The sequence below is a fragment of the Nycticebus coucang genome, chromosome 8, assembly GCF_027406575.1.
Source record: "Nycticebus coucang isolate mNycCou1 chromosome 8, mNycCou1.pri, whole genome shotgun sequence".
Taxonomy (NCBI): domain Eukaryota; kingdom Metazoa; phylum Chordata; class Mammalia; order Primates; family Lorisidae; genus Nycticebus; species Nycticebus coucang.
The window spans coordinates 15,379,603-15,523,781 of NC_069787.1; the positions used below are offsets into that span (position 1 = coordinate 15,379,603).

General features: G+C 43.4%; 2 protein-coding genes across 3 annotated transcripts; both read right to left on the bottom strand.

Moving 5' to 3' along the window:
- Positions 1-18,773: 18,773 nt before the first annotated feature.
- On the bottom strand, positions 18,774-58,952 carry EDEM1 (ER degradation enhancing alpha-mannosidase like protein 1). Of its 2 annotated transcripts, XM_053599555.1 has the most exons (12): positions 58,209-58,952; positions 49,116-49,188; positions 43,826-43,929; positions 40,886-41,057; positions 38,639-38,822; positions 35,008-35,182; positions 32,434-32,554; positions 31,465-31,635; positions 29,089-29,162; positions 27,625-27,721; positions 25,394-25,597; positions 18,774-22,210 (listed from the first exon to the last, which is right to left on the bottom strand). In XM_053599555.1, exons 1-12 carry the CDS (start codon positions 58,724-58,726, stop codon positions 22,121-22,123), a joined length of 1,983 nt encoding a protein of 660 aa, XP_053455530.1. In that variant the 5' UTR covers positions 58,727-58,952; the 3' UTR covers positions 18,774-22,120. The 2 variants fall into 2 exon arrangements, with proteins under 2 accessions (XP_053455530.1, XP_053455531.1); XM_053599556.1 differs by lacking the exons at positions 27,625-27,721; positions 29,089-29,162.
- Positions 58,953-72,207: 13,255 nt separating this feature from the next.
- Positions 72,208-115,402, bottom strand: ARL8B (ADP ribosylation factor like GTPase 8B). The gene is given in 8 exon segments (XM_053598988.1): positions 72,208-74,439; positions 77,418-77,488; positions 78,325-78,392; positions 80,577-80,670; positions 81,641-81,714; positions 82,829-82,909; positions 115,083-115,300; positions 115,303-115,402. Coding segments are annotated over 8 exon segments (738 nt in total). The 5' UTR covers positions 115,385-115,402; the 3' UTR covers positions 72,208-74,389.
- Between the last annotated feature and the right edge of the window lie 28,777 nt (positions 115,403-144,179).

A 144,179-nucleotide genomic window follows, 5' to 3' on the forward strand; every position in this document is an offset into this window, starting at 1 on the left:
CTGAGGCAGGAGAATCGCTTAAGCCCAGGAGTTGGAGGTTGCTGTGAGCTGTGTTAGGCCATGGCACTCTACCGAGGGCCATAAAGTTAGACTCTGTCTCTACAAAAAAAGAAAAAAAGAAAGAAAAAGAAAAAAAAAATGTTGTTGACTGTCTGGAATTTGTGCATGCAAAGTCCCTGCAGAAAATCCCATTCTGAGAAAATTTGGGTGGGGGGGATTTGGAGGGTCACCACCTGAGCAAACTGCAGGGACCGATGTCAGAAGGAAAGGAATATGGAATGTTGGCTTCCCCAAGCCTGTTAGAGAGGCCTCAGACCTACAGTGTGACTACAAATATCCTCTCAGCTCCTCAGGTGTTCCCAAGGACACCCAAATAAAGGCATTTTCACTTGTCTGGTCTATAAATAAAGAGTGAGATGAAGAAACTGGAAGAGGGTCTCCATCCCCTCCAGAACCCGCTCAGCCTGCCCGTTCTGGGAGCCCCTGCTCTGCCAGCCAGTCACAACAGTGCCAGGTATGAAGTATTCTCTCCATAAACACTAGTTGGCACTTGTCCTCCTTCCACCTAGGAAAAGACCTAAGAAGTTTTTGCCTCTTCCCAGATCTTTCCTGGTGGCCTCTTGAAATATCTTCACATAAAAACCTTCTGATATTCAATTGCAATCAGTGTAACCTGGCTTATTGTACCCTCAATGAATCCCCAACAATAAAAAAAAAAAAACCTTCTGATATTAAAGCAATGCACATTTGCCAGGCAAAGCTTGAAAAAAGACACAGCACTGAGCTTGCCAGGAGCTGCCACTTCTCATGACAATCCTACCAGCAAGGCACGGCTGTTATTCCCACTAATTCCCCTTCTGAGGCAAGGCACAGACAGGTTCAGTCATGTGCCTAAGGAAGCACAGCTGGCAGGCAGCAGAGCTGGGACTTGGATCAGCTCTGGTTTAGGAGCACATGTCCTTGACCTCAGTGGTCCCCTGCTCCCTAGGAGAGAAAAGAAAAGCCCAGCTCTCATCACACAATTGCTGCTCACAATTCACACTGCTTTGTCATTTTCTGCGGTGGGCACCCACACACAATAGGACACTGTGCGTGTGTGCTCAGACATATGTATTATTTTTCAGTCCTTTTAATGTAAGTGGATGAGTGGGAAATATATTTACAGCCTCAGTTGTCTGCGGCTGAGCAACAGAGCACCCCAAACTTCACTGCCCTGAACAGGCACCACTTAGCGTTTGCTGTTCCTGCAGCTGGGTGGGCACCCCCACTGCTGAGGTAGAGCACTCGGTCCCTTCCTGCCTGGGACTCTGGTCCACTGGGCTGCTCAGGAGATGTGTGCACCTTCCTTCTGGGGAATGCACTTGGGCATTTCCATCAGGTGTGTCCCTGGGAGTGGGACGGCTGGGCCACTGGGAGTGCACACATTGAGCTCTGGTTGTTACTGCCACATCTTTCCCAAACTAGTTGCATTGACTGACCCTGCTCCGAGCAGCTGCTCTGTGTCCATCAACAGGAATGCCATTCTGCTGCTGTGCAGTGGCGTGATTTGTTCTTCCCAGAGCATTTTTAGGATAATATTCAGACATACAGGAAGATGCAACAATTATGCTGTGAATACCCCTGACCCGTCGCCTAGATGCTACAAACGACCCTTCACTGTTTCTCTTCCTGCCTTTCCATCCCTCTGCTCATCCATCAGCTGATCTTATTTCTTCTGCCTGATGGTAAGTCTCAGACATCAGCACACTTCATTCTAAATGCTTGGGCATGGGACAATTATCTACAGGGCAATATTTATTTACTATCTTCCCCTAAGCTTAAATTTACACTCAGGACACACACACATCTTAGGAGAAACACTCCCTGGCTCTGACAAACACAAACCCCTGTGAGGCCCACACCCTGGAGGAGACCCAGAACTCTGCCTTCACCCTAGGGTTCCCTCCTGCTCCCTGGGGGTCTTAGAGGAGGTAATGCTTCCCCTAAGCAGCCTTCCAGACACCCCCAAACTGTCATAGCACCATCCTCTGTACGGTTCTCCTCGGGACCACACGAAGGTCTTTCCGTCAGGAGTGCCTGGGAGTGGGCCGGTGCTGCTGGCCTGGCGCCTGCTCGCCCTCCACGTGCTTTATCACAGGCCCTGCACGGCCTGTTACACCCGGTCTTGCTGGCCCAGAAGTGCCACCAAGGGAGAGACCATGTCCGTCTCTCTGTCTCTCGCTCTCTCTGTCACTCTGATCTACCTGGGAACCCCAGAGCACGGCACTTAGCAGATGCTCAGAGAGCAGAGAGCGAACCCCAATCCACACAGCTGCTGAGCAGACTAACAGCCAGAACTGAGCAAGCGCAGAGATGTCCTCACCCCCGGGAGGGGGCTCTGCCACGTGCCATGGGGGCGGGGGACTCTGTGGGGAGGGGTTGTGATAGCGCCCACAGCCAAGGGGCTTTTGAGAAGGCGGCAGGCATGAGGACAAGGCCCAAATGGGACGCCTGAGTCCAAGTCCAGGAGGAAGAGGGCGGATCCCCAACTGTCCCAGAAGGTGCTGCAGGGGAGGGGCAGGCCTGGGCCAGGGCCTCAGAGGGAGCCTGGTAGAGCCCCTTCCTCAGAGCCCCGAGGACAGTCCTGTCCTTGCCTGTGGCCAAGGACAGGAGGAAGGGGACAGGGGGAGATACAGAGACAGAGAGAAAAGTTGGGGGGGAGAGAGGAGGAGGGAGAGAGGAAAAAGGGAAGAAGAGACAGAGAGAGTGTGTGTGTGTGTTAGTTTAATGTAGGGACCAAACCTGTCCCCAGAACCCAGTGTGCTGGAGACGCCCCTCCAGCAGGGACAGGAGAGGCGACGTGGGGGCTGTAGCCGGCCTCCTGCTGCCTGGGGTCCTACTCCACGTCATGCTCTTTTCCCCACTATCATTGGTTTCTAGTTTTGCACCATCATGTCTGGAGAACACACTTGGCCTGGTTTCCACCGTCTTCAAGTTGTTCAGGCCCGTCTGTGTCTCCGCACGCTCTGTCCTGCAGAATGCTGCGGGTGTGCATCCTGGTGTGCTGGGGAATGTCCTGTGTGTGCCCGTGGGATCTGGTTGGTCTCAAGAGCAGTTCCCGTCCAGGGTGTCCTCACTGATTTTTCTGGATGATCTCTCCACTGAGGAAGCTGGGCACGGCAGCCCCTCCTACCATGGTGTTACACCCTATCCCCCCTCAGATCTATTAGTATTTGCTTTATGCCTTTAGCTGCCCCAGTTTAGCTGCCTGTATATTTACAACTGTTACGGCCTCTTCATGAACTGGACCCTCTACCGTTACAGAGTGACCTTCTGTGTCTCTTACAGTTTGAGGGGAAGGGTTGCTGTGCCTGATGCAAGTTCAGCTATCTCTGCTTCCTTTTGGCTTCTGTTTTCATGGCCTATCATTTTCCATCCCTTCACTTTCAGTCTGTGTGTCCCTAAAGCTGGAGTGAGCTTCATGAAAGCAGCAGACTCTTGCGTCTTGGGCTTTTTTTTTTAAATCCATGTACCCACTTTATATCTTTTTTGTTGTTGTTTTCTTGAGACAGAATCTCACTGTAGAGCCCTGACTAATGCTATAGCATTGTAGCTCACAACAAGCCCAAGTTCTTGGGCTCGAGCGATCCTCTTGCTTCAGTTTTTCTATTTTCAGCAGAGACAGGATCTCAGTATTGCTCAGGCTGGTCTCAAACTCCTAAGCTCAAGCAATCCACCCACCTCGGCCTCCCAGAGTGCTAGTATTACAGGTGTAAGCCACCTCCACTTTATATCTTTTGATGAAAAATTTAATCAAATTTTTATAATTAATTAATTTTAACTGTAATTAAACATCTTACTCACAAGATAATTATTGATAAATAAGGACTAATATTGCCATCTGTTAATTTTTTCTCGTTGCTTTGTAGATCCTTTCTTTCTCTCTTAATGTCTTTCTTTGTGGTTTCTTTGGTGAGTGATACACCTTGACTCTCTCTCTTTTTCCTCTGCTAGAAGTTTTTGCTTTGTGCTTACCATGGGCTTACATAAAACATCTTACCCTTATAACAGGTTATTTTAAGCTGATGGCAACTTAACTTTGAACAAGTACAGAAATTCTACACTGTTACTCCTGAGCTCATTTTGGTCTTTCTCGTTTTTTGTTTTTTGTTTTTTGAGACAGAGTCTCACTATGTCGCCCTCAGTAGAGTTCTGTGGCATCACAGCTCACAGCAACCTCAAACTCTTGGGCTTAAGTGATTCGCTTGCCTCAGCCTCCCAAGTAGCTGAGACTAAAGGCACCTGCCACAGGGCCCAGCTATTTTTTTGTTGCATTTGTTTAGCTGGCCGGGGCCAGTTTGAAACCCTCCACCCTCAGTGTATGTGGCTGGCACCATAACTACTATACTACGGGCATCATGCCTCATTTTGTGTTTTTAATGTTACCATTTGTACCTTTTAACTTGGAGTTACAGTTGTTTTTAACCACTTTGCATTTTAACCTTTATACTAAAGGTATAAGTGATTTACATACCTCTGTTACAGTGTCAGGGTTTGGGTCTGACTACAGTGGTCTCTCCCCATCCATGGTTCCCTTTCCTGAATTTCAGTCATGTACCATTGAGATCCAACAATGTTACATGGAAAATCCAGAAATAAACAACCCATAAGTTTTCAATTGTGCCATTCTTAGAAGCATAAGGAAAGCTAGTACTGTCTCCCCTAGGACGTGAACCTTGTCCAGCATCTCCACGCTGCCTACAACGACCTGTCAGTCACTTAGCAGCCCCCTCAGTTATCAGATCAACTGTCGTGGTATCTCACTGACTTATTTTACCTGATAATGGTCCCAGTGCTCAAGAACAGTGATGCTGGCAATTCCCATATGACAGAGAGAAACCATCTAGTGCTTCCCTCAAGTGAAATGGTGAAAGTTCTAGTCTTAATACAGAAAGAAAAACAAATTATGTGCTCAGGTTGCTAAGGCCTATGGTGAGAACAAATCTTCCATGCAGGAAATTGTGAGGAAGAAAGAGAAATGTACGAGGCCTTTCCTGTGGTACCACAAACTGTAAACTTTATGGCCATAGTACATGATTAGTTCTCAGTTAAGAAGGAAAAGGCATCAAATTTCTGGATAGAAAACATGAACAGAAATGTGTTCCGGTTGATGGCAATTAGGTTGAAGACTATCCCTGGTTTCAGTCATTCCCTGAAAGTCTTCAAATGAAGCCTCTGGGGATAAGAGGGACTACTTTGTAGAAAGAAATTTATGTCGTACTTGAAAAGAGTATCTGTGTTTAGGGCTGGGACTGGCCACACCAGAAAGATCACATGATTCACAGTGGGCTGTTGGTCACACCCTATCAATTGACCTTAAGACTGAGTTCAACCATAGTCAATCAACCAATCAATCAGTTATGCCTACACAATTCCACCCCAGTAAAAAGTTTGGGCACCAAACAAAACAAAACAAACAACCAAATGAATTCTGGGCACCAAGGTTAGGTGAGCCTTTCTTGCTTGGTAATACTCACGCATCACTGCCAGGAGGATAATAGAGTACTATAAAAAAAATGGAAGTTTTTCATTTGAAGCTCTTCCAGACTCTGGCCTCTATGTCTCCTTTTCAGGCTACTTAATCCATACCCTTCCCCTGCGATAAACTACGACTTTCAATGTAGTAGTTGAAATGTACTGACTTTCAATGGGCTCCATGAGTCCTTCTAGCAAGTGATCAAACTTGAGGGTGATTTGTAGTCAGCTGAAATTCCATGTGTTTTGTGTCAGAAGTAAGAGGAGGCTCGTGTAGAATTGTATCCTCAACCTTTGCTTTTTGGTTAACTCCAGACAACCACGTCCTAGATCAGTGACCCTAAACGAGCCACTCCTGGTGCCTCAGTGGCCCAACTTTGAAATGGGGACACCTTATAAAGTCTTTGTGAGGATTAAATGAGTTAATATAGGTAAGCACTCAGAACAGTGCTTGGTGGAATACAGAGTAGGCACTAGATCATGTGTACTTAACAGGAGAGAGACACCAATGGGGAAAAAATCATTGTCAGAGGCAGAAAGAAATTATTTTTCTTATGCATAAAGCAAGGATATACATACAGGTCATAAATAGGCATAGAGTAGATATATGGTATTAAAATTTTCAGGCAGCACCTGTGGCTCAGTCGGTAAGGCGCCGGCCCCATATACCAAGGGTGGTGGGTTCAAACCCGGCCCTGGCCAAACTGCAACCAAAAAATAGCCGGGCGTTGTGGTGGGCGCCTGTAGTCTCAGCTGCTCGGGAGGCCGAGGCAAGAGAATCGCTTAAGCCCAGGAGTTGGAGGTTGCTGTGAGCTGTGTGAGGCCACGGCACTCTACTGAGGGCCATAAAGTGAGACTCTGTCTCTAAAAAAAAAAAATTTTTCCAGGCATGGTGGCACATATCTATAGTCCCAGGCTACAAAGGAGGCTGAGGAAAGAGGATTCCTTGAGGCTATGAGTTCAAGCCCAGCATGGACAACATAGTGAGGCCACATCTCATAAAACAAAACAATTTATGTAGGGAGAATGAAGAGATTAGAAAAACTCTTTTTTTTAAGAGACAGAATCTCACTTTGTCACCCTAGGTAGAGTGCTGTGGGATCACAGCTCACAGCAACCTCTAGCTCTTGGGCTTAGGTGATTCTCTTGCCTCAGCCTCCTGAGTAGCTGGGACTACAGGCATCCGCCACAACACCTGGCTATTTTTTTGTTGCAGTTTGACCGGGGCCAGGTTTGAACCCACTACCCTCGGTACATGGGGCCAGTGCCCTAATCACTGAGCCACAGGCGCTGCCCTAGAAAAATTCTAAAAGGATAAAGGGAAGAAAGACAAATGAAAAAAAAAAAAGTGGTTGAGGTGGAAACACTGCCCAAGACGGTGTTAAACATGTTGATGGTGGTGACAGAGAGAGGCCAGCTGCTCCAAATGGCTTAAATACAGAAATGAGCTATTTCTGTGACTTGGGGAGATTCCCAGTCAAAGGACTGGTAAATCCTGTTGTTTCCCAGAACTCCCACCCACCCTGACCCCTTCCCAGGCTGCGGGGCCGCACTCTGGCTGGACTGTTCTCAGCTGGAGGATGAGCTTCCTGCCTCTTCCAACTTCATGTTCATTTATACACAGCCATGAATGGGGGACCTGGTTCCTCCTGCCCACCCCTGTTTGGCATATTATTAAAACAAAATTGTTCCAATGTCCGGGCTGAAAGAATTTTATCTGTATGCTCATTGAAAGCTATTTTGAAATTGATGGATGTGTAAAAAAAAAAAGTGCAATGCAAATTAGCCCCAGAATGACTGATTTTTCTGTAATTCTGAGAAAGGAGAACATGTGGTCCTGTGAGGGCGTCATCTATCTGCATCCAATTTGGGTTAGAAAGAGAAAATGCTTATCAGAATCTTATTATTCATCTCTCAACCCTGCACCAGGAGTCACTGTGATTTGAATCAATGACCATCGTCAATACTGTGAATTCAGTGTTGAGTGTATTTCACTGAGAAAAGGAGAAATGTCTCTGCTTGGCTGGACTACTGTCTGGACTACCAGAGATGGAAAAAAACAGAACAGCCCCTTATTCTATCACTGGGAACTCAGTCATGCGTTTCTTAAACTCAAAACATGAGCACCATTAGGCTAAGGTGAAAGGAACCAGCCTGACAGCTCATTATATTGTAGGATCCAACTGCTCCTTCATGAGCACCTTGCTCTAGGCCAAGGGCCTTGTGGATTCTCTCCCCTCGCTGACTCCTTTGAACCAGCCCATTTCACACAGCAAGGTCATTGTCTTAGCCTGAAAGCAGCAGCGCCAGGAGTTGAATGCATGTTGCCCAGGTTTAATATTACAAGCCTCTCAGTTTCAAGGGACTAAACAGGGTCCATCCAAAAATGTAATGCTTAGACTCAGCACACAAAAAAGTTCAGAAGTGGTTGGACACAGTGGCTTATGCCTGTAATCCCAGCAGTCTAGGAAGCTGAGGCAGGTAGATTGCTTGAGCCTAGGAGTTTGAGACCAACCTGAGCAAGAGAGAGATGCTGTCTCTACTAAAAATAGAAAAACTTGGCTTGGCACCTGTAGCTCAGCAGTTAGGGCACCAGCCACATACACTCAGGGCTGGTGGGTTCAAACCAGGCCTGGGCTTGCTAAACAACAATGACAACTACAACAACAACAAAAAACAAAAACAAAAACAAAAAAAGCCAGGCATTGTGGCGGGCACCTGTAGTCCCAGCTACTTGGGAGGCTGAGGCAAGAGAATCACATGAGCCCAAGACCTTGAGGTTGCTGTGAGCTGTGATACCACAACATTCTACATTGGGTGACATAGTGAGATTCTGTCTCAAAAAATAAATAAATAATAAAAATAGAAAAACTAGCTGTGTGTTGTGGTGGGCACTTACAGTCCCAGGTACTTGGGAGACTGAGGAAAGAGGATCACTTGAGCCCAGGAGTTTGAGGTTGCTGTGAGCTATGACACCAAAGCACTCTAGCCTGATCAACAGAGTGAGACTTTGTCTTAAAAAAAAAAAAGCATCCAGGGCGGCGCCTGTGTCTCAGTCGGTAAGGCGCCGGCCCTATATACCAAGGGTGATGGGTTCAAAACCGGCCCCGGCTGAACTACAAACCAAAAAATAGCTGGGTGTTGTGGCGGGCGCCTGTAGTCCCAGCTACTGAGGAGGCTGAGGCAAGAGAATCGCTTAAGCCCAGGAGTTGGAGGTTGCTGTGAGCTGTGTGATGCCATGGCAGTCTACCGAGGGCGAAAAAGTGAGATTCTGTCTCTACAAAAAAAAAAAAAAGCATCCAGAAGTAAATGCTTCGGGCATGGTGGAATCTAATGGTTCAAACAATGCAACCAGGACCTCTCTTCCTGTGAGCTTCACTTTTCTCTTGGTTGGCTTTGCTCTTCAGGAAGTCCCTGCCACCTCAGTGGTTCCTGGAATCCAAAGTCTAAACCCCACATCCCAGTAACTTCAGCTCCTATTAAAAGAGATTTTGTTTCTCTATCTTTCCAGTAGTGTCTAGGCCCCAGGACTGAATCTCCTTCAGGCAACTCATGCCTGGAGGAGCCAGGTTTGCAAATGTTATTAAAGGAGTGTCTGAAGATAAGCCTCACACGTGGGTCCACTAGTCAGGTCCCAAGGCTGTGGTCTGGAACTGTGATCCTTCGAGCACCTGCTTCTGAACACTCTGGAGAGAATATTGGAGAGCAGATTCCACCCTGAGCAACATGGCAAGGTGCCATCTCTACTAAAAGAAAATAGGAAACAATCAGCTGGGTGTGGTGGTGGAGTCTGTGGTCTTAGCCACTCGGGAGGCTAAGGTGGTAGGACAGAGGCTGCACTCCAGGCTGGACAACAGACGGAGACTGTGTCTCTAAATAAATAAATAAATAGAGATGGGTAGAGGCAGATTCTGATTCTGTGCCATATCCAGGAAGGGTTTAGCCATCTCCAGGGGCCCCTTATCTCAGTTTGAGAACCACTGCCGCAGGGACCACGGGGCTGTACTGCCAGGTCCCTCTGGAGGAGGGTGCTCCCTGGATCCTGGCTCCCAGGGCCGAGAAGGAGCTGAGGACGGAGCCATCACAAACACAGAGGGGTCACCATCAACACACATTAATTGCAGAACAAAAGCACACAAACCATAAGGAGAATCCATCTCAGAGAGTCAGATGGGTCCCTCTGTGGGAACGGAGAAGAGCCCTGGACGTCTGAACACACAGCGTCTCTCACAGGTCAGCTGAGCTGTCCAGTTTGCCCCGCCCTTCCCCTGGCAGGAGGGGTGGTCACCCCTCCCCCACCTTTGGGGTAATAGATTGGGGTTACCTGTCAAAACTTCTAAATATGCATGGATCTTCCTTCTACCTTTCCTAAACAACCCATGGGTTCACAATTTACAATTTTAATTATATAATAACAGTCCCAATGGGCCGAGGTCAGTGTGGGTTAGTAGGGGTTCCGACTGGGGAACAGTCCCCTGCTCACCTGGTTCCTACTCCCCACCCTTAGCCACACCCCTTAGTCTTCCCTCCCACCAAGGAGAGAAGCTGGGGCCAAAAAGACACGATTTTCCCCGCAGAAGGAGAGAAGCTGGGAGCTGAGGTGGCACTTCTCGACTCCAGGTGGAAAGAAAGAAGCTGGGGGCCGAGACTACACATGTTCCCGTTGAGGGAGCAGAGCCGCCACAGCACTGAGGGCCTGTCCAGCGCCAGCCTGGCTACACTCAGTGCAGAGTACAGAGTACCAGAGCCTTCTGGGCCAGGGACGTGTATTCTGATAGGTACTCTCAAAACCAGCAGCAATGGCCAGAGAGGCAAGGGCTTTGAGGGAGGAAGAAAGGGAAGGAAGATTTGCTCAGCAGCAGACCAGAAGCATGCTATACATAACTGCTGGAATCCCCCTTGAAGCCCCATAAGATGGCTATAATTAGATCCATTTTATAGACAACAAAACTGAGACACAGAGGCACGTACTGATTCAGCCAGCTAATGAGGAACACAGTCTGCATTGCAATCTACAGCGCTGACTCCAAATTCTGCCTGGGTCTGCTCAGTGGTATAGTGGAAATGGAAAGCAGGGCAGCAGCCAGCAGGAGGCTGTACCAGGTGAGGCTCCAGGGGGCCAAGAAGATTCTGACATCCAGGGTAGAGGTGGTGGCCAGAGGCCACGGGAGCTGAGAAACATTCTGTGAGTGCCGAGAGACCATGGGCACCTCCCAAGTTTATCTTCAACTATGATATATAACCACCCAATTTCATCTCAAGCTGAAAGCAACACTATGGGATGAAAATTAAACCATCCTCCCAAACGCTGAGGACAGTGCTCTTTCCAAAAGAGAGGTCTACATTTCTCCCTTCTCTTTCTTAGCTCTGGTGCTGAAATATCACCACCCACCTATGCAGCTGGTGTCATTTCCCTGAAGCTCAGTGTTAGTCGGTGTGAAAGGAGGAGACCAGCACACAGCAGTTACAGTGACTCTTAACGGAATAACATATACAAAAGACATCTTGTCATCGTAATCACTCATGTTTCAATTAGCAACAAGCTCCAAGAGTTAGATAGAAGATTCCAAGGACCATGAAATTACATTTGTGAACACAGTGTTTAAAACATGCAACCCTTACTTGTTTTTCTCCACACCACTGGGCTGTTCAAACTGTATATTGTAAATTCACCATTAAGAAACGTGAGCCAATGGTGGTCTCTTGTGGAAGTGAACAGTATTTGCAACAGTTTTTATAGCCTAAATTGTACAAGATATTTTTCAAGCTTTATTTTTTAACTGGTAAATAATAATTATACCTATTTATGAAGTACGTAGTGATTTTTTGTTTGTTTTTGAGACAGAGCCTCAAGCACCCTGGGTAGAGTGCTGTGGAATCATAGCTCACAGCAACCTCCAACTCCTGGGTTCAAGCAATTCTCCTGCCTTTGCCTCCCAAGTAGCTGGGACTACAGGCACCCGCCACAACACCCAGCTATTTTTTGTTGCAGCCGTCGTTGTTTGGTAGGCCTGGGCTGGTTTCAAACCCACCAGCTCAGGTGTATATGGCTGGCGCCTTAGCTGCTTGAGCCATAGACACTGAGCCATAGTGATGTTTTGTTATATATACTGTACAGTGATCAGATCAGGGTAATTAACATAGGCATCATCTCAAATATTGATCATTTCTTTGTGTTGGGAATGTTCAATATCCCCTTTTTAGCTATTGGAAACTATATGAGGTTGGACAATTAAGTTCGCCAGCATCCTAGAAAAAGTGCTACTTACCTCAATGCTGAATATCACCAGGGTCACCTCTGAGATACTAACCGTTGGCCATCTGGTGACTGTAGTGATATTCCTCAATGAGGTATGTGGCACTTTTTCTGGATGAGTTGTTGAACTTAGTTGTCGCCTCATAAATTGTTAAATGTAGTCATCACCTGGGATAGTTTTGATGCCTAGTGGGAGGAAAAAAGCCCATTTTCAGAGTGGACACCTTCTGAAGGTACACGCCTAAAACCTGAGTCCGTTTTTAGGAACCTTTCCCTGGGGCCATGAAAAGCTCTGTTTGACCTGGCCACCAGCCTTTCTATTGCGCACTTCTTAAACCACCCATGTGAGCCTAAAGCAGGAGTTGCGGAGAGACTCTTTGAGACACAGGGTTCCAGCACATCTCGCTGGCATCATGTGGGGCATATCACTGTTTTTATCAGATGCTCCTTTCAAAATGGGATCATAATATTTAAGGACATCCAACTTGGATTCCCCTTCAAAAGCAGGCTACTAACCTATTGGCAGTCCTTCATCTAAGTTTGTGTTCCTGTAAGGCAAAGCAAGAATAGGGCTGGCGTAGGTGCAACAGGACTAAACAGTTGGAGCGGTCCATATTGCTTGGTAGATTTCCCCACCAGAAGATGCACATTTCTTTATTTCTCTATTTCGATGAACATTTTGTCATTTTTTAACAGTGTACCAGAACAAATGGAACTATGACTTGTGTTTCACCATTTGGGAAACTGAAGTGTCATACAATGTTGAAGTACATTTATTATGAAATTTGTGGTACGCACTGTCTCAGCTAGGGCAGCTATCACAAATTACCACAGACAGGTGGTGTAAACAACAGAAATTTGTCTCTCACTGTTCTGGAGGCTGGAAGTTCAAGATTAGGGTGCCAGCATGGCTGGGTTCTGGAGGGGCCTTCACATAGCTTTGCCTTGATCCTCACATGTAAGAGTGAGTAAGAGTGAGCTAGCTCTCTGGCCTCTTCTTATAAGGACACTGATCCCACTAATGAGACCCCACCCTCATGATCTAACCACCTCCTGGAGGCCCCACCTCCTCCTCATGCCATCACATTGGGGCTTAAATGTTAACGTGCAGAATTGGAGGGGACACATCAAGTCTGTATTACATGCTGGGAAGCCATCTAAAACATGTGCACTATATAAGAAATAAAAATAAAGGGAGCACCTGTGCCAACTACCACACAGGCTAAGAGAAAGCATTGCCAGTGCCTTTCTTAAAAGACCAGGTGTGGTGTAGCTCCCCACACTCACATCCATGCTAACCAGTTTGGGTTGTTTGTGAACTGTCTATAAACAGACTTATTGTGACTTACTTCTCTGCTCTATAATACTCCATTCTATGAATTTTTTTGAGACATTCTTTTTTTTTTTTTTTAGAGACAGAGTCTTACTTTGTCACTCTTGGTAGAGTGCTATGGCATCACAGCTCACAGCAACCGCCAGTTCTTGGGCTTAGGCAATTCTCTTGCCTCGGCCTCCCGAGTAGCTGGGACTACCGGCACCTGCCACAACGCCTGGCTATTTTTGTTGTTGTTATTGCAGTTTGGCCAGGGCTGGGTTCGAACCCACCACCCTTGGTATATGGGGCCAGTGCCCAGGACAATCTTTCATCATAGCTCACAGCAACCTCAAACTCTTGGGCTCAAGAGATCTTCTTGCTTCACTTTTCCTATTTTTTGTAGCGATGGGGTCTTACTCTCACTCAGGCTGGTCTCAAACTCCTGAGCTCAAGCAGTCCACTTATCTTGGCCTCCCAGGGTGGTAGGATTACAGGAGTGAGTCATCATGCCAGGCCCCATTATATGAATTGATGGCTCTTGATGAACATTTCTACAGTTTTCTTTCATGAATCAGCACAAGAGGGAACAAGAAATAACCTGAATGTGAATGGTGAGAAATGAGAAAGAAAGACAAGAGACAAATGATGAGATCAAAAGGACTGGTGCAGCTGATGACTGCAGCCACCACCAAACCGTGGAAACAGCTTTGTTTATAAAGTAACTTTAACAAGGAAATCTTAACACCTGGCGTGAAGATTAACTTTAAGGAGGAAAAGCTGTAGTATGCATGGGCCATGTGACTTCTGACAGCTGAAAAGAATGTTGATAAAGGAGAAGCAGCTGGGAGGGCTGCTTGCTATTCCTTGAACATCTCCCCAGGCTGTGGGGGCCCTGCCACCTCATAGCCCGTATTCCACCGTTTTTCTGATTTTTTTTCTTTCACAAGCAAAGCTGCCTTATAAGGGTCATCTGGTTCCTCCATGCAAGGGATCCTCTACACCAAGTGTCAGTGAATTTTTTTCTGTAAGGGGCTGGATAATAACTATTTGGGACTTTACAAACCATACGGTTTTTCTTGCAACTGTTCAACTTGGCTATGGTAGCACAAAAGCAACTAAAGACTACATATAAACAAATGAGCAGGACTTTGCTCCAATGAAACTTTATTTAACAAAACAAAACAAAAAAAGAGATGACCTAGAGTTGGACCACAGGCCCTAGTTTCCAACTCTTGCTCAAGATGACTTGCTTAGGAGTGGAACTGCCAGGACCAGACACTGCACTACCCTGTGCAGCCTGAGTGGGGCAGTGCATGTCCTGTCTGCTGGGTGACAGGGCATGTGACATTCAGCTCTTCTGAGTAATGCCAAGCTCTTCCCTGATAGTTTTGCATGTTTGCGTTCCCTCCAGCAATGTAGACGTTTCCCATCACTTGCATTCTTACTAGTACCTACTATCACTAATTTTTGCCCAACTCATGGGTGTGCAATAGTTTTGCTTTGCATTTGTATCAATAGTGAGTCTTGAGTTTGTGTCTTTTTTACAGCTGTACTGCCTTTCTGTGAATTGAAGGTAAGTCCTTTTCCTTTGGGAGCTTGAGGAGCAGCAGAGTCATGTGTGCATATCCATATTCCCTCTTACTGTCTTACCCCAAGAACCATGCTCACACATCACAGAGGCAATTATTTTGGTAATTAGAAACATGCCTTAAATTTTCTTTTAAATTTTTTTCCCAGCAACTTGCATAAAGTTGACGATGCCTTAATTTCTGAAAAACCTTTCAATGATTGAAAGATGGCTAACCAAGGCTGATAGTTGAGGTTGAGGCAATTTTTTTTTTTTTTTGAGATGGAGTCTCAAGCTGTCACCCTCAGTAGAGTGCCATGGCATCACAGCTCACAGCAACCTCAAACTCTTGGGCTTTAGTGGTTCTCTTGCCTTGGACTTCCAGAGGCTGGGACTACAGGCACCCGCCACAAAGCCCAGCTATTTTGTTGTTGTTGTTGTAGTTGTCATTGTTGTTTTAGCTGGCCCTGGCTGAGTTCGAACCCACTATCCTCGATGAATGTGGCTGGCGCCCTACCCACTGAGGTATGGGCACCGCCAGGCTGAGGCAATTTTTTGAAAAAATATAGATGACAGAGCGGCACCTGTGGCTCAAGGAGTAGGGTGTTGGCAGGTTCAAGCCTAGGCCCGGCTAAAACTGCAAAAAAGAAAGAATGAAAGAAAGAAAATAGATAGATAGATGACAGATCATATTAAATCTCTGAAAAATAGAAATCACCTTCACAATGATGAAAGCAAAGTGAGTGGCTGTATCAGTGGTCTATAGGGAAGCCCTGGGTTTCTATAACATGAGCCTCATTCCAGGGAGCAAGGAGGTAGGGGCGAGAGATGCCAAATGCAGAGGGACCTTGCTTCCCACCCTGGAAGTGCAGGGTGGGGGCTCCAGGGGATTTGTTTTATAACTTTGGCCACTACTCAATGTTCTCTTTGAAGACCTTCACAAGCTCTTTAAATAGACTATAAACCACTGTTCAGGCTGGATTTGGTAGCTCATGCCTGTAATCCTAGCACTCTGGGAGGCTGAGGTAGCTGGATTTCTTCAGGTCAGGAGTTCAAGAACAGCCTGAGCAAGAGCAAGACCTCGTCTCTACTGAAAATAGAAAAACTAGCCAGGCCTCATGGTGGGTGCCTGTAGTGCCAGCTACTTGGGAGGCTGAAACAAGAGGATCCCTTGAGCCCAAGGGTTTGAGGTTGCTGTGAGTATGACACCATGGGACACTACCCAAGGCAACACAGTGAGATTCTGTCTCATAAAACAGAAACAAAGACAAAACAATGTTCCATATTAATCAGTTTACAAAGGACCAATACAAGAAAAGAAACTGCCCCACACAGAGGAAACGCAATTAAAGCTAATGGGTAAGAGCTGGGCACCAGCTGGCCAGGACTCAAATCCGGGCTCCATCACCTACCACTAATGCTAAACTTTTCTGCTAAACTTCTCTGCACCTCAGTTTCTTCATGTGCAAAATGGGAATAATGCTTGAACTTCCCTTATTTGCTTAGTGTTAATTGAAACAATACATAGGAAAAGCTTGATATTTTTCAGTCATAAACATATGTGACATACTGGCTATTGCCATCCTAGTAGCTTTTTTAAAATGCCATCAGTAATAAAATGAACTATCCCTCATAACAATCCACAACTAACTCTTCTGGCTCAAAACTACTTATCTTCTATTGAAGCCGTAGACTTGGCTCAACCAAGAACCCAAGAACTTTCCCTTTTTGCTTTGGCTGTCAGGAAGCTGAGGTTCTGAACTAGAAGGTTGAGGTATAGGTGTTAGGAAAGGTAAATCCAATCCACAAAATATATATATACATATTAACACAGAGTAATCAAAGGATACAAAGTCAAAACCTGTAAGAACAGAAGGACCTCAGGTCATTTTAATTGAAACATTGTTATTTTTATGATTTGGGTGTATATATCAGCATTTTGATATTTGTGATTTGCTATAATTTTTTTTCTTGTCCTAAATATATATTCATTTTTCCATTTATAATTTTTCATTAATTATTTTACTTTTATTTATTTATTTATTTATTTTTTTGAGACAGAGCCTCACTTTGTTGCCTTCAGTAGAGTGCCATGGCTTCATAGCTCACAGCAACCTCAAACTCTTGGCCTCAAGCAATTCTCTTGCCTGAGCCTTCCAAGTAGCTGGGACTACAGGCATCTGCCACAGCACACAGCTAATTTTAGAGATGAGGTCTTACTCTGGCTCAGGCTGCTCTCAAACCTGTGAGCTCAGGCAATCCACCCGCCTTGGCCTCCCACAGTGCTAGGATTACAGGCGTGAGCCACTGCACCCAATCTAGCTCTCAAAGAGATTCCTTCAACACCTGGATCTATCTATCCATGCTGATGTGGGAGTGAAAGCCAAATTCCCCTTCATCCAGGAAATTTCATTAAAAGATCAACTCACAGTAAGGCAAATTATTGAGAGAAAGACATTTACATTACCATGAGCACAGGGAGAATCAGAGTGGTTGCCCAGTATCCCCATGGGGTTCAAAAGTTTATATGCCCTCATTTGGGGGGGCGCAGAGGAAGAATCTAGATAACTCTGTTGAGTGACAATAACTAAGGAGAATGAATAGACAGACACTGGTGAGCATGAATGGATGGGGGGAAATAGATGGACCTATAAATGGTTTTCCTTGAAAATTAAATTAACCTGAGAGACAGGTATTATATTTAAAATGACTTGGTCAAGTCTGGTTCATTCTTGATCTTCCTTCCTGCAATATATTGAGATAACAAGGAGGGGAAGGAAGGTGATCATTTTTTTGATGAATCTTTTTTTTATGAAGAAAAAGGGAAAGCTTCCAATGTCTGTTGATCTCTAAAGGCCTTTAATTCAAAATACCGTTTATACTAGGAGCCATATTATTGGGTGAAATTTCCTGAGATCCTTTATTAGGCATAAAAAACTGAAGACAGTGACTTTTGTACTGGAAAACTTCCCAAAAGGTCCAATGGCAGAGAGAGATTGCAGCAGAGTTCACAGAGAGTAGTCCCAGATTTACAGATCAGCCCCATGTGGGAACTTGTTAGCAATGAAGTCCTGAAAATCTGCCTCAATTAATGAATTGAATCAGAATCCACACTCAGAATTATTAAGTCGGAAACTCTGGGCTGGAGCCCAGCCACTTGGGCTTTTACAAACACTCCCACTGAATCTGAAGCATTGTTAGGTCTGGGAACCACTGGATTTCAGGGAATCAATCTGTGGATCCTCAAAGTCCATATGTAGCATACCTCAAATCCACCAGCTTGAGCCTGACATGTGATCAAACCATCCTGCCTGTTCTCATTCCCCATCTCCCCTGCTACTTTAACAGAGATCTTACTACTCTGATCTTACTACTCTGGTTGCAGAGTCCTCCATGCAAAAACCTGTGGGGCACAAAAAGGGCCAATGAGCACTATTTCCCACGTGACAACCTTGCCTGCTTCTGTCTCCATCTATGGGCAAACATTGCATTGCTCTGAAAGCTCCACCCTCATGCTCCCCTGGGTCACTCACTGCTCTCATCTTAACTAAGAGTGAGGACCAATGAGGCACCTGGCTTAAGGTAACACAGAGAACCAATGCTAGAACCCGGATACACTCGATAACTGGCAACAGGAACCAAGAACGACCAGCCGGAGCAAAGTAAGACCCTGTCTCTACTAAAAATAGAAAAACTAGCTGGGCATCATGGTAGGTGCCTGTAGTCCCAGCTTACTTGGGAGGCTGAGGCAGGAGGATCACTTGAGCCCAAGAGTTTTAGGTTTAGGTTGCTGTGAGCTATGACACCACGGCACTGTACCCAGGGCGACAGTGTGAGACTCTATCTCAAAATAAATAAATAACGGAGAACAAGTCAGTGCCCAGGAGAAAGGAGGCCAGTGCAGTGGGTAAAGCGAAGGAGGGGACAAAGATGATGGCATTTAAATCAGCGGGTGAGGGCCAAAACTGGAGTGGAATCCCATAGGAAGGCATTACCCAGGTTTAGCTGTAAAAAACAAAAGTTTTACTCATCTAGATTTACAGTTTCCTTTAAAGATTTATTCTCGTTTGTTCTGCATGTGATGTGTGTGTGTATAATAAGTACAGAAAGGAGAAACAAGATGACAATTCAAAAAAAATATTTTAATAAAAATTACTCATAAAAATCCTAATAAATCTCAAAGAGCAAGATATTCCTTATTACATTTATAAAAGAACATTTGGTCCTTTTACAAAAAGCTCTCTTTTAATTTAAATACATTTCTTATTTACAGGTTAAACAGAAAATATTATCTATAGTTGCAAAGCATATTGCACATTACAGAGAAGCATTTGTGTATTTCAGTAAGTTTTCCCAGAGTTTCCAACTCTAGTTTTTTGTAAGAACAGATTTACTTTTCTTGTGCATAATAAATAAAAATGCAGCTTGTATTTTGCTGTTTAAAATTAAAACAAAATAACCATTAAAAATATTATTCATCTGCCTCTCACAGAGAGAGAAGGGGTAGGGAATCAGAGGTCCACAGGAACTTGACGTTTTCCCCAGATTCACACCCAAGTTCAAGCAGAAGCATAACCCTGAGCCCTGCGAAACCTGGGTCTCCGGCCCAGACCCCTCCCACCCTCACAGGGTCCCCGCCCAGCAGGGAAGAGGCACTACAATAGGAGCTGGGTGCCTGGAAATGGAGAAGGGAAGCTCGAGACTTTCTCCCAAAGTCCCTGCTCAGCCACCGTGTGGCTAAGACCTACCTTTCAACCTGCACTCAATCTGAGCAAAAGATTTTTGTTTTTGTTAAAAGAGAAAGACCTCTGGAGCCCTCTAGAAAGAAGGGAATGTCTGAATTTGAGTCTCCAGAATCCAAAGTGGGGAACTGCACTGGGCAGCTCCCTGAGCTGAGAAAGAGTTAAGAGGGGTATTTTCCTTTGGTGAGGGAAGCAGCAGCAGGGGAGGGCGTCCAAACCCTCGGATCACACAACTGGACTTACCAAACCGGGAACTACAGACTCTCAAGAGTCACCTGCACAGACACCGCCCTGGCACACTTTTCTTTAAATACCAGACAACTATTTAAGTGTCATGTGAACAGTCCTCAATCCAAGACAAGACAAGCCCAGATTATCACCAGAACCTGGTGATTCAGGTACAAAGACAAAGTTCTGGCAGAAGAAAAAAAAAACTTGCAGAAAGGTTTGAAAACACAAGCTGGATCTTCATAACGGGGGACTGGCAAACCCTTCCTTTGTCACCTGTTCTTCCAGAACAGCTCACTCAGCTGCATCACCTGAAACAGCAAAGCCTGCCATGTAATGATCTGCCTCACTACCAAGGCAGCTTTCTACAATGGGGCGCAGACAGTAGCTACTCAGGAGGCCATGAAGATGGTCCAGGCTCACAGCTGTTGCAAAAGATGAACGTTCCTGGAGCAAAGCACAGGAACTTTCTCTCGTGTTCCCCTCTTCAGACCTTTAGGACCCAGGATTTTAGAATAGAGAATAGAAGGAACGGCAAAAGCCCTGCAAGATGTATCACAGTTGTTGACATTTTGATTTTCAAAAACAAAACAAGTAAGCTGCCTTGAACTTGGCTCAAAGAACCTTCTTTTTATGACAGGCACTATATAGCATTCTGGCATCCGGCCCCACAAATCACTACATAGCATCAAACTTTAGACAGGGTGGTCTGGAAGCTCAATAACCAGGATTAATATGCAGTAATCCAGTCCCCATCAGTCTCACCAACTGAAATTGCCTCAGTGCCCAGAAGTCAAGAGGGATCGAGACCTCTTACAAAACATGTCTCATGACAGCCTACAGCCCAAGATGCATCTGCACCACTCAGGACACGATGGTGCTGCCAGGCCCAGATCCCTACTCTAAGGCCACAGAGGAAGAGATGCCCAACCTGCGCATGAGTGACAGGCAAAGGGCCCAGATGAGAAGAGGAACACTGAAGTGCAACATCCCCTGCAGCCACAGGAACCAGAGAGGGAGAGGAGCAGGGCGTCAAAAGAGAAAACAGAAGCATGGAGAGCTCGCTCCCTTCCCCAAATTCACATTCTCCCAAATGGGTCACCAACAGTCCCAACTCCATTTGCCCAGAAAAAAACAGGTGAATGTGTGTATGCATGTGTGAGTGTATTTAACATTTTTACTGAGTCAATGAAAACATTTTAAAAATATATAGTATTCTGAAATAAAGTTTTCCATTCAGTAGATGAGACACTGTTAATAGAGAATAATGCTTCTGAAATGCCCACCGTGTGGCAACACCAAACAAGCCTGCTGATACCACAGCAGTATCTTCGACATCCAGTGGCCCAAACCAAAACCCATGTAAGGCACTACTCTAAAGCCTGCATTACACAGAAAAATGGCTCAAGGATGCTACAAAGTAATCTGATCTTTTCTTTCTCCCTGACTTAGCTAATTGGCACTACATGCAGGAAACAAAACCAAAACAAAATTCTAACACAAATATCATCGAATCCTTGGTTAGGAAATAAGAGAAAGATGGACGCTCAATCTTAGGTATTTTTCTCTGCCTAAAAGGCACCTGGCTCTAGAACTAAAGGTGTTCATCAGGTATGTTCATGTTCAAAAATAAATGCAAAATGCCATCCAAAAGGTCTGTTAGTTAAGCTCTTATACCATGACATAACAAGAGAATAGCAGTTAGGATCTGGTAAGACCATTATATTAAGCAAATAACTTTTAACACTGTGAAGATTATTTGGGGGATAAATTAATAACTGGAAGATTTTTTTGTCTGATGTGATCCAAAATCATGGCTGGATATCTGCGGGTGAGCCCAATTATCCAATAAAAGAAAGGATGACACTTTCAATGCAATTAAGCAGGGATAGCAAGTAAACCCTAGGCCCCTTTAGAAGGAAATTTAATTCTCAATCCTCTAACAAAGAAATAGCTAGCCGACTGTGGTGGCATAAGCCTGTTAGTCCCAGCTTCTCAGGAGGCTGAACCAGAAGGATCACTTGAACCCAGGAGTTAGAAACCAGCCTCAGTAATACAGTGAGCCCCCCACCCACATCTCAAAAAAATAAACAAACAGTAATAATAAAGAACAAAAAAGCAGCAATACTGCAGTATAGCAGGTGCCTGAAAAGTAGAGAGCCCGAGATTCTAAAGTATGAAGCTGTGAACATCAACCCACAGGTGCTCCGTCTATTGTGCTTAATAACATGAGCATGTCATAGAAGCCAATGTCCATATACCTCCTCATTTAAAGTATATCCTTAGGGGAAAAACAGGCATTTTATTGAATGGGAAAGTAACACTGAAGAGTTCAAGAATTAACCAGATGTGGGTGAGAAGTTGGACAGAATTTCCTACACCATCATCAATGGCCAGACATCCATCCCTTTCGACCTCAGACTGGATTTTGGTATGGTCTGGGTTCAGTCGTTTAGGTCTGCTTTATGGTGAGGTGAGGCCACACAGAGTAGAAGAGATCAAATCAAGCCAACCATCTGATCTATCTGTCGCATGTAGATACTCTTTAAGGGCAGAGAGTATCTCCTCTCATCAGGAACACGATTGCACTAGAAAGACAAAATTGAGGGGAAATGTGAATTTTGAACTACAACTGCATGTATTCATCTCTCAGGAATTATGGCTGGATGGCCTAATCCAGGGTTTCTCGCCCTGAGCACTGATATTTGGGGGCAGACGCCTGTTGCCAGAGCTATCCTGGCACCGCAAGATGGTTGGCAGAATCCTTGGCCTTTCCCACTGGTGCCAGTAGCAACTCCTGCCCTTCAGTTGTAACCATAAAAAATGTCTCCCAGCGGACAGAGCCTGTGGCTCAAAGGAGTAGGGTGCCAGCCCCATATACCAGAGGTGGCGGGTTCAAACTCAGGCCTGGCCAAAAACTGCAAAAAAAAATGTCTCCAAGCACTTTCCAATGTACCTTGAGGAGCAAAATCATCCCCACTTGGAAACCACTGAGAGAATTTAAAGGGAGATCTGGAGAGGGTAAAAGACATAACAGCAAGTGCTTAGCCAGGGCCAAGACTAAAAGCTACATCCTGTGGGTCTTTACTTATTTATTTGTTTATTTCAGAGACAGAGTCTCACTTATTAACCCTCGGTAGAGTACTGTGGCGTCACAGCTCATGGCAACCTCCAATTCCTGGGCTTAGGCGATTCTCTTGCCTCAGCCTCCCAAGTAGCTGGGACTACAGGCACCCGCCACAACACCCAGCTATTTTTTTGTTGCAGTTTGGCCAGGGCTGGGTTTGAACCCGCCACCCTTGGTATATGGGGCCAGCACCCTACCCACTGAGCCACAGTGCTGCCCACCTGTGGGTCTTTAATCCACATAGAATTCCAGAAAATATTTCAGCTATTTGAAAGTACTGTGGTTTTTCTGAGTTACATCCTTCTCATTCTACTGTTAAATTCTAAGTATTTAACATGGCTTTTTTTTTTTTTTAAAAGGCCTTCCCCCCACCAAAGGAGATGTAGGTCTTGAGAATGAACCAGGGTGTTATCCCTAGAAGCAGCTGGCTACATACATCCATTACACACTGCCTCTCTAAGGAAACATTTGCCCTGGGCTCTGTACTCAAGACTCTCTATACCCTGCTCCCCTTCCCCAACAAGATCAAGACTGGCAGGTCCTTCCATTGGTCCCAACCTCCCCCCACCATCCTGACCTCTGCTTTTGTATAGAAGCTTCTGTTCCTTCTACTTGAACATCCCTTCTTGACAAGCTCCCCCTCCTTTAAGGGTGTACTAACAAGTGACCTCCTCAGTGAACCCCTCCTGAAGTTCCCCTGGCAGATCACTCCCTCTTTGTTTCAAGACCACTCCTGGCTTGGCACCTGAAGCTCAGTGGCTAGGGTGCCAGCCACATACACTGGAGCCAGTAGGTTTAAATCCAGCCCAGGCCTGCCAAACAACAATGACAACTACAACCAAAACATAGCCAGGCGCTATGACAGGCACCTGTAGTCCCAGCTACTTGGGAGGCTAAGACAAGAGAATCACTTAAGCCCAAGAGTTTGAGGTTGCTGTGAGCCATGATGCCAGAGCACTCTACCGAGGGCAACATACTGAGACTCTGTCTCAAAAAAAAAAAAAAAAAAAAAGAGCACTCCTGACAAAGATCCAGGTAGGATCTGGTCTCCCCAACCAGACCATGAGCCCGTGTAGAACTGGGACTCCCTCTGATGGGCCTTATCCAGCACCTGGCACAACAGGACCAGACCTACTAGCAAGGGTGGCAGGTCAGAGGTATCTCCTTCCTAAAAGAGAAGACATGGGCTGGGTCCAAATCCTGGCTGCACCGCAAGGCTGTACCGTATGACATGAAACTCTCCATGCCTCCCTTTTCCCATCTGTAAAATGGGGATATTAAAAGTAAGTCCCCTAGCCGCTACGACAAGGAAATAAGTTGATATGCTCGAAACCGTGGAAGAGTGCTGGCATACAACAGCACGATGGAGTGCTGGCTAGCATTACTCTCCTCTCATTCACTCTCCTTGCCTCTCCACCTCGATTATGATTTGTCCACCTAATCGACACTCTCAGGGCTGATGGGAATTTAGGGGCTTTTCTGTGGTCTGGCCTGTCAATTTAGTCCAGAGCCTGATGGTGAGGGCCTTCTGTAGGGCACCAAGGGAAAGGGCGGAAGCAAAGTGTGATGAAAGGGCACCCCCAACCAAGGCAAGCAGTCTGTGGGGAGGTGGCCAAACTCTCAACAACTGAGGCATTGTGAGACAACAAGATTTGAGATTGACTGATCATGGGTCCATATTTTCTTATCCTCCAAACCATCCTACTTGATTGAAATCACTGCAACTACCTGGGACTTCCACGAGGGATATAAGGACTTCCCAGTGCTCATCAGGGTAACCTAGGGGTGCTGAGTGAAGCCCTGCTTTACATGCAAGTGGGTACCTGCTGCACTTGGGAAGATCTTCATTACAAGACATAATGACTCTGATTGCTTTTCTTCTCTCTCCTTCTAGAAAGTAGTTTAGTTTCAGTTTTTTGTTTTTTTTTTTTTGAGACAAGAGTCTCAAGCTATGGCCCTGGGTAGAGTGCCGTGGCATCACAGCTCAAAGCAACCTCAAACTCTTGGGCTCCAGTGATTTTCTTGCCTCAGCTTCCCAAGTAGCTGGGACTACACCACAATGCCCAGCTATTTTCCTTTGTTGGTGTTGTTGTAGTTGTCACTGTTGTTTTAGCCGGCCCAGGCCGTATTAAAACCCGCCAGCCTCAGTATATGTGGCCGGCACCCTATCTGCTGAGCTATGAGCGCCAACCTGGAAGGTAGTTTTGCTGAATCTCTCCCATTTGCCCCTCCATATCCACTGATGGATTATATCAACATCCCCCTTCCCACCTGGCTTCTTGGTGGGGCTGCCAAGGAGAAGCTGCAGCAGATCAGGAGGAAGGGGGAGGGTCTGAGTACTGACTCTGCTAGCTCCCTTCTGGCAAGGTCACTGAAGAACGGTGGCTCCTGCCATTCCTCCCACAGGGCGGAGGGGCTTCCAGGTTCCTCTGACCACTGTCTCTGCTGGCCTCTGCAGCCAGGAGCAATAACGCCGCCACTGCTTCTGTGCTTTCCCTACACCCTGACTACACTACTAAGTGGTCTCTTTATGAAACTTCAAATTACCCCATCTCAGTGTGCCACCAATTTTCTGTCAGGAATTCTGAACGACAAGGCAGTTAGGGGTATTATCTCTGCCTCCAAGTTGGAAAAAGCAACTCACATTGGAGCTGGAGTTGACGACTTTTAACTCGTGAGATTTAGGCCTGTGCACAGACTTTCCCTCTTGGTCCTGCTCTCCCTCCTCAGAGAAGAATTCCTTCCAGGGTGATTCCCTAAGATGTTTGTCCACAGACACAATGTGCCCCTCCGTTGTAAACATGTATCTGGTTCCAGATTTGTGTACTGGATTCTCTTCATCAAACAGCTAGAGGAAAAGAAAAACAAGAAAAAAGATATATTCAGTAATTGTAACAGTTTGGAAGTCACTCACAGGAGTGTGACCCAGCTACTCGGGGAGCAGAACTTGCTTGGGTTTTATGCTTTTCGTTGGCATCAATTCACAACCGCAGTTTCCAGCCTGGGTGGCAAGGCAGAATCACCTCAGATGCTGGGACCTGCCTCCACCCTAAACACGCCCCATTCTGCACACATCTTACCCAGACCTAAAGATTCAGAAACTCCACGGCTAAGACCCAAGCATAGCTTGTCTATGAAGACTCACTGGTGAGTCCCCTATGCTCCCCTAAGAGCTCTCAGGCTGGAATTCTAGAAGTAGCCACTGCCCCCCCACCACCCACACACACCCCTAGCTATAAATGCCACAGAGGGGGCACATGTCTTATCTGTCACCATATCCCCAGGGCCCACCACAGAGCCTGACTCATTTGCCAACAAGTCAGTCCATCTCTTACATCAGAACACGGGCTGGGTTCAATGTGGGTCAGGCTCCGAGGAAGCCGTGGCCATGAGACTGTCCTTTCCCTCAACTGTGGACATGGTGCGGAATGAAAGAGGCTGTGGCAGGCACATCTAGAAAGAGCCCTAACCCAATACCAGACAGGGCAGGGCAGAAGGCAGGAGTTCAGTGAGTGAATGAATACTTAGAAACAAATCCTTAGCGATGGAAGAAACCTTATTTGGTCACCTAAACTACTTCACAGACAAGGAAAACTGGCATTGTGCAGCTTGTCAATATTCATATAGTAACAGGAGAATGGGGTACACCCCAGGTCTTCTCCCCCGACTCTGAGTTCTTTCCCCTCATACATTCCATGGGGTCTCCTTCCTTCACTCCAGAACTCGCCCTGTCAAGATCCTCCTGACACCAGTGGTTGAGAGATGGAGATACCCAGCCAGGCTCTGAGAGCCTCTCTAGCTGACCTGAGCCACCAGCACTGACAGTGACGACCACTGCGCATTGAGGGATTTGACATCAGGACAGCTGTCTTCCCACTGGCGGGACCCTACGAGTTGCTGGTAGACATGCCTCTTCTGTGGTCCTCTATGAAAAGTCACACTATACACAAAAGGATTAGGCCAATAGCTCTAAAGGCTGGTTTGCACAGAATCACTGGAGGTACTTATCAAAAATAGATTCCTGAGCCCACCTATTCTAAAGATTCCAACTAACGCCAACCCTTCCTCCCCCTCCCTTACTCTGACCCGCCTATCCTAGGCCTGGGAACAATGGAACCGAGTAACACAACTTATCATAGCTGCGATCTCGGAACCTCAGCCTAAGTTCTCAGTCGCCATGCTGTTTCCAAACCAGGGAATCCCGCCCGCTGGGCTTTTGGAAGGCTTCTTTTATAAGCAGCCATCCTGAGAGTGGCAAGGGCAGGAGAGCAGCCCCAAGTACACAGACACCTACACAAATGCGGCAGACCACCAAGGTAGAAAGAGCACTGGACAGAAAGTCAAGACCACGGCTCATGCCTCAGCTCTACCACTGTCACCCCAAGACCCCAGGCAAGTCGCCCAACCTCTCCATATAGGCTGTAGTTTCCAAGAGGGAAAGAATGAATGCTGATCAGGTGATGGAAAGGTTCCTTCCATGTCCAGAAGTTTTCTCTTCTCTCCTACACCCCCAACACAAATGATTGTCTGAGGATGTGTGTATGGAAAGAAGACAGCTGGGCTATGGGTCTTGGCCAGATCACAGCCATCATGAGAGGTGAGGAAGGGCTCTGCACTAACCCCAGTCCTCTGTGGATGTTACCAGCACTTCACACAATTTGCGATCCTAGTACATTTCTTTGTTTACTTGACAAATGACTCATCCATGAGTTGGAAACCCTGAAGGAAGACAGCAACACCCTTTGTTCTGACAGTGCTTGCCTCCCTGGGAATGCATACTATACTGTGCCAGGAACCATGTTAGACAACAGTCTGCATGGATGCTTGTTCCAAGCAGTACTAAATATTCCCATGTTAATCTTGCAACACACTTACCAGATACAAATATTTACAGGTCTCACTGAGAAAGAAGCTCTCCATCCGGTCCTCTGTGGACTTGTCAATGACGTGATGCAGTGTGGCATACCCACATCTACAAGACAATCGTCCAGTCAGTCCTGCCTCGCTGCCTCCTCACCTGCTGATTGGTTCATTTAAGATAACAGAACTATCTTCTTAACAGAATAATCAACCCAATCATTTTATATGAAAAATAAACCACGTTCATATGGATGGGCTATCCTGTTTTTAGCCTGAGTTGTTTGTAAAATTATTTGAGAAGTGCTTTGACTATTTAGGCAGGGTGTGGTGGCTCACACCTATAATCCTAGCACTCTGGGAGACTGAGGCAGGTGGTGTAATACTAGCACTATGGGAGGCCGAGGCAGGTGGATTGCTTGAGCTCAGGAGTTCAAGACAAGCCTGAGCAAGAGCAAGACCCCATCTCTACTGGAAAAAAAAAAATAGAAAAATTAGCAGGGCAATGTGGCAGGTGCATATAGTCCCAGTTTACTCAGGAAGCTGAGGCAAGAGGACTGCTCAAGCCCAAGAGTTTGAGGTTGCTGTGAGCTAAGACGCCATGCCATGCCACTCTAGATAGAGTGATAGTCTATGTCAAAAATAAATAAATAAAAATTTTTGTGCCAGTATTTGTAAAATTCACTTATTATCTAGGTATTTTAAAATAGTATTTTGGCTGGGTGCAGTGACTCATGCCTGTAATCCTAGCACTTTGGGAGGCCGAGGCAGTAGAATGCCTGCGTTCACAGGTTCAAGATCAGCCTGAGCAAGAGCAAGAGCAAGACCTTGTCTCTAAGAATAGCCAAGTGTTGTGGCAGGTGCCTGTAATCCCAGCTACTTGGGAGGCTGACGCAAGAGAATTGCTTGAGCCCAAGAGTTGCTGTGAGCTACGACGCCATGGCATTCTACCAAGGGTGACAAAGTGAAACTCTGTCTCAAAAAAAAAAAAAAGGATTTTGTAAGAAAATATGAGATAGTGGGTAAAGAAAAGGAGGTCACGTAATTGAAGTATAGAGTATGCTTTTGATATATACATATATACATACATCATATATACAAATATATGAAAAAAATAAGTATACATACTTAAATGCTGACTATGGCTATCTCTGTATGTGATTACAGTGAAAATACTCTACTTTTTAATTTTCTGTACTTTCCAGTTTAGTGTACATATAACTAGGGGAAATAAATTACTTTAAAAGCACACACAAAATCTGCTAGACCCTCATAGGAAAAAAAAAGGGCAAGGGCAAAAAGGCAATTCCCACTATAATAGAAAGATTCTAACACGCCAAAAGGTAAATAATTTCCCTACAAAATTAACATTAATGAGCTGTTGCATAATTCAAATGCAAAGCAGGATATTATTTTCCCAGAACAATTCAAAGTAAATCAAAGGTGGCCGACAGAAAAAGAAAAGGAAGTTAGAAAACTGACTTGACTTTTGTGTACTTTTCCAGACTCTGCAGAATATCCATTCCTACATGGAGGTAGAAGGGATTCTTGGTTGCCTAGAGAGAACATGAGAGAATGTGATCCAGCACGGGCTTGGAAGACATGGCTTCAACAAACACCATGGTGACTACAGGGATTCAGCCAAACGAAGACAGGGGGCCCAATTCACTTTATCTTGCAGGTCACAAAGGTTAAAGGACTCAGGTATTCCATCAGTTCCCATCAAAGCACACCTATAATTTGTTCACTTCTGATCAAGGTAAGACAATCTGTTTCCAGGGCAAAACAACACTCCACTCTGGTTCTCCTGAGCCCCATCATGGTTAGAAATAAAACAATGCCCACCCTGACAACAGCATATCAGAAAACAAATCCAGTTTCTATCTTGCCTCAGAACTCTCCAGAAACTCAAGATGCAGGCACAGAAAATAGCACCTTGCTCCCATTCCAATCACAACACTACGAAGAAGGCTAATGGGAACAAAGGCTTTTGAAAGTATCTAAAGGAGGACTCCACACTTACCCCTCTAACCACCCTAAGAAGTCAGTCCTGGGGTTGCTGACCCTTCTGGAACATGCTCTGAGATGACTTTGTTAGAGAAAAAAAAATTGCCTGGGAAGAGAAACCTTTTGCCCAACAAGCAGTTTAAAAGTTGGGAATCACCTTTGATTCATGCCTAGTGCCAACTTGCAGCAGCAAAAGCAAACAGCTACAAGGTTAGCTGTCTCTGGATTAAAAGAACACAGGGTGTGGCTTGGAAAGGTAAAGCCGGGAAATGCAAGAATTCTCTGGATCCTAAGAAATTAGCCAGTGTGAGGAAGAAGCTGAAAATAGCAAAGAGGCACTGACAGAAACAGAGATAAACTGAGAGGCAACAGGACTAATCTCAAGAGGAGCGCTCGGAGGGCAGCGGGCAGGCTGACCGCAGGGTGTGCGCAGTCTTGCTCTATAGGGGCCCAAAGAGGCCAAATTTACGGATATCACCTTTTCCCTTTTCTGAGAGATTTCCTAAAATTCATGAGGTCAGTCTTTAGGCATAAGGAACATTACTGGTTCACATGATTTCCCCTTTCTCCATCTAGAAGCAAATGGCAAAGATGCAGTATACATTTTTTTTTTTTTTTTAAATAAATCCAAACCCCAGTACAATTCCTACCACCAGAGCTGGTGCAAGTCACATTCCATCTACCAGGACGAAGCCGTGCAGTGGGAGTCTATTGCAGGCCTGTGGAGGGCACTGAAGCAACTTCTCAGAAAGCTGGCAGCTTCTGCTGCTGTGTTTGTGGAGGGATGAGGACCTCAGTGTGTGTACATGTGTGGCATGCACAGAAGTGTAAGGATCTGCCTTCAGCCATCACAGAAAAGACATTTCACAGTTACAGTGACTTTCCCTCTGGCACTAAAGTAATTTTATGAAAGATGAACACTGTATGTTTGCTTTCTTAAAAAAACAATTAAACAGAGATGGGCATTCAGATGAATCCCAGATTACTTCCCTTACAACCAAGAAAAAAATTTTTCTTTTTGTTTGAATAATTACTACACAGACCAGGGTTCCATAGCACATTAGTACAAAATTATATCCCCCTAAAGGGGTTTTTTGATCAAATAAATTTAGAACATACCTGAGAACAAAATCTTCCTCTTAAAATATTTAAAGATGTGAGATGGAAGTCCTATGGCAAAAACATAATTCAGCTTTGCGAAATGTGAGGTAAAAACATATTTGAGGGCTCGGCGCCCATAGCACAGTGGTTACAGTGCCGGCCACATACAACAAGCGTGGCAGGTTCGAACCTGGCCGGGGCCAGCTAAACAACAAGGACAGCTGCAACAAGAAAATAGCTGGACATTGTAGCGGGCGCCTATAGTCCCAGCTACGTGGGAGGCTGAGGCAAGAGAATCACTTAAGCCTGAGAGTTTGAGGTTGCTGTGAGCTGTGACGCCACAGCACTCTACCGAGGGCGACATAGTAAGACTCTGTCTCAAAAAAAAAAAAAAATTTTTTAAAAGATATTTGAGGTCTCTCTCACCTTCTCTCCTGTATGAGGGGGATCCACTTCCAACTCTCTCTGGAAGTGCTCTAAACATGCCCTCTTTAAAAAAAAAAAATATATATATTTGACTGTAGATATTTTCTCTGTTCTGTGAGGCCAGGAATGGCACTGAGCACTAACAAGAATACAGACAGCTGGTAACTCTCTCAGAGTCATTAGGAAACCTAATATGTTTCCTAAACAAAGATAATATTCACCATAAGATAAATTCTACATGAGTCAGCAGATGTTGATGAAGAACCGGAGGCTACAGTCTTCCCAGCATTTCCACACAGAGCACTGCTCAACTCATTCTAGTACCTGGTAGAGGAGGTACGTGGACTCCACCAGCTCCGGCCTCAGCGGGTAGAAGAGAACATCAGGGGCCTGCAGCTGCCAGTTATACCGCTCAGGGAGGGCACCGTAGCGCTTCCATATGGCATAGTAAAAGGCGTGGAGGCAGATGGCGTCTTCCACGTCTCCTATCAGCACCTGAGGAGAGGACACAGGTCACCTGGCTGAGACACTTCTCCCGGAGTGGCAAGACATGACACAATGCCCTAAGCATTCCTCTACCCCCGTTCATATCTGACCTACAAAGATGTGAAGACAAAACCAGTGCAAAAATGACACCGCAGACAAACAGACGCCCTTCCTCTCTGGCCACCAATGCTAAATTATGGGAGATAGACAGAAAAAAGATTAAATACACTAATAAAAGAAGAACAAACAACTAGGAGATGCATTATGCAAACATAGCAGTTACCTTTCAAGCAAGGTTTGCACTTATATAGCATATTTCTATTCAGTATCTGGGGGCTCATTTCACAAACAGAATCATCAAGACATTGTGCTATTAACCTCCCAAATCCAAAGGAGCTACAGAGTGCTCTACTATTAAAAAGGGAAAGGGGGTTGGTGCCCGTAGCACAGTAGTTACAGTGCTGGCCACATGCACCGAGGCTGGTAGGTTCGAGCCTGGCCTGGGCCTGCTAAACAACAATGACAATTGCAACAAAAAAACAGCCAGGCATTGTGGCAGGCGCCTCTAGTCCCAGCTACTTGGGAGGCTGAGGCAAGAGAAACGCTTAAGCCCGAGAGTTTGAGGTTGCTGTGAGCTGTGATGCCACAGGGGCTTCGCAGTGGCGAGGGCAACACAGTGAGACTTTGTCTCAAAAATAAACAGATTAATTAATTAATTAATTAATTAAATAAAAATAAAAAGGGAAAGGGGGAGGGAAAACCCTATGCAACAATATGCTTTTCTCAGCAAATCTGATTGCAAAATACCTGCAGTCCAGGGAAGAAGGCCTGCAGAGAGTCGATCCAGGTGTTCATCAGCTGCCCACTGAACATGTTCACGTTGACATAGAGGGGGGGGTCTCCTTCTCCTTCGTTGCAGGCTTCCCGCCTATAAACCCAAGCAGCACATTCAAGGGTGAAAAGAAAGGTTTCTGATAGAGCTCTATCTCTGTTTCTCCAGCATCCTCTGCCAGTTTCGTTCAAATGGAATCAACATTAACTTTTTCTCCGAACTCATTTCTCAAGCCTCTGGAGATAGCTAGCCTCTGTACTAGACTCTAGCAGAAGGTAATATTCACCATAGGATAAAAGTTCTTTACTGTAATATTATATATCAGGATTTCACAGTATTTTGCAAAAGCACTTACACATTCAGGTTTGAAAACCCCACCACACAAAAGAATTCAGTCCATAGTTTAAGCCTATGTTGGATTTGACCTGGGAGCTTGGTCCTATCTGTACAAAAAGAGTCTCTTCCCCCGTCAGGTCCTATTGCAAAGGCCTGGAGGAAGGCATGAGATCAAGATACTCAGAGATTACTATTCAATTTCATTTGGGACTTTGAAAAGTAAAAATTATTCAGCTCCAGCCACAAGGCCTCTTAATTAAACACAGCACTCACACAAGTGGTTCCTACAATAGCTAAAGTAACAATGGGTCCAAGAATATCCTACCAAGCAGAAGGCTCAGCAACTTTAACTGGCACTAGCCATTTAATACTTAAATACCCACAAGGAAAAACATGGGGAAGAGAGAATGACACCAGGCAGAAGCCACTGAGGCCCTTAAGGCTTTCTCTCTCTCCTGTGTAACTGAGAAATGGCAAACAACGTTGTTTTAAACAAACTGAGAAGGGGAAACGTGGCAACTGTCCTTTCTTTCGTCAAGTGTAAGGACCAATCCTAGCTCGGCACCAGCCACACACACCAGGGCTGGCGGGTTCAAACCTGGCCCAGGCTTGCTAAACAACGACAACAGCAACAAAAAAATTGAGGTTGCTGTGAGCTGTGACACCACAGCACTCTACTGAGGGTGACATAATGGGACTCTGTCTCAAAAATAAAAAATAAAACATAGGCAAAATACTTGGCAGATTCAGTTCTGATGATTTATTGATGGTTTAAAAGTCTATTACTGGAAGGAAATTCCATCATACATGTTCATGCTTATAATAAGCTGGAGATTTTTTGTTTGTTGTAAATGCTTGCCCCTACTTTTCAACAGTTTTCTGTTAGTAACTGTAAAAAACCAAGGTGGGGAGCAGTGCTACAGATTGAGTACTGGTATAAGTATATACCAGAAGCCTAATTGGCAGCAAGTTTTATTAATTAAAATAATACTTGGTTATGGAAGTGACTGATGCTGAATAAATTCTGATTATTTTTATTAGGTAATTTCTCACCTATAGACTTATACCGTCAACTTGCTAGTGTCTATTAGTTAAACTTTATAAAATATATATATTCTTATTTTTCCATTGTATGCAAATTGAAAGAAAAAGATGTACTATTTCTCTGTTGTATGTTGGATTATGTAGGAAATGTTTGTGTACGATTCAGAAAAAAGTTCTTTGTGATGTTTTGTATAATATCTTGGCATTTGTATTAATAGTTAAAAATTCACTCCCAAATAAATAAAACTCCCATGATGCTAAAAAATAAAAAATAAAAAAGGGACCAATCCGAACAATTCTTTGGAAAGTAAAAGAACCAAAATCATTCTGTAATTGTCCTATATTACAGTTCTGTGTGCAATTAATGCCACAGTTAATCACTGGGAATGTGTCACCCCTTATAGGAGCAGTCTCCAAGTCAGCCCCTGATAACCTCCACCACCTGGCAGTCACACCCTGTGTAGTCCCCTATCAGGGATTCTGCAGAAGTGTGGGCACAGCATTCCCAGATAAGGTAGAAAAGGACTGTGGCTTCCACCTTCTTTTCATTCTCAGCTCTCTCATTCTGGGGGATGCCAGATGCTAAAAGCTACCTACAAAGAGGCCTCCTTTTACTAGAAACTGAGCCCTCCAGCCAGCAGCCAGGGAGGAAAAGAAGCCTGCCCATCACCATGAATGAGCCTGGCAGGGGAACGTCCAGCCCCATATAAGCCTTGGCATGGCTGCTGCCCTAGCAAACAAGCTGAAGACAACCTCCTGAGAGATCCCAGCCCACAACTACCCTGTTTCCCCGAAAATAAGACATCCTCCGAAAATAAGACCTACTTACAGGAAAGATAAGACGTCCCCTGAAAATAAGACCTAGCGCATCTTTGGGAGCACATCTTAAAATAAGACACTGTCTTATTTTCGGGGAAATAGGATATCAGCTCGGCTGTTCTTGAATTCCTGTTGCTCAGAAACCGCATGACATGATGCTTATTGTTTTCAGCTACTAGCTATGCAGTAATAAATAGCTAACACAGCCCTTCACTCCCAAGTGACAGACAAACCTAAAGAGGCAGTAAGGTGAGGACAGAGGTGAATAGACCCTGTGAGTTCACGTTAAGAAAATCATGACATTTCAGAAGGCTTTAAAAAATAATAGAAATGATATGAAGGAGACATACCCTCTTCTTAAGTAGTTCTGAATGCTCTGATATGCAGCATTAAACATTTCTAGGTCTTCTTTTTCTCCAAAGAGAATGTAAGATTTCAAGAGGTATTCATAGAAGGAGTCCAGCCCAGCACCCAAGCCACTCTGCTTTCCAACCCAGTGGCCCGTCTGAATGTTGACAACATTGCCTGCAAAAACAAACAAGTATTTGAGGTCCCAACTATCCTGGAGGGTGCATGGGGAGGGAGACAGGGTGCGTGGGGAGGGAGACAGGACGTCTACACCAACATCTGTGCTCCTGAGCACATTTACCCCTGGACAGTAACTTGGACAGTACGCTTTACCAGCAACTTGGACAGCCTAGACATCTTTCTGAACTGTTAACACAAAATAAAAATAGGTCATTCTGCTTTTCCAGATAGATGATGCATTTCAAAACCAAAAAGTCTTGGGTGGTTGGGTGGTGCCTGTGGCTCAAAGGGGTGGGGTGCCAGCCCCATATGCTGGAGATGGGGGGTTCAAACCCAGCCCTGGCCAAAAACTGCAAAAAACAAAAACAAAAAGTCTTCACAGCCTTTAACCAAGTACTGCCACTCTTGAGAATTTATCCTAAAAAAAAAATTTTTTAAAAGACTTTTTTTTTTTTTTTTTTTTGTAGAGACAGAGTCTCACTTTACCGCCCTCGGTAGAGTGCCGTGGCGTCACACGGCTCACAGCAACCTCCAGCTCTTGGGCTTATGTGATTCTCTTGCCTCAGCCTCCCGAGCAGCTGGGACTACAGGCGCCCGCCACAACGCCCGGCAATTTTATTTTTTTGTTGTTGCAGTTTGGCCGGGGCTGGGTTTGAACCCACCACCCTCGGCACATGGGGCCGGCACCCTACTCACTGAGCCACAGGCACCACCCAGAAAAGACATTTTTTTAAGGCAAGAGTCTCACTGTGTTGCCCTGGGTAAAGGGCTATGGTGTCATCATAGCTCATAGCAACCTCAAACTCTTGGGCTTAAGCGATTCTCCTGCCTTAGCCTCCTAAGTGGCTGGGATTATAAGCGCCACCACAACACCTGGCTACTTGTTCTATTTTTAGTAGAGATGGGGCCTTGCTCTTACTCAGGCTGGTGTTGAACTCCTGAGCTCAAGCGATTTACCTGCCTGAGCCTCCCAGAATGCTCAGAGTGAGCCACTGCACCCAGCCAAAAAGAAAAAGCATTATGCTGTTCATTAGAAAACTATATGTAATATACAAAAAGAAAAAAATAATAACGTAAGTGTCTAACATGAGAAAAAGTTAATGGGCAATTATGTAGCTTTCAGAAATGGACATTTATGTAGCTTTGAAAACAAGCTAACAACTTGGAAATACTTGAATGACCTGCTAAATGTAAGGCCAAATAAAAATATTTGTTTATATCATATCATAATTGAAAATATATAAAAGTTGTACATGGGCAGCACCTGCGGCTCAGTGAGTAGGGCACCAGCCCCATATACTGAGGGTGGCGGGTTCAAACCGGCCCCGGCTAAACTACAACAAAAAATAGCTAAGTGTTGTGGTGGGCACCTGTGGTCTCAGCTACTCAGGAGGCTGAGGCAAGAGAATCACCTAAGCCCAGGAGTTGGAGGTTGCTGTAAGCTGTAACACCACGGCATTCTACCAAGGGTGACATAGTAAGACTCTGTCTCAAAAAAAAAAAAAAAAAAAAAGTTGTACATGCCAGGCTAAAAGGGTATATGGAAATCTAAAAAGTAAACAGTTTGTGACACTGGTCAACCATTTGGTAACAATACAATTTGAGTGACTTATTCCTATTACTATTGTTAAATACAATATATTTGCATATGAATTTTAGAACTTAAGATAAACAATTATATGAAGAAAAACCCATTTTAAAATAACATCTTGAGTTAGCAAAATACTGATAATTATTGAAGAAGAATGATGAGTTCATAGGAGTTATTATTCATTATGCTTTCTCTTTATTTTTACATGTTTGAGATTTCCCATATTTTTTACCTAGGCATGAAAGCTCACACTACCACTTTAACAGGCTAAGATAAAAGAACTGCTTAAGCCCAGGAGTTCAAGGCTACAGCGAGTTACGATAATACCAATGCACTCCAGCCTGGGTGAAAGTGAGACTCTGTAAAAAAATAATGATTTTCTAATAACATCTTGACCAAACACTTGCAAGCAAAACAAACAAAAAAAAACACATACTAGGCTCAGGGCCAGTGGCTCAATCGGCTTAAGGCGCCAGCCACATACACCTGAGCTGGTGGGTTCGAATCCAGCCCCGGCCCACCAAACAACAATGACGGCTGCAACCAAAAAATAGCCGGGCATTGTAGTGAGCACCTGTAGTCCCAGCTACTTCGGAGGCAGAGGCAGGAGAATCGCTTAAGCCCAGGAGTTGGAGGTTGCTGTGAGCTGTGATATCACAGCACTACCCAGGGCAACAGCTTAAGGCTCTGTCTCAAAAAAAAAAAACCATACACTAAAGGTTTAATTTAGGCTTTCTTTCTTTTTTTGGAGACAGTCTGACTATGTCACCCTCAGTAGAGGGCCGTGGCATCACAGCTCACAGCAACCTCAAACTCTTGGGCTTAAGAGATTCTCTTCCCTCAGCCTCCCAAGTAACTGGGACTACAGGCACCCGCCACAATGCCCAGATATTTTCTTTCCTCCTTCCTTTCTTTCTTTTTTTTTTTTTTGGTAGAGACAGAGTCTCACTTTATCGCCCTCAGTAGAATGCCATGGAGTCACACAGCTCACAGCAACCTCTAGGTCTTGGACTTAGGCAATTCTCTTGCCTCAGCCTCTTGAGTAGCTGGGACTACAGGCACTCGCCACAATGCCCAGTTATTTTTTTTGTTGCAGTTTGGCTGGGGCCGGGTTTGAACCCGCCACCCTCAGTATATGGGGCTGGCACCCCACCCACGCCTAGCTATTTTCTTGTTGCAGTTGTCATTGCTATTTAGTTATCCCGGGCCGGGTTCAAACTCGCCAGCCTCAGTGCATGTGACCAGTGCTGTAACCACTGTGCTACAGGCAGTGAGCCTTAATTTAGGCTTTCAATTTACTATCACATGCCTAGGTTTTTTTGTTGTTGTTTTTTATTTTTGTGTAGAAATAGGTTCTCACTATGCCACCTAACCTAGTCTTGAACTCCTGGCCTCAAGCCATCTTCCTGTGTCAGCCTCTCAAACTGCTTGAATTACAGGCATGAGCCACCACACCCAGCACACATGCCTAGATTTTTTAAAAGGAGAAAAATGTTTCACCAATAACTCTAAATTCCTAATTTTAGAACCTTATATGGAAGCAATAAAATCTGCCTCGGAGGCAGTTCTTTTTATAGCATTTCCATTAACAATAATTTTCAAGTGGAATATGCCAAGGGATCCAAATCAGAAGGGAGCCTTCAAATAGCAAAAGCTTTATTCTCTTCCATCAAACTTTACAGTTTCATAGACCTAAGCAAAAGGTCACATAACGAAATTGGGTATGACAGACATGAGAGGGCCATTTTTTCTGAGTTATCAATTTTCAGAAGGGTATGGAGAAGAGGGAGAGCCCCAGAGAAGATGAAAGGAAAGAGAACCAGAGGGGACAGTCTTAAAGGTGACCAAAGGTGTCACGACACCTAATAATCCTGTATCGTTGCTCCGGAGGTTCCAAAGGGCTTTCACTGCTCGTCTAGCCACCCACTCAAACGTGGAATCCCCCAGCAGCCGGCTCAGAATCCCAAATTCCACCAGGAGGGAACCAGCTCCCGCCGTGCACGTCTCATTGTTGCTGTCAGGAGGAACTCCTGTCTTTAGATTCACCTGGGGACAGGAAGAGACAAAGGCTTTATGGCAAGACTCAAGGAACCTACACAGCTGAAAAGGCCAAGTCACAGGTACTATACTAGCTCATCATTGTGAAAGTCAGCCTGCCATGGGCGGCGCCTGTGGCTCAGTGAGTAGGGCACCGGTCCCATATGCCGCAGGTGGCAGGTTCAAAACCCAGCCCCAGCCAAAAACCCAAAAAAAAAAAAAGAAAGTCAGCCTGCCGCCTCCCAAGATACACCTGAGATGAATATGAGAATTAAATTTAAGAGACACAGATGGGACTTGGCGCCTGTGGCTCAAGCAGCTAAGGCGCCAGCCACATACACCTGAGCTGGCAGGTTCGAATCCAGCCTGGGCCCGCCAAAACAACAATGATGGCTGCAACTAAAAAACAGCTGGGCATTGTGGCAGGCGCCTGTAGCCCCAGCTACTTAGGAGGCGGAGGCAGGAGAATCACTTGAACCCAGGAATTGGAGGTTGCTGCGAGCTGTGATACCACACCGCTCTACCCAGGGCGACGGCTTGAGGTTCTGTCTCAAAAAAAAAAAAAAAACACAGATGGGCGCAGTGGCTCATGCCTGTAATCCCAGCACTTGGGAGGCCGAGATGAGGGGATTGCCTGAGCTCACAGGTTTGAGACCAGCCTGAGCCAGAGCAAGACCTTGTCTTTACAAATAGCCGAACGTTGTGGTGGGCACCTATAGTCCCAGCTACTAGGGAGGCTGAGGCAAGAGAATCACTTAAGCCCAGGAGTTTAAGATTGCAGTGAGCTAAGACACCATGACACTTTACCCAAAGTGAGACTCTGTCTCAAAAAAAATTTTAAAGACACAAACAAGGAAATAAGAACACCAGACCCTGGTCTTAATAAAAGCAAGTCTTCAAGGAATATTTTTTTGTTTTGTTTTGTTTTTTGCAGGGGCTGGGTTTGAACCCACCACCCTCCAGCACATGGGGCCGGTGCCCTACCCCTTTGAGCCACAGGGAATAATTTTAACCCTGTTCATTAAACCACCTCTTTCCAGCAGGTTTTCTTCATGGTTACACAAGCACCAGGCTTTGGGGTTAGAGACAAAGCCACACTGCAGGATCACTTGTAAATTTTAAGTGAGCTACCATGAACTCACTCCTGCTTGGCAAACATTAACAAACCTCAGACTGGGAGAGGGGGAGGCACAGCCAGAAAATGACAGCCAGTTTCATCACGGAGGCTCTGGGTCTGGCAATTCTCTGTTGGTTCTAAGAGGCTGACTCAGTTCCCAGAGGAGTTCTGGGCTCAGCAAATCAGATTCCACAAAGATATAATCTTATTCCAGGTCTTGGCATTTAAATCAGCATCTAACTTGCTAGTCTGTGCAGACTCTTATTTGGAAGATTCATGTGACGCACTCAAAAGAACATTCACTGAGCTCCTACAATATACATGTGAGGATCTCTGGGGAAATAGACCCAAGTCAGAAATGAAGACAAATTCCCCACACTATTTCGTAGCAGAGAACATAAATCATAAAAGGACTTAAGAAAACTGAACATAAGAACATAAATTCCTTTTTTTTTTTTTTTGAGACAGAGTCTCACTTTGTCACTCTCAGTAGAGTGCCGTGACGTCATAGCTCGCAACCTCAAACTCATGGGCTCAAGCAATTCTCTTGCCTCAGCCTCCCAAGTAGCTGGGACTACAGGCACCTGCCACAAGGCCCGCCTATTTTTAGAGACAGGGTCTCACTCTTACTCAGGCTGGTCTCGAACCTGTGAGCTCAGGGCAATCCACCTGCCTCAGCCTCCCAAAGTGCTAGGATTATAGGTGTGAGCCACAGCGAGGAACATAACTTCCTTAAGAGGAAGGATTAAGTCAGATATGTCACTGTACCCCCAGCATACAATAAGTGCTCCATAAATACTAAACAAATTAAAAAACATTTCTATTATACTTAGGGTCAAGTTCTCCCAAAGATACTGCTTTCCCTATTTTCTCTTAGCCCCATTCCTTCCCCTGAATAAATTAATAAAGAGTTACAACTCAGGAAGATGGTGAAATGCCAAACCAGTCTACCTACCCGAGGATAAGGGATCCCTGTCTTGGTGTTTTCAAAAGCAGGGAGGAGCCGCACAGCCAGGTCATGGGCCATGTGCAACAATTCATTATCATAATCCTTAATAGCCATGTCACCAAAGGGCTGCTTGGAGTCAGTAATTATTCTGTGGGCAGAAAGGAGGCTTCCCAGGACCCTAACAACAGGAAGAACAAAAAGATAATAAAATCACGTTGGTTATAAATGCACACAATCCAATTCAGAAGGATAGAAGCATCTCTATTTCCTTATGAAACAGCCTAGAGTCAGCAAGACTTGATTTAATAGCCTTTTGAAGTCCTTTCCAGCTCTACTAAGAAATAATTGATTCTGAGTTAACCACATTACCAAACAGGAGAAAGGGAAGCTATGGCTACCCAGAACAAAACTATTTAAAATATTTCTTTTTTCTAGAGACAGAGTCTCACTTTGTTATCCTCAGTAGAGTGCTGTGGCATCACAGCTCACAGCAACCTCCAATTCTTGGGCTTAGGTGATTCTGTCACCTCAGCCTCCTGAGTAGCTGGGACTACAGGTGCCCGCCACAACACCCAGCTATTTTTTTTGTTGCAGTTTGGCCAGGGCCGGGTTCGAACCTGCCACCCTCAGTATATGGGGCCAGTGCCCTACTCACTGAGCCACAGGTGCCACCCAAACTATTTAAAATATTAACATTTTCTTTTGTTTCTTTTCTTTTGTAAAAATATTAACATTTTTGGTTAATCTGAATCTTAAGGCATTAAGAAAGACTGGTATACTAATTGGGAGTGAGCTAATTATTCTCAGAAGAAATAGTCTCTATTATTGAGTTGCTCTTGATTTATTTCACTTGGGGGTGAACTTAGTCATAAAAGAGCCTGAGAGAAAGGCAAGACAAACTAAGTAACTTTTGTAGTTTTGGCTGCCAAATAATTCATCAACTTCACCATCTGGTAAAGAGCCAAGGTGAGAAAGAGGAGGAAAAAGAAGAGGAGGAGGCGGAGAATGAAGGAGGAAGAGGGTGAGGGTGTGGGGAAAATGACCTACTCAGTGGTAGGAGGCTACAAGCTCAAATAGATGTCCCTGTGGTTCTCGACCTTCCTAATGCCATGGCCCTTTAATACAGTTCCTGTGGGTCGCGACCCAGAGGTTGAAAACCACTGCTGTAGACCCATGGATGTTCCATTCCAATGATCTAAAGTGGACTATGACATTTTTCAGAACAAATGTTATCATAACTTTAAATGTTACATCTATAAACTGGAATATTATGTAGTTATGCAATTTAAAAAAAATTTAAATTAAACCCAGCAAAATAGCCACAAAATATCAAACTAAAGAAAGTAACATACAAAACTCAGCACAGAGTATGATCCCAATACATTAAACACAGAAGAGAACAGTGAAAAAAGAAATATACCAAAATGGCCAACAGTGGTCTGCTGGCTAGGCACAGTGGCTCACACCTATCATCCTAGCACTCTGAAAGGCCAAGGTGGGTAGACTGCTTGAGCTCAGGAGTTTGAAACCAGCCTGAGCAAGAGTGAGACCATGTCTCTACTAAAAATAAAAAAACTAGCCAGGTGTTGTGGCAGGAGCCTATAATTCTAGCTACTTTGGAGGCTGAGGCAAGAGGATTGCTCAAGCCCAAGCAAGAGTCTGAGGTTACTGTGAGCTATGACACCATTGCGCTCTATCCAGGGTGATGGAGTGAGACTCTGTCTAAAAAAAAAAAATGAGGGCGGTGCCTGTGGCTCGGTGGGTAGGGCACTGGCCCCATATACGGAGGGTGGCGGGTTCGAACCCGGCCCCGGCCAAACTGCAACAAAAAATAGCTGGGCGCTGTGGCGGGTGCCTGTAGTCTCAGCTACTCAGGAGGCTAAGGCAAGCAAATCGCTTAAGCCCAAGAGCTGGAGGTTGCGGTGAGCTGTGACGTAACAGCATTCTACTGAGGGTGACAAAGTGAGGCTCTGTCTCTTAAAAAAAGAAATAAATAGGGTGGTGCCTGTGCTCAGTGAGTATGGCGCTGGCCCCATATACAGAGGGTGGCAGGTTCAAACCTGGCCCTGACTGAACTGCAACAAAAATAGAGCCAGGCGTTGTGGCAGGCGCCTGTAGTCCCAGCTACTTGGGAGGTTTAGGCAAGAGAATTGCCTTAGCCTAGAACTAGAGGTTGCAGTGAGCTGTGTGATGCCACAGCACTCTACCAAGGGCAATAAAGTAAGACCCTGTCTCTACCAAAAAATAAATAAATAAATAAATAAATAAACAAATAAAATGAGCAGTCTTCTGTGGGTGGGCATTTAGCTAGGAAACTCTCATTTCCTTCACATACATGTAGAAGTTTTCCAAGGACACAGTGAAAGAAGGAAATAAGAAAGTAGACAAAGGCAAACCATGCAAGTCCAGATTAGATGGACACCTATCTTACACCTATTAAAATCTAAGTGTCGGGTGGTGCCTGTGGCTCAGTGAGTAGGGCACCAGCCCCATATACCTAGAGTGGCGGGTTCAAACCCAGCCCCGGCCAAACTGCAACCACAACAACAACAAAAAATAGCCGGGCATTGTAGCAGGCACCTGTAGTCCCAGCTACTCAGGAGGCTGAGGCAAGAGAACCGCCTAAGCCCAAAAGCTGGAGGTTGCTGTGAGCTGTGATGCCACAGCACTCCACTGGGGGCAACAAAGTGAGACTCTGTCTCTCGAAAAAAATAAAAAATAAAAATAAAATCTAAGTGTCTTTCTCTTCAGTCCAAAATGTGATTGCTTTGGAACATCAATTATTTCAGTTTTGATAAATATAATTAAAATGAACATGAAAAACACACAATCCATTAAGTCTACAGGGACTCTTTACCTGTATTTGGAGCTATGAGACCCTTAGGGAAATTTTGTCCACACACACACACACACGAAGCCTTCAATCCATTTTATCTATGATTTTACCTTATTGTGGCCTCAAAGACTTGGACCGTGGAATCTCTGTCAAATGAAACTGTCTCAATCACCAACCTGACTGCTTTCTGGAACTCAGAAGAATTTCCCATTACCTTTAAAAAGAGGAACACAAGTCATTACAGCAGCTTGAAGTAAAACCAAGGCTATATGCTCCCGGCAGCTTGGCCACCTCACCACAATGTCTATACATGGTTTTGCCGATATGGAAGCAGAAGCACAAAAAATGGGAAAAAGCAATTTTTCTCAGAATATATTCCAGGACAGATGGCAAGCCCATTTCCCCCAACTCAAGAGCGCTATTTTAAATGGCAAAACTGGGAAAATAATCCTTCATAAAATCACTGGTATTCCTCACCTTCCCATTCTACCTCCTGAAAACTTCAGGGTAATCTTATTTAACATGCAAGGCATTGCAGTTCCTAAGCTGAAATGGGTAAAAACAAATCATCAAGTTAAGAAAGAAAAATTGCCTCAATGAATCCCCAACAATAAAAAAAAAAAAAAAAAAAAAATGGGGGCGGCGCCTGTGGCTCAGTGAGTAGGGCACCGGCCCCATATGCCGAGGGTGGCGGGTTCAAACCCAGCCCCGGCCAAACTGCAACAAAAAATAGCCGGGCGTTGTGGCGGGCGCCTGTGGTCCCAGCTGCTCGGGAGGCTGAGGCAAGAGAATCACTTAAGCCCAAGAGTTGGAGGTTGCTGTGAGCCGTGTGACGCCACAGCACTCGGCTCTACCCAAGGGCGGTACAGTGAGACTCTGTCTCTACAAAAAAAAAAAAAAAAAAGAAAGAAAGAAAAATTGGACTTTCCCTCTGCTCCTCAAATAAATCAACAGCTTGGTGGTTTGGTTCCAAGGTGACCAAAACTTCTGGAAAACTGAATGCAGTTGTTGCTCATTATCCAGATGCCTAAACACTTTGAGAAATGACAGGAATATCTTTGGGGCAAAGCATAAAATCAGTGATACTTAAAACATACAAATCAAAGAAAGTAATTAGAATTTCATTCCTATTTTGAATACATGGATATGGTGTTATACCAAGCTACTCGCTCTTGTATGACGTGCAAATGTGGCACATTTTATATATTAACCTGAGTCGAAATTATTTCACTCTATTCAAAATTTTATTATAATCCTGGGACTACAATGAGTCTCAAGCTATTGCTCTGGGTGGAGTCCTGTGGCTTCACAGCTCACACCAACCTCAAACTCTTGGGCTCAAGGGATCCTCCTGCCTCAGATTTTCCATTTTAAGTAGAGATGGGGGGGGGTCTCACTTTTGCTCAGACTGGTCTCAAACTCATGAGCTCAAGCAATCCACCCGCCTCAGCCTCCCACAGTGCCAGGATTACAGACATAAGCCACCACACCCAGCTAGAAATATATTTTTAAAGACCCAAATAAGGGCAATGCCTGTGGCTCAGTGAGTAGGGCGTCGGCCCCATATACCCAGGGTGATGGGTTCGAACCCAGCCCTGACCAGACTGCAAAAACAACAAAAATAAATAAATAAAATAAACAAATAAAAACCCAAATAATTTCATCAGATTCTCATTACTTAATTATGTCTTATTTCCTCACATTTATTGGTCTGCTTTTTTTCCCCACTCATTGCTATTCTGTTACAAAATAAAGAGCAAGTACAATTCTTTCACTTCTTTCTTTTTAAAAGATTATGCAATAATGCTACAAATTGCATTCAATGGTCAAGAGACTGTTATCTTCAGAATGTTTCTGCAGAACATCTGTTAAAGTCTGTTTAGAGTGTCAGCAAAAGAAAACGAAAACCTCAACTTAAGTAACACCTGAACCACTGACACATTAAAGGCCGGATATTCAACAATGAAAACCACAGAAATGGGTCTGTTTCCTCACAGATGTTCACTAGAAACAGTATCTCCTGCAGCAGTAGGTGCTGATAGGATCTCAGGTCAAGAGAAGAATAGTGAAGGAAGCCAACAACTCTTAATTACATCTTGTAAATTATCATTGTGGGCAGATAACTACAGAGCCCAGAGTCACCAGCCTATCAAGTCACTCCCTCATTTAAGAAAGGCTGGATTGGTGGATGGGACAGAAGACTTAAATAGGGTTTTATTTGTGTGTTTTGTTTACTGCAGGACTTCTCAGAGCCTTTAAAATGATAATGTGTATTGTGGCTTTCCAATAACAAGACAGGGAGTATACCCTTGAAATCTGTGTTGGGAATTCATTCCTTGAACAAATATTTGCATTCCTTCTATGTACCAGACACCATTAAGTATGGGGAAAGAGTACAGCAATTTAATAAGCATGGCAGGGGGATAAAAGGACACAGTGGGCGGGGGGAAGCACTTAGGGAGAAGGGTGAGCTTTCATACACTCATATAAGCAATACTTGTAGGCTGAGTCAGCCTCTGGTATCTTTACTAAGTTAGCTTTAATTAGGCTGCATGTACTTGTACTTGTCTGGGCACATTTTGATCGGTGATGGTGGATGACTTCAAGGGAGCACCAATAACTTCACAACATACTGGGAAATTAAGTGGCTCCACAACTGTAGCCTTGCAGAATGAAATCCAATGCCCCCAATTTCCTATCAGACCAAGGGCCCAGTCCTATTTCTGCTACTTATTTGTAAAATGAGAATATAATTCTTTCCAAGTTCTAGAAATTTTACCACTAGCAAGACACTGAACAGGGGCTCGTTGCCTGTAGCTCAAGCGGCTAAGGCACCAGCCACATACGCCAGAGCTGGCAGGTTCAAATCCAGCCCGGGCCTGCCAAACAACAATGATAACTACAACCAAAAAATAGCCGGGCGTTGTGGCAGGTGCCTATGGTCCCAGCTATTTGGGAGGTTGAGGCAAGAGAATTGCTTAAGTCCAGGGGTTGGAGGTTGCTGTGAGCTGTGATGTCACAGCGCTCTACCCAGGGCGACACCTTGAGGCTCTGTCTCAAAAAAAAAAAAAAAAAAAGACACTGGACAGGTATAGTAGACTTAGCTAGCACTATCCAATGTTAACTCCTAAGAGCTTTATACCCTTCTATGGAATGTTAAAAGAAACAAAAATATATTATTAAATACAGGATTTGGGGGCGGCGCCTATGGCTCAGTCGGTAGGGCGCCGGTCCCATATACCGAGGGTGGTGGGTTCAGACCCAGCCCCGGCCAAACTGCAACCAAAAAATAGCCGGGCGTTGTGGCGGGCGCCTGTAGTCCCAGCTACTCAGGAGGCTGAGGCAAGAGAATCGCTTAAGCCCAGGGGTTGGAAGTTGCTGTGAGCTGTGTGAGGCCACGGCACTCTACTGAGGGCCCTAAAGTGAGACTCTGTCTCTACAAAAAAAAAAATAAATAAATACAGGATTTGGGCTAGATTGCCGTAGGAATTTTCTCATGATAAAGGTTTGCTGGACAATGAAGGAGAGCAAAGGGGTTATAAGTTCACCTTCACTAAGGAGATGCGAAACCAGCGCTAAGCTGGAATACAGTCGCTTGGAAACTACACCGAGGAGCAGATGAGGCACAGACACAGCCTGGTAAGAAGTACCATGTCCACAGTGCCTCACTGTCTTCAGTGTGCTGTTGCTATTGGTTCAAAGGTCTCCAGTTCCCCACAGTCAATGAGCAAACCCAGTGGACAAGGAGGTGAAGTCATCACCCAAGTTAGCAGCTCAAGCACGTAATGGAGCATCCACAAAACAGCAAGTAGCAAATAACAGGTGTTTTTATAGAGAGCCCCACATAGCAGCAGAACAAGCTGGCACCAGAGCTTAGACATGCTCCTTTGAGCATGATAATATTTCAGGGTACCAACCAACCCTGAGATCCTCTGTCTTAACTCCTGGAATATTGTCTTTAGTAACTGTCAATACTAATGAAATCTCTATGGATTCCTTTAGAGCAACGGTTCTCAACCTGTGGGTTGCAACCCCTTTGGACTGTATTAAAGGTTCCCAACATTAGGAAGGTTGAGAACCACTGCTTTAGAGAGTAAGATACGGGGAAACTGGCCAGGCACAGTGGTTCATGCCTTTAATCCTAGCACAACTAGCCACACCAGGAAGATTGCTTGAGCTCAGGAGTTCAAGACCAGCCTGAACAAGAACAGAGACACTGGTAATAATGTGTTATAGTAAAGTATCTCAAGAATGGAAGAAAGAGTATCCAATGTACTCAGCCCTACTATGAAACTAATTTATAGCTTTCATATGAAAGCTATAACCCAATTATAACCTAAGAATATGTGGGCGGTGCCTGTGGCTCAGTGAGTAGGGGCGCCAGCCCCATATACTGAGGGTGGCAGATTCAAACACAGCCCCGGCCAAAATGCAACAAAAAAATAGACAGGCATTGCGGCAGGCGCCTGTAGTCCCAGCTGCTCAGGAGGCTGAGGCAGGAGAATCGCCTAAGCCCAAGAGCTGGAGGTTGCTGTGAGTCCTGTGACATCATGGCACTCTACTGAGGGTGATAAAGTGAGACTCTGTCTCTACAAAAAAAAAAAAAGAAAGAATATGGGGATGGGGGAGAGGGAGGAGAAGGGAGGGGAGAGGGGAGGGGGAAGATGGGCGGGGGAGGGGGAAGATGCGCGGGAGGGAGGGTGATTGGTGGGACCATACCTACAGTGCATCTTACAAGGGTACATGTGAAATTTACTAAATGTAGAATATAAATGTCTCAACACAATAACTTAGAAAATGCCAGGAAGGCTATGTTAACCAGTGTGATGAAAATATGTCAAATGGTATACAAAACTAGTGTATGGTGCCCCAAGATTGCATTAATGTACACAGCTATGATTTAATAATAAATTAAAAAAAAGAAAGGAAGTCAGAATGGTTGTATCACTAGGTATTAGTGCTGGACCTTAAAATAGAGTCTTTTGAGGGACTTTACCTAACAATTGCAATCAGTGTAACCTGGCTTATTGTACCCTCAATGAATGCCCAACAATAAAAAAAAAAAAAATAGAGTCTTTTATAAATACAGTAGAACTTCTGTGAGTTGACCACCCAAGGAACTATACAACTGGTCAACATATGGAGATGGTTAACATAAGGAACTAGGCCAACTGCACTGATGCATACATGTGGTGCATGTCCGGTCCATGAAAATCAGGTCAACCTAAGGAGATGGCCAATGTAGGGAAGTGGTCAACTATGAAGGTTCTACTATAATTGTCATGAAAGCTGTCAATACATTTCGTTCTCCAGAATTCCCACTGCTAGGGAAACTTAGGAGTAATCAACTCTAAAACATCTTAATTTTCCTTTTTTTTTTAAAAAAAGCTGAACACTTACTGCAAGTGTATCCAATGCATCAACAAGAGTCAATGAATAGTTCCCTAGTACATCATTGATGTTCAGATTTGAACTGAAAAAGAAATAAAATTAAAATTAAACAAAGGTACTTCATCTTAGCAGAGAAAAAAGACAATAAACAACCATCAGAAATTAAAATCGCCAGAACCCTCACTTATTCAGGAACTAATTATGGATGGATAGATACAGCAAAGATCTTTCTAGCTCAAAAGCAACAATTTCTGTAGCATTTTAAGTAAAATCAAGACACCTGTACTGTTGGGCGGTGCCTATGGCTCAAAGGGGTAGGGCGCCAGCCCCATATGCCAGAGGTGGCAGGTTCAAACCCACCCCTGGCCAAAAACTGAAAAAAAAAAGAGACACCTGTACTGTAAGGGAAAGAACATCATAGGAAGTCTGCATGCTGTGGACAAGAGTATTAGCCTTCTCTGAGTAACACTTTTATCACCATAAACAAACACTTCGATCCTGTCCAATTTGAAAAAGCTCTGATTTTGCAATTAATAGGAAATAAAGGAAAGACCCTGTTATTTAACCTGTCATACCCCAATACACGACAGTGTATTACACAAAAAGACTGTAACACAAAAAGAAGTTACAGTCTCAATGTTACTCAACTATCCTTTGGTTGGGGGAATAAATCAACTTCTTTACAACATTTTTTTCATTAATTTTTCATTCATTTTTTCTTCTCATCCAAAGAATCCCCGTATTTCCATTGATCTGAGGTGATGTCTTTCAACATGAACCAAAGCAGGAATTGAGGCCCTCTCCCTTCTCAACTGGAGCTGCGTAAATGTTCCTGCCACACATCTCTCACCCCATCATCAAGACTAAGTTTCCATTCTGAAACAATCTCAAAAAAACAATTTCTGGGGCGGCGCTTGTGGCTCAAAGGAGTAGGGCACCGGCCCCATATGCCGGAGGTGGTGGGTTCAAGCCCAGCCCCGGCCAAAAACTGCAAAAAAAAAAAAAAACAACAATTTCTGAATGACAACAAGGGTAATGCTCTTCAGGCACTCTGATATTACTTTATTACTCTAAAAACAGTAACAGCAACAAAAACTAATATATCCGAGAGGGCAGAGCTGGAGTAATGTTCAAGTAATAAAGTACAGCTTGAGAAATTCTGGGGACTTCATTTATTCCTTGGTCCTATTCCCATAAACCCAGAAAACAACTGCAAGTGCTTGGGGGGAAAAAGATAGTAAATAAAGAAATAAGACCACTGGTTAAAGATTTTATTAGAGACCAAAGTGAAAATGCCCCAGTTTTATTTCCAGCAATAGATGCATTGATATCTGCTGTTTTCCATCATAGCCCCAGAGCACTTCATCTGCTCCTTAGCCCAAGCACTCTAATGGGTGTCTGTCTCACTTCCCTAGGAAAGAAGCTTCTGGTGAGCAGCGTCTCCGTGTTGCTGATGACTTGCTCCCTGAAAGACTTCCTGGTGCCTCAGCTGAGTGAAAAGGGCCCGATGTGATGCAGCATAAACAACTCCAATATCTAATCTCACTAGAACCTTCACTTGCCTTGTTTTATGCTATTATGCCACCCAAACTAGGGCAAAAAAATTATGGCATAATTTTAGATGCATTTTTTTAAAACAAGCTATGTGGTAGGAACTATCTCATCTCCCACAAACCAGAAGTCAGCAAACTATAAGGCTGGAAAATTACATCTGCTTCTTCTATTTGCCGATTCTTTTTATTTTATGTATTTATTTTTTATTTTTATTTATTTATTTATTTATTTTTGAGACAGAGTTTCACTCTGTCACCCTCAGTAGAGTGCCATGGCATCACAGCTCACAGCAACCTCCAACTCTTAGGCTTAAGCGATTCTCTTGCCTCAGCCTCCCGAGTAGCTGGGACTACAGGCAGCCGCCACAATGCCCAGCTATTTTTGTTGCAGTTGCCACTGCTGTTTTAGCTGGCCAGGGCCAGGTTCGAACCCGTCACCCTCAGTAAATGGGGCTGGTGCCCTACCCACTGAGCCACAGGCACCACCCTTGTCGATTCTTTTTAAATAAACTGAAATAAGTTGATGTAATAGCAAAAGGTTCCTTCAAGGCAAGAACTATGGATTCAAATCTGCCTCTCAAGGGCAAAACCAGCCAAAAAAGGTACAAGAAATGCCAAAGGTTGGAGAAGAAGTGAAAAGAAGAAAGAGAAATACTCAAGCTCAATTCTGCCAACTCTAGAACATTCTGTTGGGTGTAAATATCTCCCTGTGTTGCTCTGCCGCTCAGAAACGAAGAGTGGGCTCTAACCACTCACCTCATCAGAAAATAGTTCCCTCGTCATTAAGCATCCAGTCTAGATATTGACACAGAGAACTACCTGCTTCCGAATGACACCCTGCGCTAGCCCTCTCCACCTGCAGGCCCATGGTAAGTTTGGAACGTTGTACTCCTTCCCATGGCTTACTGGGCCTTTTCTTTCAATCTCTAACTAAAAGGGACCCAGTTTTTAAAAAAAAATTTTTTTTTTGAGACAGACTCTCATTTGCCACCCTTGGTAGAGTGCTATAGCGTCACAGCCCACAGCAACCTCAAACTCTTGGGCTCAAGTGATTCTCTTGTCTCAGCCTCCTGAATAGCTGGGACTACAGGTGCCTGCCACAACATCTGCCTATTTTTAGAGACGGGGCCTCACTCTGGCTCAGGCTGGTCTCAAACCTGTGAGTTCAGGCAATCCACCAGTCTCAGCCTCCCAGAGTGCTAGGATTACAGGCATGAGCCACCGTGCCCAGCTTTAGAATTCTTCTTGATGGGCGGCGCCTGTGGCTCAGTCGGTAAGGCGCCAGCCCCATATACCGAGGGTGGCGGGTTCAAACCCGGCCCCGGCCAAACTGCAACCAAAAAAAAAATAGCCGGGCGTTGTGGCTGGCACCTGTAGTCCCAGCTACTCGGGAGGCTGAGGCAAGAGAATCACTTAAGCCCAGGAGTTGGAGGTTGCTGTGAGCTGTGTGACGCCATGGCACTCTACCGAGGGCGGTACAGTGAGACTCTGTCTCTACAAAAAAAAAAAAAAAAAAAGAATTCTTCTTGATACAATGACTGTTGAGTTGCCACAGTAAGCGGCACCTGTGGCTCAGTGAGTAGGGCGCCAGCCCCATATGCCGAGGGTGGCGGGTTCAAACCCAGCCCCAGCCAAACTGCAACCAAAAAATACCCGGGCGTTGTGGCGGGCGCCTGTAGTCCCAGCTGCTCGGGAGGCTGAGGCAAGAGAATCGCGTAAGCCCAAGAGTTAAGAGGTTGCTTGAGCCTTGTGACGCCACGGCACTCTACCCGAGGGCGGTACAGTGAGACTCTGTTTTTTTTTAAAAAAAAAGTATTTGTAATAACTATGCAGTTCCTTCCTTCCTCTCTAGACAAAGCCACTCTAAGATCTGGGGTATTCATTAAAACATTTAAAATTCTTTTCTACTAAATAAATACTACATACTCTTTCAAAATGTGCCAAAATAGAAAAAAAGAAAAAAGGGGAGAGGAATGAGAAGAAAAATTAGATTCTATAAAACCTTCCAGTAACAGTATGGAATTATTACATCTCCCTTTTATGCCGGCCCACTATGCAGGCAAGATCTGTTCTTTGTACATAGATATTCTTGTTAATGTCCAGGTTGACCTGATACCTTTAAGTGTCTCAGGCCAAGAACTCAATCTCTCATAGGAGGATCAAAAGTGCACATTTTTCCATGTGGCCAGCTGGCTGCTCCACAACTAAACTCTCTGCCAAATTCACCACGTGTGAACATACATGACACTCATTCCACTGTGAATTTTCAAAGTTCCTATCACCTCAAAGCAGAAAAGATAAAAAACCAGTTCCTCTGATAGAAAATTTTCAGTTATGGCTTGGCACGCATAGTACAGTGGTTATGGCACCAGACATACACTAAGGCTGGCAGGTTCGAACCTGGCCCGGGCCAGCTAAAACAATGACAACTGCAAGAAAAAAAAAAATAGCCGAGCATTGTGGTGGGGGCACCTGTAGTCCCAGCTACTCTGGAGGCTGAGGCAAGAGAATTGCTTAAGCCCCAGAGTTGGAGGTTGCTGTGAGCTGTGATGCCACGGCACTCTCCCAAGGGTGACAGTGTGAGACTCTATCTCAAAAAAAAAGAAAGAAGAAGAAAAAAGAAAAGAAAAGAAATTTTTCAGTTATATAGACAACAAAAATCAATTATATGTGTTTTTCAAAAGATCTCATATATAGGGGCAGCGCCTGTGGCTCAGTGGGTAGGACACCGGCCCCATATACCAAGGGTGGCGGGTTTAAACCTGGCCCCAGCCAAACTGCAACAACAAATAGCTGGGCGTTGTGGCGGGCGCCTATAGTCCCAGCTACTCGGGAGGCTGAGGCAAGAGAATCGCCTAAGCCCAGGAGTTGGAGGTTGCTGTGAGCTGTAATGCCACGGTATTCTACCCAGGGCGATGAAGTGAGACTCCGTCTCCAAAAAAAAAAAAAAAGATCTCATATATACCTAACCTAGTGCTGGTTAAGCACAGAGATAATATGAGAAACAGTCCCTGCGTTCAAGGGATTGGTAGTGTGGAGAGATGAGACAAAAGGAAACGAAGGTGACTGCACAATTCTCAAATAACATTAATACGTGGAAAAGCAGCTCAAAGAAAAGGAACCAAAAGGAGAAATGAGTAAACCAACGAGAATCACCTCCGGGCAGTTAGATGGTGTCACAGAACAAAGACATGGGCGTGACTCAGAAGGACAGCAGGATTCCAGAAAGAAAGGCAGATGCACAGGAGCCCATCCTGTCCTTTTCTAGGCTAAAGTTTGTTTTGCTTATTAATTTGAGAACTGCTTTTTTGTTTTAATAATATGGTTGAGGAGAAAGCGAGAATGCTTCACAGGCCCAAAGCTGGAACCATAGTCATCCATTCACAAGATTACAAAACTGTAATACATCCAAATTTATGCAATGAAACTTTGAAATGGGGCTTGGCACCTGTAGCTCAGCAGCTAGAGCGCCAGCCACATACACGGAGGCTGGTGGGCTCCCATCCAGCCAGAGCCTTCCCAACAATGACAACTGCAACAAAAAAATAGCCGGGTGTTGTGGTGCGCGCCTGTAGTTCCAGCTACTTGGGAGGCTGAGGCAAGAGAATCGCTTCAGCCCAAAAGTTTTAGGTTGCTGTGACCTATGACACCCCAGCACTCTACTGAGGGTGACACAGTCAGACTCTGTCTCAAAAAAGAAAAGGAAAGAAGCTTTGAAATTTGATCCCCCAACACAGGGGATGTGAGAGATGCTGACTCCAAAGTAATCTGCAGCTGATAGAAAGCTGTTTTGTAGAGTTTTTAGGTTTTATTTTCTTCAAGTTAACTTCTCACTCAACCCCCCATCAAACAAGATAGGCAAGATAAGCTTCAAGTTCATAAGACTACAACTAAAAAATAAAAATATTTAGCACCCATATTTTGTATCAGTACTTTTAACATAATACTCTATGGCCAGGCAAGGTGGCTCACTCCTATAATCCTAGCACTCTAGGAGGCCGAGGTGCGTGGATTGCCCCAAGCTCACAGGATCAAGATCAGCCTGAGCAAAAGCAAGACTCCATCTCTAAAAATAGCTGGGCATTATGGCAGCACTTGTAGTCCCAGCTACTCAGGAGGTTGAGGCAAGAGAATAGCTTGAACCCAAAAGTTTGAGGTTGCTGTGAGCTATGATGCCACAGCACTCTACTGAGGGTGACAAAGTGAAACTCTGTCTCAAAACAATAATTAATAATAATACTCGGAGGGTGGTCCAATCTATTTTTTAAAAGAATCATTGGAATAAATCTCATTTGTTTTCTAACTTCAAAGATTTTTATTACAGGTTATTTATTTTGGGAATATAAATGTGCCCTATTTTGAAAGCCAGAATGACAAAGCTCTGGTTGTAAACTTTCTTCAAAAATAATATCAAAGTCTGAGATTAGTTAAAGGAAAAGGAGTACAAAAAATTTAACTTCCCTACCCTTTGTAAATGACCAGTGTGTGGGTCTACTCAAGGCCACTAAAATCCCAGAGCTGTTTCACTTCCTCAAAGACAACAAAGGCTTACTCTGGGCACAACTCTTCCCAAATGCCACCCCACATTCCCACTATTTCTAACATCTTTTCACAATAATTTGTCTCAGAGCAACCTGACCTTAATTTACACAGATTGTCAATGTATAATGAAACCAAAACACTCATCAGCAGCCTTCATCCTGAAATAAAGGCTGGTGTCAACACATGATACCACCATTGAGACCAACAAGCTAAATAAACCACCACTTCACTTCACTGGAGAGGGGCTCCCAATTCCTCAGAGAATTCTTTTTTTTGGCCGGGGCTGGGTTTGAACCAACCACCTCTGGCATATGGGACCGGCGCCCTACTCCTTGAGCCACAGGCGCCGCCCCTTCAGAGAATTCTTAAGGTTGTTATAGAAAACACTAAAATGTCATCAACTCGCTCCCAAGACCATAATACTCCCAAGTGAAAGTGTTATCATAATCCCCCATTAAACTGTTTTCTTCAGATCCACCGGGTAAAAGGAAATCATCTGTGGGAGATAATAAAGGCACTTACTGAAAGTGCTCTCTCCTTCCTGCCATACTCAGAGTATTAGTGAGAGGGCGGCGCCTGTGGCTCAATGAGTAGGGCACCAGCCCCATATGCCAAGGATGGCGGGTTCAAACCTGGCCCCAGCCAAACTGCAACAAAAAATAGCTGTGCGTTGTAGCAGGCACCTGTAGTCCCAGCTACTTGGGAGGCTGAGGCAAGAGAATCGCCTAAGCCCAGGAGTTGGAGGTTGCTGTGAGCTGTGACACTACGGCACTCTACCAAGGGTGATAAAGTGAGACTCTGCCTCAAAAAACAAAAAAAGAGTATTAGTGAGAAAGCATAATTAAGATCCAAAATATGTACACACTTATTGATGAAAACTATGTGAAAAATGTGTAGGCACATGGGCAGGAACTGGAAAGAAAGATAAATTAAAAATAACCGTATGGCTGGGTACTTGTAGCTCAGGTGTTCAGGTGCCAGCCACATACACCGGCGCTGGGAAGTTTGAACTCGGCCAGGGCCTGACAAACAACAATGACAACTACAACAACAAAATAGCCGGGCGTTGTGGCGGGCACCTGTAGTCCCAGCTACTTCAGAGGCTGAATCATGAGAATCGCTTAAGCTCAAGAGTTTGAGGTTGCTGTGAGCTGTGACATCACAGCACCCTACCAAGAGCAACATAATGAGACTCTGTCTCAAAAAAAGAAAAAAAACTGTATGGTGCTTTTTTTTCGTCCCCAAAATTTATCAAGGTTTATTCCTGCTCTAAAAAAAACTGAAATGGAAAGAAAGTACACTTACAGGTATAAAGTCCTCTCTAGGTAAGTGAGACAACTACATTTCCTACAATCTGGAAAGGCCCAATACTTCTTTTAAAATTTAATTTCTTTTCCTCAAAAACGCTGAGACAGAAAACACATTTTTTATATATATGTAAATATATATATTTATATAAATTTACAGGGCTTGGCACCTGTAGCTCAGCAGGTGCCAAGCTAAGCTTTATTTATTTATAAATTTACATATATAAATGCTTTCTGTCTCAGTGTTTTTGAGGGAAAAAAATTAAATTTTAAAAGAAGTATTGGGCCTTTTCAGATTGTAGGAAAGGTAGCTGTCTCACTATGTATATACATGTAAATTTATATATATAAATTTATATATATATGTGTGTGCGTGTGTGTGTATAAAGGCTGGTATGGTTAAGCAAGAAAAACTAGTAAGTTTCCAACAATTCTGTAAAGGCCCAATGCTTCAAAGGCCCTTAGTGAAGCAAGGACCTGGGATGTCCCCTCACTTCCCTAAAATCAAGCTCTCCAAGTGTGAAATTTAAGACATGAATTTGTAGATAACCAAACCATTGAAAAAATTCTTCAGGGCGGCAACTGTGATTCAAGGAGTAGGGCGCTGGTCCCATATGCCGGAGGTGGCAGGTTCAAACCTAGCCCCGACCAAAAAAAAAAAAGAAATTGCTTAAACCGAAAAAATTCTCCAAGCCCCTTTGGTGTATAAGCTTCCTTTTTAGAACCTAAGGATTGGACCGTGCCCCAAACGTCCAGGCACTCAAGAGTAGGACAAGACAAAACACTGAACAACCTACCACCCCCACTCCTACCTAAACGGAGGGAAAGAGCCAAAGGCCACCAATCTGGACTAGCAGGGTGGGTGGCAATGCACATTCCTTCCCACCAGGTAGGAGGTCCTTAGCTGGGTGTGCTGCCCTCTTGGACTTTGGAGTCAACAGGTGATCCTTGGAGCTCAGCCTTTGCAAACAGAGCTGTGGACTGTGAGGACTAGCTGACCTTCCCTGACAGCCTTGCCACCGAGAATGGAGGAATTGATGGGACAGACAGTACAGGTCAACGACGCGGACAGTCAATTCAGCACTCAAAGAATGTCAGTCGCCCCAGGTATCCAGACTCCAAATCTGGACAGACAGCTTCCCTCCGTCCCATCTAAACCATTCTTCACCCTAAGCAGCAGCCCTGGTGAACTGGAAAGGCTGTAACCCCGCTCTGCTCAAATTGACTGGGTGGCTTTGGAGAAGTCCTTGCTCAGGATCAACTCCAATTTTTATATAGAGAAAAGACCCGGGTGTGCTGATTTGCTGGCTGGGGAAATGGTCTGTTCTGAAGCTGCGTTTACACAGGAAACAGATTTCATTTAGATTTTATGTTCATCTGGAGAAGGGACTAGAGATGGGAGCCTAAAGCCAGCTGTTGGCACTGACACTGTCCCTTCCGGCCTCTGAGCCTCAGGTAAAAAAAGACTGAACACCTATTGTGAAGTTCAGAGATTCCCGGAGAATCGAGAAAAAGGACAGCCACCAGCCCACCCATACACCCTCAAGCCCAGAGGACCTCAAAGGGGGATCAGCCAAGGCACAACGCTGCCCCCAAGGACCCCAACGGCCCTGCCAGCCCTCGGGGCACCCGGAGGACAGACGGTAGCACCCGGGCCCGGAGGACGGAAGTTAGCGAGTGGGGCGGCGCGGGCTACTCACGGGTCCCCGCGGTCCGGTCCCCTGCCACGGCAGTGGATGGGGTTGAGCTCGTCCTGGGGAAAGGCGTGCGCCATGTAGTTGTCATAGCCAAAGACGAACATGCCCCGCGCCAGGTCGCGCATCTGGGCGCGCAGCTGCGGCGGGAAGGCCCGGCTGTAGCGCTTCTCGTACTCGTCCCGGCCGCGGCCCCGGCCGCCCAGCACGTAGCCCCAGTGGGCCGGGCCGCACACGCCCGGTCCCGGCCGCCGCGGAGCCCGGCGCTGTCCAGCCGCCGCCCCGCTCACCGGCGGCTGCAGCCACGACGGCCCCGACGGCCCACCGGGTGGCCCGCCCCGGCCCGCGGGCCCCGAGGCGGGCATAGCGGGGCCATCGGGGGCCCTCAGACGCTGGAAACCGAAGCTGAGAGGAAAGCGCTGGTAGAAGCCCATACTGGGCCCCAGCCCGAAGACGAACCACAATACTCCATGGAGGCCAAGCCGGAGGAGCACCAGCCCCAGGACGAGCGCTCGCCATTGCATGGTCGCACGGGCGCCGCGGGCATTATTTTAAAGCACTGGGGGCCTCCCCCGCCGACCACCGCACACCGCGCCCGGCCCGTAGAGCGGCTCACTTCCCCTTTAAGGAACTCCTCCGTGACGCACCAGGAACTGGCCCATTGTCCCCAACCCCCAGGTCCTCGGGCCTGGCCAGCCAGGCCCGGCATTCGCCCGCCCGGTCGCCCGGGATTGGCCTGGCCTCGCGGGGCGCGGCCGGGGACTCCCCCCAGCGCCATAGGCCGCCTGGGCGTCCGCCGCGCCTCGAGGCCCCGCCCCTCTCAGAGCCCCGCCCCCGGGCGGTCCGGAGTCAAGACGGGCTGGCGTGGCAAGAAGAGGCCGCTCCAGTTCTGGGCGAGGGAACTTGCAGCCAATGGGAGCGCGTCCCGGAGCGCTTGCCCGACGCGGGACTGAGACGTGGCCCAGCCCTGCCCAGCCAGGTCTCCGTGTTGAGTCAGAACTGGGACCTGAAAAAGCCACTCCAGTTCTAGGCTAGGAGGGAGTACAGTTAAAAGAGACATATTCGGAAAAGAGGAAGGAAAGGAACACTTCTGTCTAAAAAGTTACTTTTGCATATTGAGGGCAGGATTGTTTGTTTGTTTTTTTTTTGTAGAGACAGAGTCTCACTGTACCGCGGCTCACAGCAACCTCTCTTGGGCTTATGCGATTCTCTTGCCTCAGCCTCCCGAGCAGCTGGGCCTACAGGCGCCCGCCACAACCCCAGGCTATTTTTTGGTTGCAGTTCAGCCGGGGCTGGATTTGAACCCGCCACCCTCGGTACATGGGGCTGGCGCCCTACTCACTGAGCCACAAGCGCCACCCTTTTTAGAGCCTCAAGCTGTCGCCCTGGTAGAGTGCAATGGCATCACAGCTCACAGCAACCTCCAACTTCTGGACTCAAGCGATTCTTCTGCCTCCGCCTTCCAAGTAGCTGGGACTACAGGTGCCCACCAGAACGCCCTGCTTTTGTTGTTGTTGCAGCCATCATCGTTGTTTGGCGGGCCCAGGCTGGATTCGAACCCGCCAACTCAGGTGTATGTGGCTGGCGCCTTAGCCGCTTGAGCCACAGGCGCCAAGCCAAGCAGAATTTTCTTTTTTTTTTTTTTTTTTTTTTTTGTGGTTTTTGGCCGGGGCTGGGTTTGAACCCGCCACCTCCGGCATATGGGACCAGCGCCCTACTCCTTGAGCCACAGGCGCCGCCCCCGAGCAGAGTTTTTATTTTTATTTTTAAATAACTTTGAGTGTCTATAGTGGGTGTGGGATGCTACCTTTCAGCTCAAGGACTGCACAAAACGGAATTATGAATTATGCACTTTTTTATTAGAACCACTCCAACCAGTAAGAATCCCTCATGGTGCTTGCTAAACACATTTCACCAGCTCAGCTTTTGCAAACAGAGCTGGTGGACTGTGAGGACTAGCTGACCTTTCCTGACAGCCTTGCCACCAAGAGTGGAGGAATGGATGGGACAGACAGTACAGGTCAATGACGCTGACAGTCGATTCAGCACCCAAAGAAAGTCAGTCGCCCCAGGTATCCAGACTCCAAATTTGACCTCACAGCTTCCCTCTCTCTCATCTGTACCATTCTTCAGGGCGGTGCCTGTGGCTCAGTGAGTAGGGTGCTGGCCCTATATACCGAGGGTGGCGGGTTTGAACCCAACCCCGACCAAACTGCAACAAAAAAATAGCCGGGTGTTGTGTCGGGTGCCTGTAGTCCCAGCCACTCCCGAGGCTGAGGCAAGAGAATCGCCTAAGCCCAAGAGCTGGAGGTTGCTGTGAGCTATGATGCCACAGCACTCTACCAAGGGTAACAAAGTGAGACTCTGTCTCTAATTTAATTTTTAATTAAAAAATAAACCATTCTTCGCCCTAAGCAGCAGCCCTGGTGAACTGAAAAGGCTGTAACCCTGCTCTGCTCAAATTGACTGGGTGGCTTGAGGAAGTCCTTTTTCAGGATCAACTCCAGTTTTTATATAAAGACCCGGATGTGCGGATCTGAAGGGTGGGGGAAATGCTCTGTTCTGAAGCTACGTTTACACAGGAAACATTTCATTTAGATTTTATGTTCATCTGGAGAAGGGACTAGAGGTGGGAGCCTAAAGCCAGCTGTTGGCACTGACACTGTCCCTTCCTGCCTAGCGAACAACCCAATGGAGGGTCTTGAGAATGTCTGTATACAAGTGCTCTGGGGCAATTCTTAGGACCTAGCAGTTTCAGGAAACACTGAGTTACCTTATACTACCTTTTGTCAGAAATAGAATCTTTTTATTAAAAAGGAGGGGTTGGGGGCGGCGCCTGTGGCTCAAAGGAGTAGGGCACCAGCCCCATATGCCAGAGGTGGCAGGTTCAAACCCAGCCCCGGCCAAAAACTGAAAAAAAAAAAAAAAAAGGAGGGGTTGGCTCCCCGCCTGTGGCTCAAGCGGCTAAGGCGCCAGCCACGTACACCTGAGCTGGCAAGTTCAAATCCAGCCCGGGGCCAGCAAAACAACAATGGCAGCTGCAACCAAAATATAACTGGGCATTGTGGCAGGCGGTGTAGTCTCACCTACTTCGGAGGCAGAGGCAGGAGAATCGCTTGAGCCCAGGAGTTGGAGGTTGCTGTGAACTGTGATGCCACAGCACTCTACCCAGGTGACAGCTTGAGGCTCTGTCTCAAAAATAAATAAATAAAATAAAAAGGAGGGGTTTGGGATGGGACTCAAGGCTATCCAAAATTATTTTTACTAGCTCTATTGAACATGTCCTTGCCTGTCTCTCTTACTCCCAGTCTCCCTGTACATCTGTTGGCAGTGCCCGAACTTTTAAGGTGTGAGATCGTTTTCTGTTCAAATTATTACTGGACTAAGAGGGTCTGGTTGCCTGTCACTGTCAGCCAATATACAGAGAGGGGAATAGATCCACCAAACTTTGTCAGAGGCCGGGATTCTGGAGAACTGTGAGAGTTGCCTCTCCAAGACTGTTCTTCTATGTCCAAAATTACAGTTTTATACATAAACTGCAAGGCAAAGACCACACGAACCCCTATTCCAAATAGTAGTCAACATAATTCAGTGACTTATTACAACACCCCAATTCCAGAGTTAATCTCCTAAATTAATTCACCTAAACTACTCAAGATAGGCATACTTAGGGTGGGAGCTAAATTTACAAAACGGTAAGAGTGGGAGACAGGAGATGAAGGTGGGGCGGAACCTAAACTGCCCAGACCAGCAGTGTCACGTCTGCCCTAGCCTGCCTGACTCCATCTTATTCTCACTACCTGCGCTTTCAAAATCACTTTACCCTTCTGTATTTACTTCCTGTAATGAAGTTTGGAAATCTCAGTTCTGAAGGGCTAGGGCTTTCTTATAGTAAAGATTCTCCACTTACAGCAACACAAAGTTTAGGGTTTTGTTTTCTTTTGTTTGCTAGGGCTTTCTTATAGTAAAGATTCTCCACTTATTGCAACACAAAGTTTAGGGTTGTGTTTTCTTTTGTTTGCTGCATTTAGAATTGCCTGTAAGGGCGGGGTGAGGTGGCTCATGTCTGTAATCCCAGCATTCTGGGAAGCCACAGTGGGTGGATTGCCTGAGCTCACAGGTTGGAGTCCAGTCTGAGCCAGAGTGAGACCTCGTCTCTAAAAGCAGCTAGACGTGGGCGGCGCCTGTGGCTCAGTGAGTAGGGCGCCGGCCCCATATGCCGAGGGTGGCGGGTTCAAACCCAGCCCCGGCCAAACTGCAACAACAACAAAAAAATAGCCGGGGCTATGGCGGGCACCTGTAGTCCCAGCTACTTGGGAGGCTGAGGCAAGAGAATCGCTTAAGCCCAGGAGCTGGAGGTTGCTGTGAGCTGTGTGATGCCACAGCACTCTACCAAGGGCCATAAAGTGAGACTCTGTCTCTAAAAAAAAAAAAAAGCAGCTAGACGTTGTGGTGGGCGCCTGTAGTCCCAGCTACTTGGGAGGCTGAGGCAAGCGAATCACTTGAGCCCAAGAGTTTGAGGTTGCTGTAAGCCATGATGACGTCAGCACAATCAACCCAGGTCAACAGAGTGAGACTCTGTCTCAAAAAAAAAGGTAAGTTGTCATAGGGGACTCTGATCATATTTTCAGCGTTCAAACTTTTTGCAATACAGAAGAGGTATAATGGGGGTTAAGAAACACTTGATTGCAACACACAGTAGCTGGCACATAGTAGTAAGGTCCTTTTTGTTGGCTGAGCCTTGTTCCTCCTTAAAATTTTAAGATGTAGGCTGGACCGAACAGCAAAAATTGTACAAAAGATCTTAAGCCAGGGTCTTTGGTCTTCACAGATTCTGCTTTCTCCCTCTGTGGGAAGAGTGCCTAGGGACCCAGCTGGAAACCCAGCCTTTGACCCTGAACATTCAGATTCTGCGTTCCTGGAACTTGCAAACTTAATGAGTATTAAGTTTCACATTGTATGTTTCCTTCCTAATCTACTTTACTACAAATTTTAACTTGATCTCACCAATTATAGACCATATTGATGACCACTCCAGTTCTCATATTAGAGAAAAGTGCTAATAAGTCTCTTTTAATAAGCAGAGAACATCCAACTTCTGAAAGATGCTTTTCAAAGTAAAACTGACAACAGCTACCAGTTGTAGAGGTCTTACAGGGTATTTTTAAAATTTATTTTGGTGTGTGTGCACCCCTTCCCCCCCATCTTACAGCTTCTAAAACACTTTCACATGTGTGCTCAATTAATCTTCACAGAAAATACTGCAAGATTTATTCCACAAACCATAAAGGAAGAAATCAGGTTGGGGGCTCAAGGCTGAAAAGAGCTACCACACTTTAATGCAGGACAATTTACATGCAAATAACTGGGCCTCTTACTCTTCCCAAGCCACCCCACAGGGCAATAATTTTGAAGTTAAAGACTATCAAAGTACACTCTGGGAGGCTGAGGTGGGTGGATTGCTTGAGCTCATGGGTTCAATACCCACCTGAGCAAGAGTGAAACCCCGGGGCTTTGGGGTAGGCACCTGTAGATCCAGCTACTTGGAAGGCTGAGGCAAGACAATTGCTTGAGCCCAAGAGTTTGAGGTTGCTGTGAGTCATGACTCCATGGCACTTTACCAAGGACGACAATGTAAGATTCTGTATCAAAAATAAATAAATAACGACAGTCAAGGCACAGCCAATGAATTAGGAGCCAGGGTAAGAAATTGTTTCATTCTCTGAAGTGAAAGAACATGGGCCATTTGGTGACCAGTCCGAAAGATTAGACTAGGGCTTCCCTCAAGGTAAATATAGCCAATAAGATAAGAAGAACGGTCCAGGCTCCAGCAGCGTGAGTCCTGCCTATAATTCCAGCACGTTGGGAGGCCCAGGAGGGAGGATATAGTAAGACAGGAGATCAAGACCTGCCCAAGCAAGAGCAAGACCCCCACCTCTACAAAAAATAGAAAAATTAGCTGGGTGTGTTGGTACACGCCTATAGTCCCAGTCACTCAGGAGGCTGAGACAGGATTGTCGGAGCCCAGGAGGAGTTGGAGCTATGATGCCACCACTGCACTCTAGCTGGGTGACAGACCAAGACCCTGTCACAAGAAAAAAAAAAAAAAAACTTGGAAGAAAGTAAATATTATCTTTTTTTTTTTTGAAACATAATCTCACTATGTTGCCCTTGGTAGAGTGCTGTGGTGTCACAACTTACAGCAACCTCAAACTCTTGGGCTCAAGCAATTCTCCTGCCTCAGTCTCCCAAGTAGTTAGGACTACAGGCACCCACCACAATGCCGAGCTATTTTTGTTGTTGTTGTTGCAGTTGTTTAGCTGGCCCGGGGTCAGGTTCGAACCCACTACCTTTGGTGTATGTGGCTGGTGCCCTAACCACTGTGTACGGGCACCAAGCCAATAAATATTATCTTAAAAAAAAGAAAATGAGGGTGGCGCCTGTGGCTCAGTTGGTAGGGCGCCGGCCCCATATACCGAGTGTGGCGGGTTCAAACCCAGCCCCGGCCAAACTGCAACCAAAAAATAGCCGGGCGTTGTGGCAGGTGCCTGTAGTCCCAGCTACTCGGGAGGCTGAGGCAAGAGAATCGCTTAAGCCCAGGAGTTGGAGGTTGCTGTGAGCTGTGTGAGGCCACGGCACTCTACCAAGGGCCATAAAGTGAGACTCTGTCTCTACAAAAAAAAAGAAAATGATGGGTGGCGCATGTGGCTCAAGGAGTAGGGCACCGACCCCATATACCGGAGGTGGTGGGTTCAAACCTGGCCCCGAGCCAAAAAAACTGCAAAAAAAAAAAAAAAAAAAGAAAGAAAATGATTGGGCCAACACTCAAATATAATCAAAAAACCCTAAGGTTAAAAAACAAAAAGACTGGCTCAGTGCCTGTGGCTCAAGTGGCTAAGGCGCCAGCCACGTACACCTGAGCCGGCAGGTTCGAATCCAGCCCTGGCCCATCAAACAATGACGGCTGCAACCAAAAAATAGTTGGGCATTGTAGAGAGCACCTGTAGTCCCAGCTACTTGGGAGGCAGAGGCAGGAGAATTGCTTGAGCCCAGGAGTTGGAGGTTGCTGTGATCTGTGATGCCACAGCACTCTACCCAAAGAGACAGCTTGAGGCTCTGTCTCAAGAAATAAAAAAAAGGGCGGCGCCTGTGGCTCAAGGAGTAGGGCGCCGGTCCCATATGCTGGAGGTGGTGGGTTCAAACCCAGCCCCGGCCAAAAAAAAAAAAAAAAAAAGGCTGGGCACAGGGACTCATGCCTGTAATTCTAGCACTCTGGGAGGCCAGGGTGGGTGGACTGCTTGAGCTCAGGCATTTGAGACCAGCCTGAGCAAAAGCAAGACCCTTACTACTAAAAACAGAAAAACTAGGTGGGCATTGGGGCTGGCACCTAACGTTCCAGCTACATGGGAGGCTGTGGCAAGAGGATCACTTGAGCCCAAGAATTGGAGGCTGCTGTGAGCTTTGACACCAGGGCAGTCTACCTAGGGTGATAATGAGTCTTTGTCTCAAAATAAAGAAAGAAACCCTAAGCTTAAAAAATCAATTATCTTAAGGAGCAGGTGGATTTGTGATAGATTTTTCTGTAATCTCAAAAGAGCATCAGGGACTAATAAAAAAGAAAAAGGAGACACTCCCATAGTAAAAATGGCTTTACTATGGGGAGTGACAAATAAAAATTAAGAACTCAGATTCAGGACTCAACTTGTTAAGTGTTCAAATCATAGGTCCGCCCAATGAGTGATTGTGGGAAGTTACTTTTCTGGACTTCTTTCTTCACACACAAAATCGGGGAGTGCTAATGTTGCAGGAAGATGAGGCCCAGTGGAGAGAAAGAGCACCCAAACACCAGGTTTATAAGAGGAAGGGCTTTACTTCAGCCGGCGGACTAAACAGCACAGAAGAATTCAAAATGGCCACGCTCCCCAACTGGCTTGGTCTTTCCCTTTTTGTCTCCAGTCAAAAAGTTCCAGCTCACAGGTTACCTTTCTCATCAGTCAGATTGAATCAAGCAGGAGAAGCTGTTCCAGCCCCCACACAACTACAGGATTTCACAGAAGTGGAAATTTCCAGGTCACAGGAAGTTAAGTCTACAAATTCCTAAGAGCTGAGTCACCATGGAGAGGCCCCTACAAGAGTCCTTGGGGTCTCCTTAAGAAGACATCTGTTCCCTAGAACTCACCCGTCCCACATATACACTCTCAATAAGAATAGTACTTACCACTATATAAATATACCTTTATTTACAAAATACTCATTACAAAATTTTACTATTTACAAAACATTTCTCTAGTGTTGATACATACATATAAAAATATTAAAAATATAAAATATGGCCAAGTGTTGTGGCTCATGCCTGTAATCCTAGCACTCTGGGAGGCTGAGGCAAGAGAATCGCTTAAGCCCAAGAGTATGAGGTTGCTGTGAGCTATGACGCCAAGGCACTCTACCGAGGGTGACATAGTGAGACTTTGTCTCAAGAAAAAGGGTTTTTTTGTTTTCGTTTTGAAAATATTTTTTAAAATTAAATCATAGCTGTGTACATTAATGCAATCATGGGGTACAATGTGCTGGTTTTATATACAATTTGAAATCTTTTCATCAAACAGGTTAACATAGCCTTCACGGCATTTTCTTAGTTATTGTGTTAAGACATTTGTATTCTACATTTAGTAAATTTCACATGTACCCTTGTAAGATGAACTGTAGGTGTGGTCCCACCAATCACCCTCCCTCCACCCATCCTCCCCTCACCTCTCCTCTCCTTTTCCCCTTTCCCCATATTCTTGGGCTATAATTAGATTATAGCTTTCATATGAAAGCTATAATTTGGTTTCATAGTAGGGCTGAGTACATTGGATACTTTTTCTTCCATTCTTGAGACACTTTGCTAGGAATACGTTCCAGCTCTTGGGCGGCGCCTGTGGCTCAGTGAGTAGGGCGCCAGACCCATATGCCGGAGGTGGCGGGTTCAAACCCAGCCCCGGCCAAAAAAAAAAAAAAAAAAAAAAAAAAGAATATGTTCCAGCTCCATCCATGTAAACATGAAAGAGGCAAAGTCTCCATCTTTTTTAAGGCAGCGTAATATTCCACGGTGTACATATACCACAATTAATTAATTCATTCATGGGTCGATGGGCACTTGGGCTTCTTCCGTGACTTAGCAATTATGAATTGGGCTGCAATAAACATTCTGGTACAAGTATCTTCATTATGAAGTAATTTTTGATCTTCTGGATATATACCTAGTAGAGGAATTGTAGGATCAAATGGCAGTTCTATTTATAGATCTCTAAGTGTTCTCCAAACATCTTTCCAAAAGGAACATATTGGTTTGCATTCCCACCAGCAGTGTAGAAATGTTCCCTTTTCTCCACATCCACAACATTTTGGGATTTTGTGATGTGAGCTAATCTTACTAGAGTTAGATAGTATCTCAAAGTAGTTTTGATTTGCATTTCTCTGATGATTGAGGATGATGAGCATTTTTCATATGTCTGTAGAGCGTGTGCCTGTCTTCTTCAGAGAAGTTTCTCTTCAAGTCCATTGCCAACCCTGAGATGGGATCACTTGTTCTTTTCTTTTTTTTTTTTCTTTGCAGTTTCTTGGCCAGGGCTGGGTTTGAACCCACCATCTCCGGTATATGGGGCTGGTGCCCTACTCCTCATGCCACAGGCGCCACCCCACTTGTTCTTTTCTTGCTAATACGTCTGATGTTTTTGTTTTTTTGAGACGGTCTCACCCTCAGTAGAGTACTATGGCATCACAGCTCACAGCAACCTCAACACTTAGACTAAAGTGATGCTCTTGCCTCAGCCTCCCAAGTAGCTGGGACTATGCCACAACACCCAGCTGTTTAGAGACATCCAGGATCACTGTTACTCAGGGTGGTCTTGAACTCCTGAGCTCAAGGAATTCACCCACCTCGGCCTCCCAGAATGCTGAGATTACAGGCATGAGCCATCTCACCTGGCCCAAGGGCTAGTTCTTTTATAGCAATTTGAGTTTTTTCCTTATAGAACAAAACAAAAAGAAAAAAAAAAGTTATCAGGGCGGCATCTGTGGCTCAGTGAGTAGGGCGCCAGCCCCATATGCCGAGGGTGGCGGGTTCAAACCCAGCCCCGGCCAAACTGCAACAAAAAAATAGCCGGGCGTTGTGGCGGGCGCCTGTAGTCCCACCTGCTTGGGAGGCTGAGGCAAGAGAATCACATAAGCCCAAGAGCTGGACGTTGCTGTAAGCCGTGTGACGCCACAGGACTCTACCCGAGGGCAGTAAAGTGAGACTGTCTCTACAAAAAAAAAAAAAAAAAAGTTATCAAATTCATGTATTGGATAACAATAGAAAATAAAAAAAGGCCCTTAGGCCATAGAAACAAGACAACATGTTATGTGATACAGATTATATGACACCAAGGGTAGGCCAAAGTTGCAGATGACATAAGAACTGGTTGGGCAGATGCTATAATTAATCAGCAATTGATTGTTTTATTCCTCAAATTCAAAAGAGAACACAAACTTTGGTTGGTTTCCTCCCACCCCTTTACTTTGAAAGGAACTATTTCCTAACTGTTCTAGGTTCTCAAAGCTCTAAATATCAACACAGCAGTTATAAAGTGTTAAGACTTTAGCTCCGAAACCATTTACCTCTAAATTGGTAGTAGGTATATATTTTCTCGTAGTGTATAGCGTGTAAACATTTTTCTAGCAGTCTAGGGAAAATGCTTTAAAATGTATAAATGTCTTTCAAAATATAAGCCTGTGTGTTTAATAGCAGTTCCTTCAAACAAAAGTTACTATATCATTTATAAAACGTCTGCAATCTCTACTCCTTAAGTATGTTAACATTTAAAGTTGTAAGGTATAAATATTGGCCTACTGGCCGGGTACGCTTGTAATTCTAGGACTCTAGAGGAGGAAGGATCCCCTGAGCTCAGGCACTGCAGACCAGCCTGAGCAAGATAGACTCTATCTTGGGCGGCACCTGTGGCTCAATGGGTAGGGCGCCAGCCCCATATACCGAGGGTGGTGGGTTCGAACCCAGCCCCGGCCAAACTGCAACAAAAAATAGCTGGGTGTTGTGGCAGGCACTGAAGTCCCAGCTACTCTGGAGGCTGAGTCAAGATAATTGGAGGTTGCTGTGAGCTGTGACACCACAGCACTCTACTGAGGGCAATAAAGTGAGACTCTGTCTCTAAAAAAAAAAAAAAGATAGAAACTATCTTTACCAAAAAGAAGAAGAAGAAAAAAAAAAAAAAAAGCAGGGTAAGGTGGCACACAAGTAGTCCCAGCTACTTCAGGAGGTTGAAGCAGGAGGACCACTTGAGCCCAGCAGTTTGAGGTTGCTGTGAGCTATGATGATGCCAGTACACTATAGCTGGCGCAACAGAGCCAGAGTCTGTTTCTTGATTTTGTTTTTTTGTTGTTGTTTTGTTTTTAAAGTATTTCTGTATTTTGGGATTACCTTCAAGAGAAAGAAACATGCAACATTAACATTCATTAGGAGTAGGAAAAGTGAGCAGTTTAAAATCTCTCCTCTGATCTGTTTCACCACCAATCAAATCTCTAGACTGCTAGAATCAGCCTATTAGTGGGAGAAATTATTTTAGAAATCCTCTCCTTTTCATTTTACAGATGGGAAAACTCAAGAGCCACAAGGGGCTCAGCAACTCACCAGACACACAATCAGTTAATGGCAGAGAAAAGAACCCCTTCCCCCCACGTGCCAGCACTCTTCACTTGGTGAAACCAAGTTCCATTAGCATTTTAAGCTGGCAATTCTTTTCCTATGTTCTTTCCTTTTATGAAAGCAAGGCCTGTGAACGTCAATGAAATGAGGCCAAGGTATCTTTTTCCCCTACTGATTCCTGTTGGAAAATCTGCATTACCTAATCCCAACTGCCTCAGGATTTTAAAACAGAATTATCTTACTGAACAGGCTTGCTGATGAAATGGAATAATGACTGAGTACTGCTGTTGCTGCTACTGCTTAGAAACTTGCCACCGCAGTTCATCTAGCATCTTAATGACCTGCTTCGCTTTTCTCGAGAACCCTCAAAGGCAGCAATGACAGGAGTGCTCATTTTTATTAATAGCTGAATTTGAAACAGAAATTACGTAGAGGATATTTACCAACCAACGGGAAACACCTGCCTACAAGTGAACTGCTCACTTGTCAAGCAGCAAATTTAAGGGAAGTTGGCAAAGCTCTGTGTCTTCCTTTTCAAGTATCTTCCCTGGTATACACATTGATGAGGGCAGGGCCTCTTACAAGTATGTAACAAAATGAAAAAATGCAAAACATCAAATATACAGGTTTCCCTGTGATAGCACATTTTTAGAGTAAAGCATTTAATAAACCGGATATTACAGCATGGTGCCTGCCACATTACATTTAAGCTTCCACTCCAGTCCTCAACCTGCCAGACCCTTTGCATTTCAGTGTAACTCAATCCTATGTGAAAATAACAGGCAAGGCGATTAGTTCCTTGGTCAAAAAAATGTACACTGTAAGTAGACATGGTTCAGTACACCCAATTTACTTGACAGAATAAAAGGGACCAATTTTAGAAGCCTCAAGTTTCGAAAGCAGGTACCAACTTAGAATTAAGGTATATGTCTGTATAACCTCAAGATCCCCCCCGCCCCACCCTCTGGTAGAGTGGTAAGGACCAAAACTATAGCTTGACTAAATGGCTCCAAGGAGGATTAGTTTGCTGGGTGCGGTGGCTCATGGCTGTAATCCCAGAACATGGGAGGCAGAGGCGGGCAGATTGCCTGAGCAAGAGCAAGACCCCATCTCTAAAAAAAAAAAAAAAAAAAAAATACAAACTAGGCATTGTGGCAGGCACCTATAGTCCTAGCTACAGCTGGGAGACTGAGGTAAGAGAATCGGTTGAACCCAGGAGTTTGAGGTTGCTGTGAGCTAAGACGCCACAGCACTCTATCGAAGGTGATAAAGAAAAAAAAAGGTTCCAATAATTGGGTAAAACAGTTGAAACATGATAACAGAAATACTAAATCATACATCCAATTAGCCAATAAAGGTTGGCTGTGTAAAATGATAGTATGGATACAGAGAAAAAGCCAGTTGAACTTTTCCAAATAAAATTTTTTTTTTTTTTTAGTAGAGACAGAGTTTCACTTCATGGCCCTCGGTAGAGTGCCATGGTATCATACAGCTCACAGCAACCTCCAACTCCTGGGCTTAAGCGATTCTCTTGCCTGGGACTACAGGCGCCTGCCACAACACCCAGCTATTTTTTGGTTGCAATTCAGCAGGGGCCGGGTTTGAACCCGCCACCCTCGGTATATGGGGCCAGTGCCTTACCGACTGAGCCACAGATGCCGCCCCTCCAAATAAAAATTTATAAAATCTTTTCTCCAATAGCTTTGATGAGATATGTAGTACCGAAGATACCATACTAACAAAATGGGCCAAAAGTTTTCCTCTAAAATTGTGGCTTTGTGGGAAAGCCAACATGTTTGGTATGTAAAATATTTTCTTTTTTTTTTTTGTTTGAGACAGAGCCTCAAGCTATTGCCCTGGGTAGAGTGCCGGCATCACAGGTCACAGAAACCTCCAACTCCTGGACTTAAGCTTTTTTCTATTGCCTCAGCCTCCCAAGTAGCTGGGACTACAGGTGTCTGCTACAATCCCAGCTTTTTTTTTTTGGTTGTAGTTGTCATTGTTATTTGGCAGGCCCGGGCTAGATTCAAACCTACCAGCTCTGGTGTGTGTGGCTGGTGCCTGAGCCGCTCAAGCTACAGGCGCTGAGCCAGTATTTAAAATATTTTCATTCTGAACTAAAATCAGTAAGTAGGGATGTCTTGCAATTTCAGTTAATTAGTGAGATCCGGCCTTGGCCTTTTTAAAAACTTGATTGCAAACTCTTGCCACTTAAAGTTCTAAACTTGGTGTATCATGACAGTTTCATCTACTCCTTCCCTTCCAAACAAACAAACAAAAAAAAAACAAAAAAACAAAAAACACCACAATATCAATCCTGTGGATAATTTAAAAGTTTATTTCTATTTTAACTAGCCCACAGACCCAATTCTTTGAGGGCTGAGCTGATTTCTTGCTAACACATGGTCTATGGACCTTCCTCATGGTAACTTTCTAAGCCCTTCCAAAAGTCTGTACATTCCATCATGATGCACATTTTAAGTTAAAATTGCCAATGCAACTCTCAAAATGCAAGTTTATTGAATAAAGCTGAGAAGAGCAGTAAACAGACAAAAAATGCATCCACCTAAATAAAAAATTCACGTATTTACAAAGTTCAGTAACTGTTAAGTTTTCACATGCAGAGGTTAATGCACAGAAAAATGTTGGTAGTAGCGTTTGGATGTCTTGAAATGCTGAAAGCAATGGATAGACACACAAACACATTAGGTAAGGTTTAGCTATAGGTCAATTAACAAACCTATGCAGTCCCCACATAGTCACACATTCTAGTTCCGACTTCTTTCAGGCACAAGCAAGTTGCCACCTTCTTTGTAATGGTTCACAGTGACCATTAATGATGTTGAACAATAGTAGCAAGTTTAAATATCCCTTCATTTACAGAACCATCCATCCCATCAGGGAAGTATGCAACATGCTTCAAAGAATAAGAAGAGAACTTTAAAAGCCCAGATTCTACTCATAAAAATATGAATGGAGAAAAACAAGTAGTGTCTGTGCAACACAGTGCAGTATTTGAATATTTTTAAGGCCATGGCTGTCTATAAATTAAAACTGATATTCATTAAAAGTACTGTTGACTACACTCTGAGTGCTCAATATGTTTGGAAATGCACTGTCTACATAAGTGCTGCTTAACAAAAGAAACGAAATCACACACAGTGTGAGGCAACACATAAGCAGGTATACCAGAGAATTTTATCTACTACAGCAGTCTATATGAATAATAATTTTACAAGTGAACCAGTATTAATATGTCCCTTTATGTATATGGAGATCACTAACCTACAAAACATGTTCATCTTAAGTTTTTAGACGTCTCTGTATCACAGAAGCAAACAAACAGCATCAGTTCCTCAGTTCTCTGTGTGACTGATTATTAAACAACCTGTAGACATTACGCATAATTACATTAGCTAAAGCAGGCAGGTCTAGAGTTGTCACCATAATCAAGATATCTAATGGCACCAGTCAAAAGAGTGCCAAATCTTACATCAATAAGAGAAAAATAAGAACTTTTATTTGTTTATAAGTATCTTTTGTGATGAAAGTCAACTTTATGACTGGATATAAAAAGTCAAGAGTTAGAGTGCCATGCAGCAGCACTGATTTAATGACTGGAGACAGAAAGAACAAACAGGTGTTTGAACAAAGTCTGACATTCTTAACAGGTTTTATTATATTGGCTGGAATGCTCTTAAATTCATGAAAGCTTTTGAGAAAATCTTCAATTCCAAACCCCTTAAAAAAGTATGTTAAACTAGGAGGAAAAAAAAAAAAGAAGTAATGATCTGGCCAGATACAAAACAGCATGCTTTAGTTCCTCCCATATCTCCCACTGCTATCTGGTGATAAAGAATTCTCAGAAAACAGAATGTTTTAAAAATTCATCAGGTAGAATCTCACCAGGGTAAAGAACCAACATTGATCTGGTGCCTCTGCTCATTCTTTGCAGACCATTAATGAATTCCTAAGGTGTAATTATACATTTCACATGCATTTGTGAGATAATATAAACACACTGTTTATATCCCACATGAGTCAGGCTTAAAGGTTTCTAAATACTGTGTGTGGCACTAGAAACTTCATGCTGTATCAAGTCAGGATCAGTATTAGGCTACTGAACTCCATAATGAAATATTATAGACATTTACTGAAAACCAATACAAAAATCTGGCCCAGAAAGACCAGAACAGAAATATGTAATTTTATTGATTTAAGATGGTCAAAAGTGTGTTTTGTTTTTGTAAAAAAGCTCTACACACTGTTTAAGACAAATATGTATAAGAAGCCTTTTTATGTGTGCTGGCTTTTTCATGACAACTCTAGCTGATTTATGAAGGATTAGGGATACACATCTTCAGCAGTGCGCATGAGAAATAAACTCTGAAAAAAGGCAATTTCTTGGGTTTAGGAAGGACCGTAATCCGGGAAGTACTTCAGAAGAATGGACAATAATTCTAGGATTATAGCCAAGAAGGACTGGAAGACTTCAGGAGATGCTTCAGCTTCTTCTAGATTTTGAATGTTGAATAAGCCACTGAAGTGTGATATCTAAAGATGGGGAGGGAGAGTAAAATGTGTTAAGATACTGAAGTTAAAAAACATCAAAACAGATAATACGTAAAATGCAGCTAATTCATAGGGCATATGCTAGGTCTGCCCCTTTCTGCTTTTCTGCACCTATTAACTATAGTACTCTTGCCTAAACTTAAAGAGGATAGTATGAGGACCTAACAGGGGCTAAAGAGGCTTCTGATTTGACTGGTCGCAGTGGTTCATGCCTATAATCCTAGCACTCTGGGAGGCAGAAGCGGGTGGATTACTTGAGGTCACAAGTTTGAAACCAGCCTGAGCAAAAGCAAGACCCTGTCTCTCAAAAAAAATAAAAAATAAAATAAATAATAATAGAAAAACTGAAGCGAGAGGATTGCTTGAGCCCAAGAGTAGGAGGTTGCTGTGAGCTATAATGCCATAGCACTCTAACCAGGGCAACAGTTTGAGACTCTGTCTAAAAAAAAAAAAAAGGTTACGAAAGCTGAAATCTTGGCTGTTAATTATATTTCTATTTCTTGCTCCAAATAATCAGGCTGATTTACAAAGAATTTGTTTTAATCTTGTCAGAGTGGATTAGTTTCCTTGGGCCTGATAACACTTTTAAGTGAACCAGTTCTAAAATTACCAACCTGGTGACTATAGCTATGTAGCAAACTATGATTATCAGCTTCTAACAGCAAAATAAATTCTCACCAGCTTTACTTCATTTCTTGCATAAATGAACTCAAGAGATTTTTTTTCCAGCAAAGTACCCAGCTCGTTTGTGACACTAGTAAAATAAAAGATTTTTTTTCTTTCCTTCTAAAGCTTTTTTTCTATTTCAAGAAATTGAGCTATAGAAAATACAAAGGAATAATAGATTTACAAAATAGCATAATACCTTGCTACTACTGACTTTTTATCCTGAATAATTCTGTGCTTTGGAGACTATAGGATGTTCAGCAACATCTCTGGTCTCTATCCACTCCCCACTAAATGCTAACATCACCCTCATAGTTATGACAACCCAAAAATGTCTCCAGACATAGCCAAATGTTCCCTTGGGGGAAAATATCCCACTGAGAACCACTTGAGTAGAGGTAAATGCTCTCCAGTATCTGAGTCACAGCACCAAAAAAAAAGTAAATGCTCTCCCAGAGGCATTTAACAAGTACCCTCCCCAACAATGCAGAAAAAAATTTCTAAATAAAGTCTAAGCTGCCATAAGTGCTTGAAGAAACTATTCTCAAACAACATAAATGCTCTCAATATAACAAGTCACTTATTCGGTTTAATAGAGGAAAATTTATGTCCATCAGCAGAGTTACAAGAACTCACAGTGCTTTGGATGATTTTTTTTTTTTTTTTGAGACAGTCTCACTATGTCACCCTCAATAGAGTGCTGTGTCATCAAAGCTCACAGCAACCTCAAATTCTTGGGCTTGAGCGATTCTCTTGCCTTAGCTTCCCGAGTAGCTGGGACTATAGGTGCCTGCCATAATGCCCAGCTATTTTTAGAGATGAGGTCTCATTATGGCTGAGGCTGGTTTCGAACCTGTAAGCTCAGGCAATCCACCCACCTTGGCCTCCCAGAGTGCTGGGATTACAGGCGTGAGCCACTGCGCCCGGCCTTGCTTTGGATGATTTTTAAAGGAAACCAGAATGAGCCAAAATAATTGTCAATACTTTAGAGCTCATAAGAATACTTTGGGGGTTAAATGGAAGAGAAAGACTAGAATTAACTTTGAAAAAAGTCTAATGAGTCAATACATATTAAATAAAGACTAAAAGAAAACAAATCAGAAAAACTTTGTAAATATGCTATTTTGATACTATTACATTTTATTTCCATGTACGTTTGCTTATTAAGTAATCCGTCATCAAATTAGTTAAGAGACTAAAGTTGAGTCAAACATACTTATTTTTTAGGAACACCATGCGGGATTATCTAGTGTACCCCTAAAAATTCATGTCCATCCAGAACCTCAGAATGTGACTTTATTTGGAAATAGGATCTCTGCAAAAGTTATTATTTAAGATGTGATCATACTGGATTGGGATATGACTTGTGTCTTTCTACAAAGGATAGTCCATTCATACGGAGACATGCAGGGGTAGAAAGGAGGTATGAGGTGTGAATGTGAGGCAGAGACTAGAGTGGTATATCTATAAACCAAGTAAAGCACCTGGCAACTACCACAGGCCAGAAAGAAACAAGAAAGGAACTTCTCCTAGAGTCTTCAGAGAGAGAATGACCCTGACACCCTCATATGAGACTTCTAGCCTCCTGAATTTAAGATTAAGTTTCTGCTGTTTTAACCAGCTAGTTTATGGGGCTTTGTTGTGGCAGTTCCAAGAAATTAATATAGAAGTTAAGTAGATAAAGGGTATTTTTGGCTTATACTTCCAAAAAAGTACTAACATATTACAGTAATATACTAGTTTGATAAATGAAAATTTTTTATAGTGACTATAGACCAATTTTTATTAAGTGTTATTTTAAAAATATCATTTTGTTATAGAAAACAGTTGGATACTAGCTCTGCAAAAAATTAATACAATAAATTCTTATCACATAATGCTAAACTTCATGGCTTTATTACATCTACTTCTTCAAATAGCACACAGAAGTTTCAGGATATTATATAGTAAGCTTTCACTTAGTATCTTTGATATGTCCTTGGAAACTAGACTTAAGTAAAATGATATATAACAAAACAAATATTTTTCCTCATCAATGTCACAATGAAACATTAAATAAAACAATGTCCTTCAAGAATTTGCTGTGTTCCATTTCCGCTTAAAGTTGTGTTAAGTGAGGACGTACTGTATTTGTTGTCAAAAGATATGTTTTATCTATTTTCCCCCTCAGGCAAAAGCATCAGTACTCTATAAAGAAAGTCATTTAACCAGAAATGGGGATAAATAACAGAAGGAGCATTAGACATTCCTGCCAATGACATCCATGTCTTTTGAAATTACCAGTCATTTCTTACCTATATTATCCTTTTCTTTGCAAGAAATTGAATAGCAGCAAATTTCCCTGTCCTGAATAGCAGACAGATTCCTATAAGAAGAATTACAAGAATAAGTGTGTGCTTAGAACAGTTGTCTAACTTATAATTCATTGTTCAATTTTACTTGTTATGACTATACTAAAGAAGTTATTTTGCTACTAAAATTTTAGAGATTTCTCTGGCAGGCCACATTTATCTACCAAAAACATGGTTATAATTATTACTGAAGAACGTAATAAGTGGGCAAAATAGTGTAATTTAGAACCAAATTTTTTTTTTTTTTTTGAGACAAGAGTCTCACTATGTTGCCCTCGGTAGAGTGCCATGGTGTCATAGCTCACAGCAACCTCCAACTCTTGGGCTTAAGCGATTGATTCTCTTGCCTCAGCCTCCCAAGTAGCTGGGACTACAGGTGCCTGCCACAACACTCAGCTATTTTTTTTTTCCGTTGTGGTTGTCATTGTTTGGCAGGCCCAGGCTGGGTTCGAATCTGCCAGTCTTGGTGCATATGGCCAGTGCCATAACCACTGTACTACGGATGCCAAGTCTAGAACCAAATTTTTTAAATAGCACCATGCATTCTTTTTTTTTTTTTTTTTTTTTTTGTAGAGACAGAGTCTCACCTTATCGCCCTTGGTAGAGTGCCGTGGCGTCACACAGCTCACAGCAACCTCCAAATCCTTGGGCTTAGGTGATTCTCTTGACTCAACCTCCCAAGTAGCTGGACTACAGGCGCCCGCCACAACGCCCAGGTATTTTTTTTTTGTTGTTGTTGTTGCAGTTTGGCCTGGGCTGAGTTTGAACCCGCCACCCTCGGCATATGGGGCCGGCACCCTACCCACTGAGCCACAGGCGCCGCCCAGCACCATGCATTCTTAAGACGTACATTTTTTCAATTAGCTGTTTCTCATCCAAGGCATTAGGAAGATCTCTCTTGTTTCCAAGTACTAGCACCTTTAAAAAGAAAAGATATTTATTTCAGATTTTCAGATCAGGAATACTCAACATACAAATCATTACCAAAATGTGAATATGATCTTAATACCAAAGGTGGGGTATCTCTTTTTATCTGTCAGCCATTAATCATGTGAACATGTAAATTAGTTTAAAAATTCAGGATCCATCCTATAGAATATAATATACAAATACAGGGTATCCCAAAAGTTGCCCCTAAAGTCACTATAAATACAGAAAATAGAAAATTGCAGCTGAATGTACCTTTATTTACAAAATATTCCTTACAAAATAGCCTCCTCTTTGTAAAATTTTATAAGAAGTATTTAGTAAATAAAGGTACATTCAGCTACACTTTTTCATTTCTCCATGTATGGTGACTACCCTGTATTCAAGACAATGGCTGAGTACAGGCATCAGGATAAATATAGCACCCATAAACTCCAGAAATTAATGTTATTATCTGATTGTTAGATGTACTTTAAAACAAGATCAATGCTGAGATAGCCTTCTCAACCTCCACTCTGTATTTCCTAAATACAGTATCTTTTCCACTGTATATAGAAAGCAAAGAATGTGGATACCTGTAACCTACTTGATAGCACCCATACACTAAGAATTAATATCTTAACAAAGTACATATGTTCTTGTCATAACTACTTTTTGTACTTAATTATCTCCTCCCTGCTTGACTCTGGACATTTTGAGCAATACCACTGGTAGGTCTAGACTCTTATTTCAATTTTGTACAGACAACAAAGAGGCAAGGGCAGGGGAGCTGCCAGGGGAAGCTGGTAGACTACAAAGCAGGGAGTTTATTAGACAACCAAGAGCTGAATCTCAGTACCTTTGGTCAGTCTGTCCTCCCCTCCCCGAATCTCACCCCTCTCCACATTGATTCCTATCACTCCAGATCTGGAGAAATTCTATTCATACAATTTGGTCATCTATGATCAGCTGTCAGTTTAGTTGCTGCCTGGTATCTGCTCCCAAACGTATGTGCCTCCTTCTAAATAAGCCTACTTGCTTCTACAGCATAGGTCATTGCTTTCCTAGCTCTTCTTTCAGCTAGAAGATAGACACTTAATTTAGAATTAAGTGATACTTTAATGCAGAACCAGTGATGCAGAAAGCCCAGAGAGAGAGCCCACCTGACAGTGAAGGAGCATCAGCTACAACACCTCCAGTCAGAGCAGTCGTGCCTCATGCTCAGATCCTGCAGTGATTGCCAGACTCACTATGTGGTGTAAGGTCAGATGTGATCCTGGCAGTGCAGCTCCCCTGTTCAGCCTATTTTCTGAGTATGGTTATGTGCAGCCTTCCCAGACTCTACCCAGTACCCGTTTGATGAATTCCTTTCTACTTAAATCAGTTTTCTACTGCTTGCAATAGAGAATCCAAACCATGCTTTTTAAAATTCCTCTTGACTTCAATCCTTTCTTAAACCATAATCAGAATCATCTATTCAAATCATTATCCGACCATTTAAAACACTTCACTGGGTTCCCACACAGTTCTGCCCAGCAGAGCCTCCTCTAGTGTCCCAGCTGCACACGGCATGCCACACTCTGCCCTCACACACAAACTGTTCTGTGCTCTGGAAGACTGGCCTCCTCCGTGCCCCACTTGCACCTACCAGAAGGCCTGTGCCTGGAACTCTCTTCCCCTCCAACCATCACATCCCTCAGATCTCAGCACAAGCTTCGCTTCCTCAGAAAATCCTTCCTATTCCCCCAAACTAGATCAAATCTCCCTTCTAACAGAATCCTTGTAGCTTCTTGTCCCTTTCTTCCAGGCATTTATCAGAGCTGTATTATTCAAGTATTTTCATCTAGCTTTCCTAATAAACTTTAAGGTCCATGACAAGATAAGTATGTTTGTACTGATTTCTGTTCTCCACTGTATCTCTAGGACTAAGCACTACTCCTGCTTCATGGTAATTTAGTAGGTAATTTGATTAAGAAATTCATAAATAGCACAATGCCCAGTATACGGCAGATACTTAGTAAACATAAGCCTTCCAGACATTAAGAAAACATTTTATTCAGTGTAACCTGGTTTCTTGTACCCTCAATGAATCCCCAACAATAAATTAAAAAAAAAAGAAAACATTTTATTGATTTCAAGCATAATTACTATAACTGTGTAATTTCAAATGCAAAATAACAAATACTCCATACGTACTGGAATTCCTTGTAACTGTGGTTTATCTAGAAGATTATGCAGCTCATTTCGAGAGGCTTCTATCTTTTCACGATCAGCAGCATCTATCATGTAACTTTAAAAAAAAAATGAAGTGATCTCAACATAACCTTCTCCACATGTCTTGATGATGTCAATCAGGATTACAGATTTTTTATTTTCTTAAGATTTATGTTAATGAAATAGTTAAGCAAAATAAACTAAGTCCTGGATAAAGAAAGGTTCAGCATTCATACTTTAACTATACTGTTCTAGAGGCTAATACATGATAATAAAACATGTATTGGGCGGCGCCTGTGGCTCAGTCAGTAAGGCGCCGGCCCCATATACCGAGGGTGGCGGGTTCAAACCCGGCCCCGGCTGAACTGCAACCAAAAAATAGCTGGGCGTTGTGGCGGGCGCCTGTAGTCCCAGCTACTCGGGAGGCTGAGGCAAGAGAATCGCTTAAGCCCAGGAGTTGGAGGTTGCTGTGAGCTGTGTGATGCCACGGCACTCTACCGAGGGCCATAAAGTGAGACTCTGTCTCTACAAAAAAATAAAAAATAAAATAAAATAAAACATGTATTAATATGTCCCTCAGCTCTAAGCTACATAAATAAAAAACATAAATAGGGCGGCGCCTGTGGCTCAGTGAGTAGGGCGCCGGCCCCATATGCTGAGGGTGGCGGGTTCAAACCCAGCCCCGGCCAAACTGCAACAGAAAAATAGCCGGGCATTGTGGCGGGCGCCTGTAGTCCCAGCTGCTCAGGAGGCTGAGGCAAGAGAATCGCATAAGCCCATGAGTTAGAGGTTGCTGTGAGCCCTGTGATGCCACGGCACTCTACCCGAGGGCGGTACAGTGAGACTCTGCCTCTACAAAATAAATAAATAAATAAATAAATAAAGCTCTCATTCCACAAATAATTTTTATGTTGATGGAATTACACCAAGATACTAGCTAAGCAAGATTTTTATTGCTTTAGATTAAAAACTGAGCCTAATGGAAGTACTAAAAACTTATTTTAAGCCTGAATTTACTTTAAAAAAAGAAAGAAAGAAAAGCTTACACAATAGCATTGACTCCTCTGCAATACCGTTCCCACATGCTTCGAAATCGGGGCTGTCCTCCTATGTCCCAGATCTTCAAATCAAGACAATACAATTCTTAATAAAGATACTTTATTAAGAGTTTAAGTGAATAAAGATACTTCAAATAAATTCAGACAGGAGAAAGCAATAGAAGAGATGAAAGACCAGGAAGATACACTCATTTCTGTAATGTTACAGCCAGGTTGCTCCTGAAAAACCTGAGTTCAAACAAGCTTTTACTCTGTGAATTCTTGGCGCCACTCCTAAACTTGAAGTCTGTGTTTTGTATGTTTGCACTAGATCTAAAATTCTACAAGAGCAAAGATTTGGTTTATGTGCAATACTTTCTTTGCCTATTAACTCACAGGCTAAGAACCACATGTCATCCAGATTTAAATGCAGTTTAATGCAGAAAAATAACAGTTCAGAATCTATAAAATTTTAGTTGTCTGATTTGGCACACTTAATATCCAATCTTTGAAACTGCACTGCAAACAAATAGCCAGTATTCCTACCTAGGTGTTTTTCCTTGTATAAAATTACCTGTATGAAAGTCACTGCTCAGCATAATTATTATGCCTATTCACGCCAGACACACACAGAGCACTAGGGTACAGAAATGTCTCAAGTCACGGTACAGACCCGCGTGAAGCAATTTAATTATATACACTGGTAATATTCACAGACATACACATGACTAAATTAAGAGCTTCATTAGATGAGCACAGAAAGAGTTTAGTGAACAGCTTCTGTGAACCACAAGAGTTGGGCAAAGGGGCCACTAAGACTCAGGCCATAGAGGTAAATGTTCGTAAAATACTGACTCAAAAACAAAACAATACCAAAAATGCTAAACTATTGCACCCAATAAACAGTCTAACAATCTATGATTTAAACTTCTCTAACTCATTCTAAACTAAAACTAGTTAAACAACTAGTTAACTTTTTCCAATCTTGTATTTTCATTTTTAGGGCTTAGTAGTAAAGAAAAGAAAAAACTGGAATACAGAATTTGCTGCCACAAATGTAACACTAAATTACCAAAATTTTAAATATTAAATTATTTTTTAACATAAAATATTATTCATAAATATTATAATACCACATTCCAAATAAAATATTCCTTGCTAACAACTAAAAGGAAGTATGGCAGGAAGCTGACGTACCTTTATTGTGACGTTACCTTTAGTTACTTTCCTCATGTTGAAGCCCACTGTGGGGATCATATCTTCACTGAATTGACCTGACTGAACAAAATAAAGTATTTAAAGTTAGATCAATATTTATAAAGATACATCATAGTGCAAAACCTTCTAGCATCAACACTGCACTGGTGCCCATTTTAGTTAATTATTCTTTTAGTGGGGTTAATAATAACAATCTACTATAAGAAAATGTTCCTTATAGCCATAATTCTTGAAAAGATACATTATTGGGCGGCGCCTGTGGCTCAGTGAGCAGGGCGCCGGCCCCATATACCGAGGGTGGCGAGTTCAAGCCCAGCCCCGGCCAAACTGCAACAAAAAAATAGCCGGGCGTTGTGGCTGGCGCCTGTAGTCCCAGCTACTCGGGAGGCTGAGGCAGGAGAATTGCCTAAACCCAGGAGTTGGAGGTTGCTGTGAGCTGTGTGACGCCACGGCACTCTACTGAGGGCAATAAAGTGAAACTCTGTCTCTACAAAAAAAAAAAAAAGAAAAGATGCATTATTTTGTGAATATAAAAACATGCTGTCCCAGGCGGTGCTTGTGGCTCAATGAGTAGGGCACCGTCCGGAGGGTTCAAACCCAGCCCCAGCCAAACTGCAGCAAAAAAATAGCCGGGCATTGTGGCGGGTGCCTGTAGTCCCAGCTACTCAGGAGGCTGAGGCAAGGTAAGCGCCTAAGCTCAGGAACTGGAGGTTGCTATGAGCCATGGCACTCTACAGTGGGTGATAAAGTGAAACTCTGTCTCTACAAAAAAAATAAAAGTAAAGGGGGGCGCCTGTGGCTCAACAGAATAGGGCACCGGCCCCATATGCAGGAGGTAGTAGGTTCAAACCCAGCCCCGGCCAAAACTGCAAAAAATAAATTAATTAATTAATTAAAATTAAAATTAAAAATAAAATTGTCTTCATTCAGTTTTCATATTCTAAATTTTAAAAATTAATAGTTTTGTTAATATATGGACTAGAATTAATTTTTATTTTTTGTCTTATTTATTTGTTTTTAAGACAGAGTCTCACTATGTCGCCCTCAGTAGAATGCCGTGGCGTCGCAGCTCACAACAACCTCAAACTCTTGGGCTTAAGCAATTCTCTTGCCTCAGCCTCCCAAGTAGCTGGGACTACAGGCACCTGCCACAATGCCCGGCTATATTTTTTGTCTTTTTAAAATTTTTGTATCTCATCCATCCCCCCTACTCACTCACACTAAAATTATATTAAATGTATTAATTTGAGAAGAACTGCCCTTTATAAACTCAGTATTTAACCACTATTACATTTCTCCATCCAGGCACATGGTTTTATCTACTCAATGATTCCAACTTTTTATATCCTTTGGTAACATATCATAATTCTCCTGTCTTACACATTTCTTGCCATATTCTTTGACTACTGTGATAAAGTACATCTTTTATCTATTTATTTATTTTTTTCTTTGAGACAGAGTCTCAAGTTGTTGCCCTGGATAGAGTGACATGGCTCAAAGCTCACAGCAACCTCCAACTCTTGAGGTCAAGCGATCTTCTTGCCTCAGTTTTTCTATTTTTAGTAGAGAAGGGGGTCTCACTTTTGCTCAGGCTGGTCTCAAACTCGTGAGCTCATGCTATCCACCCACCTGGGCCTCCCAGAGTGCTAGGATTACAGGTGTGAGCCACCTTGCCCAGCCTAAAGTATATCTTAATGAGTCACTGTTACTACTGATTTTGTATATTTATATTTTAGCCGCTTTATCTAATTTCTCATTTGACTTAACTTTTACTCTTTAGGTAACAGCCCAAGATTAATAAATATCTCAGCAAGGGACTAGTTAAACAAATACAACTATTTTCAAGAACTTAACACTGGCCACTTGTTTCCTGTGCCCTTATGCTAGCCATACACATTCTTATAGTCCTGAGCACAATGAATTCTAACTTTACGAATTAATTTCCAGGCTTGGTGCCCATTGCACAGTGGTTATGGAGCCAACCACATACACCAAGGCTAGTGTGTTCGAACCCAGCCCAAGCCAGCTAAACAACAATTACAACTTCAGCAAAAAAATAGGTGGGCACTGTGGTGGGCGCCTGTAGTCCCGCTACTTGGGAGGCTGAGGCAAGAGAATCACTTGAGCCCAAGAGTTTGAGGTTGCTATGAGGTGTGACACCACAGCACTCTACCAAGGGCAAAAGCTTGAGATTCTGTCTCGAAAAAAATAAAAAAATAAAGAAAAGAAAAATTAATTTGCACTACAGAACTCCAAAAGTTCTACTTCTTTTATTTTTTCTGTTCTGAATAGTTTTGGTTGATGTGTTTGTTAAAATGTTAACACAGCCAGGAGCGGTGGCTCATGCCTATGATCCTAGCACTCTGGGAGAATGAGATTAATAAATTATGAATAAATTTGAGACCAGCCTGAATTAGAGTGAGACCCTGCCTCTAAAAATAGCCGGGGTTTGTGGCTAGTGCCTGGAATCCCAGCTACTCAGTTGGCTGAGACAAGAGACTCACTTGAACCCAGGAGTCTGAGGTTGTTATGAGCTATGATGCCACGGCACTCTACCGGGGTGACTCTGTCTCGAAGAAAAAAAAAACATGTTAACACAATCATAATCATTTTTCATTTATATTAGACATCATAATTCTCAGGAATTTCACATACATGATTTATATGTGAAAATACGGTCGTAATATCAAAATCAGACATACCAGAATTGGCCAAGAGAAAAGACATGTAAATGGTCAGTAAACATTATTAAAGATGTTCAACAGCCTGGGTATGGCAGCTCATGCCTATTGAGCACTCTAGGAAGTCCAAGTAGGAAGATCACTTAGGTCAGAAGATAAGCCCGAGAGAAAGTAAGATCCTGTCTTAACCAAAGATAGAAAAAATTAGCTGGGGCTGGGCATGGTGGCTCATGCCTGTAATCCTAGCACTCTGGGAGGCTAAGGCAGGTAGACTGTTTGAGCTCTGGAGTTTCAGTTGAGTTCTGATGACAACACTACACTCTACTGTACTCTAGCCAGAGAGACAGAATGAGGCTCTATCTCAAGAAAAAAAAAAAAAAAAAGAAGAAAAGATAAGGAAAGAAAAGATGGGCCGGGCTTGGTGGCTCACACCTGTTAATTCTAGCACTCTGGGAGCCGAGACAAGTGGATTGCTGGAGCTCAGGAGTTCGAGACCAGCCTGAGCAAGAGCGGAGACTCCTTCTCTATAAATAGCCAGGTGTTGTGGCAGGGGCCTGTAGTCCCAACTACTCAGGAGGCTGAGGCAAGAGGGTCACTTGAGCCTAACAGTTTGAGGTTGCTGTGAGCTATGTCACCAAGGCACTCTACTGAGGGCAAGAAATTAAGACTCTATCTCAAAAAAAAAAAAAAAGGAAGGAAGGAAAGAAAAAATATTCAACATCAATAACCATGAGGAAAATGTAAGTCAAAACCACAAACAGATACCACCTCATACCCATTAAGATAGCTACCATTAAAACAAACAAAATAGGAAATAATGGTTCATTCCCAGGTTTAAGCACCGAAAAAAAAAAAAAAAAAGGAAATAAGTGAGTAAGTGTTGGCAAAAATGAGGTGAAATTGGAACTTTGGTACAGTGCTGGTAGGAAGGTAAAATGGTACATCTATTGTGAAAACAGTATGGCAAAAATAAGATCTTACCATAAGATCCAGCAATTCCATTTCTAGGTAGATTCCCCCCCCAAAATAATAAATACCCCAAAGCACTGAAAGCTGGTTCAAAGAGCAGAATTATTCACACAACAGCCAAAAGATAATGACAACCCAAGTGTTCACGAGTCGATGAATGGATAAACAAAATATGATATTAATGTACAATGGAATATTTAGCTTTAAAAAGGAAGAAAATGCTGATACTACAACATGGATGGATCTTGAAGACAGATGCTAAGTGAAATGAGCCACATACTATATGATTTTACTTACGTGACACACCCTAGAACAGTCAAAATAATGAAAGTAGACTGGTGGTTGCCAGGTTAGGAGAAACAGGAAATTACTTTTTAATAGGTATAGAATTTCAGACTGAAAAGAAAAAAATTGCCAGAGATGGATGGTGGTGATGGTAATACTACTGAACTGCAAACTTGTAATGGTTAAGATGGTAAATTTTATGTTTTGTGTATTTTACCACAAGTTTTAAAAACTAATCATGATACAGGAAGAGGCAATTATTACTGCAATTTTATAGATTATAGAACAGAAAATAGATCCCCAAGGTCACATGGCTCAATAATGATTATGGTTTTTGTAAAGATTTTGATCATTAGAATTATTGCGATAGGGTTTAATTAACCTTCAAGGATAGGTCTATGAGAGATAATGTCTCGGGGGCGGCGCCTGTGGCTCAAGGAGTAGGGCGCCGGTCCCATATGCCGGAGGTGGCAGGTTCAAACCCAGCCCCGGCCAAAAACCACAAAAAAAAAAAAAAGAGAGATAATGTCTCATATGTTTCCTATCATTAGGAAATATGTGTCTTGGATAATGAAGTAACTAGAAATGATAAGTTTTTGAAATACCAGACTCTTAAACTAAATTACACAGAAAGCTTTCGAAGATGCAACACGTACTTTCATAACTTTTCACACACAATCTATGGAATATGACTTTTTTATATTTATTTTATTTTTAGGGACAGGGTCTCCCTCTGGAGTGCACTCTCTCATCCAGATTGGAGTACAATGGCATGATCATGGCGCACTGCAACTTCAAACTTCTGGGCTCAGGCAATTCCCCCACCTCAGCCTCTGAAGAAGCTGGGACTGCTGGGGTGCAGCACCATGCCCAGCTAATTTTTTCTGTTTTTGGGAGAAACGATATCCCACTGTCCTTTTTTTTTTTTTTTCTTTTTTTTTGTGAGACAGAATCTCACTTTGTCATCATTGCTGGAGTGCTATGATGTCACAGCTCATAGCAACCTCAAATTCGTCAGCTCAGCGATCTTCTTACCTCAGCCTCCCAAGTAGTTGAGGCTACAGGCACCCACCACAACATACAGCCATTTTCATTATAACTTTTTTTTAAGTTATAAAAAAAATTTAAAAAAAAAAAAACTTTGTTGCCCTCGTGTAGGGTGCCAGGATGTCACAGCTCACAGCAGCCTCTAGCTCTTGGGCTTAGGCAATTCTCTTGACTCGGCAACATGAATGATCACAGTAGATCAACTCTCCCAAGGAATGACATGGCGGACACACCAAAAGATCCCATTCATAAACAAATAGCTAAGATGTCAGAAATGGAATTCAGAATTTGGATTGCAAATAAGATTAATAAAATGAAGGTAAAGTTGGAATTAGAAATTCAAGGAGCATTTCAAAAGTTGTCTCAAGAATTTAATGAATTCAAAGACAAAATCACCAAAGATTTTGACACATTGAGACAAGAACTTGCAGCCCTCAAAGATCTGAGAAATACAGTAGAATTCCTCATTAACAATTGGAGCAGAGAGAAGAATGGATTTGTGACATTGAAGACAAAGCTTTTGAACCCTCCCAAAAGCTCCAAGAAGAGAAGTGGAGGGCAAAATGCACCATTCTCTCAGAGAGCTCGGGGATAATTCAAAGAAAACTAATATTCCCCTTTTAGGAATTCCTGAAGGCGATGAGGTGGCTTCAAAAGGGCCAGATGCTTTACTCCATGAGATAATCAAGGAAAACTTTCCAGACATGCCAAGAGATTCTGAAATTCAGATAGCAGACAGTTTCAGAACCCCAGCACAACTCAACTTGAATAAGGCGTCTCTCAGACACATTATAATTAACTTAGCCAAAGTTAATATGAAGGAGAAAATTCTGAAAGCAGCCAGATGTAAGAAAATCATAACATACAAGGGGAAGAATATTAGAATGACTGCAGATCTGTCTGCTGAAACCTTTCAAGCTAGAAGAGGGTGGTCATCAACTTTTAATCCCCTAAAACAAAATAACTTTCAACCCAGGATCCTGTATCAAACTAAACTGAGTTTCATTTATGATGAGAAATTAAATACTTTAATGACATTCACATGTTGAAGAAATCTGCCATAACTAAACCAGCTCTTCAGGATATTCTCAGACCTATCCTCCATAATGACCAGCCCAATCCTCTACCACAAAAGTAAACTCACTCAGAAACTTTTGATCAAATTCCAACTTCCACAGTGGTGAAAGGATTAAAAATGTCCACTGGACTTTAGAAAAACTCAATGCCCAAAATTCGACCAGGCTTATCAATATTCTTAATTAATGTGAATGGTTTAAATTGTCCCCTAAAGTGGCACAGGTTGGCAGACTGGATACAAAAACTCAGGCCAGATATCTGCTGCATACAAGGATCTCGTCTTACCATAAAAGATAAATATAGACTTAGGGTGAAGGGGTGGTCATCTATATTTCAGGCAAATGGAAATCAGAAAAAAGTAGGTGTTGCAATTTTATTTGCAGATACAATAGGCTTTAAACCAACAAAAGTAAGGAAAGTTAAGGATGGTCACTTCATATTTGTTAAGGGTAACAATCAACAGGATGAGATTTCAATTATTAACATTCATGCACCCAACCAAAATGCACCTCAATTTATATGAGGGACTCTAACAGACATGAGCAACTTGATTTCCTCCAGCACCATAATAGTTGGAGATTTTAACACTCTTTTGGCAGTGTTGGATAGATACTCCAATAAGAAACTCAGCAAAGAAATTTTAGACTTAAACTTAACCATTCAACAACTGGATTTAATAGACATCTACAGAACATTTCATCCTAACAAAATTGAATACACGTTCTTCTCATGAGTCCATAGATAATCCTCCAAAATTAACCACATCTTAGGTCACAAATCTAACCTCAGCAAATTTAGAAGAACAGAAATTATTCCTTGCATCTTCTCGGACCATCATAGAATAAAAGTTGAACTCAGTAACAACAAGAATCTGCACACTCATACAAAAACATGGAAACCAAATAACCTTGTGCTAGCTGGGTCATAGATAGCTGGGTCATAGATAGCTATAGATGTAAGAAGGAAATTACCAAATTTTTGGTACAAAATGATGAATTACCGGAACCTCTGGGATACCGCAAAGACAGCCCTAAGAGGGAAATTTATAGCACTACAAGCCTTCCTCAAGAGAATGGAAAGAGAGGAAGTTAACAACTTAATGGGACAACTCAAGCAACTGGAAAAGGAAGAACATTCCAATCCCAAACTCAGCAGAAGAAAGAAATACCCAAATTTAGAGCAGAAATAAATGAGATTGAAAACAAAAGGATTATACAACAGATGAATAAATCAAAAAGTTGGTTTTTTGAAAAGGTCATTAAAATAGATAAACCTTTGGCTTACCTAACCAGGAAAAAAAAAAAGAGTAAAATCTCTAATTTCATTATTCAGAAATGGCAAAGACAAAATAACAACAGACTGCTCAGAAATCAAAAAAATCCTTAATAAATAAGAAACTTTATTTTCAGAAATATGAAAATTTTAAGGAAATAGACCAATACCTGGAAGCACACCACCTTCTAGACTTCACCAGAATGAAGTGGAAATGTTGAACAGGCCTATATCAAGTTCTGAAATAGCATCAACTATACAAAATCTCCCTAAAAAGAAAAGCCCAGAACCAGATGGCTTCACATCAGAATTCTACCAAACCTTTAAAGAGGAACTAGTACCTATATTACTTATCCTTTTTCAAAATATAGAAAAAGAAGGAATACTACCCAACACATTCTATGAAGCAAACATGACCTTAATCCTCAAACCAGGAAAAGACCCACTAAGAAAAGAAAATTATAGACCAATATCACTAACGAATATTGATGCAAAAATATTCAACAAAGATCCTAGCAAACAGAATCCAGTAACACATCAAACAAATTATACACCATGACCAAATGGGTTTTATCCCAGGGTCTCAAGGCTGGTTCAATATACATAATCACATAAACAAATTAAAAAACAAAGACCATATGATTCTCTCAATTGATGCAGAAAAAGCTTTTGCTAATATCCAGCATCCCCTTCATGATCAGAACACTTATGGAAATTGGTGTAGATGGGACATTTCTTAAACTGATAGAGTCCATCCACAGCAAACCTACAGCCAATATTTTATTGAATTAAGTTAAATTGAAATCATTTCCACTCAGATCAGGAACCAGGCAAGGTTGCCCATTGTCTCCACTGCTTTTAAACATTGTAATGGAAGTCTTAGCCATCGCAATTAGGCAAGAAAATGCAATCAAGGGTATCCATAAAGGGTCAGAGAAGATCAAACTTTTCACTCTTCACAGATGATATGATTGTATATCTGAAAAACACCAAGGATTCTACTATAAAACTCTTAGAAGTGATCAGCAGCATCTCAGGTTACAAAATCAACACTCATAAATCTGTAGCCTTTATATTTACCAACAACAGTCAAGCTGAAAAAATAGTCAAGGACTCTATTCCTTTCCCAGTAGTGCCAAAGAACACAAAATGAAAGATCTCTAGGAAGAGAACTATGAAACTCTAAGAAAAGAAATAGCTGAAGATGTGAACAAATGGAAAAACATACCACGCTCATGGCTGGGAAGAATCAACATTGTCAAAATGTCCATATTACCCAAAGCAATATACAATTTTAATGCAATCCCTATTAACGCTGCACTGTCATACTTTAAAGATCTCGAAAAAATATCCCCAACAATAAAAAAAAAAAAATCTCGAAAAAATAATACTTTGTTTTGGCTTGGCGCCTGTGGCTCCAATGGCTAAGGCACCAGCCACATACACCTGAGCTGGAGGGTTCGAATCCAGCAACAACAATGACGGCTGCAACCAAAAAATAGCTGGGCGTTGTGGCGGTATTCCCAGCTACCTGGGAGGCTGAGGCAAGAGAATCGCTTGAGCCCAGGAGTCGGAGTTTGCTGTGAGCTGTGACATCACAGCACTCTACCAAGGGTGACAAAGTAGACTCTGTTACTAAAAAAAAACAAAAACAAAACCCTACACATTAAAAAACAAGACAAAAAAACCCACATACACATAAAAAGACCAAAGTATAAAAATAAAAAACAAGACAGAACTCAAATCAACAACCTAAAGAACTAGAAAGAGAAATACAAATCAAACCAAAATCTAGCAAAGGGACAGAGATAAATGAAACGGAGAACAGAAAAACAATAAACAATCAACAAAACCAAAAGTCGATTCTTCAAAAATATCAACAAAATTGACAAACTTTTAGCTCAATGGATTAAGAGGAAAAAAAGAGTCAAACGACTAAAATCAGAAATCAAAAGGGAAAGTACTACAAATTCCACAGAAACAGGATTAAAAGAGAGTATTATTTACATATTTACATTTATCCAATTCGTTGGTGTACGGTGTACAAAATGGACAAATTCCTAGAATCAATCTTAAATTGAATTTGTATCTAAGTTGAAAGAGGTACATTTGCCTATTAGCTATGATAGCCTCCATTCGTAAGTGAGTGTATGTAAGGCTAGTTCATGATGAAATAGAAAATCAGAACAGCTCAATACCAGTAAGGAGAATGAATCAGTAATCAAAAATCTTCCTAACAAAGGAGAGTTCTAAACCTGAGTGTGTCATTGGTAAATTCTACTACGCAATTAAAGAAGAACACAAATCCTCAAATTTTTCCCAAAAAACTGAAGACAAATCACTTAACTAATTCTAAGAGGCTAGCAATATTCTGACATCGAAACCAAAAAAAAGCCACAGACCAATATCCTTTATGACATCAATGCAAAAATTCTCAACAAAACACTAGCAAACTGAATTCAATAGCACATTAAAAGAAGTATACACCATGATCAAGTGGGGTTTATTCCTGGAATACAAGCATAGTTCCAAAATATTAAAAATGATCAATACAATGCAACACATTAACAGAATAAAAGAGAAAAACTCATAATCATCTCAATTGACAAAGCAGCAACATTTGACAAAACTCAACATACCTTTCAGGATAAAAACCACTCAACAAGCAATAAGTAGAAGGAAACTACAACAATGTTAAAACATATATAAAAATCCACAGCAAACATCATAGTCAGTGGTATGAAATACTGAGAGCTTTTCTTCTAAGGACCAAGCAAAGATGGCTTGTACTTTTGCTACTTCTATTCAACACAGTACTAGAAGTTCTAACTTGAGCAATTAGGCAAAAAAAAAAAAAAAAAAAAAGAATGGGCTGGGCACCCCCACCCCACCCCCAGGCACCAGGGGTGCCGGGTTCAAACCCAGCCAAGGCCTGCTAAACAAACAAACAAAATAAATAAATAAATAAGAATACACAGTATCAAAATTGGTAAGGAAGATATAAAATCATCTCTGCAGATAATAATAATACAACCTTGTCTGTAGGAAAAAACTGTCAGAACTAACAAATGAGTTTACCAAAGTGGTAAGATACAAAGTAAATATACAAAATTCAATTGCATCTCTACACACTAAGGATACTGTCAACTTTTTTTTTTTTTTTTTGAGACAGCTTAAGCTATTGCCCTGAGTAGAGTCACAGCTCACAGCAACCTCAAACTCTTGGGCTCAAGCAATTCTCTTGCCTCAGCCTCCCAAGTAGCTGGGACCACAGGAGCCCGCCACAGCACCCAGCTATTTTTTTGTTGCAGTTGTCACTGTTGTTTTAGCTGGCCTAGGCCGGGTTGGAAAACGCCAGCCTCGGTTATGTGGCTGGTGCCCTACCCACTGAGCTACAAGTGCTGCCCAATACTGTCAACAATATGGATTTGAACTGCTCAGGTCCCCTTATACACAGCTTTTCTTCAACCAAATGCAAATAAAAAATATAGTATTTTGGCTCGGCTCCTGTGGCTCACGCAGCTAAGACTCCAGCCATATACACCTGAGCTAGCAGGTTTGAATCCAGCCCGGGCCCGCCAAACAACAATCACGGTTGCAACCAAAAAATAGCCAGGCGTTGTGGCAGGTGCCTGTAGTCCCAGCTACTTGGGAGGTGGAGGCAAGAGAATTGCTTGAGCCCAGGAACTGGAGGTTGCTGTGAGCTGTGATGCCATGGCACTTTACCCAGGGCGACAGCTTGAGGCTCTGTCTCAAAAAACAAACAAACAAACAAAAAAACAGCATTTTTCTGAATAAAAGAAAAATACAGCATTTGCAGGGTGCAAAACTCACATATATGAACAGCCAACTTTTTATATACTCAGGTTATGCAGAGCCAACTGTGGATTTGAATATGCATAAATATACATGGGTGATCCTTGACCAATCTCACATATATACAAGAGATAACTGAAATTTGAGAATAACATTAGTATCAAAAGGAATACTTAAAATTTAACTTATACATGGAAGTGAAAGACCTGTATATTAAAAACTATAAAACATACTAAAAGAAACTTAAAAGACAAAAATAAATGGAAAGACATCCTATGTTCATGGATTGGAAGGTTTAATATTGCTTAGATGTTAATACTGCTCAAAGTAATACACAATTCAATGCAATCCGTATCAATATCCCAACAATGCTTTTTGCAAAAATAGAAAAATCCATCTTAAAATTCATATGGATTATCAAGGAACCCCAAATAGCCAAAACAATCTTGAATAAAATGAAGCTAGAGTACTCCCACTTCCTAATTTCAAAATTTAATACAAGAAAAAAGTACAGCAGTGGCATAAAGACAGAGATACAGATAATGGCATAAAGAGTCCAGAAACAAACCCCGAGACATATGGTCAAATGATTTTCAACAAAGGGATCAAGACCACTCAATTGGGGAAAGGACAGTGTTTTCTAAACAAACAGTGCTGGGGAAACTGGATATCTGCATGGAAAAGAATGAAGTTGGGCCTGTCTCTTATATCATACACAAAAATTAATTCAAAATACATCACAGAGATACTTAAAAGATACAACTATAAAAGTGCTAGAAGAAAACAGCAAAGGCTTCATGATATTCAATTTGGTAATAATTTCTCAAATATTATACCAAAAACGGGGCAAAATGGCAAATTAGATTTAATGCAAATTTAAAACTTTTACACATCAAAGGACACTATCTACAGAATAGGAGACAATATGTACACAAATTACATATCCGATAAGGGATTAATATTCAGAATATACCAAGAGCTCCTAAAATTTAGGAAAAACACCTTCAAAAAAGCCCAATTCAAAAATGGGCAAAGTGGCTTGGTGCCCATAGACCAGTGGTTAGGGTGAGGTTAACAGACCATGACTAAGAGAAACCTATCATTTGTGAAAGGTAGACTGTCTAACCAAATGTTGATAAAGATTGTGAAGTGCACTAATCTTCCACCAGAATGTTACTGGCGGCAACCAATAGGTGTTTGGTGGTGCCTCAGTAACCATTATCTAGCCTAGAATTTTCAGAATACAACAAATCACAGCCCCACACATTTAGTCCCTCCTGGCATCTTTTCCCTACAAACTATATCCCTGAGTTCAATTTTAAGCAGTCTGGAAACCTGCTCCAACATTCACTAAATTAGAGAAATAAAGATAACATCAATGAATTTAGCCAAAAGAGGGCAGAGAAGGGCCTGGTTCCTGATGAACCAACAGGAGAATATTATTTTTTAAATTGCCACACATGGTCCCCAAAGTGTTGAACGCAAGCTAATCATATCTTGTACAGAGAGAGGCTACCCCGATCACTGCCACCTCTGACAGAATCTAATTACAAAGACCACTGAGAGCCCTTCAAGCCCTGCATTGCATACTTCCCTCATTTCCTCAAGACAGGATCCTACAGGAATTTAAGTCACTCATTCAGAATTCCCAAGTCCAATATCATCCATTAACTACTTCTGCTTCAGTTCCATTTCTTTAAGGGAAGTTATATAGGAGTTTTTCTGAGCCATAAAGAAATACAGCTGGTAGCAAGCACTCTATACAATATTCTGAGCTTGCCTTTCTACTTCCAAGGAAATAAAACTTTACTGAAACTGCAGTACCCATTAGTGGCTATTTAGGTCTTCAAATAAACAAATGTCAGAGACATTACTAAGTCGTTATCCATAAATTGTCTCCTAGCTTTCCCCACTCACAAAAATTGATTCAAGATGAATAAAGGACTTAAATTTAAGGCATGAAACAATAAAAATCCTCAAAGAAAGCATAGGAAAAACACTGAAGATATTGGCCTGGGGAAAGACTTCACGAAGAAGACTGCCATGGCAATTGCAACAACAACAAAAATAAACAAATGGGACTTCATTAAACTGAAAAGCTTCTGTACAGCTAAGGAGACAACAACCAAAGCAAAGAGACAACCTACACAATGGGAAAGGATATTTGCATATTTTCAGACAAAAGCTTGATAACTAGGATCTATAGAGAACTCAAATTAATCCACATGAAAAAAGCCAACAATTCCATATATCAATGGGCAAGAGACATGAATAGAACCTTCTCTAAAGATGACAGACGAATGGCTAACAAACATATGAAAAAATGTTCATCGTCTCTATATATTAGAGAAATGCAAATCAAAACAACCCTGAGATATCATCTAACCCCAGTGAGAATGGCCCACATCACAAAATCTCAAAACTGCAGATGCTGGCGTGGATGAGGAGAGAAGGGAACACTTTTACACTGCTGGTGGGACTGCAAACTAGTACAACCTTTCTGGAAGGAAGTATGGAGAAACCTCAAAGCGCTCAAGCTAGACCTCCCATTTGATCCTGCAATCCCATTACTGGGCATCTACCCAGAAGGAAAAAAATCCTTTTATCATAAGGACACTTGTACTAGACTGTTTATTGCAGCTCAATTTACAATTGCCAAAATGTGGAAACAGCCTAAATGCGCACCAACCCAGGAATGGATTAACAAGCTGTGGTATATGTATACCATGGAATACTATTCAGCCATTAAAAAAAATGGAGACTTTACATCCTTCGTATTAACCTGGATGGAAGTGGAAGACATTATTCTTAGTAAAGCATCACAAGAATGGAGAAGCATGAATCCTATGTACTCAATTTTGATATGAGGACAATTAATGACAATTAAGGTTATGGGGAGGGGAGGAAAAGCAGAAAGAGGGATGGAGGGAGGGGGGTGGGGCCTTGGTGTGTGTCACACTTTATGAGGGCAAGACATGATTGCAAGAGGGACTTTGCCTAACAATTGCAATCAGTGTAACCTGGCTTATTGTACCCTCGATGAATCCCCAACAATAAAAAATAAAAAAAAAAAAGAAGGGTTTAGGAGTGAGAGGAAGTATTTGTATTTACAGAAGGGCAACCTCAGGGATGCTTACAGTGGTGAAAATGTTTTGTATCTTGACTGTATCAATGTCAATATCCTGTTTGTGATATTGTAGTATGGTTTTTTAAGATGTTATAAATGAGGGAAACTGGGTAAAGTGTCTATGGGATCTCTATATTATTTCTTACAATTGTATGTGAATACTTCAGAATACAAATTTTAATTTATAACTTGTCAAAGAAAAAAATTGTCTCCTAGGTTATAATTTAACCCATAATGCCTATTAATACTGGGAATTTATATTTTAGAATGAAAAATTCTCTAAAATTGACCAAGGATTACAGCATTTAATGCCAGATAACAGCATCTGCATGACCCCAGATCTCTTTTCTACCTAGAAAATAAACGAAGCCACTAAAATCCTGCTCCACATGTACATCACAAAGCAAATAGGTAATCCACTCTTTCTTATCTTTAAAGACTAGTTTAGGCTGGCTCGGGACCTATGGCTCAAGTGCTAAGGCACCAGCCACATACACCTGAGCTGGAAGGTTCAAGTCCAGCCTGGGCCTGCCAAACAACAATGATGGCTGCAACCAAAAAATAGCCAGGCGTTGTGGCAGGCACCTGTAATCCCAGCTACTTGGGAGGTGGAGGCAGGAGAATCACTTGAGCCCAGGAGTTGGAGGTTGCTGTGAGCTGTGATGTCACAGCACTCTACCCAGGTGACAGCTTGAGGCTCTGTCTCAAGAAAAAAAAAACTACCTTAGGCATCTTGACAGCAATAGTAGTGACAAGAAAATATTTATCAACAACTGCTTTGCCTGTCAGATTCTGTAGAAAGTAAATCATGGCACCTGTCATTAAGATGCATTAAAAATCTGGATTTTAGGTAGCAGATTTACATAGCAGAAGCATACTGGGCCCTTAAAACCTAGATTTTAAATTACCAGTTCTTTACTGCCTACTTCTAACATTTTTCTGCCTTATGAATTTAGAGCTTTATCTCCTCCACTAATAGTACCATGGATTGCTTTCTGTTTTTCCCCACTGTACAATATTCAGTAACATTTTTTACTTTTCTTTATCCTGTCACCCATTGTTTTACTTTGTCACCCTCCATAGAGTGCTGTGGCATCACAGCTCACAGCAACTTCCAGCTCTTGGGCTTAGGCGATTCCCTTGCCTCAGCCTCCCGAGTAGCTGGGACTACAGGCGCCCGCCACAATGCCCAGCTATTTTTTTGTCGCAGTTTGGCCAGGGCCAGGTTTGAACCCACCACCCTCAATATATGGGGCCAGTGCCCTACTCACTGAGCCACAGGCGCCACCCCATTTTTTACTTTTTTAAATATTAAAGTTACTAATTTCCTAAAAGCATTTTTTTTTTTTTGAGAGTCTCACTTTCTCAACCTCGGTAGAGTGCTGTGGCGTCACAGCTCATAGCAACCTCAAATTCTTGTGCTCAAGCAATCCTCTTGCCTCATCCTCCCAAGTAGCTGGAACTATGGGACCCTACCACAATGCTCAGCTAGTTTTAGAGATGGGGGTCTCATTCTTGCTCAGGCTGGCCTCTAATTCCTGAGCAAAGGTGATCCATTGGCCTCAACCTCCTAGAGTGGTAGGACTACAGGTATGAGTCACCGTGCCTGGCCCCTAAAAGTATTTTAAACTACAGTGCATCAAATGTTTTAGTTATCTGTTTATGTATCAGTAGATATATGCAATGTCTGCTTCCACCTTTACCAGTTTCTCTGGCAGTACATGGTATGGCTACAGAAAACACCATCGACATATTACTTTGTCTTTCAAAGGCTCTCCAACACTTTAGCTGTGGATGTCCCTGAAGAAACACTATACACTATAAAGCCACTCCATTAGCCCAGTCAGTATTATCAGCATTGTTTCACAGTGAAACTCAGTTCTCAGATGTACAGTCATGAAATACTGAGTCACTGCACACTGCTCAGGTTCCAAATTGCAGGGCCTTCTAGACACTAACATCATTATTTATTTAGTAGCTGCCTAAAATCCTACTTACTATCATCAGGGAGGAGTTTCGCAGGTGCAGTAAATGCAGTAAGAAGCTGGAGTGACAACAATGTTTTCCAGTTACATGTAATTACTGCATCGAGAATACACCATTCTTTTGAGGTAAGGTACATTTCATTGGCTTATACTGGCAATAATGATATTAGCAGCTCAACATTATTCACTTTGCTGGTCTCATTTTACAGAAAGGGAAAATTGAATCAAAGATACACACAGGGCTAAATAGTGGCAAAACTGGGATTTGGACCCAAGTCTAAACTGAACAGCCCTAAACTTACTTTCCACTTAAGTAAGAATGCTTCAGGCACTTGAGGGTTATTTGTTGACAAATAAACAAGAGTCATTTTACCTTCACCTTGAAGCCAAAGTTAGGATGTTGATCAACAAGGAAATATAAACTCAATGGTAATTTGAGGTTTTAAATGGATAACTCTGCCAGTCTTCTACTTCAAATAGCAAGTTACCAAAAAAAAAAAAAAACAACTTGGATCAATCACAATCTCTCCCATGAAGCCAAAACTAGCAACTACAATCAAACTTATGAAGAGAAAAACCATGAAACAAAAATAGAGACATATGGCTCGGTGCCTGTAGTTCAGTAGTTAGGGCGCCAGATACATACACTGGGGCTGGCGGGTTCCAACTCTGCCCTGGCCTGCTAAACAATGACAACTGCAATAGAAAAAAAACAGCCAGGCATGTGGCTGGCGCCTGTAGTCCCAGCTACTTGGGAGGCAGAGGCAAGAGAATCACTTAAGCCCAAGAGTTGGATGGAGGATACTGTGAGCTGTGACAGCACAGCACACTACCCAGAGTGATACAATGAGACTCTGTCGCCAAAAAAAAATAGACACATAGACATATTGAATAGAATAGAAAACCAAAAGATGAAACCAGTCTCTAGTTGCTATCTGATCTCTGATAAACCAAACAAATGTGTTGGCTCGGCACCCATACACAGTGGTTACGGAGCCAGCCACATACACCGAGGCTGGCGGGTTCGAACCTGGCTCAGGCTAGCTAAACAACAATGACAACAGCAACAAAAAAATAGCTGGGCGTTGTGGCGGGTGCCTGTAGTCCCAGCAACTTGGGAGGCTGAGGCAAGAGAATCATTTGAGCCCAAGAATTTGAGGTTTCTGTTAGATGTGACGCCACAGCACTCTACCCAGGGCAACAGCTGGAGACTCTGTCTCAAAAAAACAAACAAACAAACAAACAAAAAAACACATACAGTGGGGAAAAGAACCCCTATTCAACAAATGGTGCCAGAAGAACTGGATAACCACATGTAAAAGACTGAAACTGGACCCACCTTTCACCACTTATAAAAATTGATTCAAGATGGATAAAAGACTTAATAAAAATCTTAGAAGAAAGTACGGGAAAAACTCTTGATGATGGCCAGGCGTGGTAGCTCAAAAACCAAAAAACTTTTTTCTCTCTTTTTTTTTTTTTTTTGAGACAGAGTCTCACTCGGTTATCCTAAGTAGAGTGCCCTAGCATAATAGCACACAGCTACCTCAAACTCTTGGGCCCAAGCAATCCCCTTGCCTCAGCCTCCTGAGCAGCTGGGACTATAGGATCTGCCACACCACCAGGCTATTTTTAGAGACACTCTTGCTCCGGCTGGTCTCAAACTCCTGAGCTCAGGCAATTCACCCTCCTCGGCTTTCCAGACGGCTAGGATTACAAGTATGAGCCACCACGCCAGACTCAAAAACAACTCTTGATGATGTTGGATTGGAGATTTTATGACAAAGACTTCAGCTGCAATGTCAACAACAACAAAAATAAATAATGGGACCTGACTAAGCTGAAAAGCTTCTGTATAGCTAAGGACACAACAAATAAAGCATAAATACAAGCTTCAGAATAGGAAAAGATAGGGCAGCGCCTGTGACTCAGTGAATAGGGTGCCGACCCCATATACCAAGAGTGGTGGGTTTGAACCCACTGTTTCACTTTATCGCCCTCAATAGAGTCCATGGCATCACAGCTCACAGCAACCTCCAATTCCTGGGCTTAAGCGATTCTCTTCCCTCAGCCTCCCGAGTAGCGGGGACTACAGGCACCTGCCACAAAGCCTGGCTATTTTTTTGTTGCAGTTTGGTCAGGGCCGGGTTCGAACCCGCCACCCTCGGTATATGGGGCCAGCGCCCTAACCACTGAACCACAGGCACCACCGGGGGGGAAAAAATTTTATCATCAGGACATTTGCACTAGATTATTTATCACAGCTCAATTTATAATTGCCAAAATCTGGAAACCTAAATGTCCACTAATCCAGGAATGGATTAACAAACTGTGGTATATGTATAACATGGAATACTATACAGCCATTAAAAAAGATGGGCCAGGAACAGTGGCTCACACCTGTAATCCTAGCACTCTGGGAAGCCAGGGTGGGTGGACTGCCTGAGCTGATGAATTCGAGACCAGCCTGATCCAGAGTGAGACCCTGTCTCTAAAAATAGCCAAGTGGTGTGATGGGTGCCTGTAGTCCCAGCCACTTGGGAGGCTGAGGCAAGAGAACTGCTTAAGCCCAAGAGTTTGAGGTTGCTATTATGCCATGGCACTCTACCAAGGGCAACAAAGTTAAGACTCTGTCTCAAAAAAAAAATAATAATAATAAATAAATAAATAAAATAATTACAAAGTATGCTATTTTTTTAAAATATAGTATTCTAAACAACTAAATGCCCACCAATCCAGGAATGGATTAACAAGCTACGGTATATGTGTATCACAGAATACTATTCAGCCATTAAAAGAGATAAAGACTTTACATCCTTTTTATTAACCTGGGTAGAGGTGGAATGCATATTCTTAGTAAAGCAACATATGAATAGAGAAGCAAGAATCCAAAAGCACTCAATTCTAATATGAAGGCAATAGATGACCTAATACATGGTGGGGAGTAAGGGGGAATGTTATTCCACTATATAAAATTTGGCAAACTATTATATTAAATCAGACGCAAACCAAAGAGCCAGTATCTAATTTAAGAAAAAATACAGGCTGGATGTGGTGGCTCACACCTGTAAATCCTAGCACTCTGAGAGGCTGAGGCAGCTGGATTGAGGTCAGGAGTTTGAGACTAGCCTGAGCAAGAATGAGACCCCGTCTCTACCAAAAATAGAAAAACTAGGGCAGCGCCTATGGCACAGTGGGTAGTGCCAGCCCCACATACCAAGAGTGGCAGGTTCAAACACTGCCCCGGCCAAAATGCAACAAAAAACAGCCAGGCGTTATGGTGGGCACCTGTAGTCCCAGCTACTTGAGAGGCTGAGGCAAGAGAATCACCTAAGCCCAGCAGTCTACCAAGGGTGACAAAGTGAAACTCTGTCTCAAAAACAATAAAAAAAAAATTTTTTTTTTAACTAGCTGGGCATTTTGGCAGGCACCTGCAGTCCCAGCTACTCAGGAGGCTAAGACAGGAGGATTGCTGGACCCCAGGAGTTTGAGTTAAGGTTGCTGTGAGCTATGATGCCATGGACTCTACCTGAGGTAACAGAGTGAGCCTCTGTCTCAAAAAAAAAAAAAAAAAAAAAACCTGTTAAAAAATAATACAGTAGAATGTAAGGCTCATGGTTTATTTTTTTTTTGGGGGGGGGCATAGTTTCACTATGTTGCCCTTGGTAGAGTACTGTGGCATCACAGCTCACAGCAACTTGCCTCTAAACTCTTGGGCTGAAGCGATTCTCTTGCCTCAGCCTGGCGAGTATCTGGGACTACAGGTGCCCGCCACAACCCCCAGCTATTTTTTGGTTGTAGTTGTCATTGCTGTTTAGCAGGCCCAGGCTGGGCTCCAACCCACCAGCCTCGGTGTATGCGGCTGGCGCCCTACTCACTGAGCTACAGGTACCACCAAAGCTCATGGTTTTCACTTTGAAGAAAGAAATTATCTCAAATTACTCTATTAAAGACTTCACTTTTGGCTATATCACATCTTAGAAAAACTAAATGACTTGGGCAGTGCCTGTGGCTCAGTGAGTAGGGCGCCGGCCCCATATACCGAGGGTGGCGGGTTCAAACCTGGCCCCGGCCAAACTGCAAGCAAAAATAGCCAGGCATTGTGGCAGGCGCCTGTAGTCCCAGCTACTCAGGAGGCTGAGGCAAGAGAATCGCTTAAGCCCAGGAGTTGGAGGTTGCTGTGAGCTGTGTGAGGCCACGGCACTCTACCGAGGGCCATAAAGTGAAACTCTGTCTCTACAAAAAAAAAAAAAGAAAAGAAAAACTAAATGCCTTAAGATATCAATTTTTTTTTTTTTTTTTGAGACAGAGTCTCACTCTGTCATCCTGGGTAGAGTGCTATGGCCTCATCATACCTCACAACAACCTCAAATTCTTGGGCTCAAGTGACCCTCTTGCCTCAGTCTCCCAAGTAGTTGGGACTATAGGCGCCCACCAGAACACTTGACTAGTTTTTCTATTTTTAATAGAAATGGGGTCCTGCTCTTACTCAGGCTGATCTGTAACTCCTCAGCTCAACCTATCCACCCCCCCCTGGCCTCCCACAGTGCTTAGATTACAGGAGTGAGCCACCCAGACTGCCCAAGTTATCAGTTTTGAATATTCAAGAAACAGGTTAATACTTTTTTCCTTAGTTTTTCTCAAATGTGAGCTTAAAGTACATGAATTAACATTTATAATTGTAACAAATAATAAAGTTATGAATTTAAAAAATTCACATGGGGCAGCACCTGTGGCTCAGTAGGTAAGGCGCCAGCCCCATATACTGAGGGTGGCGGGTTCAAACCCGGCCCGGCCAAACTGCAACCAAAAATAGCCGGGCATTGTGGCGGGCGCCTGCAGTCCCAGCTACTCGGGAGGCTGAGGCAAGAGAATCGCTTAAGCCCAGGAGTTGGAGGTTGCTGTGAGTTGTGTGAGGCCACGGCACTCTACCGAGGGCCATAAAGTGACACTCTGTCTCTACAAAAAAAATAAATAAATAAATAAAAATTAAAAATTCACATGTGGCTTGTCGCCCGTAGCTCAGTGATTAGGGTGACAGCCACATACTCCGGGGCTGGTGGGGTCGAACCCGGCCAGGGCCTGCTAAACAACAATGACAACAACAACAACAAAATAGCTAATGTTGTGGCAGGTGCCTGTTATCCCAGCTTCTTAAAAGCCGAGGCAAGAGAATCGTTTAACCCCAAGAGTTTGAGGTTGCTATGAGCTGTGATGCCATAGCACTCTATAGAGGGAGACAGAGTTAGACTGTCTCAAAAAATAAAAATAAATAAAAAATTCAGCCTCGGTGCCTATAGCTCAGTGGCTAGGGAGCCAGCCACATACACAGGGCTGGCGGGTTCAAACCCAGCCCAGGTCTGCCAAACAACAATGACAGCTACAACCAAAAAATAGACGGATTCAAGAACAAATCATTCTATTGATGAAAAAAAAAATAGCTGGGCATTGTGGTGGATGCCTGTAGTCTCAGCTAATTGGGAGTTGAGGGAGAGAATTGAGAGGCTGAGGCAAGAGAATCACATAAGCCCAAAGTTTGAGGTTTCTGTTAGCTGTGACACCACAACACTCTACCAAGGACAACACAGTGAGAGAAAAGAAAAAAAAGAAAAGAATTCACGTGCTATAATCTCAAAAAGTAGTCTACTTGATAAGCTTCTTGTAGTCCAGTTTAGAAAAAACAACTTCTAAGCAAAAAGGAAGTATCCATAGGCGGCGCCTGTGGCTCAGTAGGTAGCACACTGGCCACATATACGGAGGGTGGCAGGTTCAAACCCGCCCCAGCCAAACTGCAACAAAAAAATAGCCTGGCGTGTGGTGGGCATCTGTAGTCTCAGCTACTGGGGAGGCTGAGGCAAGAGAATCGCCTAAGCCCAGGAGTTGGAGGTTGCTGTGAGCTGTGACGCCACAGCACTCTACCAAGGGTGATAAAATAAGAGTCTGTCTCTAAAAAAAAGAAAGAAGTTGTGATACCCTCTAAGATAGTCACTTAAAATCCTCTTGCCTCAGCCTCCCAGGTAGCTGGGACTACAGACACCTGCCACACACCTGGCTATTTTTTAGAGACGGTGTCTCACTCTTGCTCAGGCTGGTCTCAAACTTGTAAGCTCAAGCAACCCACCTGTCTTAGCCTCTCAGAATGCTAGGATTACAGGCATAAGCTACCACACCCAGCCTAATACTTCAATTTTAAAAATACATGTGTAAAACCAGGCAGGGGGACTCTCACCTGTAATCTGAGCACTCTGGGAAACGGAGGTAGAAGGATCCCTTGAGGTCAGGGGTTTGAGACCTGCCTGAACTTTATCCTACGAAAAATAGGAAAACTAGTACAGCATTGTCATGGGCACCTGTAGTACCAGCTACTCAAGAAGCTAAGGGAGGAGAATTGCTTGAAACCAGGAGTTTAAGATTGCTATGAGCTAGTGCTAACCTGAGGCAACAGAGTAAGACTCTGTCTCCAAAAGAAAAGGACTGGGCACGGTGGTTCACGCCTGTAATCCTGGCACTCTGGGAGGCCAAGGTGGGTGGATTGCTTGAGCTCACAGGTTTGAGACCAGCCTGAGGATGGCCTGAACCCAAGAGTTGGAGGTTGCTGTGAACTATGATGCCTCAGCACTCTACCCCGGTTAACAGCTTGAGACTTTGTCTCAAAAAAAAAGAAAAGAGAAAGAAGGAAAAGAAACATATACATACTATAAAATTTATCCTATATTTTGGTAAAGCCTATTAAATATTTCTCAGTATTAGTAAATACACTATAATCTAACTTAGAGCCTTGGCAGTTAAAAATAGACTACTCAACATACATTACGCATGCAGAGCATATGACATATTATGCAATAACTGCCAGAATAGTTAGCAATGGGCAGTATTTCATTCCCTAATGCTAATCAGAAAATTAAAACTAAGAGTGTTTCTTTTTGTAATGGCCCCCAGAAAGAACACTATGTATATAAAGTATCTACTACATAAAATGTTAGATTAAATGAGGTATCCTTTCAGTTTTTTTTTTTTTTTTTTTTTTTTTTGTAGAGACAGAGTCTCACTGTACCGCCCTCGGATAGAGTGCCGTGGCGTCACACGGCTCACAGCAACCTCTTCAGTTTTAAAACCCTACGGCGCCCGTAGCTCAGTGGGTAGGGTGCCAGCCACATGCACTGAGGCTGGTAGGTTCAAGCCCGGCCCGGGCCAGCTAAACAACAATGACAACTGCTACAAAAAAATAGCCAGGCGTTGTGGCAGGACCCGGTAGTCCCAGCTACTTGGGAGGCTGAGGCAAGAGAATCACTTAAGCCCAAGAGTTTGAGGTTGCTGTGAGCTGTGACGTCACAGCACTCTACCAAGGGCAACATAGTGAGACTCTTGTCTCAAAAAAAAAAAAAAACCTACGAATAATCATTTTAAGTTTGACTGTCCCTGTAACTAAGCTGCCTAGGACCAAACCCTACATATAAGCACTTCAGCTTCTTGAACCTTTTTTGTAAGTTAAATGACATACATTAAATCTTCAATCTTTTTTTAAATTTCACATTAATATGAGGGTACAATCAGGATATAATGAGTGCCATATATGCTTATATTGTGCCCATTAGGTGGGAGCACAAGCCCTCTCTCTGCCCTGGCCTTCTCCCACCTCTTCCCAATCTGAATTGAATTGAGTTTTATTTTTGTGTGGGCCTGTATTCGTTCATCTGCTGGCTTCATATTAGTACTGAATACACTGGATACTTGCTTTTCCATTCTTGGGATACTTAACTAAGAAGAATGTGTTTCAACTCCATCTAAATCTTAAATTAAAAAAAAAAAATCTTACATTTTTCTTCACATTTAATGTGATGTATGAACATTTTAATTTGACATTTACAAAAGTTGATTTTTACAATAAATATCAACTTCAATCAGCACCTTCCCGGACCTCTGGAAGAACTGCGCCTGCCCGGACACCAGTAAGAGTTGCGCAGGGACCGGCTACCCCTCCTGCCGTGCCTTCCCACACCCTGACCAGGAACTCCGGGAGCCGCGCAACCCCGCATTCTCCCTCCTGTACCCTCCCTGCCTCCACACCGCCCGCTCATCTGGCCAGGAACTCTGGTAGCTGCGTGCCCTCCGGAGCCCTCCCTGCCTCTGCACGGAGCCCTTCTGATGGCAAGAGACAGCTGGAGCCTTAGGCCCTCTGTGCCAAAGGCACCAAGCACTCTAAGAACCGTGTGCACCACACCCCAACCTGTTGCTGGACCCGGCGGTGTCCCACTCCGGAGCTGCTCCCACAACCAGAACTCCCTGGCTGGGGCAGCCCCAGAAGACCTACACAGGGTCACTCCCTACAAAGATCCAGCAACAATAGAGTGATCCCCCCAGGTCTAATCTCAGAGAGACACCACCCCAACTATGAGGATGGCCAGAGGCAATGGTGAAAAACAATCATGAGACGACATCAAAGGAAATACTCTGGCAACATGAATAATCAGAGTAGATCAACTCCCCCAAGGATCAATGGGGCAGACACAGCACAAGATCCCATGCACAAATAGCTGAGATGTCAGAAATCGAATTCAGAATCTGGATAGCAAATAAGATCAGATTAGAATTCCAAGCAGTAACCAAAAAGATATCTCAGGGATTCAACAAATTCAAAGACCAAATAACCAAAGATTTTGACACATTGAGACAAGAAGTTGCAGCCCTCAAAGATCTGAGAAACAGTACAATCCCTCAGTAACAGAATGGAGCAAGAAGAAGAAAGGATTTCTGACATTGAAGACAAAGCTTTTGAACGCTCCCAAACTCTCAAAGAGGAAGAGAAATGGACGGCAAAAACAGATCACTCTCTCAGAGAGCTCTGGGATAATTCGAAGAAAATCAATATTCGTCTTATAGAGATCTCCGAAAGTGATGAAGTGGCTTCAGAAGGCACAGAGTCTATTCTCCATGAGATTATGAAGGAGAACTTTCCAGACATGCCAAGAGATTCTGAAATTCAGATAGCAGACAGTTTCAGAACTCCAGCACAACTCAACCCAAATAAGACATCTCCCATAATTGATTATGACACATCATAATCAATTTCACTAAACTGAATACACATTCTTCTCATCAGCCCACGGAACACACTCCAAAACAGACCACATCCTGGGCCACAAATCTAACCTCAGCAAATTTTAAAAAATAGAAATTATTCCTTGCATCTTCTCAGACCATCATGGAATAAAAGTTGAACTCAATAACAACATGAATCTGTATTCCCATACAAGAACATGGAAGCTAAATAACCTTATGCTGAAGGATAGATGGGTTACAGATGAGATTAAGAAGGAAATCACCAAATTTTTGGAACAAAACAACAATCAACACACAAATTATCAGAACCTCTGGGATACTGCAAAGGCAGTCCTAACAGGAAAATTTATAGCACTGCAAGCCTTCCTCAAGAAAATGGAAAGAGAGGAAGTCAATAACTTAATAGGACATCTCAAGCAACTGGAGAAGGAAGAACATTCCAACCCCAAACCCAGCAGAAGAAAAGAAATAACCAAAATAAGAGCAGAATTAAATGAAATTGAAAACAAAAGAATTATACAACAGATCAATAAATCGAAAAGTTGGTTTTTTGAAAAGATCCATAAAATAGATAAACCTTTGGCCAACCTAACCTGGAAAAAAAGAGTAAAATCTCTAATTTCATCAATCAGAAATGGTAAAGATGAAATAACAACAGACCCCTCAGACATTCAAAAAATCCTTAATGAATATTACAAGAAACTTTACTCTCAGAAATATGAAAATCTGAAAGAAATCAACCAATACTTGGAAGTACGCCACCTACCAAGACTTAGCCAGAACGAAGTAGAAATGTTGAACAGGCCTATATCAAGTTCTGAAATAGCATCAACTATACAAAATCTCCCTAAAAAGAAAAGCCCAGGACCAGATGGCTTTACGTCAGAATTCTACCAAACCTTTAAAGAAGAACTAGTACCTATATTACTAAACCTCCAAAATATAGAAAAAGAAGGAATACTACCCAACACATTCTACAAAGCAAACATCACCTTGATCCCCAAGCCAGGGAAAGACCCAACAAGAAAAGAAAATTATAGACCAATATCACTAATGAATATTGATGCTAAAATACTCAATAAGATCCTAACAAACAGAATCCAACAACACATCAAAAAAATTATACACCACAACCAAGTGGGATTTATCCCAGGGTCTCAAGGCTGGTTCAATATACGTAAATCTATAAATGTAATTCAGCACAGAAACAAACTAAAAAATAAAGACCATATGATTCTCTCAATTGATGCAGAAAAAGCTTTTGATAATATCCAGCATCCCTTCATGATCAGAACACTGAAGAAAATTGGTATAGAAGGAATATTTCTTAAACTAATAGAGGCCATATACACCAAACCCACAGCCAATATCTTATTGAATGGATTTAAATTGAAAACATTTCCACTTAGATCAGGAACCAGGCAAGGTTGCCCATTGTCTCCATTGCTCTTTAACATTGTAATGGAAGTTTCAGCCTTGGCATTTAGGGAAGAAAAGGCGATCAAGGGTATCCACATAGGGTCAGAAGAGATCAAACTTTCACTCTTCGCAGATGACACGATCGTATATCTGGAAAACACTAGGGATTCTACTACAAAACTTTTAGAAGTGATCAAGGAATACAGCAATGCCTCAGGCTACAAAATCAACACCCATAAGCCTTTATATACACACCAACAATAGCCAAGCCGAAAAAACAGTCAAGGACTCTATTCCTTTCACAGTCGTGCCAAAGAAGATGAAATATTTGCGAGTTTATCTAACAAAGGATGTGAAAGATCTCTATAAAGAGAACTATGAAACTTTTTTTTTTTGTAGAGACAGCGTTTCACTTTACTGCCCTCGGTAGAGTGCCGTGGCGTCACACAGCTCACAGCAACCTCCAACTCCTGGGCTTAGGCGATTCTCTTGCCTCAGCCTCCCGAGTAGCTGGGACTACAGGCGCCCGCCACAACGCCCAGCTATTTTTTGGTTGCAGTTTGGCCAGGGCTGGGTTTGAACCCGCCACCCTCGGTATATGGGGCCGGCGCCCTGCTCACTGAGCCACAGGCGCGGCCCGAGAACTATGAAACTTTAAGAAAAGAAATAGCTGAAGATGTTAACAAATGGAACGACATACCATGCTCATGGCTGGGAAGAATCAACATCGTTAAAATGTCTATACTACCCAAAGCAATATATAATTTTAATGCAATTCTTATCAAAGCTCCGTTGTCATATTTTAAAGATCTTGAAAAAATAATACTTCCTTTTATATGGAATCAGAAAAAACCTTGAATAGCCAAAACATTACTCAGCAATAAAAACAAAGCAGGAGGAATCACGCTACCAGACCTGAGACTGTACTATAAATCGATAGTGATCAAAAAAGCATGGTACTGGCACAAAAGCAGAGAAGTAGATGTCTGGAACAGAATAGAGAACCAGGAGATGAATCCAGCTACTTAACCGTTATTTGATCTTTGACAAGCCAATTAAAAACATTCAGTGGGGAAAAGATTCCCTACTTAACAAATGGTGCTGGGTGAACTGGCTGCCAACCTGTAGAAGACTGAAACTGGACCCACACCTTTCACCATTAACTAAGATAGACTCTCACTGGATAAAAGATTTAAACTTAAGACATGAAACTGTAAAAATACTTGAAGAAAGTGCAGGGAAAACTCTTGAAGGAATCAGCCTGGGTGAATATTTTATGAGGAGGACTCCCCAGGCATTTGAAGCACTATCAAAAATACACTACTGGGACCTGATCAAACTAAAAAGCTTCTGTACAGCCAAGAACATAGTAAGTAAAGCAAGCAGACAGCCCTCAGAATAGGAGAAAATATTTGCAGGTTATACCTCCAATAAAGGTCTAATAACCAGAATCCACAGAGAACTCAAACGTATTAGCAAGAAAAGAACACGTGATCCCATCTCAGGGTGGGCAAAAGACTTGAAGAGAAACTTCTCTAAAGAAGACAGATGCACGATCTACAGACACATGAGAAAAAGCTCATCATCCTTAATCATCAGAGAAATGCAAATCAAAACTACTTTGAGATATCACCTAACCCCAGTAAGAGTAGCCCACATAACAAAATCCCAAAACCAGAGATGTTGGCATGGATGCGGAGAAAAGGACACACTTCTACACTGCTGGTGGGAATGCACACTAATACATTCCTTTTGGAAGGATGTTTGGAGAATACTTAGAGCTCTAAAAATAGACCTGCCATTCGATCCTATAATTCCTTTACTAGGTATATACCTAGAAGACCAAAAATCACAATATAACAAAGACATCTGTACTACAATGTTTATTGCAGCCCAATTCATAATTGCTAAGTCATGGAAGAAGCCCAAGTGCCCATCGACCCACGAATGGACTAGCAAATTGTGGTACATTTATACCATGGAATATTATGCAGCCTTAAAGAAAGATGGAGACTTTACCTCTTTCATGCTTACATGGATGGCGCTGGAACATATTCTTCTTAGCAAAGTATCTCAAGAATGGAAGAAAAAGTATCCAATGTACTCAGCCTTACTATGAAGCTAAATTATAGCTTTCACATGAAGGCTATAACCCAACTATAGCACAAGACTATGGGGAAAGGGCCAAGGGAGGAGAAGGGAGTGGGGAAGTCAGGGTGGAGGGAGGGTAATGGGTGGGGCCACACCTATGGTGCATCTTAGAATGCATAATACAACTAAATGCATAATACAACTGTCTACATATAATAACTAAGAAAATGCCATGAAGGCTAGATTGAACAGTATGATGAGAATATTTCAGATTGTATATGAAACCAGCACATTGTACTCTTGATTGCACAAATGTACACAGCTATGATTTAACAATAAAAAAATAAATTAATTAAATAAATAAATATCAACTTCACCTGAATTGTTTTCATAACTGGGAAGTTACTTGTTGAATTTGTTAAATAGCCACCTTTCTAAAGTGACACATAATGGTCATACTTCTGGTCCTATAAATCAAATATTTTATACAGAATAGAAAGAATGATACAGTTGGTTTGTTTAAAAAATAAGGCTAATTTTACTATTCTGGACACAGTTTTTCTATCTAGAAATATGTAAAATCAACTTTAATTACTAACCACTTCCACACCTTCATTATACTCTGTAAGAATGACTGGTTGCGTTAGAGTCCATGGTTAAAAAAAGTTATCTTTTCAGTCAGTAAGTCTGCCTTTTTCTTTTTTTAACAAATACTACTCTGAATTAACAATTCGTAATTGTAGGCAGTGCCTGTGGCTCAGTGTGTAGGGTGCTGGCCCCATATACTGAGGGTGGCAGATTCAGCCCCAGTCAAACTGCAATAAAAAAAAAAATAGCTGGGTGGGGCGGCACCTGTGGCTCAGTGAGTAGGGCGCCGGCCCCATATGCCAAGGGTGGCAGGTTCAAACTCAGCCCCAGGCCAAAATGCAACAAAAAAATAGCCGGGCGTTGTGGCGGGCGCCTGTAGTCCCAGCTTCTCAGGAGGCTGAGGCAAGAGAACCGCTGAAGCCCAAGAGCTAGAGGTTGCTGTGAGCCGTGTGACGCCACGGCACTCTACCCGAGGGCGGTACAGTGAGACTCTGTCTCTACAGAAAAAAAAAAAAAAAAAAATAGCTGGATGTTGTCGCAGGCGCCTGTAGTCCCAGCTACTCCGGAGACTGAGGCAAGAGAATCACCTAAGCCCAAGAGGTGGAGGTTGCTGTGAGCTGTGACGCTACAGCACTCTACCGAGAGCGACAAAATGAGACTCTGTCTCTTAAAAAAAAACAAAAAAACAAATAATTGTATAAATTTATGGGGCACAGCATATGCTTTATGTATAAAATGTGGGATGATTAAATCAAGCTAATTAATGTACAGATCACCACACTATTTTTTTGTAACTTATGTTTTTTTCTTAATAGAACCTTGGCTGGGCGTGGTGGTTCACGCCTGTAACCCTAGCACTCTGGGAGGCCCAGGTGGGTGGACTGCTTGAGTTCGAGAATTCAAGACCAGCCTGGGCAAAAAAGTGAGACCCTCATCTCTACTAAAAATGAAAAAATTGAGGCAAGAGGATTGCTTGAGCCCAAGAGTTGAAGGTTGCTGTGAGCTATGAGGTCACAGTACCCTACCCAGAGCAAGTCTGTCTCAAAACAAACAAACAAAAAGCCAGAACCTACTAACACCATTAAACAGGATGTCCCAAAAGTCACCATAAGTAGTGTAAAATAGGAAATTGTAGCTAAATGTACATTTATTTTAAAAAATATTCATTACCCAGCCTGAGTTAAAGTGAGATCCTCTCTCTACTAAAAACAGAAAAACTAGCAGGCATTGTAGCAGGCACCTATAGTCCTAGCTACGTGGGAGGCTAAAGCAAAAGTACTGCTTGAGCTCAAGAGTTTGAGGTTGCTGTGAGTTATGATATAACAGCACTCTACTGAGGGTGACAAAGTAAGACTCTGTCTCAAAAATAAATAAATAAAATATAAAGCATTATCTTTTCCAAAATAATATAAAAGTTCTAACATTGATATGTAGCCCAAAGTTTGTCTTTTCTATTAATTTTACTTGTATTAGATACACATTCCACTCACCTATACCTGTGGAAAAGATAGTCATTTCAAACCTAAACCATCATATTACAAGGAGCCAACCAAGAAATAGGTAAATTTTCCTTATATACAACGTTCTTCAAAGTAAGTTTGGGTTTCTGCTAATCTTCAATCCTAGTCTTACCCACTCCTGTTGCTCTATCACTGAAAGGACTAAGAGTCACAAGTTCTCCACAAGGGAGACATTTGAGTCATTCCTGCAACCAAACCAGTTGGACAGCTAGTCTTCTGTCAAAGAAGGATTTCGACAGTCATCTAAAAGGAGGATGAACAGCTGCCATCTTTCTGTAGAGCAGCTGTAAAGCTCCCTGGCCTGTACAAGCCCCTATCAGCTAAGATTCAATCACAGCAACTCTGGTTCTAAAAAAGACTGTGGAGAAATCTTTCGCTACTTCTTCCCCTGCCAACCAGCAAGCAAAACTGAATGATCATCCTTCTACTCAACCACTGCTGAATAAACACCACATTGTTTTTAAGTCCTCAGAGCAATATCCCTCCAGACACCTTTCCCCTGAGCCTGACAAACTATATTCCAGCCTGGCCCCTTGGCTTCTCTTCAAATGAGAAACACCATCCAAAGAACCTCTTTCGCAGGGTAGTTTATGCTGATTTTCAATCTATCTTACCTACTCGCTTAAGACAATTAGCTCTAGTAAAACAGAAATCCCCTTACTCTTTGGCTTAATAAATACCATCACCTACTGCAGACTCGCTGGAACTCAAAAATCAACTAGATCTCCGCCCTTCGGGGGGGAAAGGTGAAAACGAATAATTGAATTATATGGGACAAACTGCCCAGACAATTCAGGAAGGCGCGAGCTGTCACAGTGGGGCTCTTCGTCCCAAGTGGCAACTTGAGAGAGGCTGTTAATTCTTAGGCTTTCTCACAGGACTGACCGGTTCGCCAAACTCCACCATTCGGGAAAGTGACAGACGGGACTTAACCTCTTCGGCTGCCCCCACTGAGCAAGCCCAAGGGAAACCCCCAACCCCAAGCGCTTTAAAAACAAGACAAGTTCAATTTAACCCTTTCCAAGCCTGCGCCTCATTTAAGAACACAACCCTTTGAAGATGCCTAAATAGAATTAACCCTTCTAATGCCAGTCTCAGTGCTACAGCCTCCGCCGCCAACACGCGGGAAATTCCAAATCCTGGCCCTGGAGCAGGTGACAGACGTAGTTCAGCAGCCTACCCTGGCCCCATTAGTCCCATCGCGCTAAGGGGAGCCGCAACTCAGGCCTTTGGGGAGGCGCCGGGCCGGACTCGCTGCCTACCAAGCCCTAGGCGAGTAGGTGGGCGGGGGCTCACCGCGATGACATTGACGAAGGTGGTCTTGCCGGAGTACTGCAACCCCACGAGCGTCAGCTCCATCTCCTCCTTCCAGAAGAGCGAACGGAACCAGTCCAGCAGACGGGAGATGAGCGCCAGCATGATGGCGGCCGGGAGGGAGGACCGATGGGAGGACGAGAGGGCAGGCTAGCGGCAGCGTCGACGACTTCCACAAAAGCGGGCCTCGGCCCCGACCCCCAACGGCTCCTCGGGCCCCCAGCACGACACGGGCTGACACGGGCGGGCGGCAGCGGCCGAAGCCAGGAAGCCGAGCGGGTCATATGACTCGCCCTACCCCCCCCACCCCCGTCCCCGCGCCGCCGCCGGCGCCCACGGCAAGAGTGGCGTGGCCGGCCTGAGCCAGGTGCGCCCGCCGCTTGCAGCGCCACCTAGTGAGACAGCCTCGCAGCACAGTCTTTGGGCTTCCTTTCTAGCGTTCTTGCATTGTTTTCTCTGTCTTTCTCCTTCGCTCAATCATTCACTTGTTCATTCATACTTGCTTTCTTTTTTCGGTAATTGTTCATTTACATTCCACTCTGTGCAGGAAAACTTCAAGACTGGGGCATTCCGCATAGAATAAAAGGTCCTGCCCTACATTTTTGGTAACAGCAAAAGATGAAAAGCAACAAGTGTTTACTGTAGACAAATGATTAAAAAAAAAAAAAAGAAAAAAACTATGCTCCTAAAGGTGAATATTCTGCAGCTGTTAAAATAAATAAGGAAGTTCTCTCTAAACTGATACAGAATGATGTCAGGCGGCGCCTATGGCTCAGTGAATAGGGAGCCGGCCCCATATACGAGGGTGGCTGATTCAAACTGCAACAAAAAATAGCCAGGCCTTGTGGCGGGCTCCTGTAGTCCCAGCTACTTGGACTGGGATTCTTCTCTTGGCAAGAGAATCAGTTAAGCCCAGAAGTTGGAGGTTGCTGTGAGCCGTGAGCGACAGCACTCTACCCAGGGTAACAGCTTGAAATTCTGTCTCAATAAAAAAAAAAAAAAAAGAAAGAAAGAAGAGAAAAGAGAAAGAGCCTGGCAGACATCTGGTGAAAGTACATTCCAGACAGAAGAAACAGCAAAGACCCTGGAGGGAGAAAGAGCATGGGATGTTCTGGGCATAGAAAGGGGTTGAAGTGGCTGGCACAGATTAATAAGGCTGGAAGTGGAAAGAGATGCGTATAGAATAAGGGGTAGGGACCAGACTGAAGGACAGAATGGTGGTCCTACCTTATTACTAGTGTAATGAGAAGCTGCGAGAGTGATCCAAAATATATTTTTAAAAATTCAAGGCAAGGACTGTGCTGGTAGCTCAGTGGGTAGAAACCTGGCCACATACACCTATGTGACAGGTTCAAACCCAGCCCTGGCCAGTTTAAACAACAATGACAACTGCAACAGCAACAACAACAACAAAAAATAGCCGGTGTTGTGACAGGTACCTGTAGTCCTAGCTACTTGGGAGGCTGAGGCAAGAGAATTGCTTGAACCCAAGAGTTAGAGGTTGCTGTGATCTGTGACCTCACAGCTCTCTACAGAGGGGAGACATATTGAGACTCTGTCTCAAAAAAAAAAAAAAAAATCAGGGCAGCGTCTGTGGCTCAGTCGGTAGGGCGCCGGCCCCATATGCCGAGGATGGCGGGTTCAAACCCGGCCCCGGCCGAACTGCAACCAAAAAATAGCCGGGCGTTGTGGCGGGCGCCTGTAGTCCCAGCTACTCCGGAGGCTGAGGCAAGAGAATCGCTTAAGCCCAGGAGTTGGAGGTTGCTGTGAGCTGTGTGAGGCCACAGCACTCTACCGAGGGCCATAAAGTGAGACTCTGTCTCTACAAAATAAATAAATAAAAAAAATAATAAAAATAAAAAAAAAATAAATGTAAACATTGCCATGTAATTATTGGGGTGGTGCCTGTGGCTCAAGGAGTAGGGCGCCGGTCCCATATGCTGGAGGTGGCGGGTTCAAACCCAGCCCCGGCCAAAAACCACAAAAAAAAAAAAAAAAAATCAAATCAAGGCGTGGTGGCTCACACCTGTAATCCTAGCACTCTGGGAAGCCAAGGCAGATGGATTGCTAGAGCTCAGGAGTTCAAGACCAGCCAGAGCAAAAGCAAGACCCTAAAATATAGAAAAATGAGCCAAGAATTGTGAAAGGTGCCTGTAATCCCAGCTACTTGGGAAGATGAATCAAGAGGATCTCTTGAGGCTCCATGCCCATACCTCAGCAGTTAGGGCGCCAGCCACATACACAAAAGTTGGCGGGTTCGAACCCAGCCCAGGCCTGTCAAACAACAATGACAACTAAAACAAAAAATAGCTGGGCATTGTGGTGGGTGCCTGTAGTCCCTGCTACTTGAGAGGCTGAGGCAAGAGAATGGCTTAAGCCCAAGAGTTTGAGGTTGCAGTGAGCTGTGATGCCACAGTACTCAAAAAAAAAAAAAAAAAGGATCTCTTGAGCCCAAGAGTTTGAAGTTGCTGTGAGCTATGACACCAGGGCACTCTACCTAGAGTGGCAGAGTGAGATTCTGTCTCAAAAAATGAATAAATAAATAAAAACTAACAAACAAAAATTCATTCTGGCAGATCTGTGAGGAGAATTGGCTATAGGTGAGTATTATGTGTTGAATTGTATTCTAGACTCCCCCCTCCAAAAAAAAGATATATTGAAGTCCTGACTCCCAGGACTTCAGAATATAACCTTATTTGGAAATAGGGGCACTACAGTTGTAACTTGTTAAGAGGACAACATACTGGGGGGCGTCCATAGCTCAGTGGCTAGGGCACTGGCTACATACACCCAGGCTGGCAGGTTTGAACCCAGCCCGGGCCAGCTAAGCAACAATGACAACTACAACAACAACAACAACAAAAATATCCCGGCATTGTGGTGGGTGCCTGCAATCCCAGCTACCTGGGAGGCTAAGGCAAGAGAATCTCTTAAGACCAAGTGTTTGAGGTTTCTGTGAGCTGTGATGCCACGGCACTCTACCGAGGGTAACATAGTAAGACTCTGTCTCAAAAAAAAAAAAAAAAAAAGATGACACCATACTGTAATAGAGTGGGTCCTTGATCCACTGTGACTGGAAACAGGAGAAAAGACATAGATCCACTGGGAGAATCCCACACTACAACCAAGACAGAGATTGAAGGGTTGCAGCTGCAAGTCAGGGAACAGGGAGGATTGCCAGGAAATCACCAGCAGCTGGAAGGAGTGAGGAAGGCGTCTTCTCTGGAACTTCAGAGAAAGCATGGCCCTGCAACACTTTGATTTCAGACTTCTAGTCTCCAGAGCCATTAGACAATAAATTACTGTAGTTTTAGACACCACCACCCCCCGCCCAGTTAGTGGTACTTGTCATGGCAGCCTTAGCAAACTAACACAGAGGGCAAGTGCAGAAGCAGTGGGACATGTTAGGAGGCCACCACTTCAGCTTTACAGAGTGATGATGGTGGCTGGGGCTTTACCTTCCTGGGCGCTCGGGGGTTGGCCCTTGCACAGCCTCCAGGGGAGCAGAAGAGACTGACAATGAGCAAGTAGAAAAGTAATCTAATTATAAACATCCCTTAATCTTCATAGTTGTAATTTCCTTCACCCCTAAAATCATTACTTACTGGAAAAGTCATTCCTCAACACTTGGTTCTAGTTTCTCATAAAAAATAAGTTATTTTTATCCTAAAAGTGAAATGTGATGGTTATAAAAAAAAATCAAACAAGCTAATCATGATAGTGGTGAAGTCCTATGGTCCCTATCGGTCCAGCTACCAAGGAGGCTGGGACGGGAGGATCCTGGAGTTCAGGAGGTTGAGATTGACCTGGACAATGTAGCAAGACCCCATCTCTAAAATCAAATAAATAAATTTTATGTATTTATTTATTTGTTTATTTATTTCGAGACAAAGTCTCACTTAGTCACCCCTGGTAGAACGCTGTGGCATCATAGCTCACAGCAACCTCAAACTCTTGGGGATAAGCAATTCTCTTGCCTTAGCCTCCCAAGTAGCTAGGACTACAGGTGCCCACCACAACGCCTGGCTATTTTTTTTTTTTTGAGACAGAGTCGTATTATGTGGCCCTGGGTAGAGTGCTATAACATCACAGCTTACAGCAACCAGCCTCCCAAGTAGCTGGGACTAAATGTGTCTGCCACAATGCCTGGCTATTTGCTGTTGTTGTTGCAGTTGTCATTATTGTTTTAGCTGGCCCGGGCTGGGTTCAAACCCGCCAACTTTGGTGTATGCAGCCTGTGCCATAAATACTGTACCACAGGCACCGAGCCACGCCTGGCTATTTTTAGAGAAGGGGGAGATGTCTCGCGCTGGCTCAGGCTGGTCTTGAACCTGTGAGCTCAGGCAATCCACCCACCTCACTCTCCCAGAGTGCTGGGATTACAGGCATAAGCCACCTGCCTGGCCCCCTCAGATAAAATCAAACAATATAGAGATGTGATAAGAAAAAGATTATCTGTCTCTTTAAGCCCTTAATCCTATGTCCCTGAAGTAATTTTAACATCTACTCTTTTTGATCAAGGAAACAAACTTATGCACATTTATGGAATGAAGAATTTCTCTCTCTTATTTTACTCTATTCTTTTCAGCCACAAGACTCTGTATGGCTTTTTTTTTTTTTTTCCATTTTTAAAAAATCTCTATGGTTCAAGAGACAAGAGTCTGGCTATGTTGCCCAAGCTGGACTTGAACTCCCGTACTCAAGGTATGCTCCCATTTCAACACCCTGAGTAACTGGGTCTATAGCCCCACACGGTTGCACCTAGTGCGAGTTTCTCGTACTTGCATAAAGGGAACGTGTTGTAAGCATTACTTGATAGCTTCCTTTGTTCATTTAATGTACAGTTTCATTTTATTAAAAGTTAAAACTCACCATTTCCTAGTTATTTTGCTGTAGTTTGCTATTATCTATATTCTGGAAGCAATTTACATGTATCGGTAATACCATATAATGAAGAGCTACTGAAGGTCTCTACCCAACTCTGTGTTCAGTGATGTCACATTGGTAGCTTGAAATTGGCCATGGTGGGTGGCTGGGAAGAATCAACATTGTTAAAATGTTATACTGCCCAAAGCAATATATAATTTTAATGCAATTCCTATTAAAGCTCCATTGTCATATTTTAAAGATCTTGAAAAAACAATACCTCGTTTTATATGGAATCAGAAAAAAACTTGAATAGCCAAAACATTACTCAGAAATAAAAACAAAGCAGGAGGAATCACGCTACCAGAGCTGAGACTGTACTGTAAATCGATAATGATCAAAACAGCATGGTACTGGCACAAAAACAGAGAAGTAGATGTCTAGAACAGAATAGAGAACGAAGAGATGAATCCAGCTACTTACTGTTATTTGATCTTTGACAAGCCAATTAAAAACATTCAGTGGGGGGCGGCGCCTGTGGCTCAGTCGGTGGGGCGCCAGCCCCATATACCGAGGGTGGTGGGTTCAAACCTGGCCCCGGCCAAACTACAACCAAAAAAATAGCCGGGCGTTGTAGCGGGTGCCTGTAGTCCCAGCTACTCGGGAGGCTGAGGCAAGAGAATCGCCTAAGCCCAGGAGTTGGAGGTTGCTGTGAGCTGTATGAGGCCACGGCACTCTACCAAGGGTGATAAAGTGAGACTCTGTCTCTACAAAAAAAAAAAAAACATTCAGTGGGGAAAAGATTCCCTATATAACAAATGGTGCTGGGTGAACTGGCTGCCAACCTGTAGAAGACTGAAACTGGACCCACACCTTTCACCATTAACTAAGATAGACTCTCACTGGATAAAAGATTTAAACTTAAGACATGAAACTGTAAAAATACTTGAAGAAAGTGCAGGGAAAACTCTTGAAGGAATCAGCCTGGGTGAATATTTTATGAGGAGGACTCCCCAGGAAATTGAAGCAGTATCAAAAATACATTACTGGGACCTGATCAAACTAAAAAGCTTCTGCACAGCCAAGAACATAGTGAGTAAAGCAAGCAGACAGCCCTCAGAATGGGAGAAAATATTTGCAGGTTATGCCTCCAATAAAGGTCTAATAACCAGAATCCACAGAGAACTCAAACGTATTAGCAAGAAAAGAACACGTGATCCCATCTCAGGGTGGGCAAGGGACTTGAAGAGAAACTTCTCTAAAGAAGACAGACGCACAATCTACAAACACATGAAAAAAAGCTCATCATCCTTAATCATCAGAGAAATGCAAATCAAAACTACTTTAAGATATCACCTAACCCCAGTAAGAGTAGCCCACATAACAAAATCCCAAAACCAGAGATGTTGGCGTGCATGTGGAGAAAAGGGCACATTTATACACTGCTGGTGGGAATGCACACTAATACGTTCCTTCTGGAAGGATGTTTGGAGAATACTTAGAGACCTAAAAATAGACCTGCCATTCAATCCTATAATTCCCTTACTAGGTTTATACCCAGAAGACCAAAATTCACAATATAACAAAGACTTCTGTACTAGAATGTTTATTGCAGCCCAATTCATAATTGCTAAGTCATGGAAGAAGCCCAAGTGCCCATTGACCCACGAATGGACTAGCAAATATGGTACGTGTATACCATGGAATACTATGCAGCCTTAAAGAAAGATGGAGACTTTACCTCTTTCATGTTTACATGGATGGAGATGGACCATATTCTTCTTAGCAAAGTATCTCAGGAATGGAAGAAAAAGTATCCAATGTACTCAGCCCCACTATGAAGGTAAATTATAGCTTTCACATGAAGGCTATAACCCAAGTATAGGACAAGACTATGGGGAAAGGGCAAAGGGAGGGGAAGGGAGAGGAGAGGTTAGGGTGGAGGGAGGGTAATGGGTGGGGCCACACCTACGGTGCATCTTAGAATGGGTCTGGGTGAAACCTACTAAATGCAGAATACAAATGACTACATACAATAACTAAGAAAATGCCATGAAGGCTACGTTGAACAGTTTGATGAGAATATTTCAGATTGTATATGAAACCAGCACATTGTACCCCTTGATTGCACTAATGTACACAGCTATGATTTAACAATAAAAAAATACAAAATAGGGTGGCGCCTGTGGCTCAGTGAGTAGGGCGGGGGCCCCATATGCGGAGGGTGGTGGGTTCAAACCCAGCCCCGGCCAAACTGCAACAACAAAAAAATAGCCGGGCGTTGTGGCGGGCACCTATAAGTCCCAGCTGCTCGGGAGGCTGAGGCAAGAGAATCACATAAGCCCAAGAGCTGGAGGTTGCTGTGAGCCGTGTGACGCCACGGCACTCTACCGAGGGTGGTAAAGTGAGACTCTGTCTCTACCAAAAAAAAAAAATACAAAATACAAAATAAAAAAAAGAAATTGGCCATGGTGGGGGTGGGAATATTTACACCACAGAAATTGGTAAACACTACAAATGAGGATTTCTTGTCTCCTAGGGACCTAATTGTTAGATATTTACCACCATACAATTTATAATACTTGGGTGGCACATGTGGCTCAGTGCATACGTAGGGTGCCAGCCCCATATACTGAGGGTGGTGGGTTCAAACCCAGCCCCAGCCAAACTGCAACAAAAAAATAGCTGGGCGTTGTGGCAGGCGCCTGTAGTCCCAGCTTCTCAGGAGGCTGAGGCAAGAGATTCGCCTAAGCCCAAGAGCTGGAGGTTGCTGTGAGCTGTGACACCACAGCACTCTACCCAGGGCAATGGAGTGAGACTCTGTCTCTACAAAAAAAAAAAATAATAATGATGAGGAGTAAATAAAATTACATTAAGCAAAGTAGTAAAAAATAGTAAGATGGAGTTACTGAGAATTTTCTTTTTAGGTAGAATGACTGATTCTTTTTTTATTGTTAAATCATAGCTGTGTACATTTGTGCAAGAATGACTGATTCTAATACTAGCTTTTCTACTTAACAGCTGTGCGAACTGTGTAAGTTGCTTAACCTCTCTGTGCCTCCACTTTCTAAAAAGAGGGATAAAAATTATTATCTGTCTCCTTATCAGAACTACTGTGAGGAGGAATGAATGAGTTCACCTAATTGTGGCCCGGTACAATGTTAACATTCACTAAATGATAGTAATTATTTGTGGATCATAGTGACTCAAGACATTTGATTAACAATTCAGGGGTTCAGTTTCTCATCTGTAAAATAAGGGTAAAAATGCCACCCTTATTTCGTGTTTTCACTGAGGAAGAATTTTCTGCTGAAGTCACTTCAGTACTGTACAAAGTCCAGTGGCTGTGCCATTCACTTTGAACTTTATCTAGAATAGCTCAAGCAGCTAGGGAGCCAGCCACAAACACCGGACCTGGCGGGTTTGAATGCAACCGGGCCCGCCAAACAACAATGACAACTACAACCAAAAAAAAAAAAAAAAAAATAGCTGGGCGTTGTGGCAGGCACCTGTAGTCCCAGCTACTTGGAAAGCTGAGGCAAGAGAATCGTGTAAGCCCAAGAGTTTGAGGTTGCTGTGAGCTGTGATGCCACAGCACTCTACCCAGGGTGACATAATGAGACTAGGTCTTAAAAAAAAAAAAAAGAATGGGAGTTCAGGATCTCGTGCTCAGACACACAGACACTTTCACAAATCAAGTATACAGGTCAGGAATCCCAATGCCCTGGGAGTGTGGATGGTGAAAGACAAAGGCAAGAGATAAGATTGAGCCCTATTTGCTAAGCAGCTATTGCATGCAAAGTAAAATCCTATGGCTTCGGGGCTGAGTGAATCCCTGAAGACCATTCTAGTATTACCTCGCAGAAAACTAAGGCACAGAGGAGGGACATGTTGCAGTTAGGGGCATAATTTTATTTGCTTTTTGTTATTTATTTATTTACATTTTTGAGACAGAGTCTCACTCTTTTGCCCTGGGTAGTGCTGCTGGTGAAAGCGCAGGCAGTGAGAATCACATAGAGTCCGTCAGGCTAGGGCCAACGTGACACAGCTGGCCTGGTCAGTTTACCTCCTGTCTCCTATCTTACTGTTTTATACATTTAGCTCCCACCCTAAAGATACCTATCTTGAGTAGTTTAGGTGGATTGATTTAGGGTATTAACTTTTTTTTTTGAGACTGAGTCTCACTGTGTCACCCTCGGTAGAGTGCTGTGCTGTTACACCTCACAGCAACCTCTTGGGCTTAAGCAATTCTCTTGCCTCAGTCTCCCAAGTAGCTGGGACTACAGGCGCCTGCCACAATGCCTGGCTATTTTTTTATTGTTGTTGCAATTGTCATTGTTGATTCTAGCTGGCCCGGGCTGGGTTTGAAACCACAAACCTTGGTGTATGTGGCCAGCACCCTATCCACTGAGCTAACTTTTAAATTAAAATGTTATAATAGGTCACTGAGTTACACTAATTATTATTTAAAATAACGGTTAATATGGTCTTTACTTTATTTTTATTTATTTATTTTTTTAACTTCATTTTTATTTTTATTTTTTAATATGGTCTTTACTTTTAACTTTTATATATAAAACTGTGATTTCAAAAATGGAAGAACAAAACAGTCTTAGGCTACTTTCTTTCACTGGTCTCCAAAAATCACCAGCCTTCTAACAAATAAAATTTAGTGAACCCTGGGTGGCACCTGTGGCTCAGTGGGTAGGGTGCCGGCCCCATATACCTAGGATGGTGAGTTTGAACCTGGCCCCTGCCAAACTGCAATCAAAAAATAGCCAGGCATTGTGGTGGGCGCCTATAGTCCCAGCTACTTGGGAGGCTGAGGTAAGAGAATTGCCTAAGCCCAGGAGTTGGAGGTTGCTGTGAGCTGTGTTGCCACAGCACTCCACCAAGGGCAACAGTGAAACTCTGTCTCAAAAAAAAAAAAAAATTTAGTGAGCCCATCCCCTTCTCTACATATTAACAGACAGTGACAGACAGCCAGACCCTCTTCCTCCAATAACAGTGGCATCATAGCTCGCAGCAACCTCAAACTCATAGGCTTGAGCAATCACCTTGCCTCACAAGAAGCTGGACTACAGGCCTGTGCCACTACTCTCAGCTAGTTTTTCTATTTTTAGTAAAGACGGGGTCTCACTCTTGCTCAGGCTGGTCTCACACTTGCTCAAGCAATCTACCCACCTCAGCCTCCCAGAGTCTAGGATTATAGGACTGAGCCACCACACCTGGCCTAGAGGCATAATTTTAAATTGTAGTCTCCTTAAAGACAGACTGTTACTATTTTTTCTTTCTTTCTTTCTTTTTTTTTATTTAGAGATAGAGTTTCACTTTATCACCCTCGGTAGAGGGCCATGGCATCACAGCTCACAGCAACCTCCAACTCCTGGGCTTAGGTGATTCTCTTGTCTCAGCCTCCTGAGTAGCTGGGACTACAGGTGCCTGCCACAACGGCCAGCTATTATTTTTGTTGCTGTTTTGGCGGGGCCGGGTTCAAACCCACTACCCTCAGTTTATGGGGCCGGCACCCTACCCACTGAGCCACAGGCGCTGCCCATGACTGTTGCTATTTTTTTTTTTTTTTGAGACAGAGTCTCACTATGTTGCCCTTAGTAGAGTACTGTGGCGTCACAGCTCACAGCAACCTCAAACTCTTGGGCTTAAGTGATTCTCTTGCCTCAGCCTCCCAAGTAGCTGGGACTACAGGTGCCCGCCGCAACACTTGGCTATTTTTTGGTTGTAGTTGTCATTGTTTGGCAGGCCCAGGCTGGATTCGAACCCACCAGCTCTGGTGTACGTGGCTGGCACCCTAGCCTTTGAGCTACAGGCAATGAGCCAACTGTTACTACTTTAATCAGTACAATCTTTTTGACTAAATGAGTCCTTCAGCAGGGAGACCCAGAAATCTCAGCTCAGGCATTTGTTTTGTTAGCTTCCCATTTGTCTAAGGAGATAATAGTTTGGGCCAAAGAATAAAATGGTGTGGCACATTGCATAGGTTCCCACTGGCCTGGTTCTCAGTTTAGCAGCATTTTAAAGTGACAGCACATGAACCTTCTCCATAGGACATTCCTGCGTTTGGCCAAGTCAATGAAGGACCCAGGGATTTTCACGAGTCATGGACGTCCCTGCAGGTCTGTACAGTCCCCCAGAATCTGCAAGGGGCAAAATGTCAGCTCCATCTTTTAAAAGGAGAGGATAGTCCTTCAACAAAAGTTTTTCTCTTTAGAACAAACATTTTTCATTATTTTAAAACAAGGCTAGTCAACCCTACTTTAAGGAAAAGCCGTCATAGGAGACTTCCAAAGGTATTAATAGAAAATAGTGCATTGTGGGGCAGTGAAAACAGCACTATCTTGAATATAAAACATTCTTATCTTAGGCTCGGCGCCTGTAGCAGAGTGGTGATGGTACCAGGCACATACACCGAGGCTGATGGGTTTGAACCTGGCCAGGACCAGCTAAAACAATGACAACTGCAACAAAAAAAAAATAGCCAGGCATTCTGGTGAATGCCTGCAGTCCCAGTTACAAAGGAGGCTGAGACAAGAGAATTGCTTAAGCCCAAGAGTTTGAGGTTGCTGTGAGCTGTGATATCACAGCACTCTACTGAGGGCAATGTAGTAAGACTCTGTCTCGAAAAAAAAAGTTCTTATCTTGGCTTTGAAAACTAAATAGCTGTGTGATTTTGGGCAAAACTCTTCCTCTTCAGTTTCTTTATCTATAAACTGAAAAGTAAAATTAAAAACCTCTTATCTCTAAAATCTTATGATTTCATAACAACTTGGCCTGAAATACTTAGGAAGAGATTTCTGCATGATAAAGGTGATCTCTCTCTCTCTCTCTCTCTCTCTCTCTCTCTCTCAGTAACCCTTATATTTTTTCTTTTCTTTTTCTTTTTTTAGTAACCATTATTATTTTTTTTTCTTTTTTTTTTTTTTGCAGTTTTTGAACCTGCCACCTCCGGCATATGGGGCCGGCGCCCTACTCCTTGAGCCACTGGCGCTGCCCATAACCCTTATTTTTTAAATTTACTTTTATGAGACAAGGTTTTCTCTCTGTCATGCAGGCTAGAGTGCAGTGGTGTCTTCATAACTCACTGCAACCTTGAATTCCTGGGTTTAACTCACCCTCCTGCCTCTGGTTGTCAAGAAGCTGGGTCTATAGACACGTACCATCATGCCTGACCAATTATTTTTTTATTTTTATTTTTTATTTAATTTAATTAATTTATTTATTTTTGGAGATGGAGTCTCACTATGTCACCCTTGGTAGAGTACTATGGTGTCACAGCTCACAGCAACCTCAAACTCTTGGGTGTAAGCGATTCTCTTGCCTCAGCCTCCCAAGTAGCTGGGACTACAGGAGCCCACCACAATGCCCGACTATTTTTTGGTTGCATTTGTCGTCATTGTTGCTTAGTAGGCCCAGGCCAGGTTCAAACCCTCCACCTTAGGTGTATGCGGTCAGCGCCCTGCCAACTGAGCTACAAGCACCACCAAGTTTATGTTTTTAATTTTTTTTTTTTTTTTTGAGATGGGTCATGCTTTGTCACCCTTGGTAGAGTACTGTGGCATCATAGCTCATAGCAACCTCAAACTCTTGGGCTCAAGCCATCCTCTTGCCTCAGCCTCCCAAGTAGCTGGGGCTACAGGTGCCTGCCACAATGCTCGGCTATTTTGTTTTAGAGATAGGCTCTTGCTCAGGCTGGTCTTGAACTCCTGAGCTCAGGCAGGTATGAAACTCCTGAGCTCAGGCAATCCACCTGCCTCAGCCTCCCAAGTGCTGGGATTACAGGCGTGAGTCACCGAGCCCGACCCTAGTGTTATGGTTTTGTTAGGTAGTTAAAATTCTGCCTCTCCTACAGAAAAAGGACAAAATGAGTGCTCTGCCTTGGGGGCTGCCAGGAGCAATTGCCCCACCTGGGAAGAAGGACAAGGGTGGCTGAGTTTACTTGTGCCCCACCTTAATCCTATCCCAAGCTACTAACTGCCACACCTGGGGCAAAGGATAACACGGGGCGGGGGAGGGCAGCCCAGGCACAATAGGATTTGGCAAGTGTCTTAACTGATTGTCATCTTGTTAACTGTCCATGAAAGTGGTTCCATGGTAACACCTGAACCACAAGGACGGGCCAGTCCAGACAGTATAAAACAAAACCCCTGCCCATTACTAGGACCCTTTTGCAGGGGAAGGGGACCTGTCCCTCTCTACGGTAAATGTAGCTTATCTGTAAACCTATCTTTCTCTTCCCATAAACTTTGTTCCACACTTGCCCTGCTTTAGTGGGTCTGGTCATTCTTCAGCCAAGGGCACACCAAGAACGGAGCACACAAACAACTGCCTGATCCCCGACAATTGATGGGTAAGAGCTGGCATTTGGGAGTTAGGCAGGTGTGGGTTTGCATCTCAATTCTCCCACTTCTGGCCTTAAATACATTACTTCACCTCCCTAAGCCTAAAATGGGAACAATGGCAATATAACAAAATCTCTTAGCACAGTGCTCTGCCCGTAATGAAGGCGCATTAAAATAGTGTTGTTCCAACTTCCTAAATCTAACATTCCAAGAGTAATGTGGAGATTGCTTTGGTGTTCCTATGGCAGACAAGCTACCCAGAAAAGACCCACATAATCCCCTCCTTCTAAAAGCTTACTGTGGAGGCCATGCCGCAGCCTCTCACCTGCAGTTTGGGAGCACTGGCTGTGCATCCTGGCTTGCAGTGGCAAGCTCAGGTTTTCTGAACCGCAGCACTATTGGCATTTGGGGTCGGATGATCCTTAGTGGCAGGGACTGTCCAGTGCATTGCCAGACCTTGAGCAGCACCCCTGGCTTTCATCCACTAGGTGCCAGTAGCACCCCGACCTGTAGAAGTGACAACCAAAAATGTTTCCAGACATTGCCAGAAATTTCCTGGGGAAACAAAATGCCCCCAGATGGGAAACACTGACAAAATAATAGTTTCTTTCTTTTTTTTTTTTTGAGACACAGTCTCACTTTGTCACCCTTGGTAGAGTGCTGGGGTGAGTGTCATAGCTCACAGCAACCTCAAACTCTTGGGTTTAAGCGATTCTCTTGCCTCAGCCTCCCAAGTAGCTGGGACTACAGGTGCCTGCCACAAAGCCTGGCTATTTTTTGTTACAGTTGTCATTGTTGTTTTAGCTGGCCTGGGCTGGCTTCGGACCCGCCAACTTCGGTGTATGTGGCTGGCACCGTAAGCCTGTTGTTGGTTTATTATTGCGTTTCAGTGCTCTACAGACAATACATCTACTTATTGCTGCACCAGCACCACCCCTCACCCGGGTGGTATACCATTGCTCTGTGCCCTGGTCCTTCCCCTATCCCCACCCCACCCTCACTATCACTTTTTTTTTCTTGCTCTTTTAGCCATTTATTTCTTTTTACTTTAATTGGTGTTCAATGTCAATCAATTTTATAATAGAAGTTACCATGAAACAAACCATAAACACCCAAGCACGATATATAATCCAAAGTAGATGTACACCATTGTTGAAGTGGTGAGAAATAAAAGGGAGTCACCGATGTTAAGAAAATCCTTACAGGGCGGCGCCTGTGGCTCAGTCAGTAAGGCACCTGCCCCATATACCGAGGGTGGCAGGTTCAAGCCCGGCCCCGGCTGAACTGCAACCAAAAAATAGCCGGGCGTTGTGGCGGGCGCCTGTAGTCCCAGCTACTCGGGAGGCTGACGCATGAGAATCACTTAAGCCCAGGAGTTGGAGGTTGCTGTGAGCTGTGTGATGCCCTGGCACTCTACTGTGGGCCATAAAGTGAGATTCTGTCTCTACAAAAAAAAAAAAAAAGAAAATCCTTACAGAGCTAGGGAAAGCCATGAGGAGAGGCTTCTGATCTTCTGATGCCTCTCATGTACACCAGATTAAAAAAAAAAAAAAAAAAAGACTGGATGGCACCTATGTCTCAAAGAGTAGGGCGCTGGCCCCATATACCAAGGATGGCTGGATGCTGTGGCAGGTGCCTGCAGTCCCAGCTACTTGGGAGGCTGAGGCAAGAGAATCGCCTAAACCCAGGAGTTAGAGATTGCTGTGAGATGTGACAGCACAGCACTCTATCAAGGGTGATAAAGTAAGACTCTGTCTTTAAAAAAAAAAAAAAAAAAAAAGACTACAAAAGCTACAGCTTTGCATAAAGCTCATGACAACCTTATACAAAGAATATTTCTGCAAGGACATCAGCCCAGCACCTGTCTGTCCAACCTTGGACTGGTGTCACCCTTGTTATTCATCTTTGTAGCCAAGGATAATTGTTTCAAAACAATTATGAAATACTCCTCATTTTTTTCCTTTCAAAACATTTGTCATCTTTCACTTTTTTTTTTTTTTTGAGAAAAGAATCTTACACTGTCCACCCAGACTAGAGTGCTGTAGCATTGTAGCTCACAGCAACCTCAAACTCCTGGGCTCAAGTGATTCTCCCGCCTCAGCCTACCAAGTAACTGGGACTATCGGTGCCCACAACACCCAGCTAGTAGAGATGAGTAGAGATGGGGTCTTGCTGTTGCTCAGGATGCTCTTGAACTCCTGAACTCAGTGATCCTCCCACCTCAGCCTCCCAGGGTGCTAGGTATGCCACCAGCAGGCTCCGCCTTCCTTTACCTCCTCCAACATGCACATAGTTTACCGTGGCATGCCCATTCCCCCTGAAATGCTCTGTTCCCAAACAAGTATCTTTTTCCTTTAGAGAGTCTCTCCCTGTTACTTAGACTGACAGTATGAAAGAAAGGGGAGTGTTCATTCACACACACAGTAGCTTCAAATCTGTTTGATGTTTGTTCCCATGCAGATTTCAAGAGATGAGGGGAAAAAATGACTCTGGCAGGGCAGTGCCTGTGGCTCAAAGGAGTAGGGCGCCGGCCCCATATACCGGAGGTGGCAGGTTCAAACCCAGCCCTGGTCAAAAACTGCAAAACAAAAAAAAATTTAGGGTGGTGCCTGTGGCTCAAGGGACTAGGGCGCTGGCCCCATATGCCAGAGGTGGCAGGTTCAAACCCAGCCCTGGCCAAAAACTGCAAAAAAAAAAAAAAAAAAAGACTCTGGTTATCAAGTCTACAGTGGTCATATCAGTTGCTTTAGTGTGTGGCTGAAGCCAGAAAAGCAGCCTACAAGATGGAGTCTGAGAAGCTAAGCTGAGCCAGTCCAGCTGACCTAATCTGCTTAGCTTTCCCCACCTACCTTCCACCATTATGTATTTAAGGTTTCGCCATGATGGTGAGGATATTTGTCTCAGAAGACTTTGGGAGAAGTAGTCACACATAGACAGTAAGACTTGTCAGAGCAAAAGTTACTTTAAAGGCTGGGCTTTGTGGCTTACACCTGTAATCCCAGCACTCTGGGAGGCCCAGGCAGGTGGATTGCCTGAGCTCACAGTTTCAAGACCAGCCTGCCGGAGCCAGAGCAAGACCCTGCCACTAAAAATAGCTGGGTGTTATGGTGGGCGCCTGCAGTCCCAGCTACCAGGGAGGCTGAGGCAAGAGAATTGCTTGAGCCCAACAGCGAGCTATGTTGCCACGGCACTCTACCAAGGGTGACAAAATGAGACTCTGTCTCAAAAAAAAAAAAAAAAGTTACTTTAACGTTTCTTTTTTTGGTGATGCTCTTAGATAGTTTTGTTTTTTTGTTTTTTTTTTTTTTGCAGAGGCCAGGTTTGAACCTGAAACCTCCAGTATATGGGGCTGGTGCCCTACTCCTTTGAGCACTCCTTTGAGCCATCCAGATAGTTTGTTGTTGTTTTTTTTTTTGTTTTGTTTTGTTTTTTTTGTAGAGACAGAGTCTCACTTTATGGCCCTCAGTAGAGTGCCGTGGCCTCACACAGCTCACAGCAACCTCCAACTCCTGGGCTTAAGCGATTCTCCTGCCTCAGCCTCCCCAGCAGCTGGGACTACAGGCACCCACCACAATGCCTGGCTATTTTTTGGTTGCAGTTTGGCCAGGGCCGGGCTTGAACCCGCCACCCTCGGTATATGGGGCCGGCGCCCCACCGACCGAGCCACAGGCGCCGCCCTGGTTTTTCTATTTTTAGTAGAGACAGGGTCTTGGATCTTGCTCAAGCTGGTCTCTAAATCCTTAGCTTAAAGCAATCCCCCCACCTTGGCCTCCCAGAGTACTAAGATTACAAGTGTGAGCCACGGTGCCTGACCTAGAATGAAGGTTACTTTTATTACTATGTGGTTACTTTTATTACTCTATTTGTAGAGTGAAGGTTACTTTTTTGTTTTTTAAACATGTTACATCCTTAGAATGAAGACTAGTTTGATGTTGCTTCCTGTCGGACAAACTTCAAATTTTCTAGATTTGTTTCCTTGTATTTCATTATAAAAATTATCAGATTTGTAACTAAGGCAGAACAGATTTAAGAGGATACTCTGGTCATTATCCAGAATTGTTGGTCTTCTGATAATAAAACTTGTTAGAACCATCCGCATCTCTACATTTAGCTGACAGTGACAGGTGGCCAGACCCTTTTCTTCCAGTGACATGACCATGAAAACAAAATACTTCAGGCAGTGTCTAATTTTTTTTTTTTTTTTTAGAGAAAAGTGATGGCTTAAGAATGCAAAACTTCATCTAGGTATATTGGCATTAAATTAGTACCACAGAAACAATACATTGAGGATTTATAGCAATGCCTAGAACTTCCTTTTTTTTTTTTTTTTTTTAGAGATAGAGTCTCACTTTATCACCCTTAGTAGAGTGCTGTGGCATCACAGGTCACAGCAACCTCCAACTCCTGGGCTTAGGTAATTCTCTTGCCTCAGCCTCCCGGTTAGCTGGGACTACAGGTGCCCACCACAATTTCTGGCTATTTTTTATTGCAATTTGCCTGGGGCCAAGTTCAAACCCACCACCCTAGGCTGGCACCCCACTCACTGAGCCACAGGTGCCGCCTGTGGATTTTTGTTCTTTTTTTTTTTTTGTAGAGACAGAGTCTCACCTTATGGCCCTCGGTAGAGTGCCATGGCCTCACACAGCTCACAGCAACCTCCAACTCCTGGGCTCAAGCGATTCTCCTGCCTCAGCCTCCCGAGTAGCTGGGACTACAGGTGCCCGCCACAACGCCCAGCTATTTTTTGGTTGCAGTTTGGCCGGGGTCGGGCCTGAACCCGCCACCCTCGGTACATGGGGCCGGCGCCCCACCGACTGAGCCATAGGCGCCGGCCCCGCCTGTGGATTTTTAAGGAAGAGTTTTAAGCCTGTCTTTTTTTTCTTTCTTTCTTCCTTTTTTTTTTTTTTTTTTTTTTTGAAGTTTTTGGCAGGGGCCGGGTTTGAACTTGCCACCTCCAGTACATGGGGCTGGTACCTACTCCTTGAGCCACAGGCACCACCCATTTTTTTGTTTTGTTTTGTTTTTTTCAAGACAGAGTCTCACTTAGTTACCCTTGATAGAGAGCTGTCACATCATAGCTCACGGCAACCTCAAACTCTTCTCAAGTGAGCCTCTTGCCTCAGCCTCCTGAGTAGCTGGGACTACCGATGCCTGCCACAACACCCAGCTATTTTTAGAGATGGGGTCTCTCTCTTTCTCAGGTTGGTCTCTAACTTCTGAGCTCAAGGGATCTGCCCACCTCGGCCCCCCAGAGTGCTAGGATTACAGGTGTGAGCCACCACTGTGCCTGGTCATTCAATTTCTTAAGTCACATTCAAAGAAATAATTTTTCTTTCTTTTTTTTTTTTTGAGACAGAGCCTTAAGCTGTCGCCCTGGGTACAGTGCTATGACATCACAGCTCACAGCAACCTCCAACTCCTGTGCTTAAGCGATTCTCATGCCTCCGCCTCCCAAGTAGCAGGGACTACAGGCACCCACCACAACGCCCGATTATTTTTTGGTTGCAGCCGTCATTGTTTGGCGGGCCCAGGCTGGATTCGAACCTGCCAGCTCTGGTGTATGTGGCTGGCGCCTTAGCCACTTGCACCACAGGCACCAAGCCAATAATTTTTCTTTTTTTTGAGACACAGTCTCACTTAGTCGCCCTTGATAGAGTGCTGTGTAGCATCATAACTCACAGCAACCTCAAACTGTTGGGCTCAAGTGATCCTCTTGCCTCAGCCTCCGGAGTAGCTGCCCTCAAAAACACCTGGCTATGTTTTTCATGTCTTAACCAATTTTGGATGCTGCCTATCTTCATCATGTACATGAAACTCCAGCAGATTTAGTATTGGCCTTCGTCATCTAGTCAAGCCCCTCATCTGTTTTTCAAACCAATCAAATTTGAGATTCTCAACAATTTCAGTTATGAACTAAAAATCTTTTCTTTTTTTTTTTTTTTGACACTGAGTCTCCTTATGTCGACCTCAGTAGAGTGCTATTGCTCACAGCAACCTCCAACTCTTGGGTTTAAGCAATTCTCTTGCCTCAGCCTCCTAAGTAACTGGGACTACAGGCCCCTGCCACAACGCCCGGTTATGTTTTGGTTGCAGTTGTCATTGTTGTTTAGCCCGGGCTGGGCTCAAACCCACCAGCCCCAGTGTTTATGGCCGCACCCCACTCACTGAGCTATGGATGCCACCCGTGAACTAAAAATCTTAGGCTCCCTCCCCCACTGAATGGACCCCTTCTTGATCAAGAAGATCCTAGAAATACCCTAAATCTGTATGCCTGGCCATGAGAAGGGAAGTTAAACACACCTCATCTAGCCCCGACACCCTTGGAGATATTCTTTGCAACTCATTAACAGGCCTACGGCTATATAAGACAAAGCGTAAACCATACCCACAGGTCCTCAATTTACTTAACAGATCACTTGAATGATCTGATGAACAGTCCCTTGAGTGACTCATCTCTGATTAACAGATTTTCTTTATTTATTATTAATTTATTTATTTGAGACAGAATCTCACTTTGTCACCCTTGGTAGCGTGCATGGCATCATAGCTCACAGCAACCTCAAACTCTTGGGCTTAAGTAATTCTCTTGCCTCAGCCTCCCAAGTAGCTGGGACTACAGGTGCTTGCAACAATGCCTGACTATTTTTTTGTTGTTGTAGTTGTCATTGTTGTTTGGCAGGCAAGGCTGGGTTTGAACCTTCCAGCACTGGTACATGTGGCGGGCTCCCTAGGCACTGAACTACGGGCGCCAAGCCAGCAACCTCAAACTCTTGGGCTCAAGCTATTCTCTAGCCTCAGCCTCCCAAGTAACTGGGACTACAAGTGCCTGCCACAATGCCCAGCTATTTTTTAGAGATGGGGATCTTACTGTTGCTGAGGCTGGTCTTGAATCCGTGAGCTCAGGCAATCCACCTGCCTCGGCCTCCCAGAGTGCTAGGATTACAGGCACGAGCCACCTTGTCCAGCCTTTATCTTATTATTGTTCTTTATTTATTATTTTTTCTAACAGGATGTTTATAGTTCATTACCGATAGGTTGTGGAATTATGAGTGATTTTGTTTCCTTAATTTTTCTTTTTTAATTTATTATTATTTTTTTATTAAATCACAACTTTATACATTGATGACTTTATGGGGTTCAGGGTACTGCTTCAGTATACAATGTGAAATGCTTACATTGAACTAAGCAACACATCCATCACAATTATGCTCATTTCTTAATAGTTTTGAAATATACCATTGCATCATGCACATTAGGTGAGGTCCCCCCAAATACCCTCCCTCCTCCCATATTCCCCCTCCCCTCCCCTCTCTCTCCTCTTCCCTTCTACTTTCTGGACTATAGTTATGTTTTGCCATTCATATGAATGTGTCAGTGATTATACATTGATTTCACAGTAATATTGAGTACATTGGATACTTCTTTTTTCCATCCTTGAGATACTTTACTAAGAAGAATATGTTCCAACTCCACCCAGGTAAACATAAAAGATGTGGAGTCTCCATCTTTTTTATGGCTGCATAGTATTCCATGATGTATATATACCACAATTTGTTAATCCATTCATGGGTTGATGGGCACTTGGGCTGTTTCCATGTCTTGGCTATTATGAATTGGCCTGCAATAAACATTCTGGTGCAAATGTCTTTGTTGTAAAATAATTTTTGATCACCTAGTAGAGGAATTGCAGGATCAAACAGTAGGTCTACTTTTAGTTCCTTGAGAGTTCTCCAAACTTCTTTCCTAAAAGGTCATATTAGCTTGCATTCCCACCAGCAGTGTAGCGTTCCCATCTCTCTGCATCCACGATTATTTTGAGACAGAGTCTGCAGTTTTGGGATTTTGTGATGTGGGCTAATCTTACTGGAGTTAGATGATATCTCAAAGTGGTTTTGATTTGCATTGTTCTGATGATTAAGGATGATGAGTATTTTTTCATGTGTTTGTAGGCTATGCGCCTGTCTTCATCAAAGAAATTTCTTTCTTTTTTATTTTTTTTTATTAAATCATATCTGTGTACATTAATGCAATTATGGAGTACAATGTTCTGGTTTTAAATACCATTTGAAATATTTTCATGAAACTGGTTAACATAGCCTTCACTGCATTCTCTTAGTTATTGTGTTAAGATATTTATATTCTATACTTAATAAATCTAACATGTACCCTTACAAAATGCACCGTAGGTGTGATCCCACCAATTACCCTCCTTCCTCCCATCCTCCCCACTCCCTTGCCCTCCCTCTCCTCTTTCCCCTTCTTCTTGGGCTATAGTTGCGAGAGAAGTTTCTGTTCAAGTCTCTTGCCTACGTAGAAATGGGGTTATTTATTCTTTTCTTATTGATTAGTTTAAGTTCTTTATAGATTCTAGTTATCAGACCTTTGTCAGAAACATAACCTGCAAATATCTTCTCCCATTATGAAGGTTGTCTGTTTGCTTTACTTACTGTGGTGCTCTTGGCTGTGCAAAAGCTTTTTAGTTTGATCAGATCCCAGTAATATATTTTTGATGTTGCTTCAATTGCCTGGTGTGTGGGGGGGTCCTCCTCATAAAATATTCTCCCAGACCAATTTCTTAAAGTGTTTTCCCTGCACTCTCTTCTAGTATTTTTATAGTTTCATGTCTTAAGTTTAAATCTTTTATCCAGTGAGAATCAATTTTTGTTAATGGTGAAAGATAGGGGTTCAGTTTCAGTCTTCTACAGGTTGCCAGCCAGTTCACCCAGCACCATTTGTTAAATAGGGAGTCTTTCCCCCACTGAATATTTTTGATAGGCTTGTTGAAGATCAAATGATGATAAGTAGCTGGGTTCATCTCTTGGTTCTCTATTCTGTTCCATAGATCTACCGCTCTGTTTTTGTGCCAGTACCATACTGTTTTGATCACTATAGATTTATAGTATAGCCTAAAGTGTTATTTTTTTTTTTTAGAGGCAGAATTTTTGCTCTTGCACAGGCTAGTCTCCAACTCCTGACCTTGAGCAAGCCTTCCACCTTGGAATATAAAAATAGTCCAAGCCTTTGGCTTGGTGCCTGTAGATCAGTGGCTAGGGTGCTAGCCACATACACTGGAGCTGGCAGGTTTGAATCCAGCCCAGGCCTGCCAAACAACAATGACAATTCCAACCAAAAAATAGCTAGGCATTGTGGTGGACACCTGTAATCCCAGCTACTTGGGAGCTGAGGCAAGAGAATCACTTAAGCCCAAGAGCTTGAGGTTCCTGTGAGCTGTGATGCCACAGTGCTCTACAGAGGGCGACATAATGAGATTCTGTCTCAAAAAAAAAAAAAATTCAAGCCTTTAAACAAAGATTCTTTTCTTGAATCAAATACAAATCAAAGAATCTTTTTTTATTTTTTTATTTTTTATTTATTTATTTATTTTTTTTTTTGAGATAAAGTTTCACTCTGTTGCCCCCTGGCTAGAGTTCCTTGGTGGCATAACTCACAGAAACCTCAAACTCCTGGACTCAGAAGATCCTCTTCCTCACCCTCCCAAGTAGCTGGGACTACAGGTGTCTGCCATAATACCCAGCTAATTTTTCTATTTTTAGTGGATGTGATCTCTCACTCTTGCTCAGGCTGGTCTCCAACTTGTAAGCTCAAACAATCCATCTGCCTCTCGGAGTGCTAAGATTATAATGTGAACTACCGTGCCTGGCCACCAGAATCTTTAAACCCGCGTATAATGTGTAATGCCTGGATTTGAGATATCCCCCCTTTTCAGGCTAAACCAATGTGTTCCTTCCATGTGTTGATTTATGACTTTAAGTATAATTCCAGTCACCCTGAAATGTATGAAACCTAACTGTAACCCAACCAAGGATTTTTGGATGTGGCTCTCCAGGCCATTGTTGCACATACTTGGCTCAGAATAAATCTCTTCAAATTATTCTACAGAGTTTGATTGACATAGTGTCGATAAAAGAATGTGGGGACTGGGCAGCGCCTGTGGCTCAGTGAGTAGGGGGCCGGCCCCATATACCGAGAGTGGTGGGTTCAAACCCAGCCCCGGCCAAACTGTAACAACAACAACAATAAAAAAGAGCCAGGCGTTGTGGCAGGCGCTTGTAATCCCAGCTACTCAGGAGGCTGAGGCAAGAGAATCGCCTAAGCCCAAGAGCTGGAGGTTGCTGTGAGCTGTGACGCTACAGCTCTCTATTGAGGGTGACAGAGTAACTCTGTCTCTAAAAAAAAAAAAAGAATGTGGGGACTTAGTACATTCAATGAACACTTGTTTGTTTTCTTTTCCTCACCATTTCAGACTTTTAAATACCATTTGGACTGGGTTTAGAAGGCAGGGAAGTAGATGCTTTTTGCCCTGAGTCTCCTAACAGCAATGTAGGAAAGACAGCCAAGTCACAAGGAGACTGGGTGCTGGCTACAAAGCACTGCCAACATCCTTGATTAGCCGGATTGGGAGCAGTTGAGGTGTTCTGGGAGGAGTTACTTGAAAGTGCTACAACTGTGTGATTTGAATAAATCTGCATGGGTAAGAGCAGTGCCAGAAGCAGCAGCCCCACCCTGGGCCTGGCCACCATTGCTCTGCCAAGTCCCCTCCACTGGTGCTCAGCATGTCCTACTGGTTTCCGGGTGAATGCAGAACTGTAGGCTCCAAGCACATGTGGACAAGGACCCCCTGCTCACTCCCAGGAGACAAAAGATCCTGCTGTCACTTCAAATCACTGCACATACTGCAGGCTCAGTAACAAATATGTCTAGTCTTAAGAAATTGAAAAACAAAAAAATTTATTTCAGGTAAAAATTCCCCTTGTCTCATAATTCTGGAGACCAGAAGTCTAAGATCAAGATGGCAGCCTTGTTGGCGTCTTCTTTTTTCTTTTCTTTTTTTTTTTTTAGACAGAGTTTTACTATGTCACCCTCGGTAGAGTGCTGTGGCGTCACAGCTCACAGCAACATGATTCTCTTGCCTCAGCCTCCTGAGTAGCTGGAACTGCAGGCACCCACTACAATGCTTGGCTATCTATCTATATATATGGTAGTTGTCATTGTTGTTTGGCAAGCCCAGGCTGGATTTGAACCCGCCAGCTCCGGCATATATGGCTGGCGCCCTTAGCCACTGAGCTACAGGTGCCAAGCCATTGTGGGCTTCTTCTGAGGGCTGTGAAGGAGGGTCTGTTCTCTGCAGCTGCCCCAGACTCTGGTGTTTGCTGGTCATTGCTGCCATTTCTTGGCCTGTACATGCATCACCCCATCTCTGCCTTCCTCTTCAAATGACATCCTCCCTCTGTGTGCCTGTCCAAATTTCTCATTTTTGCCCAGGTGCCATGGCTCACGCCTGTAATCCTAGCACTCTGAGAGGCCAAGGTGGGTGGATTGTTGAGCTCACAGGTTTGAGACCAGCCTGAGCCAGAGCAAGACCTCAATCTAAAATATCCAGGCACCGTCACCGGCACCTGTAGTCCCAGCCACTTGGGAGGCTAAGGCAAGAGAATCACTTAACCCCAAGAGTTTGAGGTTGTTGCGAGCCAGACACCACGGCACTCTACTGAGGGTGACAAAGTGAGACTTTGTCTCAAAAAAACAAAAAACAAACAAACAAAACCCAAATTTTTCCTTTTTATAAGGACATCATATTAGGTTAGGGCCCACCCTAATGATTTCATTTTATGATTTTTTGTTTGTTTGTTTGTTTTTGTAGAGACAGAGTCTCACTTTATGGCCCTTGGTAGAGTGCCGTGGCCTCACACAGCTCACAGCAACCTCCAGCTCCTGGGCTTAAGCGATTCTCTTGCCTCAGCCTCCCGAGTAGCTGGGACTACAGGTGCCCGCCACAGCACCCGGCTATTTTTTTGTTGCAGTTTGGCCGGGGCTGGGTTTGAACCCGCCACCCTTGGCATATGGGGCCGGCGCCCTACTCACTGAGCCACAGGCGTCGCCCATGACTTCATTTTAATTTGCTTAGACTCTATAAAGACCTTGTGAAGATTCTCTTTCAAATAAGGTTACGTTCTGAGATACTAGAGATTGTATACCCCCAACATATCATTTTGGGAGTATATAATTCAACCCATTACACCTGCCTAACCAGTTATTCCTATTCTTCCATCAGGAGGATGAATATGCAATTTATCATCAAAAACGGGACCCTTCTGAGAGGGAAAGGAGGTGATATTAATAAGTATGCCAGGACTGCAGATGTAAATCAAAACTGCCCTGGGCAAAATGGGGCATATGATCACCCTCTCTATGAAGCACCAGATCCAGTGCAGGCCGGGAGGAGGATATGTTGAGAATAAGGGGGTCCTTGAGGAGGTTAGGAATGTGTTGACCCACATTGCCATAATAGGTGTTGGCAGGTGTGTCCAGCTGTCTCTTTTCTCACGGGGCACTGACAATACCTCACTGACAATACCTCACGAGTTCAGGCCAATGCATGCATCTCTATTTCAGTTGATGGCTTAAGAACTTCTTCTTTTAGAACCTGGAGTATCTAGAGCTTGTCCTTTTTTGATGCTGGCATTTCATCACCCCACTAAGAAGCCTCCGTGGACAAGACAAAACAGCCCCATCCCAGTGTTCTCCAGCCGATGATACACATGTGGTCCCCTGGGAACAATTGCCCCCACAAACCACGCGGACAAGGCTGACCCCATATACAATGTCTCTATGCTCTGCAGTCAGAAGAGCTAGGCAGCCTCAGGACCTCAAGTTCTAGATCACTCAGGCAGGAAGCCCTTGGGTCCCCAGCCTCACTATGTGGTCCCTTTAAAGCCTTTTCCCATAGGTTTAAGATGATAGGCAGGCAGCCCTCACCTTCTCAGTGGGGTTGAGGGTGAGGTGAGGACTCCTGCATCAGCAAATAGGAGCTTTTCCTTGAATTTCCCTCTCTTGGCTCCTTTCCTACCCTCAACGGGGGGTGAAGGGTTCAGCAATTCAAAGCCCACCCTTCAGGAGCCCTGCACCACAGGGATCTGAGGCATCACATTGGCATGTCACATCTACTTAGCACTTCAGCCAAAAGCAGAACAAAATGGCTTCAGTTTAACCCTCTTTCCCTGTATTATTATTAGCTAGAAGGAGGCCCTCTGAAGGTAGGGATTGTCTTATTTAACTTAGCATCCCCAGTGTCCCGGGTCTGACCCCTGGAAGGAGGTCTGCAAATGTCTCCCAGTGAATGAAGGCATGGCCGGCTTCCAGTCCTCTCAACATTTGGCTTCCTCTCCTTTGACAACGTTTCAGTTTGATTTTATTAAACTTCTAAAGCAACCTTTGATAGGAATCAAAGAGACAGGCCTCAGAAAGCGAGATGTAAGTGAACTTGTGCCCAGCTTCTGAAAGGATGCCTCTAATTTCTCCCAGGTTGTCTGGTGAAGGCAGCAAGTTCCGCGGATGCTGCGACCCAGCCCGGGCTCCCCGCTGACCCGGAGCCGAGCCTGCGCGGCTGCCTCTGGGCTCCAGCCGGTGGCTTCGAGCTGCGCTGCAGGGGCTTCTCCTGGCAGGAAGACGCGGGAACAGCGTTCTGACGCGCAGCGGGGCTGTCTGGGGATGCTCGCGGAGGTTTTCATCCACTGCCAAGTCAAGTTCAAAGCTGGAGCTGGAAGCTTTCAGGATAGACACGTCCAAAATACCCTCGGCGTTGACAAGGCTCTGGCGGGTGGTCTGCTGTGCCGATGCGCTGGGGAAGACTGAAACAGGGCTTCCAAAGAAAACGCTGTTAATAACACCGGGTTCACTGGGATAAAAATGTGTCAAATGGTTTATGAAGTGAGTGTATGATGCCCCATAATCATATCATTGTATACACTTATGATTTAATAAAAAAATTAAAAAAAAAAGAACTATAAATGTTAATACTTAGGAAGAAGAATAAGTTTACAGACAATAATAAGTGAGAAGGTGGTTTTCTACTTTGGTGTAATTAGGGCTGATTTTAATTTTCTTTTTATTTTTCTGTTCTTCCCTCAATTTTTTATAATGAGACTGTATTTATTTTTTAAATTAGAAAACACACAAACACATACAGCATCAAATTTGTTCAGGGTATTTCAGCCTGTTTTTTCTCCCTCGAATATTTCCTTAAAATTCTTCTATTTACCTTGGGCCTTTAAAAGAAGGTATTGTTGTTATAGGTGTTCAATAAATATTTGTCGATAATTTCATTCCTTGTAGTAAAAAACCCTTACAAAGGCAAGAATGTATTAAATTGGGTTTAAAAGAGTTTTATAATATAAAAATATTAAGTATTGGAGATTATGGGAAGGGAGCCTATTTACATATAGCAGCTGGCATTACAAATTACTATAATCTTTCTAGAAGGCAATTCTTCAAACTGTTCATACATAACATGTTTGTTTCTTAGTATCTACTTGTCTTAAGTAAATGATCCAGAGATGTATATAAAAACTGCCAAATAAAGATGTTCACTAAAACAAAAAAAAAACAAAAAAAAAAAATAAATAACACCGGGTTCTGCGTGCTGCCCTGGGGCCGGAAATATGCTAGGGAACGCAGCACTGGAATAGACCTTGCAGATTAAAAAAAAAAAAACAGTTCAATATTTCAATATTATTTTAATGGTTGCCTGAGAAAGACGATAAAGGCATTTGAGGGAATGAATTTTGATAGGAAAGGATTTTTTTTTTAAGTAAAATACCTTATATAACATATGTAATAGAAACAGTATCTGATTGATATGCTTGGAACAGCTCAGATGTGTATAAAGTAGAAAATACAAATTATCATATCCCTCTTCTAAGCCCAGCTATCACTGCCAACAGTTTAATGAGTTTTCCTCAGTGATAGTAATAACAATGGTCATCATAGGGAAAAAAACGGATCAAGTGCTCATTTTTGTGTTAGGCTCTGGGCTAAATGCTCTAGAGATAGAGCATTTCATTAGCAGCTCTGATTCTCTCTCTGTCATGGACTGTGCAATACCTGGGTCCTCCTGCTTTACAGACCCAAGGCTTAGAGAAGGTTGGTAACTTGCCTAAGGGGGCACAGCCTTTTTGTTCTTTTTTTCTCATACATTTACAAACATATACTGTGTGAATGTGTGTGTATGTGTTTATATATACTTTCTTTTATTTATTTATTTCTTAGAAATGAGGTCTTGCCCAGGCTGGAATGCAGTGGCTGTTCACAGGCTTGATCACGATACATTCAAAACGGCCTAAAAATAGATCTGCCATTCAATCCTGTAATTCCTCTGCTGGGCATATACCCAGAAGACCAAAAATCACAACATAACAAAGATATTTGTACCAGAATGTTTATTGCAGCCCAATTCATAATAGCTAAGTCATGGAAAAAGCCCAAGTGCCCATCGATCCACGAATGGATTAATAAATTGTGGTATATGTATACCATGGAATACTATGCAGCCTTAAAGAAAGATGGAGACTTTACCTCTTTCATGTTTACATGGATGGAGCTGGAACATATTCTTCTTAGTAAAGTATCTCAAGAATGGAAGAAAAAGTACCCAATGTACTCAGCCCTACTATGAAACTAATTTGGGGCTCTCATATGAAAGCTATAACCCAGTTGCAACTTAACAATAGGGGGAAGTGGGAAAGGGGGGGGTGGGTAGAGGGAGGGGGATCGGTGGGATCACACCTGTGGTGCATATTACAGGGGTATTTGCGAAACTTGGTAAATGTAGAATGTAAAGGTTTTGGCACAGTAACTGAGACAACGCCGGAAAGGCTGTGTTAACCACTGTGATAAAAGTGTGTCAAATGGTCTATGAAGCGAGTGTATGATGCCCCATGATCATATCAATGTATACAGTTATGATTTAATAAAAAAAAAAGAAAAAAAAAAACGGCCTCAAACTCCTGGCCTCAAGTAATCCTCCCACTGCCTCTGCTGCCGCAGCTACCACTGGAAC

Excerpts from the sequence above, each read along its gene's own strand:
- EDEM1 (XM_053599555.1), bottom strand. The coding sequence starts at position 58,726 with ATGCAATGGCGAGCGCTCGTCCTGGGGCTGGTGCTCCTCCGGCTTGGC. Across the intron at positions 29,163-31,464 it reads CCACGTACCTCCTCTACCAG|GCAACCAAGAATCCCTTCTA; the intron begins GTACTAGAATGA and ends TGTTCTCTCTAG. Across the intron at positions 27,722-29,088 it reads GAAAAGTACACAAAAGTCAA|ATGTGGGTATGCCACACTGC; the intron begins GTCAGTTTTCTA and ends ATTGTCTTGTAG.